The sequence below is a fragment of the Gobio gobio genome (assembly GCF_949357685.1).
Source record: "Gobio gobio genome assembly, chromosome: 10".
Taxonomy (NCBI): domain Eukaryota; kingdom Metazoa; phylum Chordata; class Actinopteri; order Cypriniformes; family Gobionidae; genus Gobio; species Gobio gobio.
The window spans coordinates 3,952,247-4,074,142 of record NC_137116.1 but is presented as its reverse complement, the minus strand read 5'-3'; the positions used below and the strand labels follow the sequence as shown (position 1 = coordinate 4,074,142).

Genomic DNA, 121,896 nt, shown 5'->3' with positions numbered 1-121,896 from the left:
GAGCTGGCATAACTTAAATATTTAATCTCAGAATATAACAAAAATATAAGCACATAACTGTAATTGTACCTTCATAGCTATCGCCTCATACGACCCTTCTTCATCCTTTGGTTACATGCCATTAATAGTAGATATTTTTGGTTAATGCTCATCTGATGCTTTGAACGAGTTTCAGATGATATAATCTTTATTCATGTTGATTTTATGCACAATAACACAATAATGTAATCAGGGAATTTAAAAATCACAATATTTGAATTCAAAGGAAGTACACAATCCCAAATAAAGTAGTATATAAAATATAACCCTTCTATGCCCAATAAAAACAAAACATAAGTAAAAGACAGAATACAAGAAAATGGTCCCATGGAAACGATCAAAACCGACGGTGGCGTTGTATGGGGCAGGCGCTATGTAACACAGCATACTTCATGTTCTCGGTTTTTCAACTGCGTCCTTTGGCAGTGCTACTGTAAACCGGAGACACACCCTCAGTCTCCTTTGTAACAAGGCCTCTTCATAACGGAATCAAAGAATGGAAGCCAAAAAGGTCATGCATATATTCCAAGTGCACGACTAAAGTGTTAATCTCAGTAACTGATTATAAATATTACACTCGTACAGTAACTACAGATACAGTATGTTGAGTCACCAACTGCAGTGATTCACTATCAATACCTGGGTTTGAAACATCCTTATGAACTGACTTTTTTTTGTGGGAACCAATAGGTAGTACTTTAAATACTACAATATTCAAACATGTCGTCCATCAAGCCATGTAAACATTTCATTTCAAAATGGCTGACTGGTCTTTTAAAAGGCCAGTAGATTTCCTTGTGTGAAACATGACCAAAAGCACATAGAAACTTCATTAAAATGTCGCCACATACTGTAACATCAGATCATACATTCACTTCACATTTGACCCTTTATGCACATGCATCTACAAGGGTTGTAGTCATTTTACCTTCCTTTCCAGCAGGGTTTTCATTTCTTTGCAGTAAACATGTATTTTAGGCTATCATGCACATTTTTTACAGCATTTATTAATCTAGGTTCATATTAATTGATGAATATACTGTTCATTGTTAACTCGTAATACATTTAATCATGTTAATTTAAACATGTATTAGTATAGAAAAGAACAAGAACCAAGATTAATAGTACTGAACCTTATTGTAAAGTATAAGCCTACTCTTTTACAAACCATGAAAGTTATGTTTTAATGTCTCAAAGCAATGGGTTGAGAAGACAGAATCTCTAGACCGAACTCTAGTGGACATCAGGTTTAATTTCCAATTCAGGTAAAAGCGTATAAAAGTGTATCAATGCTCCTAAAGGCCGCTGTGTTCTCTGAACAAAGAAGGTTAAAGGGATAGTTCACCCAAAAATGAAAATTAGCCTATGATTTACTCGCCCTCAAGTCATCATATTCCTAGGTGTAAATGACACTCTTCTTTCAGACGAATAAAATCAAGAGTTATATTTAAAATGTCCTGGCTCTTCCAAGCTTTATAATGGCAGTGAATTGTTGGGTCATTTTTGAAGTGCATCTATCCATCATATAACTGCTCCACACGGCTCCGGGGGAAGGCCTTCTGAAGCGAAGTGGGACGTTTGTGTTAGAAAAATATCCATATTTCAAACTTTATAGATTAAAATAGCTAGCTTCCGGCGGTCAGCGGTACGCAAGTGAAAGGGTAAAAAGTTACGGTGAAAGAGTAACCCTTGACGCATGCAAAACAATAGAGCAAAACAAAACGATGGTCATGAATTAGAAGTCTAAAACGAGAATTTTTAAAGAGAAATGGCGGAGGATTACGATATAAGAGGAGAGGGGCTTTAGTTTGTTGCCCGCTGACCACCGGAAGCTAGTTATTTTAGTCTAGAAAGTTTTAAATATGGATATTTTTCTTACACAAATGCACCACTTTTCTTCAGAATGCCTCTCTTAACCCCCCAGAGCCGTGTGGAGCAGTTATATGATGGATAGATGCACTTTTATGGACTTCAAAATGACCCAACAATTCACTGCCATTACAATGCTTGGAAGAGCCAGGACATTAATATAACTCAGATTTTACTCGTCATGTACACCTAGGATGGCTTGAGGGTGAGTAAATCATGGGATCATTTTACTTTTTGGGTGAACTATCCCTTTAACTATGGAAATCCGTGTGGTTATGAAATTCCAGATGCTCAGAGGTCATCCCGGGAATAAATATGCTCATCAGTAACAAGTGCATCCCCTTAAATAGCAGCAAACCGGATAAACTAAATAGTGTGCAAACTACCACTAAGCACTGATTCAGGTTTTTTTTTTTTTTTTTTTTCAGTGCCACATATCACAAGGATCGTGGGTTTTTTCTTAGGGAAAGCCGGTATTGGAGAGTTTTGAGCCTCTCGTGTTCCTAAATGCAAACTCCATCCTTGCTACACAAATGCATATGTGTATGTGATGAGAAGCATATCGAAGTCTTACTGGGCCAAACAAATATTATGAATAGAGCAAACAAACAAAAAGCCGTAAGACAAAGGTGTTATAGGCCACACAGTGTGTGACATCTAGTGTCGCCACCCCATACCACGCCACCACAAAAAGACAAAAAAATAAACATAAATCACATTCCAGTCAACAGCAATGATATGTAGCCAGAATCATGCTCAGAGATGAGATACAGTTATAGGAGGTACACTTCAGGTTCTTTAGGATCGTGTTATATGAAAGCTGGCATATATAAAACTCATTGTCTTCATGTTTTGATAGTTACTTGTGTGTGTATATATATGTGTGTGTGTGTGTGTGTGTGTGTGTGTGTGTGTGTGTTTGGGGCATCGATCAGGAAGCGTTTACTCAACAGTCACAGACTTGGCCAGGTTTCTTGGGCAATCAACCTGTGTGGGAGAAAAAGATTAAGAACAAGAATGATTAAAAAAAGAAATATTACAATTATGAATGTTTTTAAGATGTAATTTATTACTGTGAATTTTCAGCATCATTATTCCAGTCTTCAGGGTCACATGATCCTTCAGAAATCATTCTAATATGCTGATTTGCTGCTCAATCATTTTTTTATTATCAACGTTGAAAATATATAGTTTATTGAAATTGTGACATTTTTTCAGGATTCTTTGATAACAAAACGTTCAAAACATTCAACGTTTAAAAAAAATAAAAGCCTGTCACTTTTAATATGCTTAATGTGTCTTTGCTGAATAAAAGTATTCATTTCTTCAAAAGACAAAAGTCTTACTGACCCAAAACTCTTGACTGGTATTTTTATATCAAGGGCCAGAAATATGCATTTATATTTTTATTTATACATTGCTTTTTTCTAAGTCTTAGAAAACTGTGTGGTCAGCGTTACCAAATTCCGTACACATGCTTGGGAAAAGATGTACAGCAGACAGAAAGTACACTCACCGGCCACTTCCTGTTCAATTGATCCTTAATGCAAATATCTAATCAGCCAATCACATGATCTGCTGAAGTTCAAACTGAGCATCAGAAAGTAATGATTTACATTACTTGTAATGTGCAGGGTTCCTACACAATTTTCATTTCAAAATTCCATACTTTTCCAGACTTGAATTTCCAGACTTCCTACAGATTTTTCCGACCATATTTAACTTGTTCGGATAAAATGTTTTCAAATTCAACTGCTAACAAGTGTTACATTCTAAAGATTTAGTATTGGAGTTTTTGCCTTTTATTAGGATAGGAAAGTAGCTAGACAGGAAGTAAGGTGGGAGAGAGAGGGGGGCGGGATTGGGAAAAGTCCATGAGGCAGGACTCGAACTCGGGTCTCCCGAAGCACAACAGCACTACATGGCGACGCACTTACCCACAATGCTATCGACACCGACAAGTCTGTTACACTCTGAGTCAAAACCTCTATGTAGGCTATCTAATATTTAGAAATCCTATATTAAAATTGTGCCTTTTGTGACCTTAACGATCAAAATGCTAAATCAGTCACAATTTTTTTAAAGGGTTATTAATTTACCCAAAAATTTAATTTCTATCATAATTTACTTACCCTCATGTCATTCTAAACTAATAAGACTTTTGTTAATCTTGGAAATCTTGGACACATGAAGATATTTAAAGGATTAGTTCACCTCAAAATGAAAATGTCCTAATCATTTACTCACCCCAATGCCATCCAAAATGGCACCAACTCAAAAACTTAATTTATCTTTCACTGAAGAAAGTAAGTCATGGATATCTTGGATGGCATTGAGGTGAGTAAATGATTAGGACATTTTCATTTTGGGGTGAACAAGTCCTTTAATAAAGGGACAGAAATCTCTCAGATTTAAAATATTAAAAATGTTAATATAATAAAGTCTTATGGTTTTGAAAGACATGGGGGTAAATAAATGACAAATTTTCATTTTGGGTGTACTATTCCTTTAAGGACTCCACTATCGACTCTGTTTTATCCTCAAACCCAACTTGCTTTCTCAAACTACAAAGTGCAGTGTTAACCACTGTTGAACTGAGGAAAGGAAGGAACACACAGGTCTGACCTTTACTGCCATATAGGCTACAAGTTTTTCATTCATTGAAAAAAAAGATTGTGTATATATTTATTATATACATTTAGAAATTCTTAATTTTATATTTAGAAAATGAAATAGGGACAATAGTCTGGAAACATAAATATTTTTCCATACTCTGATTTATTTTTTCCATACTTTTCCAGACCTGGAAATTACTCAAATCAAATTCCATACTTTTCCATACTTTTCCAAACCCCGTAGGAACCCTGAATGTGGTATGGTTGTTGGTGACAGACGGGCTGGTCTGAATATTTCAGAAACTGAGTTTTTCCACGCACAACCATCTCTAGGGTTTACAGAGAACGGTCCGAAAAGGAGAAAACATCCAGTGAGCGGCAGTTCTGTGGGAGAAAATGCCTTGTTGATGCTAAAGGTCAGAGAGAATGACCAGACTGGTTCAGCTGATAGAAAGGCAACAGTAACTCAAATAACCAACAGACATCTGCAGAAACGCCTCGCTGAACGACCTTGAAGCAGAAGAGCTCCAGCAGCAGAAGACACACCGGTGCCACTCCTGTCAGCTGACAACAGGAAACTGAGGGTACAATTCAAACTGGACCGAAACTGGACAATAGAAGATTGGACAAATATTGCTTGGTCTGATGAGTCTCGATTTCTGCTGTGACATCCAGATGGTCGGGTCAGAATTTGCCGTTAAAGGGATAGTTCACCCAAAAATGAAAATTAGCCCATAATTTACTCACCCCCCAAGTCATCCTAGGTGTATATGACATTCTTCTTTCAGACGAATAAAATCGGAGTTATATTACAAAAGTCCAGGCTAATCCAAGCATTAGAATTTGATTCATAGTTGCTCTGTTATTGAAGTCCATAAAAAGTGCATCTGTCCATCAAATAACTGCTCCACGCGGCTCCGGGGTGTTAATAAAGGCCTTCTGAAGCGAATAGACACGTTTGTGAAAGAAAAATATTCATATTTAAAACTTTATCAAGTAAACTTTCAACTGACCGCCTTCCATGGAAAAGTGTTGAATGTTGAAAGTGAAACTCAAGATGTGTACGTGACGTCATGACGAGCCTACCTGGTCGAGTCTTTTGATCGGCAGTAGGGATGGGCAACAGTGGTCGAGTAATCGAGTACTCAAACGTGACTGCGATCATCGATCATGAGAACGATGATCGCCCTGACTTTAAAAAATATATTTGTCTCTTTTTTATTTGTTATTGCGTCATTTTGCACGGTACCGGAGGTCTGATTGGTTAGCGTTATACAGCCCGCCTCCTGACCGCGGCGAAATAAAGTGAAACTGAGGCGTGCACTGCAGTGATGTCTGGAATCACTGTGATCATTAAATGTTTAGTGCAAGATGTGCAGCGCCAATCTGTCATAGCCTATAGCATTATAATGAAAACACGATGTAAACAGAATGCTGTAAATTCTCTGTGCTTAGTTCCCAGTGTATCAGCTGTTAAAGGAAACCCACAGATACCCCTTTTCCACCAAGGCAGTGCTAGAGCTAATTCAGAGCCAGAGCTAGTCCCAGTTCATAGTTGGTTCGACTGAGGAGCCTTCTAAGAACCGGTTTGCTTTTCCACGGGCTGAGAGCCACAACAGAGCCATGTCTTACGTCACTGTATACGTCTCATCTCTCTCAGCAACGCTAGCGAGGCAGCGGCAATGTTGCCAAGTATGTGGTTTTGCCGCGGGCTGTTTTTTCATGTCCGCGGGATGAAGCGACGCCAATTATGTGATATTTAGCCCCGGGAATGCGAATTTTAGTAGGCAACCATGCCAAAAAACACATATTTTACCCCCAAATGTGATTTTTATTGGGGAAGCACCCCTGGAACGCGATTGGGCTTGTTTTGAGTAGCAATTGGGCGGGTTTGTTGTGAAAACCTGGCAACCCTGGGCAGCGGGAAACACAAACACACCAGGCTTGTTCGAGATGCATCGTCACTGCGCAGACCGATCCACGTATGATATAAAAAAAACGAATGAGTGAATCAAAAGCATAAGGAGTCGTATGCTCTCGCTGGACTCGTTATCATACGGCGATCGGTCTCTGCACAGCACCGCTGCGAACAAGCCATCCATCAACAATGCAAACGTTGCGTTACTATTGATTCACATGGCTTTACGATCCTACATCTGCATCAAAACACAACGCAAACACAGCGAATCCAACGCATTCATGTAGTTCGCCGTAATTTGTATAGACGGAGATTACAAACGAGCAGCAGCTGTTAGCTCCATTAGCTGCTATTTCAAAAATGGCGGATCTCAAGTTTGTGTTTGTCTTGTTGACCCCGCCCCCAGCGCCTGACGTAATCGGTTCTTACTTCTAGCCCTGTTCTAGCCCAGCAATGTTTTGGTGCTACTTAAGAACCACTTTTCCTGGCTCGGAGCTGGGGCTTTGTGTGTGGAAACACAAAGAACCGATTTGAAACTAGGCTCTGGCTCCGATCTAGCTCTGGCTCTGGCTCTGCTTTGGTGGAAAAGGGGTAAGAGAAACTAGCGGGAACACTCAGACTAGCGCGTGAAGTTCATGTGCGCATTCGCGTCCTTTTCTGCAGATACACGTTGTAAGATTACTTTTATGTTGTCTATATCTGATTAATCTAATATAAGAAGCGTTTGGTTGAGCTTAATAAGCTAGCAAAGCGCTGCCGTTATACCAGCTGTTGTTCATTCTCTTCAGTTTCAGCTCAAATGCTATGCTCGACATTATGGTTTAGAGACGGTCATCTTCTTTTTATATAGGCTATTTATTTCTCAGAATCATTGATATTAGTAATGCAGCAGTGCTATACTGTTCTCGTATTTTTTAACAGTAGACCTAGTTTATTTAAAGTTGTTTTTCGTTATGAGTTCGAAAACGCGCAGTGATGTCTGTAAACACTTCGATCATGAATAATAAAATTAAGTGCATGATGTGCAGAGTCAATCTGTCAAAGCATTATAATGAGAACACGATTTTAATAAAATGTTGTTTCTGTGTGCTTACGTTGTCCGTGTATCAGCGTTGTTAAGGGTTCGAGCACATTCAAAACGTTCCGTTTCAAACCATAGCCTGTAAAATCTAGCACGCTGAAGTTCATGTGCGCATTCCTTTTGTGTTGATTTAAGTTGTAATAGTTCCTATTAATCTTCATATTAATATTGATAGGCTATAGGGTGCATTTGGTTGAGTTTATTAACCAGCTAGCAAGCTCTGCAGGGTGGTGTTATTTCACAGATTTCAGCTCAAAGGCAATGCTCGATATTATTGACTTGGTTATTTGAAACGGTCATTTTACAAAGATGTTTCTTTTTCAAAGACAGTTATGCATCATAATCTAGCAGTTATTTTTTGTTTTATATGTTCATGTTTTCATATACCCGTTTTCATGTCACGTTTGTATTTGTCAACAACCATTTTCATAACAGTATTTTCATTATCTCAATGACGGATATCTCAATGCCGCTGCTGGTGTAATGGTGTAAGGGATTTTTTAGTACCAATTGAGCATCGTTTAAACACCAGTCTACCCGAGTATCGTTGCTGGCCATGTCCATCCCTTTATGAACACAGTGTGCCAATCTTCTGATGGCTACTTCCAGCAGGATAATGCACCATGTCATAAAGCTCAGATCATCTCAGACTGGTTTCCCGAACGTCAATGAGTTCACCAAACTCAAATGGCCTCCACAGTTCCCAGATCACAATCCAATAGAGCCGGTTTGGGATGTGGAGGAACGAATGTGCCGACAAATCTTCAGCAGCTGTGTGAAGCTATCATGACATTTTAGACCGAAATCTCTGAGCTTTCCAGCACCTTGAATCTACGCCATGAAGAATTAAGGCAGTTCTGAAGTCAAGTCAAGTCAAATCACCTTTATTTATACAGCGCTTTTCACAATGCTGATTGTTTCAAAAGCAGCTTCACAGTGTTAAAAGGGAAGTTATGCAACAGAATTTGATTCGGCTGTACAGCTGCTCTGGAGAAAACAGTGATGTCATCCAGCTCAGTTCAATTATCATATAGTGTCAATGCGGGCGGATCAGTAATATAGTTGAATATTTAGTTTCCCCAACTAAGCAAGCCAAAAGCCAAAGGCAACAGAGGCGACAGTGGCAAGGAACCCAAACTCCATCAGGTGACAGAATGGAGAAATGGAGAAACCAGGCTCAGTCGGGGTGCCAGTTCTCCTCTCGCCAATGAACTAACCGTGTATGATTATGATTCAGGCAACATTACAAGTCAGAAGTCATATTAGATTGGAATATTCTGAAGGCAAAAAGGGGTCCAAACTGGTACTAGTAAGGTATGCCTAATAAAGTGGCTGGTGAGTGTATATCAGTGAGGCAGGAAGTGAGATGAAAGCGAGCACTTAAAGAGACTCACGTCGTATCCGCGGAGCACAGCGAGGTGGAAGGAGAGCAGCTGTAGAGGGATAACGCTGAGGATTCCCTGCAGGCAGTCCAAACAGTGAGGCACTTTGATGGTGCGGCTGGAGCTGTTGATGGTCTCATTGTCCTCCTTATCACAGATTACGATTGGACGGCCCTACAACAGCAACATAATCATTATCCTCTTAAACAGCAAAAACTGCAGAGATAACTAGGTTTGTATGGAAATAGCAAGCTTTTTAACTAGATTCAATCTATTCTTTCTAAAGTCGCAGGCATACTAGACTTTGAACATGCAATACATTTGTGACCCTGGACCACAAAATAGGGGTTGAACAGATTAGTCGACTAATCGACTTTAATGCTCTGCAATGACGCTTTAAGCTTGACGTCGAGTAGTCCCTGGTCATGGCCTAAAGAGGGCACAACAGGATAAGTCCACTTTTATGCTCAGTATCCAAACAGATAAATTATCATAAATGCATACGCTACTCTGAGAGTGCTCCACGAGACAAGTGGGGATGCACGATATTGGATTTTTGCAGATATGTCGATATTTTTCAACTCATTTTGGCAGATGCCGATACCGATATTCATTTTTTTTCCCCCTTTGTTTGGAAACACCACCATTTTGAGCACCTTTTTCATTCGGGTTTCAGATTTCTGAGGTCTCCTTACTAAAAGGATACTTGTTAAAGATAAATACATGTTAATAAAGTTATTTTATATAATAATATTATATTAAAAACTCAGGTAAAAAGTAAATTTTCACCCCAGACATGCAGCTGTAACCTAAATATTTTATTTTTGGATTTAAAGTTTGTGCACATGAAGTGGGGGTGGCATGACATCAGTTGATGCTGTCTTTAGCTTCCAATAAAAAATTCTACAATTATTTTAGAGCTCCTTGGATTATTTTTTGGATTAAGTTATTTGTGTATTCTACTTTTAATTGTATTACTATAACAACAGCGCCCACACTACATATATATATAACATTCTACCAGGCGGGCACTAGGACCTGGAGGAGGCTTCTGCTGCTGAGGAGGCTGCTGCACGGACTAGAGCAAGGAGAGTCACTGTTGACGGTCGCGTATTCACAAATTCAAGGCAGCATTTAAAGGGATAGTTCACCCAAAAATGAAAATTCTGTCATCATTTACTCACCCTCAAGTTATTTCAAACCTGTATGAGTTTCTTTGTTCTGCTGAACACAAAAGAAGATGATTGTAAAAAAGCAGATAGAGCAACCATTGACTACCATAGTATTTTTGACCCTACTATGGTAGTTAATGGTTGCTCTCTCTCCTTGGTTACAAACATTCTTCTAAATATCTTATTTTGTGTTCAGCAGAACAAAGAAACTCATACAGGTTTGAAACAACTTGAGGGTGAGTAAATGATGACAGAATTTTAATTTTTGGGTGAACTATCCCTTTAAAAACGGTCAATATAAATCACCATACATGTATGTCAACAAGCAAAAACAAGCAAATACATTGCAAGTTCACTTCAAAAATGACTTCACTGCTGACATGATTTTATCGCTATAGCACTCCTTGCACACAAGAGTTATTGCAGGCATCAACATGTTATCATATCGCCAAGTAGTGGTGCAACGGATCACAAAACTCACGGTTCGGATCACACTACGGATCATAAGTCACGGATCAGAAAAAAAGGGGGAGGAGACTATTTTTATTTGCTTTCCATGTATTACATGAAAACTTTTGGTATTAAAATAACCTATATGGTTTATAGGTTAACAAGGAACTTTTGGTGTTAACAAAAATAAAACAAATAACCATCTGAATAAATCAAATTTGACTAAAAACAACCTGAGACGTGAAAATGGGCCTGAGGTTTTTTTTTTTTTTTTTAAGATTAGGATGTCAACATTCTCAGGGGAGAGAGTAGACCTCTCACTCTTGTCAGCATTGGAATTCTCTTTGTAGGCATATACACTATTTTATAGACATCATGTTTAAACGCACTACACTTAAACAACGTTTTATTGAATTCATTACTTTATATTTATATGGCCCAGTACCTACTTTAGATGTATATATTACGTTGCTCATGCAAGTTGCAAAACAGACAATTGACTATGTTAAAATAAACATTTTAAAGTAAAACTTACGCTAGACAAAAACCGACTGTCGTCTTTTCTTTCGTTTTTAAATCTTTTTACAAGAAATCCTGCAGGTCATAAAGAACTTTGTTTTTCCACCTCCAAGAAAGGACAGGTGCTCTCCATTATTTCTCCTTGTTTACTTAAAGGCCATTTTCCTTGCTTTACTCGAGGTAAAAAGCCATGTGTTGACTTTGAAACAGAGTAGACTTTACATTATTTGCATCTGTGGTGGAATTACTAGATTTTCGCATCGATACATGTTTGTTTTAATGCGGATGCGCTGTCACTTTAATTCAGCGCCAGCACATCCAAAAATAGACTGTGCGGAAACGATCGCAGCACAGCTGTATGGCTACGCGCTCCTGGAACGCACTGACGGACCGAAGCTGCGTGCAGTGTGAAAGCTGTATCCGTTAACAAGGGTACGGAAAAAATACGCACTGCAAAAGGAGTATGTGAAATGGGTGTCAGCAGGTGCCATTCTCGATGTATGCGCCACTTTCATAAGGCTTTCTCGTGCCACAGTGCCTACATACTGTTACAGTTTTGTCCACCACCCTTCCGTCATCATTATATTTTTACAGGGAAGCCAAAATGCTCCCATACACGCGATTTGAATGATGCGGGAGGCTTTTATAGTTCTACTACTTCTCCGCCAGCCACTGTTGACTGATTAACATGCCCTGTTCACGTGAACACATGTTTTTCTCGGAAACTCAGCATAGAGTTTAAAGGAACGAGATCACTTAAAAAGCAATATCGGCAGAAAAACTGTCTTTTAGTCTGCGATCGCTTCAGATTAATCCACAAGTTTAAAAAAAAAAAGCGCATTAAATCCACGGGTCACGTGCGTGCCGAACCATGGGTCGTGATCCGTACAACTGCGATCCGTTACACCCCTATTGGCAAGGCATATTGGTATAATTTTTTTCACATCAGCCGATGCCGATTTTTAAATTTTAAGCGTTTATCAGCCGATTCCAATGTCGTACCGATAATATCGTGCATCCCTATTGATTATACCATCTGGAAGCTCAATATTATCGGGTGAATGCACGTTTTAAACAGTTTATTGTACATGCAAGTTAATCGCTGTTCTAAACGTATGCGTGCTGCATTGTAACACACACACACACATACAGACAGTAGCTCGCATATCACGTGCAGATTGCGCGTACACCATTCAGTAGCGCAGAAATGTATTGTCAACACTGTTCTGTGATTAATCAATAAAATAGCTTAGAAACTGAAAGTTCTAGCATGTATTTATTAGTAACTAAAACCCACAGTTTCACTATTAGTAGAGAGACGCTGCCTGCCAGGTACAATTAATTCACACGCAATCGCTCTCTCAATGCATCCATATTGGCCTAGATATAATCTTTACTGTAACTTTATCTGTGTCTGATTTAGAATCTGTGAGAAATATAACGACCCAAATAAGCTGTTATGTAGGAGCAATAATCTTGTGGCCAGCGCTGTGTCATTTGCCATTTCTGTGCACAAGACAGCCTGCGTTTGAGTCTCAGCCCGAGGTTCAGGCTTATTTGTTCATTAATGACGTCATCAGCGAATCCGAAGTTGTTCAACCCCTACCACAAAACCAGTCATAAGTTAGGATATTAAGTACATTTCCTACTGTTTATTATTAAAATGTATTATTATTAGTAATATGCTTTGCTAAGGACTTCATTTGGACAACTTTAAAGGCGATTTCTCAATATTTCGATTTGTTTTGCACCATTCGTGAATCCAGATTTTTAATAGTTGTATATCTGCCACATATGGTCCTTTCCCAACAAACCATACATCAATGGAAAGCTTATTTATTCAGCTTATTAATCAACAATTTCAAAAAATGTACCCTTATGACTGGCTTTGTGGTCCAGGGTCACATATATCGTGAAATAAAATTACTCATATCATGATATAAGGTTTTGGTCATATTGCCCACCCCTAAATTCTAGTAATGATACATGTGCACATCTGAATGGCTCTTACCTGTCTTGCCACCACCTGCTGCAGTGCGTTTTGGCACTTGTTGTACGTGTGGTCTCTCATGATGATCATTATGACAGGCATGAGTTTGTCCACTAGAGCCAGCGGACCATGCTTCAGCTCTCCAGCCAAAATCCCCTCTGAATGCATGTACGTGATCTCCTTAATTTTCTAAATGACACAAACAAGAGAATGTTACCTTAGAAGAGTGACTAAACGGGAACTATTAAACAAAGCTTAAACAAAGACAAGACAAAACACAACTGTTGCATAATCATAATTAGGGAAAAAATAGCTGCTTCACACATCTTGGGTTCAAATGCACATTTTTGTGGTCAGAGTTGGCTAATGCCTCAATGACAGTTCAGTTTTCCTCATCCTCACTTCCAGTGTAAGTGGGGTTTTTTTCTTAACCAACACAGTCAAATTGCTTCCTCTGTTTATTTGTGGTTAAACTAAATGAGGCCAAACTCCTGGAAAATTCTAAAGTACATCAGTTAAGATTCTTATTTTCTTCCTTGTTCTTACTTCCCTGGTAAGGCTTAAATATACAGGTAATCATTCTTGAATGTGAGTATCAATCAGTGTAAATTACTCTCCAAACAGAACTAGAACTATTGACCCTCATGTCATTCCAAACCAACTGCCGAACATAAAAGAAGAATATTTAGAAGAATGTTGGAAAAATTTTCAAGTTTTGGTGACCATTAACTTGTTTGGAGGGGAAAAAATACATCTCAAAATATCTTAATTTGATGGTCATTTTCATAATGTAAACATTAAAAGATCACCAAAGTCCCTTTAAAGGAAAGTATGTTCACTCGGCGGCCATATTTGCAACGCCTCTGGGCAGCAATTTATATATCAATCATATTCTGCATTTTTGAAGAACATGCCCCCATTTTCCATTTGCACACTAACACAGCTGATCGCATGTGAACTGAACAAGCTCAAATTAAATTGGAGAGCTATGGTGGAGAAGAATAATGAAAAATGACTTAAATTGGGGTCTGTTCTTCCCACAATGCTATCATATGGCTTCAGGAGACTTGAAACAGTAGCAGGAGGGAAGTGAGTGATAGATGGGTGAAAAAGGTAGGAAGAGGGCATGTGGTCTAACCAAAGCTCCCTCCAGGCAGGTGGCGTAGTGGTAGCCTCGGCCCATGATGAGAACACTCTTCTGTTGATACAGCTCAGTTGCCAACTTCTGAATCTCATCGTCCAGACTCAACACCTCCTTGATCAGATCTAGAGAAAGAGAGAGACCGTGTAGCTTGTAAATTGTGCATGAATTTGTGCTTTTGCACATTCACACATTAAATAAAATATTTAGTATGGCAGAAATTAAGGTACCAATTACAGAAAATGTTTCCTCTATGTTGCATTAATGAAGCCTCAAAAATGTCTGGCGAACAAGCAAAAGACTTATTGAATCAGAACTAAATGAATATGCAGCATTTCAGCCGTCCATCCAAATGTCCATTGATTTTTTGTTGTTGTATGGAACAGATGCGGTCAGAAATCTTCTGTAAAATGATGTAGTGATGATTAATTCACAATTTCCGTAAACAGTACAGCTATAGCATGTTCATAGCAGCACATATGGAGGTTCACAGAGCATTTGATGTTTTAAAGGTGCACTATGTAACTTTTTCCGTCCGCTAGGGGTCGCCTATTCAAAACAAAGGCGTAGCTTGATGACGCCAAGTTTGAGCGCAGAATGTGGTCCCAAGTTTGAGCTTGGGATATGTGGTCTTCATTTATGCATTTTACATTTAAGCATTTGGCAGACGCTTTTATTCAAAGCGACTTACAGTGCCTGTATTACAGAGACAATCCCCCTTGCTCAAGGACACACTGGTGGCGACTGCTGGGATCAAACCTTCATCTTTTGATGACAGTTTCTACTTCATCTTTGTTGTCAACACTGACTTTATTAATAAACAATTATATACCCCTCCCAGTATATATTTAACTAATTGAATTAATATAAACATGCGATTAGTTGATTAATGGCTTAAATGAACAACTACTAGTCGACTAGAAAACTCTTTAGTCAGGGGCAGCCCTAGAAAATTGTCTTGTGCGACAAAAATACAAACAGTGCAAATAATTTTCACAAACTATATAATGAATATTTACATAAACAAAATGGAACTCTGCGTCAGTTATCTCCGTCAGAATTGGTTCCACCGGGACATTGTGTAGCAACTAGTTTGGAAACGTAAATTTCTATGCCTCGTCCAATGTGTACCGCTGTTTTATACTTGTTTTTTGGTTTGGTGTTATGCTTTGTCAGAGTGCTCTCATGCAAATCAGTTATTTTGTGTTTTTCATGCACACAAATACACACGCACGCAATTATTTTCACTTTGTTTGCGCTCAAATATCCAAAGAAACATGCTAATTGGTGGTCCAAAAGACCAAAACCTACAGTGTGTTTATTGGTTGAGTAGATGACAGTTTCTACCAATCTGGGAACGGGGGGTGGGAACATCAACAAACGTTCCCGTTTGGCTCAGAGAAACGAACCGCATTGGGGTTTTTTGACGAATCAATGCTGATCAAAACTTCAAAAACTACAGAGCCTCTGAATGTCCAACTGAGACAAATGTGATACCACTGAAAAGCTGGGAATCTCCTCTTTACAAGAATGTTTAAACATTTAAGAACAGCAGTTATTTACACGGTCTTTAAGGGTTAACTAATTTGCAAGAATCTTTCCAAACTGCTGCTCTACCATGACAGTAGCTGAACTTAAAACATATATAATACTTGCTGAAGCACCACTTATGGCAGGACTGAGCATATTTCAGAAGGCAACTATGTTCAGGTACTTGCATACATATGTTTTGGGCCAAAGACTGTAAATACAGTGACCAAAACATGCAAGCATTAATGACAAAATCAGCAGTTTTTAGCATGAATAGCAAGCTGGAGTGCAGGGGGAACTTTAGTAACTGGCTGCCAACACATTCCCGACCTCATTGGCTTGGAAGCAGAACGAAAAATCCACAGAGGGAGAGCGAAAGAACTGGAGAAAGGCGAGAAAGGGGGGCTGGGGCGCCCCAGCAGACACTTGTGGTCCAATAAAGACTTCCAACAGTGACTGAGAGAGCTGGCCGAGGCCATCTGCTCCTCCCTGCACACCAAACCGTGAACACACACACTTACATGCACACAGAGCTCTATGACATCAGCATCTAACCAATATAAATGCACACAGAGAGCATGTGTACAAAAAAGAGGTTTACAATTCATATTAGGGATGGGACGATTACCGGTTTCATGAATATTGATGATATTCATGATATAATCATAATATGAAATTTTCATACCGTCCCATCCCAAATTCATATATTGTGACTTATGACAACGATCACATTAGAAGCAATTCATGCAGAATTCAAGACAATTCTAAAGCGGAGTTTACCTGGCAGCACTTTGAGGCCTTGTATGATTTCTCGCCTTCGTGGCTGCACGGAGATTCTGTCATCACACATCAACAGGGCGAACATGATGAGAGCCACAAACTGACTTGTGTACGCCTGCAATAGACAAAACAAACAGCACAAAACTGAGTTCATATGAGCTAAAATCCAATTTGTTTGTTTGTATTGTATTGGGGGTCAATCCTATACTCTGACCCACAGTGGCTTGTAGTCCCTGAGACAGATCAGACATGCAATTATTTGTTTTATTTATTGAATAATCCACAATACCCATCACCCAACAAACAAACTATGTATTAGAGTTTCTGTGGAACTACCCCAAACTGCAACTACCAACCAGATGCAGAACCAAGTAGAGCTGCAACTAACGATTATTTTTTCTGTCGACTAATCTAACGATTATTTTTTCGATTAGTCGACTAATCTAACGATTATTTTTCCAGATTAATCTTATGATTCTTTTTTACTGATTATTGTATTTCAAAGCGGGTAGTGAATTTGTATATTATTTTAACATGAAATCAATGAATGATGACAATATTAATTGTATTTCAGGAAAGGTAGTGTACATAGTATGCCATTTTATAATGAAATAAATGAACACAAGAAGCTTTTTAAACATAATATATAATGATACTATTCATCATAAAATGTATACAGAGTAGGCCTAATTAGGAAAAGTTGTTTACTATAGGCTAGTAGTTGAGTATGATTTACTTATTGATTTGTGTCGATAGTAAACGAAAATGCACTTGTATTTATCTGCAAAAGGTTCACATACAGGAGCTTTCAGCATAGTTTTAATATAGTATAACTAGTCGTCTATTTTGAAGATACATGTGCATAAACAACGACTAAAGCTGCCAGAAGTTTTAGCCCAAACTTCAAAGACACATTTAAATGATTAAAGCTAGAGGCATAGGCTATCTTAACTTTAATGTTACTTTAATCATGTAAACTACCTATATACAGCATGTTTTATGCACATGTGTTTGGGACAGAGCGGAACCAGGTCGCATTAACAGGAGATATATGCAGCCCATAATAAATAAAAGCACGAGACGTACTGGGGTCGGAGAAGAACCCCGGAAAATGTGACCGTCTGTTGCAATACACGCGCCACGGTTCAGCTGCGCGAGAGAACACTGGAAGGGTTGCCAGGTTTACACAACAAAACCCACCCATTCGTTACTCAAAACTAGCCCAAAACAAGCCCAATCGCGTTTCGGGGAGGTTCTCTGGTAAACATCGCGTTCGGGGGGTTGAATATGTGTGTTTTTTTGCTTCAACCCGCGGACATGAGACACAGCCCGCGGCAACAGTGTAGAAGTAGCCCAATTCCGCGGAAAAAAGCGGACTTGGCAACACTGACTGCAGTGTGAAAGCTCCCGCTCTCAACGCGCACAGCTTCTGCTCTGCCTGCGCGCGCAGTGTGAAACCGGCGTTACAGAGCGAACAAAGCACAGTTTTACTCGGCTTCTGTTTAAAGTACTCCCACACTTTTGAATGTCGCGGTCTGGCTTTATATGATAAATGATCATTTTCACTATGCCCGGGAGCAGAAGCTGCCATTATTCTAGATCTTCTGTTCCATTCTAGAACGTAAATAATGTGCCGCCGACGCGTCGACGCATTTCACGCACGTCGACGTATTTTCGTAGTCGACGTCATCGACGACGTCGACGCGTCGTTGCAGCCCTAGAACCAAGCACTAATTACAGTACCATAGCAGCATTTACACATCAGCAAGATAAGACTGTTGTATGACCCAAAAGGATTTTTGAACAGTGAGCTCCTTGAATTAATGAATTGTAGAGCTTCGCTCTCACTTCATTTTCTCTGAAATGGACAAAAACCTTTTAATCCTATACATTCTATATATAACCATGTTTATACATCTCCCATCTCATGATCAGTTCAGTTCAGTTTATTTCTAAAGCACATTTAATATCAGCAACAAGGCTGACCAAAGTGCTGTACAGATAACAGATAAAAGGAAGCAGAGAAGAACAAAACAAGACATTACAATGTATTAAAAGCCATCGAAAAGAGATGTTTTAAGACTAGATATGAATGCAGATAAGGTAGAAGGAGCCTTAATGTGGTTTGGAAGACTGTTCCATAAAGTGGGACCAGCCACAGAAAAAGCTCTATTACCCTGGCACTTTAAGCAAGTTCTTGGAATTTTGAGCAAGTTTTGATTTTCAGATCCATTTATATAATTTTGCCTATATATTAGTTCAAACACTTTTGAATGAATGCTTTAGAATTGCATACTGTAGTTAAATATCAAATAAATTGTATGTTTGGTATCTATGAGCTGAACTTTTAATTCCCTATACAATTGATTATTTACATTATATTTTGCTGCTTTGATTACATTAGTATTATGGAATCTTCAATTTTTTTCTCTTAACACCCAGGCCAATTTCATATACAACACACCTTGCTAGAAGACAAAAGTTTGTAAACTAACTTTCCCTCCAAAAGTGCAACTCCTTATTGGCTCGATAATCTGCATCAGGACTGTATGTTAGACCCACAAAGTAGTTGGACACAGAAGCCACACTTTAAAAAAAAAAGTATACATATCATGGCATTGAATAGCTAAATATGAACCAAGAGGCATCATATAAACTTGTGGTTACTTAGCTAGGACTCAAGCTGTGAACTTAAGGACATTCATCCACTAAAAATCACCCACTCGTCAATGCATGCCATTGAAATAATGTCTTAGCAAAGTGAAGTTAGTTCATATAATACGATGCATGTAATGCAATGACATTCAGGTGGGTGTTTACACTTTACACAACACCATTTTCAATTAAAAACTGAAAAAATTATGTTTTGGGTGTTAATTTACACAACAATGTTGTTTTAGGGGCCTGAAAACGCAAACTTTTGAAAACATACACATTGTCGTCATGTTAACGTACCCTCAGACATTGGCTTGAGTTAGAGCCATGTGCGGGGCAGATTTTTCAGTCCCGCTCCCGCAGGATTCTGTCCCGTTCCCACAAAAATATACGTTACCTTCTCCAGCTCTTGCCCGCAATATTCATGTTTTGTCTTGCTCCTGTCCGCAAAAGCCAGCATAAAAGTATAAAGAGATTTTTTTCTGTATGTCCATGAAACAGTTTTAAGTCATTTAATATAAAAGCAAGTGCGTACATGGTTTGGCGTGGCAGAATGCGCGTAAAGTGCCCTCCCTTAATACTTCCTAAAAAGCCATCATCTCAGTTCATCGCAATCTCACAAAGCTCCGTTATCAATGAAGCTGACTGCCCAATGAATCTTTCATAATGTCTACACTTTCTTTGTTATAATCAGAGGATTTGCCAGCATACCAGAATTCAGCACCGAGCAAAAACTCAAGATGTTTTGAGCCATGAGTGGATTCGGTCTTAAATGCATCTGATTGGCCATTGCATTCTAGAAATCAACACATAGGTGTTGACTCCTGCGAATAGTTAGTCTAGAAATCTAGACACATCCTAGTGGCAGCAAATGTAATATGCAGCCATGATCGTCTAGAAACTCTCCGTTGGCTTGCAAACTTGAAAAACCAAATTCTAGTCAGGCCAATTCACATCGTGTATAGTCGGTGGGCGGGCTTAACACAATGACGGCAGAGTTGTGACGGTTCCGCGTGAATTCCCTGCTACTTCCCTGCTAACAAAGAACGGCACTGAAGTCATTCTTAAAAAAGGAAGATGTGTTCGGAGTTTTGCCGACCGGATATGGCAAAAGTTTAATCTATCAACTAGCTGGTGGGAAAACACATGGGACTCGCTTGTGATTGTTGTCTCACCACTGATAGCGCTCTGGTTGGTTGTAGTGCTATCCTATTGCATGCAGAGGGAATTTGAAAGAAAACCATTTATCCTGCCCCTCGGATTGAGCCCTGCCAATGGTGTGTTCCCTGCCAGGCTAGCGAATAGTTTTATTCTCCTGCAACCTGCACACACACAAATACCTTACTGCCCGTGCCCACACTCGGCCATCCAATCTAGTCCCGCACGGCACTCTATTTTGTTTGGTCTCTAGATTGAGTGTCCCAATATGCATATTTGATCTACAGGGTCTCCATCTATTAGAACTCTATGATCCACATTCTACACCTGTTCAAATGATAAAGCGAGAGAACTTGGGTTGCCAAATACACTATATTGTATTTCAGCATAAGATGTGTCATAAAAAATATAAAGAAAAAAGATAATCAAAACCATTTTGGTTGAATGATTTGCCAAATAAGACCAGGGAAAAGAGAACTGAAAGGTGAACATTCTATCAGCTTTTTATTTTTCTTTCCGTCCCCATCTCTCACATGCGCCTTTTATCCCCAAAGCCTCTGTGGTTGTAAATCACTTTAACAGCATTCCTCAATGCATACGTTGTCACATTACATGTCTAACTGTAATCCAGCGCTATGCCATCATCTTTCAGTGCATATCAAAGCCACTCTCAGTCAAATGTGAAGCACATTTATTAAGCATTCAGGACCTCTGACAACATGCTCTGGCTCAATTAAGGTTCTGTGAGTTCACGCAAGATTCTTGCAGTGACGGTAGAGGAGCCATGGACAATACACCCACCCTGACAAATCACTAACACATGAGAGCTGATCAATGGACATTACTGTGTTACTTATTATTTGCAGATGCTTTTCATTTGTGAAGGTTCACTACCTGCAGGGACAGGGCTCCAGTGGCAATCCGAGGTTAAGTAGCTTGGTCAAAGGTGTGATAGTAATTAGGTTTGACAGAATATGATCTTGGTAAGCCGATAGATCTCAGTAAACCAGCAACCTTTTTGTCTTCAACCAATTTACCAGAGCCCCAATGCATATTAATCAAACCCTCTGCATGTTTTGTTGAAATTAACAAAGCCAAACCTGCAAACCTGAAGATACATGTAAAACAAAAAAGAGGCAAACTCAACTTGAAACTTGTCATTTTGTTTGATCCCAATTGACTACTTTGCAGTGGACAGTGGTCTACTACCCTCCAGTCTATGCAACATTGAGTCACCAATGCATAGTCTTGCTGGCCGACTACAAAGACTGAGAGCCCCATTTGGGATCAAATCATGGTGTAAAAGTTCGTTTTTCCCCAGTTGGCTACAATGCAAACAAACCTTCTGGCAATTATAATAAGGTGTAATACTTGAACACTAAAATTAAACTTCCAGTTTGAAAGTGTATATTTGTTGTCTGTTCATTCAGGTCAGCGGAAGCTGAAAGCAAAGAGGGATAACAGGAGATAGAAGTAGCATGGGACTTCCGCAATTACAACTACAACGCAGAGCTCCAGACTGCAACCAAATGTCAGAGATCTCACTGGTGCCGCCACCACGTTGTCCAATTGATAAGAGCTGACATTTCTGTTGTATATGAGAAACTTCAAACGTTTACTCATGAGCCGATCTTTGATCACATGACACCGTAATTGTAACACATACAAGTGTCAAAACACTTCAAAAAGGTGATTCGCTTCATTTTGATCGCTAGATATCAATGTTCATACCCAAACTATAAACTTTTATCCCAGTACACATTTATTCCCTGCTATTTAAATTTTTGTAACACATAAATAACGAAATGTGTGGTCCAAGACCATGAAGCTGTTTATCTGTACATAGCGGGATACTGTACGTAGCGTAAGCTTTAACGTAAAGAGAGCCTTCACATCGGAAGCATGACAGTTGACTTACCTCCAGTCTCTCGTTCATTAACATGGGCCGCAACAAATTACACGCTGCTTACGCTCTGCTGACACTTGTGACGTGAAACAGCCATGGTAATAGACAGCGGAATCGTTGTCATTTAGAAATAAGATCGTGTGGGCGTTTGAATCAAGATCGCAATCTTTCAACGATTAATCGTGCAGCTCTAGAACAAGTTATAGAAGGCTCTTCAATCCACAAATCCCCAACATTCACCATTGATTTAAGTCAAAGCTCTTAACTATTATGTAATATTATATCTAAATATTAAATGCTATTTTTAATGGGATGACCAAAAGCGTTATTTGTTCATCCTTCAAAGATTGTCCCCATTTGTAAAACTAAAAGTTTCAAGATGTTAAAAAAATAACACTTGTTGACACCATGGGTGCAGCGACGCAATGATCTTACACAGCGCCTGAAAATAGGCTTACTTCTGTCAACATAACCAACGTGATAACCTGCTTGCACAGAGAGCGTGCTGGGGACTATTTTCAGCCGCTGTAATATCATTGCACCGCTGCACCCATTGTACGGCACAAAGTTCCTGGATTACTACGCAGGAATGGGAGTATAGTTCCTAGCCATATCGGTCTAGAAAATCGCAACTTTTCATATTCCGTCGGTCTTAGTACACAATGTAACTATACACATCACAACGTAACTATACACAACACAACATGTAAATTGGCAAATGTTGGCATCATTTTGTCACTTATTGAGCAGTAGGCTAGCTGGAGCCGTTTACCTCCAGTCTTTGTGCTAAGCTAGGCTAGCGGTGGGTGCATCAGATGTATGGCAGCGGTATGGCACGCACGGAGATGAGAATGGTATGTATGGACTTCCAATGGGAGTGAAGGAGGTAATCCGCCAATTACTGATACAGTTGGATACCATTGCAAAAGTTCCAGTTCTACTTAATTAAGCAGAAAAGTGGCCTAATGGGAGAGGGAGGACTGCAATTACAGCAAAATCAGGCAAACCAAGCAATACGTCACATCTACATCAAATACAGTGGCTCACAGGATGGGCTGGCCATGAGCTAACAGGCTGTAAACTGTGCTGCAACTGGTGTAAATTGGTATAAGAGTAAAAAACAGTTGGAGGTTATCTGTTGCCTGACTGGGAAAAAAGATGACTGCAAAGGCGTTTGAACGGCAGCTTAACGTTCCATGTTTTGAAAATGGTCAAAAGAGTCAGGAAAAAAATAACTGAAAAGAGAAACTCCAATTTCTCAGTCAGCAGAGAGCTGTCTTCTCCCCCAAACTTAAACCTCCCAATTTTGCTGTTGCAATCCAAATTATTACAGCTGAAATCTGGAAACCCAGGAGCGCAACAGTCCAAGTAGTTGTGGGTGTGGGTTTAGAGGTTCCCCTGAGGGACTGCTCTGGTGCTGTGTAAACATGGGTGGATAGAGAGCAATTCAACAATTCTCAAAGGTCCTGACATTTTAAAATGTGGTTTAAGGGTAATTTAGACAAGCAAGAAGGCCATATAACTTTCATCTTAAGAGAGCATGATTGTGCATGTTTGGTGGGTGTTATTATGTAAAAACACCTGTGCTGACAGTTAATGCCCCTGATCTGGAAAAACATGAATCTGGAACCAAAAGGTAGGAGGATAAAAGAACAACAGATGGATGGATTTCTACTTTCATTGTTAGATGCGAAAGTCAGAGTGTCCTTCTCTATGTAATGAGAGTTCCAGTAGGGAAACAGCTTCCATAATGATCATGGCGTTTCTTAAAGGGCATATTGCAGGTTAGAGACTCCAGTGAGTCAATGTATAGAAAAATAATGTAGGAACTAGATTTTCTTTAAAATATACTTTAAAATACATTATTAAGGCTTTTGGAGTCGTTTTTGTGAGAAAATTTTACTTCCGCATCTAAAAATACCAAAACCGGACGTGACATAACGAGAGGGAGTGCGGTGAATTTCAATGATAGGAAAACAATGGATCGCAATGACAGCTCGGACGCTGAGGACATTATAAATGTTTATTAATACTCATATGGCAGACCACAGCCATACAATTATGACACACAATTAGGGACAGACCAGGATTAGACAGAACAACGATTACAGGAGACAGATTGAGTATTTATGTGAGGAGAAACAGTGGAGAACAGCGGCAGGTGTCTCGGAGAGAGACCAGTGTTAGCACAAAGCTAGCTAACGATATGATCACTGTGCTCAGATCACAACACTGTACTGATTATTATCATGTATCAGGCAATAGCAAAGCTGGTAACGTTGTCATCTAGTAAGTTATTGATTTACTTACCAATAACAGAAACTTATAGGCTTTGACCATCAGGAAAAGTCACACTCGTTATTATCCGTCCACACTAAACGTTATGTGATATAACGTTATCGGTTTCTCATCACGACTGATTTGGTAACTTACAAGACTCACGCCACGGTGCACAGTTCACGTTTTCTCCGAGCTACATCTCTGGCGGATCCGGGACCGTCACATCTCCCGCCGGCCGCCGAACCACAGACAGTAACGTTGTGTTTTATGTTTATCCTTTATTCATTAATTCTGTATTATGGGTTTATTTCGTGCCGATTCACCGCTAGTGTGAGGATGTATATGACGTTATGAGTATGCATTTGAGTGAACTTGAATGTGCATACATGGCATGAATAAAATATCACATAATTCAGAACTTTTTTTCGAAAAAGTGTGAGACTGTATTCATTTGTGTTAATGCACATACTTTGTATTCATTAATGTAAACACGACGGCAAAGAAGCATCGCGTGTGGATGTTTATTCATCCTTTAGGTACACACTGGCTGCGTGACACGAGCTGCACCGAAAGCGCGAGCTAGAAATAGAACCGATGCGACACGCAAGAGTGCTGGAATAAATGACATTTTTATGTGTGAAAGTCTCTAGGTTTTGACATAAATGCAGATATAATTGTAATTAAAAATGTATATAATATAGATTTTCAGATATTGCACCTGCCAATGCAGAACAAAATATTTTGTAGCCTATTCGGCCGTCAATACTGCCGAGTGCTGACGTTGTCTTTGCTGTATCAGTAGGCTATATATTTATATAAATGTTTATTTATATATTTTATGTTTAACATGAAGTATAGGCCTTCCACTACGTCACCTAGCAGCAGCAGCGCCGCGTCAGACACGCTTCTGGTGTGCAAAGACACAGAAAACGCCACGCAGCTGAAACGCAACAGAAACGCCACGCGTGCAGTGTGTAGCCGGTGTACAGATAGAAAACGCCACGCTCACGTCACGCAGCCAGTGTGTAGTCGGCCTTACATGAGTATAACAATGTTTGACTCCATCGTATCGCCGGGATGATAATCCTCCGGTCTAAAGCACTATACACACCACCGTGTATTTTGAAGAAGATGCGCGAAGGGAAGTCCCGTTTCTTCATCTGCACAAATGCGGCACCATGCAGAATTCCTAACTTTTTTTTTTTAGGAAACCTGTGGACTCGATGCTCTGACAGGCTGGATAATAATTTACCATGACAATGATAAATTGGAATAGAAAAACTACCGAAAATACACAGACTCTACTGAATACCAACCTATTCTGCACTGAGCCAACGCAGAGCTCGGCGAACCACTCCCTCTCGTGACGTAATATGACGCGATGTTGAAAAAAAGTTTTTTTTCCAAGCGGCCAACAAAATGGCCACTTTATCTACTAAATTTGTGCTCTTATGTCTTTTTAAAACATTTTAAATCCTGCACTACCTTTTCATATGGTATTTTCATACAAGGTTATATATTAATCTCGAAAAAAATTTAACCTGCAATATGCCCTTTAATCCCTCCAATGGGAATTCATTTGAGACTCTTGAGAAATTATTACGATGACAATGCACCACAGGAAAGAGACCACCATTTTACAGCGCAACAAAAGCCGCTTTTCCACCATCAGGCCAAACCCTTCTCATTGCTTAACCATTCAATTCTGTGCCAGCCCAGACAGTACGGATATTGTTTTCCACTGAGGAGCTGATAACAGAGTTCATTGGAATGCAATACAAACCGTTGTCTTGGTACCGCAAGAATTTACAGACGATAAGAGATGTAAATAGCGACCATGTTATGGTGGGAGATCAGATATTTCTTTTAATTGTATTATTATTATTAACAACTTGCGCTAACTTCCCTCAAATAGCAGGCTTGTCCAGCTACAGAGAAACTGGCAGCCAGGCAAAAGACAAGTGACCAATCCTGAGTGGTGACGTCCTTATACGCATTCTACCAGCAGAATTCCAGGCAGAGAGCGGTTTGTAATCGTTCTGTGCCAAACCAAGCTTAGATGGAACTTAATACGTGGAACCGTACCTTACTGCTCTTAGAACCATTTGGCCTGGCGGTGGAAAAATGGATAAGTGTCAAATTCATATTCATGGAATTTGAAAAATATGTAAATACAGTAACACAACACAATCTTAACCGGGGCCAGTGCAATTGAATTCAGGTAACTTTACTCCGTAATTTTTCACCGTACACTGGCATCATGAACCTTTTACCAGGACAGACACACCCAGGAAGAACTTGAGGTGCCTTGCTCAAGGACATAGAGGTGAATAGTTTATGGATCACTTCTTGATAGTAGCAACAACCTGACCAGGTTTTTACTTTAAAATCCCTACATGACTGTATGGTTATCGTTAACATAACCAGGAATCTTGGATCTGCAAAAGTGGGCATCAATGCCAGAATGGACCTAAATGAGATTTTGCAGTTGACAGTGCAGGATGAACAAAAACTAAGACCATTTTTTTGGGAGTAATATGAAGATGAAAAAAGGGTCAATTTTGATTTCATACTAACTTTAATATGACCTAATGAACAATCTGTTATTTGATATCTGCATATATTCACTGCTATGTGACTATAAATCCACATTTTTATGGTGGGAAGGGGGTTCTTTTACAACTATGTAACACACCTGGTCATTAACAAGCTTTGGGAGTTTCTTAAATCGCAACCTCATCATAATTATTTTTGAAAACAGAAACAAATAAACCAGCGATGGGGGTTTGATTCACAACTTTAGAGAGCTGTGTTTCATTTGAAACCTGGAACTCATCCGAGGGAGCCTGTAACATATTGTTTAATCTCATTGAAAATGACGTGCCCAGAAAGTGGACCTAAATACCAGTGCAGGATTTTGGCAGATGTCCTGGCTCCTCACCCTCATTATTTCACTCAGATACTTATATGAGCAATTATATCACCTAATTCAGACTGCAGGCACCCATGTTTCTATCCTAATGAAGCTCTGTCATAAATCAGTTGGACCTCTCGTCTTTCTTGAATGACACATGTTAACAGTGAAAAATGACAATCATCTTTCTTTTAAGAAGGGTGAAAGAGAGTAGGGGTAGAGAACGGTTGGAGCAGCAAGAATATGAAAATTGCAGTCTTCTATGTAGTCATATTTCTTGTCTCCATTTTAATCTCTCTTATCCAGCTAAATCCAGCTGCTCCTCAGACTCATGATTCCAAAAAGTTTTTTTCTTTTCACATATTTGTTGTGACTTCATTAGACTTGTATGCAGCTGCCAAAGCTATGGAATAGTGGTTAAAACAAATGCTCCAGGACCTATTGAGCTGTAGTCCTCATGCAGGAGTCGGGTTTGAATCTTGAATTTGGCTTGTCATGTAACAGTGGTTCAGGATGGCATGGGACACTCAAATTTTCTAGTTCTCAATTCTTATCAATTTGTCACATTGAAATCAGAAATGTTCAACTCAACTATCTCTGTTAAAGGTGCATTCAGTAGTTTTTTAGCTAGTGTTAAACTAAAATCACTGGCTTCCGGTAAAGGCCGTATGCGAGTCGATTTCCGGTGGAAGAGTGACCTCTGACCCGACGCATGGCGTATTTGACGAATGCGGAAGCACAGAGGATGGAGCAAAACAAAACACCGGTCATTAATTAGAAGTCTTTAACGAGTATTTCTAAAGAGAAATATGGGAGGAGCTTGAGTTTCTTGCCCAGCTCTATTTGTTTGAACCGCGAGAGGCGTCTACTCTCACATGAGCTTTCGCTGCTCCTAAATCCTACGTACCATTCACTCCGTTTACAAAGCTTGGAAGCTAGGATATTTTTTAATATAACTCTGTGTTTGGCTGAAAGAAGAAAGTCATATACACCTAGGATGGCTTGAGGGTGAGTAAATTATGGGATAATTTTTGGGTGAACTAACCCTTGAGATCAATATTGGTTCATAAAAATGAGAATCGATTAAAAATCGAGAAATTGATAATTTTTTACAGCCCTACTGCAGCATATTGAACATATTGGTTTCTTGAACAGGTAATCTGGCTATGGGATAGCTGCAGGTAATGGACCAATTCAAAACACATAATGAGGGTTGCCATGTGGGCTGTTCACTTGGTAATACAAAGTGAATGGTTAAAATAATCTGTTGTACTGAGCATGGGATGCTAGCAAATTGGTGGAAATGGGTGAAAGAATGGTACGAATTATGAGGGTGTTTGTAGGGGGGTCCGACATCCCTAATAAAGGCTTAAAATACTTAAGTTTTAATCCTACATGCTACATATGGAACATTTCAACACCATTTTAAAACAGTATTTCAGTAACCCAAAAAGTTAAAGGGTAACTTCAGTGATTTAGCATTAAGCTTTGTATTTAAACTGGGTCATTTCTGTAGTAGAAATGTGAAATTATTTTTGAATTTGGTGCCTTCTAGACTGAGAAAAGACATGTGGATGAAAGACAACAACTCCCAGAATGTACTTGCTTCGCTGCCCTACGAGGCCACTCCGTACACCGTCGTTTTGATCTTCATAGTAATACAATCATTTCATTCAGTTAGAGAATAAACACTAAACACTACAATTAAAAACTGAACGTGTCTTTTCAATAAAGTGTGAGTGAGCCGAACGAAAGTCACGGCACAGACGCAGCAGTGTCAGATTTCATTCCTCACGTAGAGCTGAGCAGAGCTGAGGTAAGCGCCAGTCTGGCACGTTTTCAGATCGCATATGGAAGCTAAACTATCACAGGAATTCATTGAAAAGTTGAAACACTCACTTTACTCAGCACCGCGCTCCGTTATTATGATTGTCCGTGCGGCCGTCTGTGTCTTACATACTGTGCGTGAGATCTCTCCCCTTTGGGCGGGTTGATAACATGCGGAACAGCTCCATCTAGTGGCTGTAGTCTTTAGCCTCTGGCCAAAAAATCCTCCGATGACTCAATATTACGATATTTCTATCGGAGGAATTTTTCCAAAAATAAAATGCATAATTCTCTCGTCTCAGGGGATGAGGGGGGAAAGAACCATAATTTGAATATACTACCAGGTTTCTACTGATACAAAGCCTAATGCTAAATCACTGAAGTTACCCTTTAAGATTACAAGAAAGAGTGTGTATTTGTACCTAAGAGCAACATGGCAACTGTTGGCTGCTTGAGCATTAGTATCAGTATCAGATGGTACACAAACAAAAACAGAACTATCATTATTTATGACTGTATATATAGCAGTACCCACCTTGGTGCTAGCCACACCAATTTCTGGGCCAGCGTTGATGTGAACGCCACAGTCCGTTTCTCTGGAGATGGAGCTGCCCACAGTGTTGGTGATGCCGACCGTCAGAGCGCCTCTCTCCTTACAGTAGCGCAGAGCCAAAAGGCTGTCTGCCGTCTCTCCTGAACACACACATCAGAGTTCAGATGCCTGCCTTTTCTCAAAAACACAATACACACACACACATACACACACAAAGCTAACCTGACTGACTGATGAAAAAGCACACATCATCTCGGAAGACAGGCGTGTTTCGATCCAGGAAATCACTGGCCAGCTCCACCATGACAGGAAGTTCAGTCAGTTCTTCCAGTACCTGACGAGTCTAAGCAGGAAACAGAACCAGCAAGAATTATGTCCTAATCAGACATGACAATAAAATGAAAATATTTGTCATATCATATCATTTTTAAAACAATTTTATTTGGCTTTAATCTTTTGACTTAAATCACAGCCTTTTTTTCATTATAATTTTCCATTCTTTTTTGGTGAAATTTCACAAGCACAAGGGTTTATTCCACATCATTAAATAAACCGACATCATGATTTCTATTGAAATGATTGGATTTCTCCCACAAAAATTAGTCGAACAACAGTAAATGAGACTTTGTAAATTCCCTCTTTGCATGTAAAATTAGTAAAAGTAGGTCCAATATTCTGTGCTTCCCCATCTTTCAAAAGCAGTCCATCTACATAACATTATACTGTTTTTGCAGTTTAGTGTCAGTTGATGATCTTTTCAAAATGAAATGTTTTGAAAAAGCTACACAAAATGTTTCATAGCACACTGAATCGATTTCTCCTAATATGGCCCTATTTTAAAGCTGGACTTAAACTTGTACATGTCTCTGTGGCCCCTTCCCACCTGACATTAACATGCGTTTCATATCCGGACAGTCTTCAGCTGGATTGCGTTGTCACCTTGGATTCCAAGTCTCCAATGTGATCGGATTCAAATATTTCAAAATGATTTCTGTCTTATGACAGGCAATAAATAAGAAATGTAGTCTATTTCGTTTTCCCATTTAGAAGCGGTCTGTGAAGATTCAGCAAAGATGGAAAAATCAAGCACAGAGAAAGGCATACGCTATAAGACTTTTTCATATAAAGGTTTACGGCCTTTGTTTAACAATTTGGACAAATAATTTATTAGCCAGTAATGTTAAACAAAGAAATTGAATAAAGATGGAGAAAGGCGGAGAGTCTAGATGAAACCGTACTGTTCCGGACACAGTTAATCTTAAATCTGTTGACGCATCTATAATATGGTTTGTTGACAATAACAACATTTTTGAATAAACATAAAACAAGACAGTCTCGCTAACGTACGTTTCTGTCGATGGATCCACATGCTGGCTCCCCAATAATACATTACAGCACCGATAATCAATATCATCATGCGTCGAGACAAAATCATCAAATCGTGGATAAAACCATCAATCTTTGTAAACTCTATCGTATGCTCGAAACATGACCAGTCATGGACGCCGTCATCACCCGGGTGATGATAATGCGCGAGCGCAGGTGAGACCTGAACAGCACACGTTGCTATCTGTGTTCAAACTAAACTCATTTAAGCCTTGCCAATTTAAACATTCAGGAGCCAAAAGATATGAATGAGAACTCCGAAACGCGTACACTCAGACAGCGCATAAATTCACAAAAAGTTATCTTTCAACTCAAACTCTTGCGATTGAATGGACAAATTCACGTCATGTCAACATGACCGTCTTGGCGAGTATCCTAGAAGACATAGTCTGTTATGCCTTAAGTGAATTTATACAGTTGCGAAAGACAACGCATGTGTACAGTATCAGTATTTTGGATTTGTGCATTATGTCTTAAAGTGACAGCAGCCTTTACTGCAGTCTGTTTTTTTTAATGTTATTCAAACAACAAAAGAAGAGGAAATCACGCACTGCTCTTGATTGAATATTTTTTGTAACTTTAATAAGGATTAATCTTTAATTTAATAGTCAAAAATACGCTATTTTATTTCATATTTGATTAACTGTTAGACCTACCTGAAAAACACATTTTATTTGTATCTTTGCTCTATTGTATTTATTTGCGCTTTTGCTTGCGGTTTGATTCTTTGTTCTTATTTTCTTTCTTTTTTTGACAGTAGTCCTTTTTTCCCTGAACATAGCACATGCCCAACCGTACAGAAAACGTGAACCTAAAACCATGATACAAACTGAACCGTGAGCAATTTACCGTTACACCCCTAATATTGACATTTCAGCCATTGGCGATATATTGGTTGCTCAAATCAAAGGTTTTCATGTACGAATTAGCATGTACAACTGTGTTGAATGTTGTTAGAATCTGTCCCCGACCAGCTCCAAACGTGGTGTCACAATTTGTCTTCAGTTCGAGATCCATTTGCTGGACAACCCAACGTAATGTCAGGTGTGAAGTGGGCATGAGTTTGTTTGTTTAGTGATGTACATACTGCAACTCCAGCATGGTAACTGGTCCCACAGGCGATCATGATGAGCCTTCGACATCTCTGGATCTCTTTAATGTGGTCTTTCAGCCCTCCCAAGGTCACTGCACGCACAAACACACACGTTAAGAAAATCCAGTATACAAGTAGAAAATCCAAGAAAAATCAGCTATTTCCAGTAAACTTGCTACTAATCATTCTACTGAAATCTGACTCGAATCAGTCTCGAGTTAAGGACAATAATGCATTTTATTTTAAGTGTAAATATCTTAACATTAACATTTATATAAACATCTTAGTGTTATCTGGTAAATGTTTGGAACTATCGTTCCAGTTAAATCCATGTAATTCTTTCTAAGGAACTGTAAGTTCCCATGTAACTGTAAAGACCCATGTCTGGTCCGGAAATGAATCACTAATCTGAGCACAGCTGGGCTCACCTGTGTTGTTCTCAAAGTTAACTCTTCCTCTCATGGTGTTGACCACTGACTCTGGCTGCTCAAAGATCTCCTTCTGCATGAAAGAACTGAAGTTTCCTGTTTTTAAAAGAAGAACAAGAGTGATGTTAGCAAGTGGTAAAGTACATCAGAATAGGTTTATTGTGGTGAAGCATGAAATGGAGCTCATTTGGTTGTGTTGAGTGAATTAAGTCATATTTGAGGAAATGTCATCTGGAACTGATCTAGTCTTAAATAGCATCCAGGAAGCATTATAAGCAATGACTGAAAAATCATTATCATAAATAGCAGATTACAGACAGTCTCTTTGACAGGATTAAGAGATTTAAGCCACTGACACCAGTCAAAACCAAAGCCCATCATTTTCTGCTTAATTACAAACTCTTCATTAATTATTTTCTCACAAAATCACTGAGAAAACATCAGGAATGCGAGAATAACTTGGAGGGAATGCTATATCCCGAATTTAGGTCATGAGAATTGTTTTTTTTTTTCAAAATAGGTCAGATGAAATGTAAGGGGGTGAGAAGAAATTGGGGAATGAGTAGATGGAGGAGGAGCAAAAAAGGAGGAGAAATGCAAAGCAGTGCACATTTGAAGCGATGCACTCCCCTCTGGTGGACGGAGAGCAAGTTGCACATTTTGTTCTCTGATACACAGCTACTCCACAAACTCAATCATAATCTCTGACTCCACACAGTCAGTCAGAATACTCAACTGCAATGTCACTTCCAGAAGTCAACTAAGGGATATTTTCATTTTTGGGTGAACTAACCGTTTAATACAAGTGCACAAGACATGAATGACCCATTTCCAGACATTTCTGAAATGCATTTGATTAATATTTTTAAATAATATTAAATTTTAAATAAATTAAAGATCCATCTTTGACTGTTAACGAATTTCAGGTGTAAGGCCATTTTAAGTTTTATCCCCCCCCCCCAAATTCTGTTTAAGATTCAATTTTTTCTGGATTCCATTTTAATGTTTTGATTCTCAACATTTTGCAGTATAACAATGGCATACTTTTTGGTTTTATAAACATAAGAGTTAGAAATCTGACACAATCAATTCAAAGAGCAAGAAAGAAAAGTGCAATGAAACAAAGACCTCTGCCAAAAATCTGCAATATATTACATCAAAAAGATGCAGAGAGAAATGAAGCACCTCCTACAGCTCATTTACCTTAAACAACAGTAACTAAAATGATTAAATGTTCCTGTAATGGGAATTAGTTCATGTAATGGAAAATGCTAGATTTCAGCCATTACATTTTTTCAGATTGTTTGTTTCAGTACAACATGCGATAGTGGTACCAAAAGCCAAGTTGTCATAAGAAGCTGGTGTGTTGCCTGAGGTCATGGCACAAATCAATGTTTGAGCACATGCTTTTGGTGAGTTATTGTTATTAGTTGCCCTCTTTGACTCGATTTATAGGCAGTCATTTCTCTCTTAAAGTTTCATATGGCAGGAATAAATTAAAAAAGCTGCATTTTGTTTGTCCTTAAACATAATGAAAACATGTTTTAGCCCTGCAATCTTAATGTGGGTCACACAGGGTGTGGTTGGTTCAAATCCAATCATCTGTGTATTTCTCCCATGACAGTTCTGTAAAACCAGTTTAATCACGTCTTCAATTTCTAAAAAAAAAACATCACTCAATCATGTCAGAGGAGTAACCTCAGACTTTACAGGGGAAATATGATCAACAAAAATGAATGCTTCAAACATAGCAAATAATTAGCATAAAACAGAGAGATTGCATGTGTGCATGTCAATTTCTGATTATTCTCATTTAACCAGACTGTTGACTATCAGCCAACATGCAACTGACAATGTGCAAATAATAATAATACATTCTCTTTCACGCCTTGAGCTTGAATGGACAATTTCACACATATTTATCTCAAAATGCCCGCCTTGGCGAGTATCCTAGTAAACATAATCGGTTATGGCTTAAGTGCTCGTGAACAGTAGAGAAAGACAACGCATGTGTTTCAGTATATTGGACACGTGCATTATGTCTAATATAGCCTAATATTCCTGCTGCTGTGTTTTTAATGTTAATCAAACAACAAAAGACAAAAAAAAAATCACTCCCTGCTTTTTACTGAATAACTTTTTTTGTAACTTTAATAAGGATTAACCTTTATTTAATTTGAACAGTGAAGATCATATGCAGTGCTATTTTACATTTACTTTATTTAATTTCTGTATCTGAAAACTACTGTTAGGCCTACCTGAAAAACATAAAAAAGCACTGGGCTGGATTTTCCGAAACCTTCTTAACACTACGTCATTCTTAAGTTGTACCTTAAGGTGTATCTTAACGTTAATACGCGTTTCCCGAAACGATCTTAGTTAAGAATACCTTCTGTAAGTCATTCTTTCGTAGGTTGGTCTGGAGCACTCTCAGCTATACCTCATCTCTATTGACAGTCCATTTCGATAGTGGCCTCCACTGTTTCTTTACATCTCAGTTTATACGAATATAATTCTGCTAATTGAAGTGTTTTCATGCAAATAATACTATTGTAATTACACTGATGGTTGTTAGCTTTTTAAATTATATTATCCAAAGGTACATCAACTGGCAAACCATTATGGAGTCTATTTAAAGGGAATGATTGTGGAGGGGAGTTTGGTCAAACTATGGCAGTGATACAGCAAATAGTTGTAAATCAAAGACGGCGCCGTCCGCGGAGCCATTTCTATGTGCACTATTTAATCCGTGAAAACTTTAGTCCCCTGGCTACCATGTCAAAAGCTGCAATTCAAAATTAATTTAGCCTGCCACGGCAGCAAATTCAGCAGCTTTTAGATCTGGTTGGTCTGACTTTTTTTCAAGACAAACCCGACGAAGCTCCCCGAAATTCAGCTGCTGACGCTCTCCTCTTTCTTTCTTTTTTCTCCACTGTAGCTGTTGATTATGTTTCACGTGTTGCGGCTTTATTGAGTAGGTCATCCAATAACAGAAATTAGTTATTTACACCAATAATGTGATGCGGGCTATTAACCCTGCTTGTGGAGTAAATGAAGACTATGGCAAAATATATAAATGATAATATAAATGGCATACTTAGTGGGTTGACGCGTTTGGGCATAAGAGGTTGCAGGTTCGCACAATCATTTCAAACTTATATAAAATATCCACGGTTTTGGATTTAGCAATTTGGATTACATTTATGATAAATGCAAATTCAACTATTTCTGAAGTGCTTCTATTAGGCTATAAAGAGCACCGCTTTCTCACATAACGTAGTTTAATAGCCCCTGCATAGAGTGAATAATCGATTTTTGAGCCATTGATAAACCAATCCAGCACCGCCGCCACGGACAGCACCTGCTAAAGTCGCACTTAAGAAGGTATACCTTAAGCAACCTCCTAAGATATAGTTTGGGGAACACGCCTAGAAATGGGATACCTTTAGTTAAGTTATACCTTCAGAGTATTTGTAGCGCGCTAAGAGACAACGTTATCGGGAAATGCAGCCCTGATTATTTCATTTGCATCTTTGTTCTATTCTGTTCATTTGTGCTACTGCTTGAAATTTTTTATTATTAAATGACAGTTTTACTTGTCTTTAATAATCTTTGAAATTTTTATTAGTTAGATAGTATAGTTTTAGCCAGGGCTTAAAAACTGAAAAAAATATCAATCGGTTCACTCCGAGCAGAATCGATATTATAGCGTTTCCGTTTTTGCGTTCCTCAATAAACATTACTGTTCCGAAAACGGTTTGATTTGAAAAAATACCGGTTAATAACGTTATTTTAATTTAGCCTATACTTTAAACAAATATGTATAAATAGACTTATTTTCACTCAATAATAATATAACGCATGGTAATTAAACTTGAATATTTATTTCATGACATTTTTAAAACCACAACAGAAATACATGCATTAATTACAAGGCATAAACAGCGGACCTGTTTAAATGGAGCGTTAGACAATCGAAAGTGGCTCTTATGCCTAATTCTTTTCAGAAGAGTGATAACATTCTTTGTATAAAACTTTTTTTCAACACGACTTGTTTTAAAAATTGCATGAATAAAGAATAAATAAACTGGATAACCATTGCTCTTTTAATGCACCGTCAACTGCTAATTTCAAAGCAAACACTGTGCAACGTTCCTGCATCCCATAATCAAATTCAGTCGGCTAATAAAGCTTGATCATTTATTGCAATATAACATACAATTTAATACGAAGCATCAACCGTGTATATAGAAAACATTGACCTGTATTGGCAATCTGAAAGACTATAGGAAAAATGTTGATAGATATGCTATAGCCTACTTGGACAGGCTTAAACGGAATCCATAAACTAGCCTAAATCAGTCTATTTGAGCTTAAAGTCCGTACTACTTATTTAAACGTTCGAAAAGAATGTCCTCCAATACCTGCGCTTTCATTGATGACCTCAGCGGGGAAAGAAATGTACTTGAGGCATGAAAATGCGCGCTCTACACTGACTTTCTTACCGGTAGATTCATAGATGACTGCTGCGCGGGCATTTCACTCACGCTTGATACGTCAACGTTACATGCCGTAGGCTACTACTCAATTCATGATTGGTCACTGCCAAATTAAAATATTAAAGAGAACGATAAAATAACGTTATTAACCGGTTAATGGTCATTTCAAATTAACGTTTCTGTTCAGAACGATTCAAATTGATTTTAATTTCGTTTTCGTTTTTGTTCCTCTTAAAATTTTGTTCGTTTCCGGTTTTCGTTTTCGTTCCTTGAACCGGTTCAGAGCCCTGGTTTTAGCTGTGGTATCAAAATTGGAATCGAGAATTGTTCAATTTCACTGGTATATAACATTTTGGTGTCAATCTTATTTATTACTATGCAAGGACACATGGGTCAAAAACAACAAAAACAATAACTATTTTATTCATACATTACTTTTTTTTGTGGCGGGGCCACTGAAAATTGTACCATTGAATTCATTGAATCGAAAATCGAATCAAATCGAGATCTTGTGAATCGGAATCGAAGCGGCACATCTGTATCAATACCAAGCACTAATCTTTACTTAAAACAATCAACTTTTTCCTGAGAAGTGACATGAACAATGTTAAAGGTCCTGTTCTTCGTGATCCCATTTTTCAAACTTTAGTTAGTGTGTAATGTTGCTGTTAGAGCATATATAATACCTGTAAAATTATAAAGCTCAAAGTTCAATGCCAAGCGAGATATTTTATTTAACAGAAGTTCCCTTTCAAAGCCTACAGCGAACGGCCGGTTGGGACTACATCTCTGTACATCCTGCTTTAATTGCGTCAGTAGAGCAGTTTGTCGACTAACCTCCGCCCACAAGAGTACGCGAAAAAGGGGGCGTGGTCTTGTTGCTCCCGCGTGGATAAGAGGAAGTGTTGCGTTCGGTTGCGTTTGTATAGTTTGTTTGTCGCCATGTCGTCGAGACGCTGTTATTTTCATCCCGGAGTCAAGTCACCTTTGTTTGGCTTTCCCAGGGACGCTGGCACAATCAGAACTTGTTACGTGTTTCTGAAGGAGGGACTTCATAGAACAGGGAAATCTTTCAAGCCGTTTTGAGGACAGTGAAAACAGCAGTATACAGATAAGTAAATTGTGTGAAAAATACTGTGTTTTTTTACACGCGAAACATGAACACATGTTATATTGCACACTGTAAACACAATCAAAGCTTCAAAAAAACACGAAAAACGGGACCTTTAAATCTATAGTAATTCCTCTGAAAGTTCAATTTGATCCAATTTGGATATATATGGTTTATATATATATATATATATATATATATATATATATATATATATATATATATCGTCAATTTTCCCAGGGGAAAAACAATGGCTCACAACAAATGCTGTAAACTATACGGGAACCCTGTAAAAACCTATTAAAGGTTGAAATGATTTGTGTACAAACATTTTAATTGCAGGCAGCTTTTATAATAACTAATTAAAAGTATTTTTCTTTAACAATAAAGCTCCTCTCTAGAGTTATTTTACTTGGTTGACTAACAATTTATGGTTATTGAATAGCTTTTCTGAGGTAAATGTAACGTTATGTAATATTGTTTACAAGCTGTTTTACTGAAACACTGATTGAGCGATTACAAGAGACATGATACAGTTCAGTAAGTTCTACTGTCTTTCAACATACGATATGATGTTCATTCATGTTTATTTCATGCTTTAAGTAGTAAAGAGAAAGAGCCAGGCAATCAGTTTGGGACTGGTGATTTCAATCAGCTCTTGCCATTTCTGTACAACATGCATCTGTCCTTACCCTTCATGATCTGCTGCAGTTCCATCTGAAGGGTCTGGATGGCGCGGGCCGGATGATCTCCAGCGGTGCGCTTGATCCGATGAATGGAGAGACGGCCGTCACTCACTGCCGCAATATCATCGTCCTCGAGGAAGATGACCTGATTGGTGTGCTCGATGACAGCACTGCAGGGACAAAAGGACAGACAGGATATAGTTCTGTCGTGAAACTCCAGATGGCGCAGACTGATGGGTCCTTAATGCAACCCACATTATCTACAAGGCAGAAGCTGATTGGTTTCTATTGCATCTGTAGCTGATGAGCTTGCTGCTCAACATTAAAAAAAGTAGGTCAATGCTGCTGTAGCAGTTTACAGTGCACTTTCAGAGTCCCCCCACCTTCCCCAGCTCCACTTGTATAGATCTGACATTTTCTAAAGAGACTTGATCGCTTTATATGATGAACCGATTCTTTTATTCACTTATAAACATTGATCAGCTCACACATCAGTTGTGGTAAACGGAAGCTCAAGCATGTTCGCTTGACGTGCAAGAATTAATGAGGTTCATTCTTGTGTTACGCAGCACATTTGAGCTTCAGCAAGAACCAATGAGATTCATTCTCACGTGTTACGCAGCACGTTTGAGCTTCCACAAGAACCAATGAGATTCATTCTCACGTGTTACGCAGCACGTTTGAGCTTCCACAAGAACCAATGGGGTTCATTCTCGTGTTACGGAGCACGTTTGAGCTTCCACAAGAACCAATGAGGTTCATTCTCATGTTACGAAGAACAATTGAGCTTCAACAAGAACCAATGAGGTTCATTCTCGTGTTACGCAGCACGTTTGAGCTTCCACAAGAACCAAAAAGCCGGTTCATTCTTGTGTTACACAGCACATTTGAGCTTCAGCAAGAACCAATGAGATTCATTCTCACGTGTTACGCAGCACGTTTGAGCTTCCACAAGAACCAATGAGGTTCATTCTCGTGTTATGCAGCACGTTTGAGCTTCAATAAGAACCAATGAGGTTCATTCTCGTGTGTTATGCAGCACGTTTGAGCTTCCACAAGAACCAATGAGGTTCATTCTCACGTGTTACGCAGCACGTTTGAGCTTCCACAAGAACCAATGGGGTTCATTCTCACGTGTTACGCAGCACGTTTGAGCTTCCACAAGAACCAATGGGGTTCATTATCGTGTTACGCAGCACGTTTGAGCTTCCACAAGAACCAATGAGGTTCATTCTTGTGTTACGCATTTGAGCTCTACAAGAACCAATGAGGTTCATTCTCGTGTAAAATGCAGCACGTTTGAGCTTCAATAAGAACCAATGAGGTTCATTCTCGTGTATTAAGCAGCACGTTTGAGCTTCAATAACAACCAATGAGGTTCATTCTCGTGTGTTATGCAGCACGTTTGAGCTTCCACAAGAACCATTGAGGTTTGTTTTCACACGTCAAGCAGGTTCGGTTGAAATTCTGTTTATGTTCGCTGATCAATGTTAATATGTGAATAAAAGCCTAAATTCAATCTGCTCATCATATAAAGTGATCGTGTCTCTTCAGAAAATTTTGACTAAACCTCTCAATTCATATGGATTAGTTTTACAATCTCTTTATGAACTTTTTTGCAAGCGTCAAAGTGGAAGCTGTGTAGCTGTCAATGGAGGGACAGAAAGTTCTTGGATTTCATCAAAAAGATCTTCATTTGTGTTTTGAAGATGAACGAAAGTCTTACGGGTTGGAAATGACATGAGAGTGAGCAATTAAATCACAGAATTAAAAATTTTGGGTGAACTATCCCTTTAACAGTGTCAATATCCATTACCATACTAAACTCTTCTGAGAGTTGTCAAGATAGAAATGCATTTAAACACCTATTCTGTTTAAAATCCACTCGATTCTGCTTGGGTTTTGCCCCAAGGCTTGATAAACAAATACAAACAAATACATTCTCTCTGAAAATGCACAATATATGGATATAACCAACAAAGAAAGTGAATGGAAGAGACAAAACAGAAAGGAATTGACCTGGCATCAGATGCAAAGTAGTATTCCACAGCTTTCTCATCCACAGGAAATAGACACGTGTCCTGGTCCAGCCTGGGCAGGGTGCTGCAGCTCTTTTTATCTTTAACAGCTAAATAAAATATACAAATAACATTCATCATTCATTATAGAACATTTAACAGATGGGAATTTAACAGAAACGTGCAATGAAGCAGGATACTGCATGTAACTGAGTTATGCATGACAACATACTCAAAAATGCATATTTGTGCATGTCATGTTCTTGCCACTATATGAATGCTTATTGATCTGCTATAAAATGACACTTCATTTTTGGTCTTTGGACAAATATTTGAAAGGACATTACTTCCATTGGACAGATTGGCCAATGGAATATGAGCATGTTGCAGGGTAGACTTAACAGGGTAACTGTGTCAGTTATTTGCAAATATACATTTTTTGGAATGCAGTGTGAGGCAGTGTGTGCAAACTCACAGGAGCGATACAGGATGGGGATGTGATCTGTTGACAGCTTGTGGTCACTTCTTACTCCAATCAGTAATGGACCTCCTCTCCTGGATGGATGCACAGAAACATCAGTTTGAGAATTTATAATAAGACTTGTTTAAAAATTTGTTTGGCTGATTTGCTTTTAGTTATTGTTGACGGCTGTCAATCGATTCGTTATTATTTTCTTTGTTAACGCATTCAACCACATCAGTTCAAATTAGTTTAAAAACAAAAGTCTATTTAAAAAGTTGTTAATTGGTTAATTTAAAAAGTGTGAGCAAAAATAATTTGCTGCTGGCCTCTGCATTAGCCCTCAACAGGTGTTGACATTGCGTTTCTATGAAAGGCATTTCACTTGCTGTGCTTTGATAATTACATTTTGGTAACACTTTACAATAGCGTTAAAGTACTAACTAAAATTAACTAACAATGAGCAATTAATTTGTTACAGTATTTATTAATTTTTGTTAATACAAATAAATTGTTAGTTCATGTTAGCTCAAATCTATTAAATACTTTTTTTTAATAACTTTTTTTTTGTTCAAAATGAACAAAATTTCAATAATGAGCCAATACATAATCAATCCTTGTACCATTCACTATGGTAAGCCTTTTAGGCGTTTATATTTTAGACCAGTCCAGATGGTATTTGTGGGAAATTGCGTATTTACGTTATTCGCCCATGTTTATCTCTTCATATCCGGAAATAGAAAAAAGGTTAGTCCGGCTACTTTAGGACATGTATGGTGTGTATAGGTTAGTTTTCACAGCAATGAGCGAGATTGGTTGACATGGATAAGCGAAATCTTGAACCTCCAGGGAAATCATCCGTTTAAAAAAAAAAATTGCGGAAGAGAGGAAAGTCTGCTGGCAAAAAGGGAATGCGACAGAGCTTGTAATAAAACCAGAATCAACATTGGCTAGGCTTTCTGGAGATGGCGAGAACTGAGGGATTTGAATGGAGATTGCATTTTCATTACTCAATAGGGGAGTATTTTATTGAACAGATACTGTCATATGTAGCTTTCTAACGGAGTTCATTGTAAAGCATTATCTATTGTGAAGGCTCATTTATGAGCAGTATAATAATCTCTCTCTCACTTTTTAGTTATGAGAAAGAACCATATTCATCCTCACAGTCAGAGCAGAAGCACAGCCAAAACAATGTTCTTCCGCAAAATGCATGCAGTTTTCTTTTTAACCGCTAGAGGGCCAAAATATACATGGTGTACCTTTAACAAATACAACTAGTTATTTTTTTAGTAAATGTTGAAACAAATAACATTAAATAAGATTACTAAATGTTTTAGAATTATTTTTCACTGTTAGGTCATGTGAACTAATGTTGTTAACAAAAGGAATTTTATTCTAAAGTATTACCTACAATTTTACTATACAAAGACTGCAAATTACTTTTGTTAAACATCCCATCTGGTTTAATTTAGAATTGTCCATAAATAATGACTTTCACCTTCTTTTCCCTGATAACAAGAGCTCTGCTAGGTAGGTGTATGTGTGTGTATTGCCCAGTGGGGACTTCAACCTGAATACACACTGACTCATGGGGACTCGTGTCACTGTGGGGACCTAAACTGAGGTCCCCACAAGGAAACAAGATTATAAATAATATATCTTTTTTTTTTGGGAAAATGTAAAAATGCTGAAAGTTTTGTGTGTTGGGTAGGTTTAGTGTAAGGTGAGAGAATATAGTTTGTTCAGTATAAAAACCATTACAGTCTATGAAGAGTCCAAACAAAGATAGTGAACTAGACGCGCGTGTGTGTGTGTGTGTGTGTGTGTGTGTGTGTGTGTGTGTTAAGTATGTTGACTTAAAAGGGATAGTTCTAACGATAGAACTATCGTTTTAACTATATCAAGTTGATGTTACCTGCTGCCCACTGCCTCTCCTGGATAGTGCACACTTTTGAAGACAAGGGCAAAAGCTCCTTCCTAAATAGAGAAGGCATCTATTACCACATCATTCTCATTACTCATGACCTTTAGATCCTCTCGTCAAAGTGACAGAACAGGTGTTTACTAGTTGCTGGGTGACTTGTTCCACAAGGGTGGCGAAGGTGATGTCGCTCTCCCGGTTGTCATACATGTACTTCATCAGCTTAGCGATGGTCTCTGTATCCGTCTCAGACTCAAACTCATAACCTTTACTTTCCTGTACACATAAAAACAGAAGTGGTCAAAATATAGACACATGTTGGTTGGATAAATGGATGGATAGATAGATGATGCCAAAATGTTTTACTTGCCAGAAACTTCTTCAGGTCTTTGTAGTTGGTGATGATTCCATTGTGGATGACAATAAACTCTGCAGGCAAATAAAATCAACACAGTTACAAAATTATCCAAAATATTCTTTCACAGATTTGTTCAACTATATATTTGTTATGAAAAGCAGGCTGTTGGTAACAGACCGTTGTTCTTGTCTGATCTTTGCGGGTGGCTGTTGACAGGGCTGGGGACGCCATGAGTGGCCCATCGAGTGTGAGCGATTCCCAGGTGCACGTCGAACTCCACGTCAAGATCAACATCCTGCTGGTCTGCAGAACAGATGATCAAATACAAACTGCTAATATCACATTTCAAATAAATAGTGACAGTATCACACTAGAAAATAGAAATATTCTTTAGGCAAGTATACATGCACTTGGCCAATGCACTGCAAGTGTGGGACCCATTGTACGATAAAGAAAAGGAATTTTATTCAAGTTGGTTTCACAAAACGTTTATATAGTTTTTCAAAAAGTTTACCTGTGTTGAACTTAAATGGTTGTAATTCATGAATGCTTCCCAATACAGACCTATGGTCTCTTTTTAATGAGTGAAAGCACTTAAAAAAATGTCAGTGTAAAAAAAAAATTATTTAAAGTTCACACAAATTGAGCCCGCTTAAAGGTTTTAAAGGAACGCTCCACTTTTTTGAAAATAGGCTCATTTTCCAACTCCCCTAGAGTTAAACAGTTGAGTTTTACCGTTTTCAAATCCATTCAGCCGATCTCTGGGTCTGGCGGTAGCACTTTTAGCATAGCTTAGCATAGATCAATGAATCTGATTAGACCGTTAGCATCTCGCTTAAAATATTACCAAAGAGTTTCGATATTTTTCCCATTTAAAACTTGACTCTTCTGTAGTTACACCATGTACTAAGACCGACGGAAAATGAAAAGTTGTGATTTTCTAGGCCGATATGTCTAGGAACTATACTCTCATTCCTGCGTAATAATCGAGGAACTTTGCTGCCATACCATGGGTGCAGAAGGCGCAATGATATTACGCACACTTGTGAGATGCTAATGGTCTAATCAGATTCAATGATCTATGCTAAGCTATGCAAACAAAATTCCTTTGCCAGACCCAGAGATCCGCTGAATGGATTCGAAAACGGTAAAACTCAACTGTTTAACTCTAGGAAAGTTGGAAAATGAGCCTATTTTCAAAAAAAGTGGAGTGTTTCTTTAAAGTACCATTTCCATGATAACACAATGTCCACCCTAGTGAAAACATATACCAAAATGTATTTAAAATAGGTTTATTTCATACCAAGTATACTACAAATCCATTAACATATTTACTGACATATCGCTTGAGACTAACAGATATAAATATTATAATTAAAATTGATTTGTTAATAAATATTTTATTTATTACTTCTTTATGCACAATGCACATTTCTTAATATTAAGCCTAAAATGTGTTTTAATATCACCATTATTAAGGATAGTAGGAATAGTTGGGCCTCAGCATTATTTCTGGATAACTAAACCGCATCAAGTACAAAATTAGTTGTTCCAATTTAGCAGACTTTAAGTATATCAATTTAGTACTGTATAGGTTTATTATATGATTACATGTTTATTCGTCATTTTAAAAGCTTAGGTCTTTGCTTAGGTCTATCTTTATTACCCCAGAAAAATCCAATTACTCGATTTCTCGCCAAAATAATAGACGATTAATCGATTAATAAAATAATCGTTAGTGACAGCGATAATAAAAATGATTTACAATATCATGACATAAAAAATGTATAAATATCACTGTTTTTGTGGATAACAGCACAACTTTGATTTTAAGGACAATTGAACAATTCAAATAAACAGTGAAGCAGTTTTGTTAGTGTTTTTTTTTCTTGCAAGAATTGGATTGGATGACATTTTTACTTGTCATTGTCAACATGTTTACAGCTTAATCAACTTTAACTTCCTCATCAAGATTATTTTTAAACTGTTCATTTGTAGGAGAAAACAGAAAATAGAAAACATTTTATGCATGCTACAGAGCTTCTTAAAGCAATCTTGAGAATGCGACACTTGCATTGGGTTGTGTTTTGCACTGACACACATTTCGAAGCACATTAACATGTGAAGTCGACCTTCTAGAAGTGTTCTCAAACAGGCATGGAGTGTGTTCTGGGCCTGAACCTGCAAAATGAGCACCATTACTTACTATGGATTTTGTCATCCAAGGCTTTCACTTTTCCTGTTTGTTTGATCAGGTGGATGCTCTTGGAGTTGGTTTCCCATTCCTTACTGTTTCCCCCATCAATACCCACACCTGCAGAAAGAAAATGCTATTTCAAGATCAGTGGGTCCTGTTCCAGAAGAGCTCATTGAGTTTGTGTGCGTGTTTGTAATCAGTTTTATGAGACGTTTGTTCCTGACCTGCGGAGTCATAGCCACGGTACTCCAGGCGAGCCAGACCTTTGATGAGGACCTCAAGGATCTCACGGCGAGTGCGAGGCACGTGATAATTCAGATAAGCGAAGATTCCTTCAGAGAGAAAAAGAGTTTTTCATTTTGGACAGTGCAGTGAAACTCTTCTGTTTGTTTGTAAATTCAGCAATTAGAAATACTATACAAAACATGAATTCAGATGTAAAGATTTCATCAAGTTTTAAATAGATTAACCTAAAGGACCTTAACTCTTTCCCCACCAGCGTTTAAAAAAAAAACAGTTGCCAGCCACAGCCAGGGTTTTTCATAATTTTCACAAAAATGTAATGGCCCATAGAATATTTTGTTGTATGAATATCTGAGAATGCCATATATCAAAAGAAAGAGCAGACCCTCTGCTTTATAAAAAAAAAAAAAATAATTATTCTAGCTTCATACATTCCTTTTTTATCAACACTTAAATATGGACAGTTTCATAAAAAAAGCAACATTTTGAACAAAAAGGAAAGCTGAGAAAATCAAATTTTTGTCACAGACTACATCCAGATCAGATTCAGAGTGATGATCAAACAGATGGAGTAGATGGAGTCCATCAACACCCCTAATGCTTGCACAGTCCTATAGCTCGCCTTGGGTCGACATTTCATTCAGTAAAATTAGGCAGTTTTGATTTATACGTTTAATGTTGAGTATTGCGTTATTTTACATATGCATCTGCTTACATACGACGTTTTGCATATTATAATGTAGAGTTGTTCCGATTCCGATACTAGTATCAGAAATATCAACGATACCACAACAAATTCTGGCATCGGTATCGGCGAGTACTTGAACCCATGTAACGATCCGATACCATTTTCTTAAACAAGACCTAGTTATTATGACTGCTAGCTTTGCCTAACTGCTGCACGTTTCTTCTTCGCTGCTCAGAATGCATTGCAAACACAGGACGTTGTGCTGTGTTGCCACAAGCAACCACCGTTTAGAGCAGCGAAGAAGAAATTAAAAAGCGTTAGCAGTATGTCCACTGTTTAGCAGTATTTCGTCTCTGTGTGGTGGGTGGGTGGGCGCCCGCTGCGCGCGCGTGACACTCGCTCGCTGTCTTTGTCCTCCCCCAATTTCTCTACCTCTATGTGCATTTTTACAGTCTATTGCCACTATATGAGGACACAAACGCATAAACCGTCACTTCATGAGAATTTACGGTTTCATATAATGAACACAGACACTCAAAGGTGTTCACCGCTACACGTCAAAATAAAAGTTTGGTTTAAAGGTCCCATGGCATGAAATTTTCATTTTATGAGGTATTTCAACATTAATATGAGTTCCCCTAGCCTGAATATTGTCCCCAAGTGGATAGAAATGTTGATCTGTGTAAAACGAGTTCTGGTTGTCTTTCTCTGCCTTTGAGAAAATGACAGGCCAGACTAGCCAATCCTGAAGTCTCCTGGTTTGACGTCCAAGCAGGAACGGTTACCTCCCTTTCCTCCGCCCAGAGAATCTGGCACGCCCATGCAAACGCTATATTATTGTCCTCGGCTTGTGAACGAGTGAACGCTGGCAGTTTCTCAGTGTTTGGATGTACAAATGAAAACAGAAGTCTTTTTTCAGTTCCTTCTGATCTGTGATCAGTGATTTCTTATGTGTAACTAATTATTTATTATTCGTGCACACACTGCGGCTTCTCTCTCTCCCGACAGAACAGTGTTTTCGTGTTTTCTATCTTGTGAGTCAGTGTTTTTGTACGTCCTCGTCGCGTCTATCTGTTCTTAAATGTGCATACAGTCGGGAGTTTCTGCTCAACATTGGCAGAGCCACATCTTTAGAGATAAACCTTACACACGCCGAGGCTCGGACTGCACTGCACCGGGTCGGCCTCCAACATCCCCGACCCCCAGTACTGCATCTGGCCCACAGCGGAGGCACCAAACGCGGCGTTAGATTAAGCAGAAGGGGGGTAAGCGTGAGGGTATCCGGCTAGGCTAGCCAGCTTTCCCCACAATAAACTGGATTACATTCGATTACTGCTGTTGTGTCTTTGTTTGCGCTGTGTACTCAATGCGCGTCACTGACGCTTTTCATATGATTGGAACATATCTAGAAATAATGCTTTAATCAAACTTACTAACTCGTTCATCTTGCTGTAATGGTACATTGCATGTGTTACAAAGTTGGTAGAATAATGATGAAGACGGACTCGGCGTGACTGGGACTCGTGTTTATTCAGAACTCTCAGATACAAACACAATAAACTCGCGCTGACAGACAGCGCTCTCGCAACTCAGTAGTTACTATAAATAACTTTGTTAGCAATCGCGCCGTCTCCGTGATGTCCGGTTCGCGAACGAATCATTCTTTGAATCGGTTCTTTTTAGTGAACCGAACCAGTTCACCAAATCGGACTGAATCGTTCTAAACGGTTCGCGTCTCGAGTCAGCGCTGATCCATAATTGACTAAAGTTACTAACTTTCTGACATGAGTGACAGCCCCTCCGACTAGAAATAAACTAATAACCTGAAGTATATTCTAGTAACTACAACAGTTCACCCTGAACTGAGACATGCTGAGAGAACTGATGAGAAGTGAACTCAGGTCCATCCGTCTCTCTGGCAGCAGCTCGTGCCTGCTCGTGCGTCGTAGACCTCGTTAAACCACGCCCCCTCCGCTCATATCAAATGTAAAGATGTCAGCCAATCACAACAGTGGGCGTTTTTACTGAAGTCTCACAGCAGACACGCCTCTTGAAACAGGGTAGTCAACCACAGGGCAAACAGCAGTATAGACAAAATGCCTTTTATTTCTAAATTATGACATTTTATGATGTAAAAATCATACTAACTATAAGTACACCTCAGGAAACACTAAAATAATAGAAAAATGCCATGCCATGGGACCTTTAACGTGAAGAAAAGGACAGAATATATTAGGCTACTTTTGTAGCCTACAGTAGATTTAGCTACGTCTCTATGTAATAATAATACGTCTCTAATAATAATAAATATTTATGCCTAAAGAGATTATTTTCTGATTAATATATAATTTTTATATTCCTACATTTATTTGTTGCACTGTTTTTTATACAGTTATGTTGTAAAACTAAAATACCTTTTTCAGTTTGCAGGGTTAGATTTGTGGCTGCATTTGAAGTTATTTTTCGCTTAAGAAAAATAAATAATATTACTGTCAAATGCATGTCAGATAATAAAAATACTGTAATAAATACAGTAGTTCACTGTATTTGTTCATGTTTTATTAAGGGATACGTCTGAAGTACACCATAAAATATTTCTAGCAATTCATACAGGGCTAGTCGTATATACACTCACCTAAAGGATTTTTAGGAACACCATACTAATACTGTGTTTGACCCCCTTTCGCCTTCAGAACTGCCTTAATTCTACGTGGCATTGATTCAACAAGGTGCTGAAAGCATTCTTTAGAAATGTTGGCTCATATTGATAGGATAGCATCTTGCAGTTGATGGAGATTTGTGGGATGCACATCCAGGGCATGAATCTCCCGTTCCACCACATCCCAAAGATGCTCTATTGGGTTGAGATCTGGTGACTGCGGGGGCCATTTTAGTACAGTGAACTCATTGTCATGTTCAAGAAACCAATTTGAAATTATTTGAGCTTTGTGACATGGTGCATTATCCTGCTGGAAGTAGCCATCAGAGGATGGGTACATGGTGGTCATAAAGGGATGGACATGGTCACAATTAGGGTTGGGTATCGTTTGGGTTTTTTTCGATTCCGGTGCCAAACCGATACTTTTAAAATGGTACCATTGCCTAAACGGTTCCTGAACCGATACTTTAAAAAAAAAAAAAGGCCACAAAACGAGGTGGATGACATTAAATGGCTTTTTATTTATTTATTTTTTATTTAAATTGAACCATTTATTAAAAGTTTAATGTATACTTAAATGTATGAATATAAATAAATACAAAACACAATTTACTTATTTAAAAATTATTATTGACTTATTTACAAATTCACAGTAAAACCTAATAGCCACCTAACCCAACTACAACAAGCCTAATATAACTGTAAATAACAGTTACAGTAATAACAGCAGTAGTCTGTATTCTTGGTATGCTACAAACCAGCTTCGAGCTTCAGCTTTATTTTGAAATATGATGATATTCTCTGGCTAAATATCTTAGAACGCATCACCTTAATGTTTCCATGGCGGCACGTCATGTTTTTCACATGACACACAGTAGCCGCAATAGTGCTGACAGCTCAGCTGTATCGGGTTTATTTCGTTTTTTCTTTTTATTCAAAATATTCACAAACTTCTTAACTGTGTCACAAACTGTCTGATGTTCAAATGTGTGAGTGAATGTGTGTTAGTTGATCTATAAAGCGCAATGGGCGGTGCAATGTTAGTTTGCGCCTCAGATTCGGATCTGTCGGATTTACAACACTTGAGTTCATTCTCATCTCACGAAATGCATGAAAGTAAGTGACCAGTGAACTGGAAGAAGAATAGAGTAAACTTTATAGTTACTGTATAATGTGCATGTATCTGATGTGAATAAAACACGTAACGTTAGTCAAATTATAACTGTCTGAAAGGATTGTCATTGCCGCTTCCATAGACATCAGTGTGTGTTTTTTGCTAGTAGCCTACTTATGAGCATTTAAATGTCTGAAACCTGAAATAAACATGATGTGGTTGAAAACACTGAATAGTTGTGATGTGACCAGCGCTGAGCGTCTGTCTCTTGCTCGGTGCCGGCCAAAGCGCGAAAGCAAGTTTGAATTTTGGCACCGAAATGAGGAACCGAAATCTGCATTCTGATTCGGTCCGGTACATACCGGTTATATGGCACCGGGTTTCTGTACCCAACCCTAGTCACAATGCTCAGGTAGGCCGTGGCATTTAAACAATGCCCAATTGGCACTAAGGGGCCTAAAGTGTGCCAAGAAAACATCCCCCACACCATTACACCACCACCAGCAGCCTGCACAGTGGTAACAAGGCATGATGGATCCATGTTCTCATTCTGTTTACGCCAAATTCTGACTCTACCATCTGAATGTCTCAACAGAAATCGAGACTCATCAGACCAGGCAACATTTTTCCAGTCTTCAACTGTCCAATTTTGGTGAGCTAATGCAAATTGTAGCCTCTTTTTCCTATTTGTAGTGGAGATGAGTGGTACCCGGTGGGGTCTTCTACTGTTGTAGCCCATCCGCCTCAAGGTTGTGCGTGTTTTGGCTTCACAAATGCTTTGCTGCATACCTCGGTTGTAACGAGTGGTTATTTCAGTCAAAGTTGCTCTTCTATCAGCCGGTCTATTCTCCTCTGACCTCTAGCATCAACAAGGCATTTTCGCCCACAGGACTGCCGCATTCTGGATGTTTTCCCTTTTCACACCATTCTTTGTAAACCCTAGAAATGGTTGTTCATGAAAATCCCAGTAACTGAGCAGATTGTGAGATCGGAACATCTCTATTATAATGAGCTCCGTCTCCCCCGTGACTACGTAAGGAATTGTTTTGAAAGCGTGTGGGAAAACAGCAACCGGAATGATGATTTGCCCATAGGGCTTGAAAATGTCTTTATCAAACAAACACAATGATTTCTCTCTCATCCACCCAATTAATTGGAATGTTATTTTTTTATTACTTGGCCCGCCCGATTGGTGGATGTAACGAACAGTGCATCACTAACACAAACCAAGCCTGAAGCACTCCTCTCAGAAACTGAAGCCTCCGCGCCTCGATCGCCCCCCGGTGACTGGTCCCAGTATAGCTCCTAAACCCCACCTCTCCATGTATTAGAATGGACGCGAGACACACTAAACAACTCAATTACACTTCAAATAATTGTTTCCTAAAGATGGTTTCTGTCATTTTAGGCAGTTTTCATTAAGATGATTTAATTTCAAGTGTTCGTTTTTTAAATAAGCTTAGTTTTAGTTAGTTATTTGATGCTATAAAAATGGGGGGTGTGACGTCATGATTGACAGTTGAGATTGACGGAGATTGTCACTGAGGCACTAACAGACTTTTTTCGGGATTTTGGGGAGGAGATTGGAGCTTTAGCTTTAATTTCTACATTTCTATAACTGTTTATTTCACACCAAAATAATGAATTGTTCTCCATCTGCGAGAGTGAGCGCAACGAACCAACAAAACCTCATATAAAGGATTCTCCAGCCTGTGACAGCATGGTAAGTTATGTTCAGTTAGACACATAATCAATAGATATCAAACGATCTGTAACAATGCAATACTATCACATATAAAAACATGTTTTACTCACATTAGTGTGTTGCTTCATTCATTCATTCATTCATGCATGTAATCTCATCCTGTCTGCAAATCGAATGTAGTCCTGTCTGTCTCGTTTACAAACGAATCCGTGGTGAAATGAAGGAACAAGCGCGCAATGTCTTACCCACGTGAGCTGGATCTACATTAAAAATAAATTTGGAATCCGAATGAAGCTTATGCAGCATGTTTATTGCTTGGAAGTTCGATCCGGTTAAGCTCCACGTAGGCCTATGTTCTTTATCTATAACATGTCAGGCACGATGCGGTGGGCGGGGCGTATTTCTTCTGTTAAAGGAAATGTATGTAAGATTGTGGCCAAAACTGGTACTGCAATCACTTTCAAATTACTGTAGAGCGGTGTATCCCCTCTCCCCCTCCCCCTGACTCGAGGTTGCCAGATAGGGTACAGGATCCAGCAGGAACGTAGGCGGCTAAAAGGAGCTTCCAATGGCAAGTGACGAGTCCTACAGAGCAAGTTTTTTTTTTTTCATTGTCATGACGTTTTTCTGATTCATAACAAGGTCTTTTAGGTTTCATAAAGTTTTATTTTTTATCCAAAAAGTTTGTAGCTGCAGCTGTGGTAACTAGAGCACAAGAGCAAAGCTGGCAACCCGGATGCCGAAACACTACTGAACATGATTTCTTAATGTCTAGTGACATATCAGGGCGATTTTATGATTAATTGAAATACATTTCTTACATACAGTTCCTTTAAGGCGGTGTTTCACCACACTCTGACATCACAGCTTGGCACATTCTGAGATTGAGCGTTTGCTGGGTCTGGTGTCAATAAAAGCTTTTCTTTGACTAACAAGGAAGTTTTCAGCTCCGAAATGTACAGGATATTCTTATATCACGATGAACCTTTATATATCAAAGGCTGAATGAAAAATTGATTTCTCAATTCATGACCCCTTTAAGTGTATTGTCATATCCGTGTCCTCTTATGGCATGTATTTCTTACATTAAATTAATCAATTCAATCAGAATAAGAAGACACTGTATGGCTATTACCAATCAAATAAAGTCAGTATCAACAAAATCCATCAATGTATTTCAACTTAATGCAAGATATATTTTCAGATGCGGCGCGAATGGATTTACACTGAGTTGCATAATCAGTGTTGGTGAAATGCATTTCTAACTAATTCATTAATTACTGTAATTTAATTACTTTTCCTTCGAAAAGTAAAGTAAGGAATTACTCTTAATTACTTTGTTATTTAATTACAGTTACTTCTTACGTGATTCCATTAAATACAGTAGACTACAACAATTCTACATAAAACAACTGTGCATTTACCATCAAAAGTTTACATCTTAAGTTAAAATGTAATGTAACCTTCTCCCTTTAAATACTTTGGTCATTTCCAAGAATAATTTAAGCAATTTTATGTTATTTTTTTGAAAGAATTAAAAGAGCAGTTTCATGTCTATCGTTATATTGCTCAACGGGTCGAGGTTGATTATTGGGATTTAATTGGTAATAAGTAATGGAATTTTTTTTTTAGAAAGAGTAATTAGTAAAGTAATCTAATTCAACTAATGTTGAAGATGTAATTAGTAGCTAGTAATTAATTAAATAATAGGCTACTTTTTAAATAAGAAATTAAAACCGCCAGTAGGTGGCGGCAAGCACTTTATAAATGCATGAGTTGAATCCTTCATTCAACTGATTCGTTCAAATTGCAAACGACTGTTTATGAATGGGTAGCTTAAATAAATAATTTATCCTACTCATCTGATTCATTCAAATACGCCGATTCTTTAATCTCTTAACGGTCACTCCCCCTTTTTTCATATAGTTACGAAAATGCACTATCCAAAAATCAAAGCCAAAAATCGTATGGGCACTTTGGCAGTATTTGATTTGAATTCGACCTCTAATAAACTGAAAAAAAAAAAACACGTAGGCCTATGCGTTATAGCTCGCAGGCAAAACACAAATGGAGAATTTTTTTCTTTATATTTAAAACATTTGCAGACCTTTTTTCTCAAAATATTGAATGTCCTGTTCTCTCTATGTCCTGTGGAGTATCTTTTGAACTCTAGGCATGAAAACAAACAGGTTTCTACCAATCTTTCAAACTGTTTCCTGTTCATCGCTATTTCAAAATAAACGTCTGTACACACCTTATGAGTATGAAAATATTCTTGTTACAAATTGATTAATTACTGCTCCTCTGTAATGAATTTTGAATAACATATGAAAACTAGAGATTGTAAGCTTTCAAATGATATATAGTTTGTCAAGATTAGGTTTTTAGGTATTACTGTTTTAAAAATGTAATGGATTTGGGCCCACTGGTAGGTCAGTGACACTTGATAGGTTTAAGGAATAAAACAGTGTCGCACTGAGACGCAGCGGTTGTGCTGTTTGTTCTGTTTTCTTTGATAGAGCAAAAGCAGAATGTGTCTATGAAAGTTACTCAGTAACTTGTTTTTTGAACTTTTATCACAGTTCAGATGTTCGGAAAGACAGCACTGTTGCTTGTGTGATACATCTATGATATAGCCTACGAGTTATGTTATAAATATAAAGAACAGGACCTCATAAAATATATTTTTTTCCCACACATTCGGGTCACATTTCTGCTATTGCAGTGAGACGGGAGAGAGCGCTCAACTAATTCAGATCGCATAGCTTGGTGGAATAATAATAGAAACGATCACTATCAAGAAATGACGAGTGAACATGAGAAGCAAAAGAGAACCGCCCAGACCATTTCCATATCATATATTATACATAAAATAAAATTGATTGACAAGAAATTAAACTAAATTAAATGAACAATTTAATTAATGATGGCAATATTTATGGCAAAGTCTAATTAAAAGTGTTTGTACAAAGGATAATTTGTTTTACTTTCCAGATATGAACATGAACATGATCATGAACACGTATGCCCTCCTACATTTATAAAAAATTATACTCGGATGTACATTAAAGAATAAAATATTTGATGCTACTTCGGATTCTTTTCCAATTTAAAGTACAAAAAAACTAATTTGATGTGAGAAAACTCCCATAAAACTTTTATCTCAGTTAAAAATATTTTGGTGTTTAAATCTTCATCATGGTTAGAACACAAACACAAAACATCAACTGCCTTTGCTATTCCTTGGGAAACTGCAGTGTCTCTAAAAACAATCAGTAAAGAAAGTAAAAGACTCGCCCTGATGAAGTGACAGCTAGACAAAATAAAATGAGTGATGTCAAATCTGATAATAAAGTGTTACAAAGGACAAAACTGGTTTCACAACCTTTTAAATAACCACTGAGGATAGGCGCTAGAAAAGGCCAATCTACAAAAACATTGCCACAAAATCTGGTGTGAACAGCGAGCTAAGGAATTTGAAAATAAGCAAAATGACTGGTATAAATGTTCATATCTTCATAGGGGAGAAATGTGTACAACATATACAGCACTATGAAAGGACAGAAACGTCACAGAAGCTCCATTCAGTGGTCTGCACTCGTGTGTCTCTCTCTCTCTGTGTGTGTGCGTGTGTGGTAGTCAACAAGGCTCTGCTTTATTAAGACTTGAATGAAGCATGGATTGTTAATATAGTTTCATCCCCCCAAATCTTCAACAAAAAAAACAAAAAAAAGTATTAAACCTGAGCATAAATCAATAAAAAAGATGTTCTTTAAACATACATGTACACCACCGTTTGAAAGTTTGAGGTCTGAAAATTATTTTAAAGTTTTTGGAAAGTTTCTTCTGCTCTCCAAGAGCAACTGAGTTTATCTGACAGCAGTAAAGACTGTGATATTGGGAAAATAAGATTTACAACGCAAGTAAATCACTCGCATATGCGACTAAATCTTCACTCTGGGCGACTAAATAATGTCTATTAGCCTTTGGCTAATAAATTGTTAGATTTGACTCTCCAGTGTGTGTGTTAGAGAAGTATAAGTTAGCATAGATACATTTTCAGTTGCTGAACACTCTGAATGTGCGCGTGAGAGTTTCTCTTACCGTCACGCGATCAGTAAGGTTTTAATTCAGCAATGGATGCGTAGTGTGCCTGTATTTGACGTACCGTAAACTCTAGAGTGAAGGCGCACGACTCGCTGTCGCTTTGCTGAGAGCGCTGTGTTTCTCATACACACGCAGAGAGAGAGAGAGAGAGAGAGAGAGAGAGAGAGAGATAGAGAGATAGAGCGACAGATAGAGAGAGAGAGAGACTTGCATACCACGCAGAATCAACGCGTTATATTCTTTCTAAAATAATTCTCTTTAATTATTTTGTTCAAATTCATGTCTTTTTTTAAATAGACTGGATCAATTAAAATAGTTCATTCAGAATTGTGGGAGAATCACAATCTCAAATAATCGTGCTGCTCTAGTATTATGTAGATAGATGACTCAATTCTTAGGTAATAAAAACATAACGGTTCATTATGCAAGGTCTTTATACACCACTGAAAACATAGTTATGTATATTATTTCTGTCATAAATACTACACACTGCACCTTTAAGCATCAGCACCAAGTTCAGTTAAAATGACAAATATGCATTCATACATGGTTACCAATTTTTGGTTCTAATTGCTTAAGTTATATCATTAAATAGTGCTTGATTATGATTCATAATGTAATGCTTGATTGACTGATGGTTGAGAGTGTGCGTTCAGATATTTAAAAAGCTTTTCCATTTCATAGAATCATAGATATATACACACATGCATACATAGGCTACATGTACATATATATAAAATAGTAAAATAGCATTTCAAAACTAAAAATGTACTAGCCAATGGCGATTCTATTGCCAAGGTGTGCGTAGAGGGTTGCAATTTTAAATAACTTTTCTATTTTTAATATACATTTTAAATATATTTTGTAAATGTATTTTACTCCTGATGGCAAAGCTGAAGACTCCAGTCTTCAGTGTCGCATGATTCTTCAGAAATCATTCTATGCTAATTTGCAGATTTATTTTAATTTTTTTAAGGAAATGTGACATATTTACTTCAATATTCTTTGATAAACGTCTTAAAGTAAAAAAAATAATAATAATTATAATAGTCTTTACTGTTACTTTTGATCAATTTAATGTGTCCTTGCATAAAAGTAATATTTTCATAAAAAACATAAAACATAAAAAATGTTTTACTCATCCCAAACTATTAAATAGTAGTGTAAACATTTAAGGGAATATTCTTATAGGCTAAAACAGAATGAAGTGCAGTATTTCACTTTCTCAGAAAACATGAACTTCCGATTTTATTAAAAGGGACATATTCTAAACATTTAGCATTACATTTGCACTTTAGTAACTATACAAGTTATTGTTTCTAGCAGCAGAAACTTATATTTTTTGTGCCTAGAAAAGCACTATATAGATGCAAGAAATTATTATTATTTTCATGCCTATTTTTCCAACCTCTCTTTGACACAGGATTAAATAGGATTTTGTAGCTCTGTGTGTGTGTGTGTGTGTGTGTGTGTGTGTGTGTGTGTGTGTGTGTGTGTGTGTGTGTGTGTGTATGTAAATAACCATCTATAAACAGGGTGTACACTATATGTGCATGACCTTTAAAGTACACCTACATGATATATTGAACTCTTCTTTCCCCCAAAAAGAACAAGGAAATGCGTTTTTCTATTTCAGACCCTGTTAGAACAGATCTGATCCAAAACTTTGGTCAATTTAGTTTAGGGCAAAATGACAATCCCTGTCGTTCGTCAAGGTTGTGTCTGCCAACCCCTGAATGTCTTGACTATCTTAAGGAGAGGTCTGATACTGATTTAGCTTATCAGAAAAACCCTCTGGGAAAAGAACATCCAGCTGGTCATTCTACCTCTTTATCACTTCCTTACCTCTCCCAATGACAAAGGATATTCCCAGCCCTTCTCCTCAGAGTTTTTAAAAACACAGAGTATCTATACGTAATTTAATCTTTACTGTGTTTCTCTTTGCCTTTGATATAAGCATTCAGTCAGTGACATTTGCCACCAAAACAAACCTAATTTAGAGGTGTGGTCTTTTGAAATGTAGATGTGTGACCTGTTCCACAGGAAAGAGTGGTCTGGTCATCTTTAAATAGTGGGATGTTTCATGTCGAATGGATAAACACTATAGTACGCAATATGTATCTTATCCAACAAGATTACACAGTGTGAATTAAGAATTTGAATTATAATCTACATCGTTAAAACAGATTGTAAAAGCAATGTTCAACAATCTCAATAAATAGAACTCTGAATATAAATAAATTAAGGACATGTTTATCTAAAAAACGTTTTGGCATCATAACCGCGTTCATAGATTCGACGTGATGCCCCAAAATGCTGTCTAGCTAGGCTCACTACTGTAGCTTTTCAGACACAGCCTCTGTCAGATGCTAAATGCTAGTAGATTGTTCCCTCCAACGGCTTCTCTATCTCAAACATCTTTAATCTATGGCACGTTTAATTAAAATACATGTCACGTATATTGCCAGTGTAAATATAACATAAAAATGTAGTTTCATTGCCCTACTCACCACACATGTCTCCGTTTCTGCTGCCAAAAGCTGTTTAGTTCCTCGTTCTGAATCGCTGTCAGTTAAAGCCCGCCCACAACGTATGTTATTGGGTGAGAAAGTAGGCTGCGCCTTGAGCTTGGGCACGTTGATTGGCTGATTCGGCTGTCCGTCATTTAGTTACCTGCCAACAGAGTCCGTTTAGACGTGGCAGCAGGATGCGAGTCCGCTGTGTCGCGGCCAGTGATGTCAATTGCATCATCTTTAATAGATTAGTAGACTTTTAATTCATTTAAATTTTAAATTTTAATAAATTTAATTTTTTCTTATATATATTTTTTCTTTTTCTATATTTGATCTTATCTGGCAAATATGTTAACTTTGTATATTACAACGGGAATTGTGTATATATATTTATATATATATATATATATTAGTCTTCTTGTACAATATTTTGTGAGGACCATTTTGACTTTTAGTCCCTCGAAGCGAGGACAAAGATCGTGAAGTGAGGACATTTTGGCCGGTCCTCACTCTCTTGAAACCCATTTAAATGCCTGTTATGGGGTTAAGACTTGGTATAGTGATAATTATAATTAGATAGGATTAGTTTAAAGGTATAGCTGTGATATGGGTAGGGATAGGTTGGGTAAGGAGCGAGAGATTGCAATGTGTCAATGAATGTCCTCACAAAGATAGATGTAACTTAGCCTATAAGAGCGTGTGTGTGTGTGTGTGTGTGTGTGTGTGTGTGTGTGTGTGTGTGTGTGTGTGTGTGTGTGTGTGTGTGTGTGTGTGTGTGTGTGTGTGTGTGTGTGTGTGTGTGTGTGTGTGTGTGTGTGTGTGTGTGTGTGAATATTTATTTACTGGCAGGGCTCTAAAGGAAAAGACTGCTTGTTCAGTGAAAACAGTGCTAGGTGGTGAGCGGGAAAAGTCATGGCTGGGTGTGAATTTATATGAAGCACTGTCTGTATCACATTTGATACATGCATTTCTAAGGCCTCTAAATTATCAACATGATCAGACATATGCTGAAAAACCTTTTGTACACAATCTACAACACTCCTAGGCAACAAAACAAAAATGGGCCAGGCCCAAAATGGCAAAATATTTAGTGGTCATTTGATTGTTTTAACTATTTTAATCACACATCACTGGTCTGGAAATTAGCACAAATAAGAATTTTGCAAATACTGTAGATAAAGTAACTTATAGCGCAGAATAGCATTCCAAACTTGCATACAGCTTTTTACATGAAGAAGAGTCAGTGTTCCACTCAATGTTGATGGTTTCAAACAGTTCATGCATAGTAGTTGAAAAATGTCTCCCAGTTTGTTTGAGTAATATGAGACCAAATGCCAAACCAACACAGACTTCACACTGGACTTTAAGCATCTTGGACTGTGTGCCTCTTCCTCCTGACTCTGGGACCTTGGTTTCCAAATGAGATGCAAAATTTGCTCTCATCAGAAGAGCGGACTGGACCACTGAGCAACAGACCAGGGGCCAGTTGCATAAACTTAGCCATTATGTTTAGACTGTGTCTTAAGAACTAATTTGACACACTAGCAATTAGTCAAGAGGTAATCAGTCTAACTTTTCTTATTCAAATTAGACCAATCTAACTTTAAATGTAACTGACTTAAAAAAATTAAGAACAGTCTTGAAGAAAAAAATAGACGACTAACTTTTAAGTACAACCCCAAATCAGAAAAAGTTGGGACAGTATGGAAAACGCAAAAAAAAAAAAAAAGAAGTGATTTCTAAATTTACTTTGACTTGTATTTCATTGCAGACAATATGAACACAAAATATTTAATGTTTCTTCATGTCATTTGTATATGCATCCTTTCCTGTCATTCAGACCTGCAACACATTTAAAAAAAAGTTGGGACAGTAAAGCATTTACCACTTTGTAATGTTGCCATTCCTTTTCACAACACTTAAAAGACGTTTAGGGACTGAAGACACCAAGTGATGAAGTGTTTCAGGTGTAATTTTGTCCCATTCTTCCTGCAAACAAGTCTTAAGGTGGGCAACAGTACGGGGTCTTCGTTGTCGCATTTTACATTTACATTTAGTCATTTAGCAGACGCTTTTATCCAAAGCGACTTACAAATGAGAGCAAAAGAAGCAACTAGAACAGTCAAGGGCAACAGTATGCAAGTGCTGTAGCAAGTCTCAGTTAATCTAGCTCAGAACACACAGGACAGTTTCTTTTTTTTTCTTTTTTTTTATAAATAAATTAGACAGACAGAAAATGAACAGAATGATAAGTGCTATTCTTGATTGGTCAGGTGCTGCTGGAAGAGATGTGTCTTTAGGTGTTTTTTGAAAATGGCTACAGACTCGGCCGCACGAATTGAGATGGGCAGGTCATTCCACCAGGTGGGAACAGCCCAGGAAAAGCTCTGTGACAGCGATTTCATGCCTCTCTGGTATGGCACCACAAGGCGTCGTTCACTAGCAGAACATAAGTTCCTGGAGGGTGTGTAAGTCTGAACGAGCGAGTTTAGGTATATTGGTGCAGAGCCAGTGGTTGCTTTGAAGGCGAGCACCAGTGCCTTGAATTTGATGCGAGCAGCTATTGGTAGCCAGTGCAGACTGATGAAGAGAGGCGTGACGTGCGCTCTCTTCGGCTCATTAAAGACCAACCTCGCCGCTGCATTCTGGATCAGTTGCAAGGGTTTGGTAGTGCATGCCGGAAAGCCCGCTAGAAGAGCATTACAGTAGTCCAGTCTGGAGAGAACAAGAGCTTGGACCAGGAGTTGTGTGGCATGCTCTGATAGGAAGGGTCTAATCTTCCTAATGTTGTATAATGCAAATCTACAGGATCGGGTTGTTGCAGTGATGTGGTCAGTGAATTTTAGCTGATCATCAATCACAACTCCAAGGTTCCTGGCTGTCCTGGACGGAGTTATGGTTGATGAACCTAGCTGAATGGAGAGATTGTGGTGAAGTGCTGGGTTGGCAGAGACAACAAGAAGTTCTGTCTTTGCAAGGTTAAGTTGAAGGTGATGTTCCTTCATCCAGGCAGAAATGTCTGTTAGGCAGGCAGCGATACGAACACCAACCGATGGATCATCTGGTTGAAATGAGAAGTAGAGTTGAGTGTCGTCGGCATAGCAGTGATAGGAAAAGCCATGTTTCTGAATGACCGATCCCAGTGATGACATGTAGATGGAGAAGAGAAGTGGTCCAAGCACTGAGCCCTGGGGAACTCCAGTAGCTAGATGATGTGACTTAGACACTTCACCTCTCCATGACACCCTGAAGGACCTACCTGAGAGGTAAGACTTGAACCACTGGAGAGCAGTTCCTGAGATGCCCATCTTCATGAGAGTTGACAGGAGGATCTGGTGGTTAACTGTGTCAAAAGCAGCAGACAAATCCAGTAAGATAAGTACTGTGGATTTGGAAGCTGCTCTTGCCTGCCTGAGTGCCTCCGTAACCGAGAGCAGGGGAGTCTCAGTTGAGTGCCCGCTTTTGAAGCCGGATTGGTTGATGTCCAGGAGGTTGTTCTGTTCAAGAAACGTAGACAGCTGGTTAAACACCACTCGCTCAAGTGTCTTTGCAATGAAAGGAAGAAGGGATACCGGTCTGTAGTTTTCTAAAAGTGCTGGGTTTAGAGAGGGTTTCTTAAGCAGTGGGGTTACCCGAGCCTGCTTAAATGCTGTGGGGAAGGTCCCGGTGTGAAGAGAGGTGTTGACAATGTGAGTGAGTGCAGGAGTAACCGAAGAAGAAATGGCCTGAAGGAGGTGGGTGGGGATAGGATCAAGCGGACAGGTAGTGGGATGATTGGATAGGATGAGTTTGGAGACATCTGCTTCAGAGAGCAGAGAGAAGGAGGGGAGCGTGTGTGTGATGGTTGTTGAGATGTGTGTGTCAGTTTGTGGTGTGGAGAATTGACTGCTGATGGAGGAGGTTTTGTTTGTGAAAAATGATGCAAAGTCATCAGCTGTAAGAGTTGATGAAGGAGGGGGAGGAGGAGGACAAAGGAGCGAAGAGAATGTTTTGTAAAGTGCACGAGAGTCAGAGCAGTTGTTGATTTTGTTGTGGTAGTATGTAGTTTTAGCAGTGGAGACATTAGTAGAGAATGAAGCAAGAAGAGACTGATACAGGGTTAGGTCAGTAGCGTTTTTAGTTTTGCGCCACTTCCTCTCTGCCGCCCGGAGTCCAGAGCGATGTTCGCGGAGAACATCAGACAGCCAGGGGGCAGAGGGGGTGGTGCGGGCTGGCCTGGATGTAAGGGGACAGAGGTTGTCTAAGCAGGATGTTAGAGTGGAGCAAAGAGTGTCAGTAGCACTGTTAGTGTCTAGTGCTGAGAACTGAGCAGGCGGAGGGAGTGAGGATGAAACCATAGTGGATAGACGGGAGGGAGAGAGCGAGCGTAGATTACGCCGAAAGGTGATCTGCGGAGGAGTGTGTGTTGTGTCAGGAGTCAGTATGAGGTTAAGAGTGATGAGAAAGTGATCTGAGGTGTGCAGTGGAGTAACTAAAGTGTTGTCTGTGGAGCAATAGCGCGTGTAGATCAGGTCCAGATGGTTACCTGATTTGTGAGTAGCGGTAGTAGATACTCGCATGAGGTCAAATGAGGTCAGAAGAGTGGTGAAGTCAGCAGCCTGGGGTTTATCAAGGTGGATGTTGAAGTCACCAAGCAGTACCAGAGGAGTGCCATCCTCAGGGAAGTGAGAGAGGAAAATGTCCAATTCCTCTAAGAAGTTACCCAGTTGACCTGGAGGGCGATAAATAACTACAACATGGATTTTAGCAGGATGAGTGATAGTGATTGAGTGTGATTCAAAAGAGCGGTTGCCAGATAGAGATGTAATGGGCTCAAATTTCCAATCATTTGAGATGAGCAAACCAGTACCTCCACCCCTCCCAATCGGGCGAGGGGTGTGTGAAAAAGTGAAATTATTTGAGAGAGCTGCAGGAGTGGCAGTGTCTTCTGGTTTGATCCAGGTTTCAGTTAGAGCCATGAGACTGAGATGTGAATGAGTGGAAAAAGATGAAATAAAGTCTGCTTTGTTTACAGCAGACTGGCAATTCCACAGACCAATTGGAATGGACATTAATGTAGTAGAGGAAATAGGTACACTACGCAGATTATTAGGATTACGGTGTCTAGAACGTGCTGAGCGTGACTTGCGGGTGTTTGAGGTAATAGTAGCATACAGTAGCACATCGTGAATACGGGTCAGAGAACCAAACAGATAACAACAAGCAAAACACAAAAGTGGACAAAGTAGAAGGAAAGCTATACTCAAGTGCCTTGTCGTGTCCTTGCTCGTGTGGAGTCGCGCAGAGTAGAGTCGAATGGTCTTTACACTCCTCGGTCTTCACACGATGCGGGCTTCACACGAGGGCTGCCGCTTCCGCTGCCGCGGAGAACCGCTCACTTATACTCACGTTAATTGTCCTTGTTGAATACAGATGGCTACTCCCAGTGAAACGCGTTCGCGTGAGGTCACGTGACTAACAAACTTTCAGCAAACAGACAACCAACTACAGCACACAGACAACGTTCTGACTAACAGCTGAACTACAGATCACTTAAGAAAATGTAAACAGTACTCACAGACTAGTTGTTCTCCCTGAAGTTCGATTGCTTCTCTCTACCTCCAACTGTAAACAACACAGCTCTTATACCACGCTGGCTAGAGGCCACGCCCAGTGAAACGCATTCGCGTGAGGTCACGTGACTAACAAACTTTCAGCAAACAGACAACCAACTACAGCACACAGACAACGAAGCACACATTTTGAAGCACATTCTCTATTGGAGACAGGTCGGGACTGCAGGCAGGCCAGTCAAGTACCCGTACCCTCTTCCTCTGCAGCCAGGACTTTGTAATGTGTGCAGAATGTGGTTTTGCATTGTCTTGTTGAAATATGCATGGACGTCCCTGGAAAAGATGTCTTCTTGAAGGCAGCATATTATGCTCCAAAATCTCTATGTACTTTTCAGCATTAATGGTGCCTTCACAGAAGTGCAAGTTACCTTTGCCAAGGGCACTGACACAACCCCATACCATGACAGACCCTGGCTTTTGGACTTGTTGCTGGTAACAGTCTGGATGATCCTTTTCTTCTTTGGTCCGGAGCACACGGCGTCCATTCCTCCCAAAAAATACCTCAAATACTGATTCATCTGACCACAGTACACGTTTCCACTGTGTGATGGTCAAACCCAGATGCCTCCGAGCCCAGAGAAGTCGACGGCGCTTCTGGACACTGTTAACATAGGGCTTCCTTTTGACACAGTACAATTTTAACTGGCATTTGTGGATGTAACTACGTATTGTGGTACTTGACAAAGGTTTTCCAAAGTAGTCCTGAGCCCATGTGGTGATATCGCTTATAGATGAATGACGATTCTTGATGCAGTGCCGCCTGAGGGATCGGAGATCACGGTGGTTCAGCTTAGGCTTGCGCCCTTGTCCTTTACGCACTGAAATTCCTCCAGATTCCTTGAATCTTTTAATTATGTTATGCACTGTTGAATGTGAAATATCCAAATCTCTTCCTATCTTTCTTTGAGGAACATTGTTTTTAAACATTTCAGTAATTTTATTAAAATTTGTTGGCAAACTGGCGATCCTTGGCCCATCTTTGCTCCTAAAGGATTAGACCTTTCTTGGATGCTGCTTTTGTACCAAATCATAATTACAATCACCTGTTGACATCACCTGTTTCAAATCACATCATTATTTAACCATTTTACCTCATTACTAGCCCTAAATTGCTCCTGTCCCAACTTTTTTTTAAATGTGTTGCAGGTCTGAATGACAGGAAAGGATGCATATTTACAAATGACATGAAGTTGACCAGACAAAACATGAAATATTTTGTGTTCATATCGTCTGCAATGAAATACAAGTCAAAGTAAATTTAGAAATCACTTCTTTTTTTTTTTTTTGCGTTTTCCATACTGTCCCAACTTTTTCTGATTTGGGGTTGTAGTCTAAGCAGTTTATGCAACCGGCCCCAGTTCTTTATTTCTTTAGCCCAGGAAAGACGCTTCTGACGACATTTGAAGCCCATGTCCAGGATCCGTCTGTGTGTGATGGCTCTTGATGCAGTAACTCCTGCCTCAGTCCACTCCTTGTGAAGCTCCCCCACACATTTGAATGGCCTTTTCCTGACAATCCTCTCCAGGCTGAGGTCATCCCTGCTGCTTGTGCACCTTTTTCTTCCACATCCCTTCCACTTAACTTTCTATTAATGTGCTTTGATACAGCAAAGGTACAACAAACAGGTGTCAATGATGGTTTTCACAGGCACAACTGTCAGCAGTCTTCCCCATGATTGTGAATTCTACTAAACCAGACTGAGACCATTTAAAGGCTCAGGAACCCTTTGCAGATGTTTTGGATTAATTAGCTGATTAGAGTATGACACTTTGAGCCTACGATACTGAACTTTTTCACAATATTCTAATTTTCTGAGATTTTGAGTTTGGGGTTTTCATAAGCCATAATCATCGAAATTATAACAAATAAAGGCTTGAAATATCTCACTTTGCATGTAATGAGTGTATATAATATATTAGTTTCACCTTTAAAGATGAATTATTGAAATAAATTAACTTTTGCACAATATTAAATTTTTCAAGTTTTACCTATATATATATATATCTCGAATTGTTTGCAATTGCTTTTAAATAATAAAATAACATGATTTTATTTTGCCCCCATTAAAAACAAAAAAAACTATTTAGATAGAACTAAATTAAATACAAAATGTTTACTTTCAGTGCAAATTTATAGCCTGGATGCCAGCCGAACTAAGCCCCGCCCACAATATTTGAGGTCGTGAAGTTCGGTCTGGACTCGATCCGTTGTGGAGCAACTATGCTCGAACCAGAGCTGTTCGGACCAATCAAATTGTCAGGGCGGGCTTTATACGATGATGAACAGATGATCAACAGTAACGTAATCATCCACGTCACCAAAGAGCGCTTGGGTTGAATTCGTTCTAAATCTAAACGGAGAACTTCGTATATGCGTTCACCTTTACTATTTCTCTCAAAAATGATGATCGTGTTGGTAAATACTCTGTGTATCCTTAAATTCTTCTTTACAACACCGGCAAAGATCGTTTGCACTCATCTTCTTCTTCTACTTCTTCCAGCGTGCGTGCAGTTGAGATCTGTTGACATCTATGCATTGCTCTGTTGCTCTAATTGGTTGTAGATCTATCCAACTGAGTGCAGAGGCATTTTCTTTCCTTGTTTGGTTGAAACACGTCTCATAATCACAGCCCAATGATAATCATATTCTGACTAGAATAGAGTATGACGACGTCAGGCTAGCAAATTTAAGCAATTTAATTAAGTAACTGGTTTGCAGACAAGCGGATTTCAGCTCCCAGCCATCAATACAATGAATGGTAAGACTGATATAGGGTTCGCAGGTTCGGCTCGTCCATATCAGAAGTGGTCGCAAAGAGAGTTATCTGAGAAAGCCTCTGTGACAGCTGTTCGCAAACTTTAAAATACAGTTTCGGGAGCATGGGCAAAGTATTTACGGCAAGGCAAATGTATCGGGGGTCGATTGTCTTTAGCAGCCGTTTGAAGCCAGGTTTTTCCACGGTACTGACAGGCATCATGTCAAGTCAAGTCAAGTTTATTTATATAGCGCTTTAAACAATGCAGATTGTTTCAAAGCAGCTTTACCGTGTTAAACAGGAAAATAATGCAGCATAATTTTATTCAGCCGTCTAGCCATTCTGGAGAAAACGGTTATGTCATCAGTTCATTTCAATTATCATACAGTGACAGTGTGGGCTTTAGATCAGTAATTAGATCAGTAATTTAGTTTAATAATTAGATTTATTTAGATATTTAGTTGAGGCTAATTGACATGGTCTCTGCAGACACTTCGGGGTCCTGTGTTGGTCTTCTCTGGGCGCAGGTCCACCATCTGAACTGGATACGGCCCGGATCCGGCTGACTGCAGTAAACCTCGGGATAAAACAGAGAGACTATCATTAGCGTAGATGCCATTCTTCTGATGATGTAACGAGTACATCAGGTGTTATGGGAAGTGTTCCCGGTTCCGGCTGACCTAGTTAATGCAGCCTAACAATCATTTCATTGAAAAAGTGTTTTATGTGTATTCCACAGTAAAGAGATGTGTTTTTAGTCTAGATTTAAACTGACAGAGTGTGTCTACTTCCCGTACAATGTTAGGAAGACTGTTCCAGAGTTTAGGTGCTAAATAGGAAAAGCATCGACCGCCTGCAGTTGATTTGGATATTCTCGGTATTATCAACTGGTCAGAATTTAGAGAGCGCAGTAGACATGGAGTATAATATGTTAAGAGCTCGCTCAAGTATTGGGGAGCTAAACCATTTAGTGCACTTTGTAAGTAATAATCAAGATTTTAAAATGTATGCAATGTTTAATAGGCAGCCAGTGCAGTGTTGACAGAACTGGGCTAATATGGTCATACTTCCTGGTTCTAGTAAGAACTCGAGCTGCTGCGTTTTGGACCAGCTGGAGTTTATTTATTAAGCAAGCAGGGCAACCACCCAGTAGAGCATTACAATAATCTAACCTTGAGGTCATAAACGCATGAACTAACTGTTCAGCATTTTGGATTGAGAGCATGTGTCGTAATTTAGATATATTTTTAAGATGGTAGAATGCAGTTTTACAGATGCTAGAAACGTGGCTTTCAAACGAAAGATTGGTATCAAAGAGCACACCCAGGTTCCTCACTGACGACGAGGACTTGACAGAGCAGCCATCAAGTGTTAGACAGTATTCTAGGTTACTACTTGTGGAGCTTTTTTGTCCAATAATTAAAAATTCAGTTTTTTCTGAATTGAGTTGCAGGAAATTACTGGTCATCCAATTTTTTATATCAGCTATGCATTCCGTTAATCTTGTGAATTGGTAAGTTTCTTCAGGGCGTGAAGAAATATAGAGCGGAGTATCGTCAGCATAACAATGAAAACTAACGCCATGTCTAAATCCTGACTGGAAATCCTCACAGATACCATTTCTTTCTAAAAAGGAACATAATTGTGAAGACACTGCCTTTTCAAGTATTTTTGACAGAAAGGGTAGATTTGAGATTGGCCTATAATTGACTAATTCTGTAGGATCAAGTTGCGGTTTTTTAATAAGTGGTTTCACGAGTTCGCACTTAAAATATAATTTATAGCGAGTAATTCAATGCGTATTTGGCGTGCTGTCCAGGGGGAGGGCTTCGAGCTCGGAATTAGGCCCGAACCCAGAGTACCCCCCGTATATGTAAGTGGTTTTAGAGTTAAAAGGTGCGGCGAAGGGGTGGTGGAAGGGTTGCTGATAACTGTCAACAAACGGAGGTAGGACTACTGTGTGTATATATACCTCTATTGTTGATTAGCTGAGTGCTCTCCACCCGTGTCAATTATCTGAACATACTTCTCCCGAACCTTGTTTATAAAACATCATTTAATAATAGCCAACTTAAACATATCCTACATGACAAAGATGAATTAATGATATTAAAGGTCCCATGGCATGAAATTTTCATTTTATGAGGTTTTTCAACATTAATATGAGTTCCCCTAGCCTGAATATTGTCCCCAAGTGGATAGTTGATCGGTGTAAACCCGAGTTCTGGCTGTCTTTCTCTGCCTTTGAGAAAATGACAGGCCAGACGAGCCAATCCTGAAGTCTCCTGGTTTGACGTCCAAGCAGGAACGGTTACCTCCCTTTCCTCCGCCCAGAGAATCTGGCCCGCCCATGCAAGCGCTCGAGAGATCATTGCTTGTGAACGAGTGAATGCTGGCAGTTTCTCAGTGTTTGGATGTACAAATGAAAACAGAAGTCTTTTTTCAGTTCCTTCTGATCTGTGATAAGTGATTTCTTGTGTAGCTAATTATTTATTATTCGTGCACACGCTGCGGCTTCTCTCTCTCCTGACAGAGCGGTGTTTTCGTGTTTTCTATCTTGTGAGACAGCGTTTTTGTACGTCCTCGTCGCGTCTATCTGTTCTACAATGTGCATACAGTCGTTTCTGCTCAACATAACATCTTTAGAGATAAACCTTACACATGCCGAGGCTCGGACTGCACTGCACCGGGTCGGCCTCCAACATCCCCGACCCCCAGTACTGCATCTGGCCCACAGCGGAGGCACCAAACGCGGCGCGAGATTAAGCAGAAGGGGGGTAAGCGTGAGGGTATCTGGGCTAGGCTAGCCAGCTATTCCCACAATAAACTGTATTACATTCGATTACTGCTGTTGTGTCTTTGTTTGCGCTGTGTACTCAATGCGCGGATAGGAACATATCTAAAAAATAATGGTATTATCAACACTTACTCATAACTCGTTCATCTCGACAGCTGTAATGGTACTTTGCATGTGTTACAAAGTTGGTAATAATGATGAAGACTGACTCGGCGTGACTGGGACTCGTGTTTATTCAGAACTCTCAAATATAAACACAATAAACTCGCGCTGACTGACAGCGCTCTCATAACTCAGTAGTTACTATAAATAACTTTGTTAGCAATCGCTGAGCTCAGTCTCTGGTACATTAGTGATGTCCGGTTCGCGAACAATCTTTCTTTTGAACCGGTTCTTTTTAGTGAACCGAATCAGTTCACCAAATCGGACTGAATCGTTCTAAACGGTTCGCGTCTCCAGTCAGCGCTGATCCATAATTTACTAAAGTTACTAACTTTCTGACATGAGTGACAGCCCCTCCGACTAGAAATAGACTAATAACCTGAAGTATATGCTGTAACTAAAACAGTTCACTGAACTGAGACTGACAGAACCGATGTGAAGTGAACTCCGGTCCATCCATCTCTCTGGCAGCAGCTCGTGCCTGCTCGTGCGTCAAAGACCTCGTTAAACCACGCCCCCTCCGCTCATATCAAATGCAAAGATGTCAGCCAATCACAACAGTGGGCGTTTTTACTGAAGTCTCACAGCAGACACGCCTCTTGTAACAGGGCCTTCAGCCACAGGGCAAACAGCAGTATAGAAAAAAATGCCTTTTATTTCTAAATTATGACATTTTATGATGTAAAAATCATACTAACAATATAAGTACACCTCAGGAAACATTATAAAATAATAGAAAAATGCCATGCCATGGGACCTTTAAGAAGAGGATCTATGACCTCTGGTAGCATCTCTTTTAATAGCCTAGTCGGTACAGGGTCAAGAATACATGTTGTTGATTTTGATGATTTAACGAGTTTAGACAATTCTTCTTCTCCTTTAGCAGTGAATGAGTGTAATTTTTCCTCAGTGACACTACAATGCTCTGTCTGATGTGATACTGTAGTAGACGGCTGCATGGTTAATTTTCTTCCTAATATTATCAATCTTACATGTAAAGAAGTTCATAAAGTCATTACTGCTGTGCTGTTTACAAACATCAGAAGTTGAAGCTTTATTTTTGGTTAATTTAGCTACTGTATCGAATAAATACCTAGGGTTGTGTTTGTGTTCTTCCAAGAGAAAACAAAATCTTCCTTAATCTTCTTTAAGCGCAGAGGAGCAACTGTGTCTAAAGTACTGGAAAAGAGAGAGTCAATAGTTTCTGTTGCAACATCGAGTTCTTCTAAGCTATCTGGGATGCTGAGCAGATCACTGCATGAAAAGTGGGATTTTCGTCAGTATGTGACACTGTAGATTGCCGTGAAACTTCAGGTTTACGACTGTGCACGGCAATTTGCAGGCAACACCGAAAACTGCCATAAATTGTCGGAAATTGACGTGGGCCTTGCTTGGCAGTTTTCCCCCCATGACCCCCCCTCCCCTTAATTCTAGGGGAGGCTTTATCATGTAAATGAACATGCTGTGAGCTACACAAATGCAAATCAGAGTAGCAGCAGGGGGAGTTTTATCTAGGTTCTGAATTTTTTTGACTAAAACAAGTTTAAAGTTTAAGTTAAAATGTTAACTTAAATTTAAGTTAAATGTACTCGTTTTAGTACACATTACTAAATTTTTAGGGCAACCAGTTTGCTCCAATTTTTTAAGTAGATTCAACTTGTCCGGGCTCACAGTGTAGATTAATTACTCTGTATGTCATTAGCAATAACCAATGTTATGTAAAAAAAATAAAAAAATACAGGACAGCAGTTCATGTCTTCAACCTTTAGAGAGGTTATGTGATGCAACAAGACAATGAACCAAAGCACACAAATAAATCAAGTAAAGCATACAGTTTACATACCAACATTAATTTTTCCACCTTGCACTGTGAATGATTTTTTAAATGGCTATTAATCATAAATGTGAAAAGTACAAGTTTGTGTGTTTATAGTTAAGTCAGATTGTGTTTTTCTGTAATTGTCATTTACATTGAGCTCACACCACATTTTATGAATTATCAATGCAGATTTTCAAGAGGTGGTTTCCTGGACAGGGTTTAAATTATGCCAAGAGTAGGCCTTAATCTATTTAATCGTGAGTTAAAAAATTGTTGCCTGGAACAAAGATTAAGCACAGATTACTAACACCTGGACTATGAGTCCTGAACTAAAATAAACTGGATTCATTTACAGTTTTATCTAATTGCTTACACACAATTTCTGAAAATATGGCTCCATTTCTTATAACTCTACACACAAAACATCAGACATCTCTTGCAAAAGCAACACTTTGTGCAAAACTATTTTAACTATTTCCAAAAATGTTGTTTTTGCATATATCTAACTACACAATGCACAACTGAGGAATTTACAGTTGAACTGAAATCAACTGAACTGAATCAACACTGAAGTCACTTGAGCTGAATATTGACACTATATTGGCTTGTTAGAGCCGGTTTACAGCAGAATTTGTTTTGAACTTGTTACTGAAGCTGCTATGAAACAATATATTTTGTTGAATGCATATTCTTTCTTTCTCAAACCTTAGTTTTGATTTCTAAGTGATCAATTTATGTATGTGTTTTCACACATGATCATTGGCTGTATGGGTCCTCAGTAAATGAATGTGGCATTTAAATGGCAAAAGTTATTCTTGTCTCTATAACTTATGGCTTCCTAAAGACACGTTTATGGGTAAATAAAATATTAATAATATAAATAAAATGAATATCAAAACATATTTTAAATATAATGAAGTCATTTTATTATAGCACTCATCAGATGTTCCTGGAAACAAAACAGAGACAGAACAGTATAAACAAACTATACAACAAACTAAACACCAAATTACAAAAACATTATTATGTGAAAGTGAATAAAGTGGTGTGTGTTTTCAGTTATAAATATGTGCTGTGTAAATTAGCCTATACTTTTAGAAATTATATATAGCCTAACTTTAAAAAACAAACAATAACCCATATAGATAAATTATAATAATTGTATAATATTAAGCATTTACTTAATATACATTGTAACATTAGGCTACTTTACTCTAGCACAGTAGTCAGTTAAGCAATTAATTAATATCTTATATTAATATGTATGTAGCCTAGGCTACATCTAAAGGTAAGTCTGCTTTAAAAAAAAAATATTACACTTCGACATGTACAGAATGTGCGCGTTAAGAAACACGTTCAAATGTGTCTTCTTAACATGTTAAAACTGTGCGTGAAGCGGAAAACAGGGCGTGTTGAAGGTTGAAACGATCATAAGTCACGCGTTTCGTATAAAGAGATTTGGCCCCGGGCGCGTTCCATATCAGAGCCCTAGTCCAATGGGGTGCGAGGTCGAGGTCATGGCCATGACGCGTAGAAGACGAGCTTTAAACTATTTGTTTTATGTTTTTTGCTGCTTTCCTTTTTCGTGATCAACAATGACAGGACACCGTCTTCAACTCAATCTCTGCATGGACGCGACGAACTTTTTGGACTCATTTTCAGGAGGCTGTCTTCGTCTTCATAACTCTGAGGCAAACTGCAGTCGCTATGAACCACAGCATGGGTAATATAACGTTACGATATAAAGAATATGCTTTTATTCAGCTGTATAAGGAAATGGATGCGTTAATAGATCCGAGCTTAAAACTGCACATTTTGTTTACACAGACTATCCTCGCCTCATAACGAAGCCGTGAGCTCTTATCCGCTTGGAGCGATTTCCGCGAGTCCAGATTTAACCGCTGATCATGACGAAATTGTGTGTAACGTAAGTAACTTCTAATGTGTTTCTCATTCCTTGTTTAATTTTACCGTGACTGTTTTTATTAATACCAGTCTCATGTAATTGTTTTCCAGCTGCCTGTAAGACGTATTATGAATCGACACGCCGGAGCTTCAGATACAAACAACCTGAAACTGCGAAGTTTAGCTCGGAGTCGATCAAGAAGAAAAAGGGTAAGATTTATTATATTAGATCCGTTTTTTGTCAATGTGAGTATTTTTCAGGTTGCTTATTGTCTTTATGGATTGTATTACAGTTGCTGGAAGCAAGAGTGTGCTGGATGAGGTGGACGTTTGGAAGTCCGCGACCATTGAACTCATATCTGACGAGGAAGACGGCTTTGTTGACGGGGTGTCTGGATGGATTGTGCGGCCACCGCGCTCTCGCAGCCTGGAGCTCGCCGAACTTTACATTATATTACGAGACATTACTGCTGCACTGTACATAGTTGTGTGTTTAACAATAAAGCTCTTTCTTTGAGTAAACCGCTGTGTTTTATAAATTAAGCCCTTTCTTTGAATGAACAGCTGTATGCTTATAAATGAAGCCCCTTGTTTGAATAAACGGCACGGTCCGTATAATTTGCCCATATATTCCTTGATGGTATGAATACTTCATAGCACAATAACATTAATATGAAACAAATTATTACAACATAAATTATATATTTATTATTATTATTGGGGTTTACATTTATAATGAGCCAGGGGGACCAATAATGATTGGTTTGCAGTGATCTGCCAACCAATCACGAGGGATTTTTCTTTTTTAAATGTAGTGGCTTCAGCCAATAGTGAGTGAGTAAATTCAAGTCTGGCCGTTGACTCTCTGGTTTCGCTGCTATTCATATGCAAATTAGAGGCGTCGCACCTCCGCGCGGTCTCTCAGCGGGGGGGGGGGGGGCTCTCCACCTACGTCATGGTTCGTTTACGACAATTTGTGGCACAGACGAACGCGACGTTCGCTGCCTCTAAATTGTCGAAAACTGCCGAAAATTAGGGAGATTTCCAGGAGTATACAGGCGTTTATGGGGTCGAAAATCCCACTTTTCATGCAGTGGATGATACTGATGAGGGAGATTATTTAAAAAGCAATCTTTAGTGGCGACAGTTATTGTCCTGCCATTTTTGAAGCGAAGGGGCGGCTTTGCAGCCTTAGCTAAATTAAGTATACATGATAATGATCTGAGATGTCATCGCTCTGCTGCAGGATTTCAACGGTATCAACATTTATTCCATGTGACAATAGTAGGTCTAAAGTATGATTATGGCAATGAGTGGCTCCTGATATGTGTTGCCTAACTCCAATAGAGTTTAGAATGTCTTTAAATGCTAATCCCAATGAGCTAATCTTTTTCGTTGTCTACATGGATATTAAAATCACCAACAATTAGTACTTTATCTATGGCCAGTACTAACTCTGATAGAAAATCAGCAAATTCTTTGATAAAGTCTGTATTGTGCCCTGGTGGCCTGTATACAGTAGCTAACACAAATGTTAAACGGGTTTTATCATGTACACTACATAACGTTACATAAAGCACCAAAACTTCGAAGGAATTATATTTGAAACTAGACTTCTGAGTAATACTGAGATATTATTATAAATTACAGCAACCCCTCCCCCTTTACCTTTCAGACGCGGCTCGTGTTTATAACAATAATCTCTGGGGGTGGACTCATTTAAAGTAATGTAGTCGTCAGGTTTTAGCCAGGTTTCTGTCAAACACAGCACATCTAGATTATTATCTGTAATGATATCATTAACAATAAGCGCTTTTGGGGAAGGGGATTGAATATTCAGCCCAACCCAAGCTTTATCATTTGTTCATCTGTATTATATCTGTTGTTTATTTGTTGGACATCAATTACATTTTTACTGTTGAATGGTTTTGATGTTTTTTTGTATTTACTAGAGTCTCTATGTGCTGGGATGCTCAGTGGGTGCTTCACTGAGAGGGGAGAACCTGTTTGATGTTCTAACCGGAACGGAAAAGCGGTTTTTAGATCCGCGACTATGCCGTCTCACCGTCACCCAGTTTCCCTGCTGCGGGGGCCCTGCAGCCGGAACCGAAAAATGTACAGAGTTCACTAAGCTCGAACATGTGATCATGTGTTTTTCTGTAAGGGTAAACATTGTACTCAACATTGACCAAGTGTTTGAGTGCAGACTCAACAAAACAGTGTCATTTGTTCAGTCTTGTCTGTTTTTTCTTTGCACACAGACACTAATCTCAATCACTGTATTAAACGACTGTTCATCATTTGGACTGGTCATATTTTTAATAATACAACTGCCCAGTTTGACAAATACATTCAAGGGGTTTAACGATATTGATATTGATTTTGAAGTCAATTGTTAACTTAGGGATGTTTTCAGTATAACAGTGGAAAAAAACAACATAAAATTGGGAAAATGTATAAATTTAAACTCAGATCCATACATTTTATTCATGCTATCTTATGCATGCATGAATCAATAAAGTGGCCTTATTTAAAAGTATATAAGTTATCATGTTATTCTAGATATCAATCCAATCAAAACTCCATTGTGAAAACAGCTCATATAAGAAAATTATGTGAATAGGATTGTAGAAAAAGAAGAACTCCACAATAGTATTTTCACAAAAACCGAGAGATTGATAACGGCAGTCAGAAGAGATAAAGACAGCAATTTTACCGTCACTCCCACAGCCGCTGGATTAGAAACACCCTTCAATTTTTTTTACGGTAATATTATACAAAGTATATTGTTATAAATGTGCACACATAAAAAAAAAAAAGAAAATATAAAAAGGGCCCTCGCACATGCACCGCCACCCGGTGGCCTCAGGAAAACTGTGAATAGTGGGCGACATGCATTTAAAGGATTAGTTCACTTTCAAATTAACTTTTGCTTATAATGTACTCACCCCCTTGTCATCCAAGATATCCATGTCTTTCTGTCTTCAGTCGAAAAGAAATGAAGATTTTTTTTTTTAGGATCTTTGTCCATATAATGGAAGTCAATGGGCTCCAAACGGTTCAAGGTCCAAATGAGAGGTTCAGTACAGCTTCAAAAGGGCTTTAAACCACATCAAACTGTACCAGACGATCAATAAGGGTCTTATCTAGCGAAACGATCGGTCTTTTTTTTTTTTATAAATAAAATTTAAGTTTTACAAGCACAAATGCTCGCCTTGCTCTGTTCAGTGGTGCTTTAGACTGGAGGATTATCATCCCGGCAATATGATGGAGTCAAACATTGTTATACTCATGTAAGGCCGGCTACACACTGGCTGCGTGGCGTGAGCATGGCGTTTTCTATGTCTTCTTGACGTGGCGCTGCTGCTGCTAGGTGACAGGGTGGGCTATACTTCATGTTAAACTACTGATACAGCAAAGACCACGCCTGCGTCTCAATTATGGGGGTAGATTTGTTGCGTTTGTCCAAACAAATAGATTGTTATCCACAAATAAATGTAAAAAGATTCACAAAAATTAAATAAATTCACAAATACATAGAATGAGATCCACAAATATATGCAGGAGTTTCACAAAAATGAATTAGATTCACAAATAAATACAATGACATTTGTGAATAAAAAAAAAATATCCACATGTTTTTATGTCACAAACACAACTCTGCCTTGCATTCATTTGTGAATCGCTTCCTGTGCATTTGTGAATCGCTTTCTCTGCATTGGTGGATCTCTTCTTGCACATTTGTAAATCGCAGCACAGCGCGTGGATTGACACATTTCTAGCGTCTACACTCACACGAATCCACAAATAGGTAGACTCCACCCACCGTCTACTTCAGCCAATCAGATAAGGGCCGTATTGTGTTGACTAGAGCCATAGAGCTCTCAATAGTTCTAAACAACTCCGCGCTGTCAATCTTTTTTAATAGGAAGCAGGATAGACAGCATTTTCACTGTATTTGCAGCGATTTCTGGCAAATATTAACACAATATGTGCATTGACTTCGATTAGGCTTTACAGTAGCATTTCATTCTGGGGAGAGATAAAGAAAAGACAACGTTAATCTTTTTTTTGAGTGATCTGGGGCCTCATTTATAAACGTTGCGTACGCACAAAAGAAGGCGTACGCCGCTCTCTACGCAATAATTGGTATTTATAAAAAGCAAACTTGACGGGAAAATGTACGGTCCTTCACGCAAGCTCTGACCCAGGCGTACACACAAAAACGGGTGAAATGAGAAATGGCGACACCGTCGGCAGATGGAAGAAACACGTGAAAGTGTGTAAAACTGTAGACCGTTGTGTAAAAGAAATGGCTATGCCTCTCATAAATAACATGAAGACTTCACAAAGCAAGTCTTACAATTAACACACGAACACCCGTTTGATCGATCTGCAGAGTAGCCTACAACAAACAAAATCAAACGAAAATTACAACAGAAATGCAAATTAACACATTTGCAAAAAGAAAAGTGAAATATGTTCTGCAATAATATTGGCATGTTATGCATTGCAATTCATCCTCATAAATATGGTAAACAGAACGAAATAGCTAATGTACAAAACTGATATTCTCGTCAATGTGTCCGTCTGGCGGAGCAGATATAGATACAATTAGATAGACAGATAGATAATTAGGGAGATAGAGAGATAGATAGATGTATTAATTGTCCACTGGGGAAAGTTGTTTTCAAAGTAAAATTTCTTCATCAGCTAATGCTATGGAATTATGGTATTCATGCATATGCCTTTTGTTGTAGAGTGAGCTTTTGGTAGATTGACCTGTAGGGGGCAATCTAATGCAGTTTGACTTTGGCTTAAGAGTAGCAAAGAAGAACTTGTTAGGTTACTACACCTGGCTGCTATCATTGCTATCATGTGTACTGCTGGCTTGATGTCTCCAAAGTAAATGAGCTTCCTTGAACAGTTTTGTCTCCTGTAAGTTATTACATTTTGGCGACGAGGATGAAAGCAAGAAAAGGAAATGCTTTGAAGAGAAGTGCTGGAAGGTGAAGAAGTTTAATCCATACAAGTTGGAGCTTTGGAAAAGAAGATGGCCAACATGGTAGGAACAGTCACACCATTTGACAGTCAATCTCAGTCTTGGGAAGAATATTGTGAAATCTTGCAGCATTTTTTTGTGGCCAATGAAATTACAGAAGCAGTCAAGCAAAGAGCTATATTGTTGAGCACTGTAGGAGGTCAAACATACAGTCTACTGAGGAATTTACTGAGCCCCGTTAAACCAGGAGCAAAGACATTTGATGAATTAGTGGATTTGCTTAAAGAGCATTTCAACCCAAAACCTAGTGAAATTGTACAGCGGTTTAAATTCAACTCAAGAACAAGAGAAGAGGGGGAAACTGTACTCGAGTATGTGGCAATTTTGAGGAAATTGGCTCATGATTGTAATTATGGAGAAAAATTGACAGAAATGCTTCGGGATAGACTGGTATGTGGCATAAATGATGACCGTATTCAACGTAGACTGTTGGCAGAAGTGGATTTAACCTTTGAAAAGGCTTTGAAAGTAGCTCAAGCAATGGAAATGGCCAATAAGGATGTGAGGGACTTGCAAGCTAAGCACTCAGAAACATCCATGTCAATGAGAGTGCATAAAGTGGCAGTAAAGCAAGAAGAAAGTCAAAGCAGAGCATGTTACAGATGTGGAAGTTTGCAACATTTGGCCAATGAGTGCAGATTTGTTTCTGAGAAATGTCACAAATGTGGGAAACAAGGTCACATCATGAAAGTATGCAAATCAAAAAGTTCCACCAGAGATACAAACTTACAAGGGGGAGAAAGACGTAAGAGAGTTGTGACCAGAGGAGAACAGAGATCGTATTATGTGGGCAGAGACGAAAAAAGTGCATCTGATGAAGAGGGTATTTTTACAGTTCACAGTTTGAAGGAAACCGAGATTCCAAAAGTTGCCCCACTGACGATCACATTGGCTGTTAATGAGACAATAATACCTTTTGAAGTTGATACTGGATGTGGTGTGACTGTGATGAATGGGTCAAATTTTTCCAAATTATGGACAAGGCATCAAATTCCAGAATTAAAGACCTGTTCTTTGAAGTTAAAAACCTATACTGGCCAAACTTTAACAGTGTTAGGTTCTGCGCAGGTGGAAGTTAAACATAAAGGAGTCATGAAGGAGTTACCGGTAGTGGTAGTACCCGGAACAGGACCCAATTTATTGGGCAGAGGATGGATTAAAGACTTGGGCATGGAATGGGAGGCCATACATAAAATTCACGGGGTGGAAAAGGTAACCTTGACTGAAGTGCTTAGCCAGCATTCAGAGTTGTTTAAAGAGGAACTGGGTGAATTGAGAGGGCCACCAGCAAAGATTTATGTTGACAAGGAAGCAGTTCCCAGATTTTTCAAAGCCAGACCAGTTCCTTATGCGATGAAGACGAAAGTAGAGGCTGAAATAGAACGCCTGTTAAAAGAAAAAATCATAGAACCTGTTAAACACTCAGAATGGGCTGCACCTGTAGTGCCAGTCTTAAAGTCAGATAATACTGTACGACTATGTGGGGACTATAAGTTAACAGTAAATCGAGTCTCAAAGTTGGAACAATATCCTATCCCTCGAATAGACGATTTGTTTGCCACATTGTCAGGTGGGCAAAAGTTTACAAACCTGGATATGAGCCATGCTTACCATCAGATTGCATTAGATGCAGAGTCCAAGAAATATGTCACAGTGAATACCCACAAGGGCTTGTTTACTTACCGTGTTTTACCCTTTGGAGTGTCTTCTAGTCCTGCCATCTTTCAGAGGACCATTGAGGGAGTACTGCAAGGTCTTCCGTATGTGGCAGTTTTCCTGGACGACATTCTGGTGACTGGTCGCAATGATGAAGAACATCTGCAAACGCTTGCCAGGGTATTGGAAAGATTGCAAGAAGCAGGATTGCGGTTGAAACGGAGCAAATGTTCCTTTATGGAAAAAGAGGTAACGTTCTTGGGTCATAAAGTAGATGAGACCGGTCTCCAACCCGTACCAGAAAAGGTTACTGCTATTCAAAACGCTCCATCACCAAAGAATGTGACAGAGTTGAAAGCCTATTTGGGACTATTAAACTACTATAATAAGTTCTTACCCAACTTGTCTACCGTTTTAGCCCCTGTGCACCAGTTGCTGCGGAAAGATGAAAAATGGAACTGGAAGAAGGAACAAGAGGGTGCTTTTGCTCAGTCCAAGAAAATGATCCAATCAGTACAAGTTCTGGTTCACTATGACTCCCAGAAGGATGTGATTTTATCATGTGATGCTTCTCCTTATGGCCTAGGTGCAGTTCTTTCGCATAAGATGCCTGATGGTAGTGAGAGACCCATTGGATTTATGTCACGGACTTTGAATCAAGCTGAGCGGAATTATTCGCAGTTGGACAAGGAAGGGTTGGCCATCATGTTCGGCTTACAACGCTTCCATAAGTATTTGTATGGTCGTAAGTTTACTATAGTTACGGACCATAAACCCTTGTTGTCGTTATTTAATGAGTTAAAAGCTGTTCCTCAAATGTCATCTCCTAGGATCCAGCGATGGGCTGTGACACTAAGAGCCTATGAATATAACATCCTCTACAAGCCGGGCAAAGATCATGGAAACGCAGATGCTCTAAGTCGGTTACCATTGTCAACGGAAGTGGACATTGAACAGGAGGAAAGAATCCTGATGCTGGAGAATGCGGACGTAACCTTAATTACTGCCGAACAAGTGAGAGGGTGGACGCAAAAAGATCCAGTATTATCCAGGGTGAGAGAAATGGTGCAACGTGGTGGGCATGAATTAATTGGAGCAGAGTTTGACCCTTTTACATCACGAAAAGATGAATTAAGTGTACAGGATGGTTGTGTGCTCTGGGGGGCCAGAGTCATCATTCCCAGTGTGGGTAGACCAGAAGTCCTCAACCAACTGCATCAATGCCACCCAGGAGTGTCCAGGATGAAAGCTATGGCCCGAAGTTATGTGTGGTGGCCTAAGCTAGATCAAGATGTTGAAAGGTTGGTTAAAACCTGTGGTCTGTGCCAACAGCATAGGAACGTTCCGGCTGTAGCCCCACTGCATCCTTGGAATTGGCCAGAAAAACCATGGCAAAGACTGCATGTAGATTATGCTGGACCATTCATGGGGAAAATGTTCTTGGTCTTGATTGATGCACATTCAAAGTGGATGGACGTGTATCCTGTGAACTCAGCCACATCTGCTGCCACCATTGAATGTTTACGTAAGAGTTTCAGTAACCAGGGTCTACCGGAACTGATTGTATCAGATAATGCTACTTGTTTTGTTAGTGCTGAAGTGAAAGAGTTCCTGAATAAAAACGGAGTACAGCATGTTACTTCTGCACCTTATCATGCTTCCAGTAATGGGTTAGTGGAACGGGCTGTACAAATTCTGAAAGGCATGCTAAAAAAATGTGTGGAAGGCACAATTGCAACTAAATTGGCCCGAGTGTTATTCAGCTATAGGATTACTCCTCAGACCACCACCGGTCTCTCTCCAGCTGAACTGTTACAAGGACGGAAGCTGCGGTGTTCTTTGGACTTTATGCATCCTGATTTGACGAGGAAGGTTCAAAAACAACAACAAAAGCAAAAAGCATATCATGACACGAAGGCCCGCCAACGCAGTTTTGGTGTCGGAGATCCAGTACTAGTTCGCAACTTTAGTTATGGACCGAAATGGATTCCGGGGGACATAGAGACTGTGACGGGACCGCTTTCTTATGAAGTAATGCTGGGCGATGGGAGAGTGGTCCGGAGACATGTGGATCAAATTCATGGCCGACAGAAATTGCTTGTGAAGCTTTCAGGGGAGGAAATGGACGGTAAATCTCCTGATTTTGACTTTTTTGACAACTCTGCTGCTGTATGCTCTAAAGAGACTGAGAAAACAGGGGCTGAGGACATTCTTGGGGAAGTTAATCCCCTTGAAGCAGATGGGGCTTCTTCTCCAGCTGCTGAGATAATAACTAAAATGGACAAATCTGTTAGCCCTGTTGTGATTATGAGAAGGTCACAAAGATCCAGGAAATTGCCTGGTCATTTGAAAGAGTATGAAATGAAGTAAAAAAAAAAAAAAAAAAAACAAAATTAATTATGTAACTGTATGGTGATTACAAGATTGTAAAATGAAGTTCATAGTATGATGATTATATTGTAAACTTGGGGGGAAGGGGATGTTGTAGAGTGAGCTTTTGGTAGATTGACCTGTAGGGGGCAATCTAATGCAGTTTGACTTTGGCTTAAGAGTAGCAAAGAAGAACTTGTTAGGTTACTACACCTGGCTGCTATCATTGCTATCATGTGTACTGCTGGCTTGATGTCTCCAAAGTAAATGAGCTTCCTTGAACAGTTTTGTCTCCTGTAAGTTATTACACCTTTAGTTTTATTTTTGATAAAATAACGTATGACGTATGTCTCAACCATTCAGAAAGCTGCAAGACATTACATTTGCACTGAATTATTTCCCATTTCCACGTAGATGATAACCGACATCTGTAGCTTGTCAGATTCAATTAAATGGATGGGAATAAAATGCCCATCTCAATGCATAATGACGCACAATGGCTGATCTTGCGCTCTTAGAAGATGTGGCAAATGGAAGGATTCGGAGTGAACGCATCTTCAGACAGCAAGAAGACACACTCTGGCGATAGAGCGCTAGACACTTTTTTGCCTCGACTTTGATGTCCGACCATTTCTTTTTTATTTCGGCCACGGTCCGAGGTTGTGAGGCTACAGCATTTACGGCGTCTGCAACCTTTTGCCACTCAAGTGCCTTTTTGGCATTAGTAATGCCCACACGGTCCCCTCCAAAACAACATTTTTCTCCTCTTTTCCACCTCGCCAACAATAACTTCTACTTCGCATTGAGTGAAGTTAGGTTTTTTTTTTATTTCCTCTCTGTATTTGCCATGATTTCGCAATCGATGAATATTAACTTGTGGGCGATTCACGGACTATGTATGGGCAACTATGGGCGTGACATGAAGCCGCAAAAGCTGCGCTACATTTAGAATTGATTGTGATTTATTAAGGGAAAACTGCGTAGGATGTGCGTGCGCACGGTTTTATAAATCTGAATATTTCTGTGCGTACGCACGTCCTAGGTTTCATCCGTACGGCACTTCTGATGCAAATCCTACGCAAAGTTTTATAAATGAGGCCCCTGGGGTCTCATTTATAAAGCGTGCGTAGGCTACACTCTAAAAACATTTACTCAATTTTTTTGGTGAAACATTTTTACACTAATAAAATGGAGTACATTTTAAAGCAGTGAAATCAATTACATACACCATGAGCTGAGCAAATGCAAGTAAAAAAATTAAGTAGATCTGTGTAACTACATTTGGTACATTTACAAATAAAATTGAGTAGAAAAAAAATTGAGGAAAAACATTTAAAAACCAATATTTAAGAGTAAAATTAACTGTTTTTATTTATGAGTAATATTAACTCTTATAGTATAACTTTAATTTCCTCTAAACCTTTGTAAAATACTCCACACAACCAAACTTATACATGACAATGGCCTTTATTGTCGATGAGTAAAGCAATACAGCATATTACAGTTGACATGTATACAATATTTTACAACATTTAAACTCATGTAACAAACATTTTAGAAGTAAAAATTAAACATTTAAAAGTAATTCAAGTGTAATCAACCTGTCTGTTATCCAATTTCCACCGTATTAGCGCCGTTTCACGAGCCTGAGATGGACTCGCGGTCTGTGGGTGGACTTTGAACTTGAGACCGCCGTCCGTTTCACTCGTAGCTCAAAGATGCTGCAACGCGCCTGACTCCATAACCAGCCAATAAACAAACAGTGCATAGTTTTAAGAACATTTTATCATCCAAATTAATTACATTAATTATCTTAAGGAATAAAGTCGTGTGTTTTGAGCAAGGCAGTAGCACCCGGGGCGTCAATGCAGCACTCGTTTACTCACATTGCGTCCCTGTAACTTATGTTGTTTTGCATTAAATAAAACATTAAGGTCAGTAATGATTTTATAGATAAAATAAAACACACAAACCTGAATTTCATAGAGGAAATGTTCCAATTCTGCGACGCTGAGAAGAAGGAACTCCTGAGAGGAAAACAGCCCTCGCTCACTCAACCGTCGAGCAGTCGTCACGACACGTCAAGGGGCGGGGGAGGGGTGCAGTGTTATAATCAAGTAAACTTACTAAATTTCTTCAGTGCATGTTAAATATTAATAATCTTGATTTGAATTAAGTAATGTGTGGTTCTTGAAACAGATCGATTTCATTCTCCTTTCACAAATATATTAACTGTTAAAATAAAAAAATAAACAAACTTATTTGAAGCTTTAGCTTAACCTGATATAGCCTACTGACTAAAACAGAAATACAAAGTTATAAAAACTATAAAAGGCGCTTTTTTTTGTGTTGTGGTCCAAGCGGCAAGTAATGTGATTGGCTGTTGTCACTATGGCGGTCGCGTCAGCACCAAGCTTCAGCCACGCCCTCCGTCAAGTGTTGATGCCGAAGCCCCGTGTGAATGCGGCGTAAGAAGAAGGGGGCGTTCCAGTCTGCGAAAATGGTAACCCCCACCAGCACGATAACGCCCATTTGTGGCCGCAGTTGGATGATATTGGTTAAGTCCACAAGACCGCAGGGTGTCCCATTTGTCTGTGACAGAGTGCGCTCGTGATAACACAATACTAACATTACAGGGGATACATGGAGCACGGGAACAACTGCAATACAGTAGTGACCACCCGTTACATTAGATATAGCTAATGGTACTACTGTTACAGTAGGCTAGTCGTCTAAAAACATAACGGAACACTTACCGTCCCGTCTGTACTAATGGGATGGCCGTATCCTTCAGCACACGTTTCATGGTCCGTGTGGCAAATTCAATTTTTTCAAAATAGTTGTCCTCGGTTAAATGTTCTGAACAAACGCGATGGTACTTGATGATGACTACAGGTGTGTTTGAATCTATATCCAGAGCAAGCAGCCATAGATTCATCAGGTCAGTATTTTGGATTGGAATTCTATATCATGGCATTACCTTTTCTCCCCTTCTTTATTGTCGCAGTTCTTAACAATACAGCGAACACCCATGATTGTAAACTATCTAGTAATTGCTGACTCCAACTCTGAGTGAACTCTCTGCTCTTCACCGCGGGGCTTCTCAGGTGCTGCGAGCAAATCACTCCGCAGAAGTAGAGCAGTGCTGCGCCATCTGAGAATATAGTCCCCAGTATGTATACGTTTATAAGATGGCTGTGTCTCATGTAACCTTGTTATTTGTACGCACTGTGACTTAGGGCTGGGCGATATATCGCATAACATTGTTAAGCGCATCTCATCAGTAAAGCCGGTTCCTTGATTAGTAGTAAAATCACCATCACCTGCTTTCAGATGGAGCGGCATTTACTACACAGAGCCGTAGTTCACTGACAAGCTGAGCCATATCGCATTAATTATCACGGACATATCGCCTGCGATAATTAATGCGATATGGCTCAGCTTGTCAGTGAACTACGGCTCGGTGTAGGAAATGCTGCTCCATCTGAAAGCAGGTGATGGCGATTTACTACTAATCAAAGAACCGGCTTTACTGACGAGATGCGCATAACAATGTCATGCGATATAATCGCCCAGCCCTACTGTGACTATACACATCACAACATGTAAACAGCTAATCTAACGGTAGTATAGCCAAATTCCTTTAGGAATGATGCCTTTAACAAACGATCAAACACTGTATTCAAACTTAACAGATGCTCATCCCAAGTATTCGAATAAACAACGATATCGTCTAGGTATGCTTTACAATTCGGAACCCCGCCCAGCACTTTGTTCATCAAGCGCAAGGAAATCATCCGGCGTAACATAAGCAGATATCTCGGCCGCACGCTCCGTCACTTGCCAGTATCCCTTCAGCAGATCTAATTTTGTAACGAAGCGTGCAGAGCAGGCTTGCTACGATAGTCGGTGTTGCGGGTGTTACCGGACTCAGACTCAACACCGGTTACATCACTTGCCCACCGTGGAACCGCCCCACCGTCGTTTAGATTTTTTTATAAAATAAAGTATAAAATAATTTCGTTCAAAAGCGCCTATTTACTGGCTTTACCAGTTAGCAATGGCATTAAATGAAAAACCCAGTCTGGCTTCTGCCATCTACAGGTTAAGGCAATACGCTCAAATGCAATGAGAAAGTGTTCAATATCGTCATCATCAGTAAATTTCTCCAGTCTGGGCACATGGTGTGGATGGACCTGACCTGCTGCTGTCGTAGTTGAATCAGTCACAGCAGTGGGATCCCTTCGGGTTTGAGAATGAGGTCTGTTGGGTGGAAAGGCCTCCAGATCTGGATCAGAATCTGTTGGTGGAGGCTCTAACAGTGGAGATGTTCGGGCTTGTACTTCCAACTGCAGCATCTGAAATTGATGTTGAAGTGTTTTAAACCGCTGTTCTTGTCTTGTAGTTGCTTCCTTCTGCTTCTCATCTCGGGCCTCCTGCTGTCCCATGTGTGCCCGGAGAATTGCTGCCAGGTCAGACAGGGTTGGCTCCTTTCCTTCATCTTGAGTGTTTTCCACTCCAAAAGCTCCATTTTCTCCTTCTTCACTTACAGGTTGCTTGTCCGATGCAGTTTGGCTTGCAGCTCCTCCTTGTTGTCTGCCTTTTCCACCTCTTCCACCACGATTCAATTCTTGTTGAGAAAAAAAAAAAAAAAAAAAAATTTTTTTTGATTTATTCCTGTGTCCGTCACTGGATGGTCCCACCGCTGCCACCAATTGTTAGGGACCAAGGCAGTGAGGCAAGAGGACACAGGAAGCTGTTTTTCAAAAGTGGGGTTTTATTATCCAAAAATATGAAAAAGTTACATAAGGACCAAAATTAATAACTAGACCTTAACAAAAAAGGTCAACAAAAGTAACTGAATATGAACTCAAATAAATGAACTCATAACACAAGGTTAACTAAACAAAAAACTGACCTCTCCACAAAAACAGAAGGGAGCTTATATAATGGTTTGACAAAACCAAATAACATTGAAGGGGTAAACAAACTAACACTTGAGAACTCAAGAACTAACTAAGGACAAAATCCCCCCTGGCACATGGTGAGACCATAGACTGTAAAAAAATATGGACGACGCGACTCCATTGACTTCCGCTGACCAAAGTTGAAGCTTTCATAGGCCCGCTCACGGCGCTGACATCTTGGGACCGAGTCTGCGCAGTAGCGATCTCGGGACCGGAGTTGCGCAGTAGAGAACAGGAAGTAGAGGCGCGATTATCAAAAGCCCGCCCACACTCTCACAGATGCAGAATAATGAATTATGTTGGTGTGAAATAAACAGTTATGGAAGTGTAGAAATGAAAGCTAAAGCTCCAATCTCCTCACAAAAATCCAGAAAAAAGTCCGTTAGTGCCTCAGTGACAACTTCACTCAGAGAAGCCGTCAATCTCAGCTGTCAATCATGACGTCACACCCCCGTTTTTATAGCATCAAATAACTCACTAAAACTAAACTTATTTTAAAAACGAACACTTGAAATGAAATTATTGTAATAAAAACTGCCTAAAATGACAGAAACCATCTTTAGGAAACAATTATTTGAAGTGTAATTAAATAGTTTAGTGTGTCTCGCGCCCATTGAAATACATGGAGAGGCGGGGTTTAGGAGCTATACTGGGACCGGCCACCGGGGGGCGATCGAGGCGCGAAAGCTTCAATTTCTGACTGGAGCACTACAGGCTTGGGTGAGACATGGTATGGCCTAATGAGCTGGCTCCAGGATATAGGTCTCCTCAGCCACTCCTTTCGCCCAACCAGGAAGGGACCGCCCCCAACAGTCCAGGTAACTCAACACAAAGAAACATGTGATTAGTGCACTACCTGTACATCAATGTAAAATGTAATACCAAATAAAAAAAATCAAAAGACTGTATTGTGTTCGTTATTTAGATATCCTAGTTTAGATGACTGTAAATAATAATCAGTACAATAAAATAAAGAGGTGAAATAATAAAATGGTAATCAAATGTTTAGAACTGAGGTGATGTTACCCTGTGTGGCCGTAGCCATCACATCCCAAATGTTTCCTACTATTTGTAAATCGTGAGAAATTGCTATTTTAACCAAGGAACCGGGACATGTGAGCAATGCGTGTGAGGGAGTCGCCTGTCGATTGTGTCATATCTGCGTCACCCTCGGTTTCCGGTTTTATTCAGTGAAACACTTTACTCTCACTGCAGAGTGAACAAGTGTCATAGCAGCAGCAGCAGCAGCAGCAGCAGCGCGAACGTCATAACTTCCTTTTCAACACACTCAGATATATCTAATACGATAAACAGAGTTGCGTTACCTCATACTCATGACTGGAAAAGAGGAAGTGGCGCCGGCAACCGTGTCATAATAAAAGTCCCGCCGGCGACTATGCCATAATAACAGTCCCGCTCTTCAATCGCTCCTGCGGCCTTGCTCAGCTCCACAACACTCGCTCCTGCTCTGCTTCAGACTACAGTAATGTTAATAATCGCATCCATGAACATGATTTCTGCCCAAGTCCTATCCTGACTGTTTTCCACCGGCTGTGAGGTGAAGACCACATGTCCCAAGATTCTGCGCTCAAACGTGCCGTCATCAAACTACGCCTTTGTTTTGAACAGGCGACCTCTAGTGGACGGAAAAGTTACATAGTGTAGCTTTAACAGGTAACCAGTGTAGAGATGTTAGAATTGGTGTTGTGTGATCATATTTTCTTGACCTAGTAAGAACTCTAGCAGCTGCATTTTGGACTAATTGTAGCTTGTTTATTGAGGAGGCAGGACAGCCAGCTAGTAGTGCATTACAGTAATCTAGTCTAGAGGTCATAAATGCATAAACTAACTTTTCTGCATCAGAGACAGATAGCATGTTTCGTAGCTTAGCGATGTTTCTGAGGTGGAAGAAGGCTGTTTTTATAGTATTTGAAATATGATTTTTTCAAAAGACAAGTTGCTGTCTAATAGAACACCCAAGTCTTTAACTGTAGCAGATGAAGTAACAGTACGTCCTTCTAAATGTCAATTATAATTTAAGAGATTCTGTGTACCAGTTTTTGGTCCAATAAGTAATACCTCAGTCTTATCTGAATTTAGGAGGAGAAAATTACAGGTCATCCAATATTTTATATCTTTAATAACACTCTGTTAGCTTGGATAATTTAGAGATTTCATCTGGTCGTGCTGAAATATATAACTGAGTATCACCGGCATAACAGTGGGAACTAATTTCATGTTTTCTTATAATATTACCAAGTGGCAGCATATATATACAGTGAGGAAAACAAGTATTTGAACACCCTGCCATTTTGCAAGTTCTCCAACTTAGAAATCATGGAGGGGTCTGAATTTGTCATCGTAGGTGCATGTCCACTGTGAGAGATATAATCTAAAAAAATAAAAAAATAATAAAAAAAAATCCAGAAATCACAATGTATGATTTTTTAACTATTTATTTGTATGATACAGCTGAAATTAAGTATTTGAACACCTGAGAAAATCAATGTTAATATTTGGTACAGTAGCCTTTGTTTGCAATCACAGAGGTCAAACGTTTCCTGTAGTTTCTCACCAGGTTTGCACACACTGCAGGAGGGATTTTGGCCCACTCCTCCACACAGATCTTCTCTAGATCAGTCAGGTTTCTGGCCTGTCGCTGAGAAACACGGAGTTTGAGCTCCCTCCAAAGATTCTCTATTGGGTTTAGGTCTGGAGACTGGCTAGGCCACGCCAGAACCTTGATATGCTTCTTACAGAGCCACTCCTTGGTTATCCTGGCTGTGCGCTTCGGGTCATTGTCATGTTGGAAGACCCAGCCTCGACCCATCTTCAATGCTCTAACTGAGGGAAGGAGGTTGTTGCCAAAAAATCTCGCAATACATGGCCCCGGTCATCCTCTCCTTAAAACAGTGCAGTCGCCCTGTCCCATGTGCAGAAAAACACCCCCAAAGCATGATGCTACCACCCCCGTGCTTCACAGTAGGGATGGTGTTCTTGGGATGGTACTCATCATTCTTCTTCCTCCAAACACGTTTAGTGGAATTATGACCAAAAAGTTCTATTTTGGTCTGATCTGACCAAATGACTTTCTCCCATGACTCCTCTGGATCATCCAAATGGTCATTGGCAAACTTAAGACGGGCCTGGACATGTGCTGGTTTAAGCAGGGGAACCTTCTGTGCCATGCATGATTTCAAACCATGACGTCTTAGTGTATTACCAACAGTAACCTTGGAAACGGTGGTCCCAGCTCTTTTCAGGTCATTGACCAGCTCCTCCCATGTAGTTCTGGGCTGATTTCTCACCTTTCTTAGGATCATTGAGACCCCACGAGGTGAGATCTTGCATGGAGCCCCAGTCCGAGGGAGATTGACAGTCATGTTTAGCTTCTTCCATTTTCTAATGATTGCTCCAACAGTGGACCTTTTTTTGTCACCAAGCTGCTTGGCAATTTCCCCGTAGCCCTTTCCAGCCTTTTGGAGGAGTACAATTTTGACTCTAGTGTCTTCGGACAGCTCTTTGGTCTTGGCCATGTTAGTAGTTGGATTCTTACTGATTGTATGGGGTGGAAAGGTGTCTTTATGCAGCTAACGACCTCAAACAGGTGCATCTAATTTAGGATAATAAATGGAGTGGAGGTGGACATTTTAAAGGCAGACTAACAGCTCTTTGAGGGTCAGAATTCTAGCTGATAGACAGGTGTTCAAATACTTATTTGCAGCTGTATCATACAAATAAATAGTTTAAAAAAAATCATACATTGTGATTTCTGGATTCTTTTTTATTATGTCTCTCACAGTGGACATGCACCTACGATGACAATTTCAGACCCCTCCATGATTTCTAAGTGGGAGAACTTGCAAAATAGCAGGGTGTTCAAATACTTACTTTCCTCACTGTATATATATATATATATATTGAGAAAAAAAAGAGGGCCTAACACAGATCCTTGCGGCAATCCATAATTTACAGACGTTATCTTAGACTGTTCCCTGTTTAAATAGACAAATTGGTAACGCTCTGATAGATACGATCTAAACCACTTTAATGCCCGTCCCTGAATGCCAGTGTAATTTTGTAGACGATCTAAGAGTATTTTATGATCTATGGTGTCGAATGCTGAACTAAGATCAAGTAAAACTAGTATTGAGATACGAAATACTCTTAGCTGCTGACCAAGGCTGTAAGTCATTTGTGATTTTAACGAGCGCAGTTTCTGTGCTATGATGGGCTCTGAATCCAGACTGAAATTTTTCATCGGTATCGTTTTCTTGCAAGTAAGAGCATAATTGAGCAGACACCATTTTTTCTGGTATTTTAGACAGAAATGGAAGATTTGAAATTGGTCTGTAATAATCATTAGGTTTAAGCCAGGTTTCAGTCAGACATAGTAAATCAAAGCTATTATCTGTGATCATTTCATTTACAATAACTGCTTTAGGTGCGAGCGATCGAATGTTAAGGAGACCTAGTTTTAGAGAATGTTTTTGTTAATTTCTTTCAATTGTTCATTTCTTGTGTGGTCTGTTCCCGCCCCCTTTAATCAACGCAGTTTCGACAGGCGCCACCTGATGAAACACTTTGAAGCTTCTTTTAGCCATAATCACGTAATACGGGTGTTTCGAATCACAGTTCGGAGCAGTGTTTCAAAACATCTGCGCTTCGGGATCTCGGCAAAGCCCCGAAACGCCTGTTTCGCGTCTGCCATCCCTACTGTCTACTAGACTGTAGCCTGTTGTTCTAGTGAGTTACTTTCTACCTAAAGACTGTTTGTTCACGCTGTGCCTGTTTGCAGAGTACCTGTTCGGAGCCTGCTTGTGGCTGTTCACCTTCTCTGCTACTGAGGTTTTCCCTGAACTGCTATTGGCGTCGGGGACCCTGGCTTCCGTCCTCTCTGATCCCTGAGTGATCTTTACCCAGCCGTTTGGCAGATTCGGCGCTGGCTCTGCTTGCCGCCGGACTTTTCTGTTCTGTTTATCTTCAAGGACGATTTCTGTTGTTAAATAAAGAACTGTGTATTGCACCCCTCCCTGGTCTTCCATCTTCCTTCAACTCATGACAGAATAATCCGACCAAAAGGATGGACCAGGCGGGTGGCGATCCCTTTTACAACGCCGTCAAGCTCCAGGGTGTCCTGTTGGGCAAGCATGAAGAGGATTTATCCGCCATGAGGCTTGCCGTGGACTCTTTGACCACCCAGCTCTCAGATCTGACCCAACAGCTCCACCACTATCGCCAGGAGGCCACGAGTTCGACTGGACGGCGCGATTCACCAGAGCCGCGCATTAACAACCCACCGTGCTACTTGGGTGAGCCAAGGCAGTGTCGCTCTTACCTCACCCAATGTGAGGTTGTGTTTTCTCTCCAGCCCTCGACTCATGCCAAGGAATGGTCTAAGGTGGCTTATGTTATCTCGCTCCTTGACAGACGGGCACGAGAGTGGGCGGCGGCTAACTGGGCGGCGGAGGCAGACTGTATCCAGAGGTTCTCTCTTTTCAAGGCGGAGATGATCCGCGTCTTTGACCGCTCTGCTCACGGAGATGAGGCGTCCCGCCTCTATCCACTCTGCGCCAGGGGAGGAGGTCAGTCACTGATTACTCAACACAGTCTCACTCCCACTCGTCACATATTGACGCTTGGTCAGGACCCCTCGTCGTCACTTTTTTACGTACAGGGTACCCCTTGTGTAGAAAAGGCTTTGAATACATAGGTAGATACATTAGTGCCTCCTGGTGGACTTTCAGATACCTTACGTGAAATGACGCACTTTCCCTTTAAGAGTTCAGTATTGACAGAACGCAGTTCGGAGAGTACGAATAGAGAATTTGCTGCCTCTGTTGTTGTTGTTGTTTCAGAGTGCGTTCATATACAAGTGAGTGACTTTGTTTATGTTATTCATTATCTTTAAAGAGCCATAGTTAAAATATACATTTGATTGTATTGAGGTTATTTAGTTGTAATCGCGGATGTTCGCCATATCATTGTGTACCTATTGCATCATGTGCAACGCTAGTGAAAGCATACAGAGACAGTTAAATATTAATGTTTTGAGATACTTTGAGTCACGTTGAGCATGTGTACGTTATTATGTACTGTATAAGTGATCTTATGCACATTATTTACACCATAGGTTTTGATTATCCCGAGCTCACGTGGCAGACCAATGTGATGCTAATTTCACGTGTGCTAATCTAGCCTATACGATCGCTATATATGTATAACTATATACATAATGGATATTTAAGTGACAAAGTGATTTAATTCTTGTTATTATTTGCATTACTAATTGAGTATTGTTATTTCTGTTGTTTAGAACCACTCATACTACTCAGAATACAGTCCAATCTACTCTGTATCATTCTGCCATCCATCTGCTACTTGTACGACAATTCATCAAGCCAATACAGTGTACTTCGTCTCTGACCGGACGACTTATGTCTGCTCAATATCCACCAGCACCCACACTAGTCTACCCCACAAATGGTCCTTCGAGCCGGATTTGAGGAGCTGTCATAAGAATGATGGATCAGAGTGATACAGATACAAGATACACCCTTCCTGAGCCCACTGTCAGACCTAGACGATCGGTGCGACTCCCTAGCTACCTTTCGGACTTCAAACTCACTGATCATCAACAGAGGTTCCAGTCAAGACAGAGAGAAGATTCTTCCTCTGAGATGAGTGATGATTCAGAACTGTTAGGAGCAGCTGCACCTAAGTTAGCCCACACCTCCATTGAGTATAGCGCAAGTATGCAGTCCAAGCAGCCTCTGATAGAGTGGAGTCCCAGTAGTGAGTACGAACAACAGCGAGCACATACTTCCTCAGTCCCAGTGCTGTCGTCAGAAGTTCTAGTAGAGTTCCAGCAGTTACGTAAAGAGACTGATGAACTGCGACGTCATTCCTCTGAACAGATAAGGAAACTGGAGGAGCGGAATGCGGCCTTGGAAGTACAGTTGAGCCTACTTGCAGTGAGTGATAGATCCAGTCACCATCCACAGAGCACATCTTCCCCTGTTCCTCAACCCCGTGTCCATACTCAGCAGATCACTACAGATGCTAGGCCCATTCCTCTGCCTAGATTCAAGCTACATTAGAGAATGAGTGACAACACGGCAGAATCATCTAGACAAGATTGTCTGCATGACTTAGAAAGGAGACTTCAGCAGCTGGAGATGACATCACAGCTTACTAGCGCTCGACCCACACCACGTCAGTCTTTCCCTCAGACATCTCATGACAGAGTCGAGGATAGCAGAAGTGGCTACAGCTCCAACAGATTACATATTCCTCCCAGTCAAGAGACTACCTTTAGGGGACCAGCTCCCACCATCCCAAACTTTGTTAAGCCAGATCCTAGAGAGTTTTCCCGGCTGCGCATAGCCCTAGAGAACATCCTGCCAGCAGACGCTACAGAGAGATTCAAATACCAGATTCTCGTCGATCACCTGAAGTTAGAGGAAGCGTTGCTGATTGCTGACTCTTATTGCAACTCATTATTCCCCTTCTCAGAGACTATGGAGGCACTTAACCAACAGTACGGACAACCCCACCAGTTGGCCCTTCAGAGAATAGCTGAGCTTAGGGATGGTCCGAATGTCAGTCATGGAGACGTGCGAGCCTTCAGGATGTTTGCATTGAAAGTTCGCTCACTAGTGAGTATGCTTCAGCAACTGGGAAATAAAGGCTACATGGAACTTGAGTGTGGTTCCCATGTATCAAGACTGTTGTGTAAGCTTCCGCATGATCTCCAGACTAGCTTTCGACGGTCTGTCCATCCCCAACTAGTTCCCATTCCAACCTTGCTAGATCTATCAGCATGGTTAGAGTTTGAGCTGCAAGTTCAAGAAGATAGCACCAGGTTCTATCCACTAGCAAGTAAGCCTGTACCCATTCACAAGAGGGGACCTCAGAGAGACTTGAGACAGCCAGTCAAGGCCACAAGTATCTTCCTTGGAACAGAGAAAGAAAGTAGTGATCCGCCAGTTCAAGTTCCCGACCCCAAGCCCAGAGACAGGAAGGTGTTCTGCCCATATTGCGATGCTCAAGACCACTACCTGAATGGGTGTGCTAGTTTCCAGAGACTGAATAGAGATCAGAAAGTGCAGTGGATTCAATCACACAAGAGATGTTGGCGTTGTGGACGAGCCCATCAAGCCGCACAATGTAACCTCAAGACACTTTGCAAGAGTTGTAATCTCGTAATGATAGAGGCTTTGTGAAGACACCTGAGAAACCTACGATCGGACCTTCAGAAAGTTGTTTGGTGAACACGACCACAGAGACATTGTACCTAGATCGTCCCACTGACAGCCGGCGTGTCTTGTTGAAGATCTGTAAAGTGCTATTGAGAAATGGAAATCACTGTCTAGAGACTTACGCCCTCTTAGACGATGGTTCCGAACGTACCATCCTCCTTCATTCTGTAGCACAGCAACTCGAATTGACTGGTAAGCCAGAAGAGCTCGTATTACGCACAGTAAGACAAGACCTCCACAAGCTGCGAGGTGCATCAGTGACCTTCACAGTATCGCCAGCTTCCCAACCTAAGACCTCATTCAGGATCCATCAAGCCTTTACAGCAGAGACTCTGGGATTAGCTGAGCATACGTACCCAGTAGAGGAGTTGCAACGTAACTTCCACCATCTACAAGGTCTACAGTTGCCACATGTTCAATCCGTCCAACCACTCCTCCTTATAGGATCGGATTATCCTGCTCTTATCACTCCAGTCGAGCCAGTTCGTCTAGGCCCGCCAAATGGTCCTGCTGCCATCAAGACCCGACTAGGTTGGACACTTCAAGGTCCAACTCAAGAGATCAAACATCGCCTTCCTAGCCAACAGTGCCTCTTCACAGCTACTTCAGGCTCATATACTGACCTGTACAGACAAGTTGAGAGATTGTGGCAATTAGACGTGCTCCCTTACCGCAGTGAGAAACTCATTACCCGCTCAAAGCAAGATCAAGAAGCAATTTCACTGCTCGAGTCCAAGACTATCAGAGTTCCAGTAGATGGAGTAGCCAGGTATGCCACACCCTAATTAAGAGTGAAAGATATGCCTCTTCTGCAAGCCTCAGCAGATACCACTCTGCCTTGTCTCCGAGGAATAGAGCGGCGATTAGCCAGGGATCCAGCACAAGCAGACGCTTATCAAGTGGAGATGAACAAGTTGAAGGAGGCAGGATATGCAAAATTGATACCTACCGACCAAGTGGATCAAGCTGAGGAGGCGTGGTACATCCCTCACCACATGACACAACATAATGGCAAGAAAAGGGTTGTATTCAATTGTTCGTTCCAACATGGAGGGAAGAATCTCAACCAATTGCTTCTCCCTGGTCCCACACTGGGCCCTTCCCTGTTGTCTGTACTCCTGAGGTTCCGTGAACATGCTGTCGCAGTGAGTAGTGATATTAGAGGCATGTTTCATCAGGTGCGCTTGCTACCTGAAGACCGACCACTGTTACGATTCCTCTGGAGGGACCTAAACAGAGAGAAGTCCCCGCAAGTATATGAGTGGCAAGTTCTCCCCTTTGGGACGACGTGCAGCCCATGCTGTGTGACCTTCGCGCTCCAGAAGCATGTCATCGACCATAGTCACCCAAGCGAAAATGTCAGATACAGTATAGAGAAGTCATTCTATGTAGATAACTTCCTTCAGAGTTTCAGCTCCCAAGAAGAGGCCAGTGCACTGGCATCCAAGTTACGAGATCTCCTCGCCAAAGGAGGATTTGATCTGAGACAATGGGCCAGTAACATCCCACAAGTACTCAACCATATCCCAGCAGAAGCCAAATCAAGTAGCTTGATGTTGTTGCTGACACAGGTAAAACCAGACGCTCAGGAGTCCGCTCTCGGCCTACAATGGCAATGTAACTCAGATACCCTGGCCTACAAATATCGGCCCATTGCAAGCTCTGCCCCTACTATGCGCCATATATACAAGGTTCTAACCAGTCAGTATGACCCCTTGGGGTACATCATTCCGTATACCACGAGAGCAAAAGTCCTGGTCCAACGTCTTTGGGACAAGAAAAGGGATTGGGATGACCCTCACCTTCCAGAAGAGTTGCTCCAGGCTTGGCTAACATGGGAGCAAGAGTTACCAAACCTTCAGCACATCTCCCTTCCCAGATGTTACGTCACGTCAGAGTTGGATAACCCACAGAGTATCAGAGACATACACATATTCTGTGATGCGTCTGAGCGAACCTACGGCTCAGTAGCCTACCTCCGCACCCTCAGCCGTCAAGGTGATGTAGAGATAGCTTTCTTGACTGCCCGTTCCAGAATTTCCCCTTAGAAACAACAGTCTATCCCTCGCCTTGAGTTGTGTGCCGCTCTGACTGGAGCCCGACTCGCCAAGTTGGCGTTACGTTGATTCCAAGTCTAATTCAGCCGACGACATCATGAGGGGTAAGACGTTAGCCGAGTTAGCAAAGCAGAGTCGATGGAGTCAGGGACCATCTTTCCTCCTCCTACCCCCAGATCAGTGGCCACAGAGTCCCCCCATACAGCTCCCTACCGAAGATGCAGAGCTGAAACAAGGCATATTTTGTGGACTCACCGTTCCTATCACCAACCCGGCCTTGCCTGATTGCAGCCAGTTTTAGTCCTATAAACAACTACTCGCATCAACAGCCAGAGTCTTACACGGGGCGGCTAATGGTACTGACACTCTAACAGTTGAGGATTATAGAAAAGCAGAACTTGCCCTCCTTCATCAAGCACAGAGCCAAAGTTTTCCAGTAGAGATTACTCATCTGAAGTCTGGTAAACCTCTACCTCTGAGCAGTCGTCTCTTGTGCCTTGCTCCAGAGTATGATAGCAATACACACCTCATCAGAGTTGGTGGCCGTCTCCGACGTACAGATCAACTAGACGAATTCACAATTCACCCCATAGTTTTGGAGCCTAAGCATCCCCTGAGCAGACTGATAATCCAGGACTTTGATGAAACTTTACACCATTCAGGAGTGGAAAGGGTGTTCGCAGAAATGCGTCGTAAGTACTGGGTATTGAAAGGTCAAGAAGCGATTCGTCAACACCAGAGGAAGTGCTTGGGGTGTAGACAGTGGAGAGGTCAGCCCAGCATTCCCAGGATGGCCGATCTACCTTCTTCGAGACTGCGCTTGCTCCAACCAGCTTTCTACTCCACTGGAGTTGATTGTTTTGGCCCTTACCTCATCAAGATTGTTGGCTCATCATTCTTAATGGCTCTTCGAAGATTCATCTCCCGCAGAGGCAAGCCATTCGAGATCATATCAGACCAAGGTACAAACTTCCGCGGTGGTGTGAGAGCATTACAAGATGATTTCGTTGAGCTCCATCCGTCCCTCCAGGAGCAATTAGCAAGCAACCAGATCACTTTCAAGTTCAACCCCCCAGGCGCTGCACACTTCGGAGGCTGTTGGGAAAGAGAGATAAGATCCCTGAAGTCAGCCCTCTGTTCTACTATAGGGGATCAGATTGTCACGGAAGAAGTCCTACGTACTGTGCTCGTGGAAATCGAAGGAATTCTCAATGCAAAGCCACTAGGATATACATCCTCAGACGTAGCAGACCCTGACCCCGTTACTCCCAACATGTTGCTCATGGGGCGGCCTGACTCATCCTTGCCTCAAGTAGTATACCCCGAGTCAGAGTTGCTGAGCAAACGTAGGTGGAGACATAGCCAGCTTTTAGCAGACCACTTCTGGAGACGCTTTCTCCGTAACTACCTCCCAGAACTACAACTCCGCCAGAAGTGGCACAGAGAGACTGAGAACTTACAGCCTGGTACAGTTGTCATGATTGTTGATCATCAGTTACCCAGAGCTCTATGGCCATTTGGACATGTAACTAAAGTCTTTCCTGGAGAAGATGGGAGAGCAAGAACTGCAGAGGTGGAAGTCAAGAAGAAAACTTATCTTCGTCCCATCACCCGTCTTATCAGCCTCCCAGCCCTACCAGACTGAGTATCCCTTCGTACTATCCCTTCTTTGATAGTGCCTTTTCTGAATTCACAGAAATGTGGGGGCGGCTGTAGAAAAGGCTTTGAATACATAGGTAGATACATTAGTTCCCCCTGGTGGACTTTCAGATACCTTACGTGAAATGACGCACTTTCCCTTTAAGAGTTCAGAACGCAGTTCGGAGAGTACGAATAGAGAATTCGCTGCCTCTGTTGTTGTTTCAGAGTGCGTTCATATACAAGTGAGTGACTTTGTTTATGTTATTCATTATCTGTAAAGAGCCATAGTTAAAATATACATTTGATTGTATTGAGGTTATTTAGTTGTAATCGCGGATGTTCGCCATATCATTGTGTACCTATTGCATCATGTGCAACGCTAGTGAAAGCATACAGAGACAGTTAAATATTAATGTTTTGAGATACTTTGAGTCACGTTGAGCATAGTACGTTATTATGTACTGTATAAGTGATCTTATGCACATTATTTACACCATAGGTGTTGATTATCCCGAGCTCACGTGGCAGACCAATGTGATGCTAATTTCACGTGTGCTAATCTAGCCTATACGATCGCTATATATGTATAATAACTATATACATAATGGATATTTAAGTGACAAAGTGATTTAATTCTTGTTATTATTTGCATTACTAATTGAGTATTGTTATTTCTGTTGTTTAGAACCACTCATACTACTCATAATACAGTCCAATCTACTCTGTATCATTCTGCCATCCATCTGCTACTTGTACGACAATTCATCAAGCCAATAAAGTGTATGAATTTGACAGCATGTTAAATCTTGTGAATTATTAAGACTTGGAGAGTATGTTCTTACTGATTGAGCCATGGGGTTTGTAAGAATATGTTTAAGAAACAACAAATGCTTGATAAAGAGTTCAAACCAACACATACTTACCATTGCAAATATTTGCTGTTGCTGCTTTCGGTCTTCTCCATTACTTTTCCATGAAAAAGAATGGGCTGACTGAGTCCGAAAGGCCCTTTTGGTCTTTTCAGGTAAAAAAAAAAGAAAGAGAAAAAGTCATAATATATAACACATACATTATATACAGGACAAAGTACTATTTACATTACAATATTTGGATTTTACATTAAAAGGCATTAAAAGCATGGTAAGTGTTGTGGTTACTGTCTATTTACAACAAAAATCACATTAAAACTACCGATACTGTGGTAAAAGCATAGTAAGTGTTGTGGTTACTGTCTATTTACAACAAACATCACATTAAAACTACCAATACTGTGGTAAAAGCATGGTAAGTGTTGTGGTTACTGTCTATTTACAACAAACATCACATTAAAACTACCAATACTGTGGTAAAAGCATGGTAAGTGTGGTTACTGTCTATTTACAACAAACATCACATTACAACTAAGGTTACAGCTAAAAGCATGGCAAGTGTTGTTTTTATTGTGCTTCTACTACAAATGCCACGTTGGAACTACACTAGTTGTTATTATTAAATATGAATAACTGTTTAAAAGGGCTATAGCACGTCACGTGACAGTGTTTAATTGCCATATTAGCAAGGTGTGTTGATTTAGAAAACAAAGAAATGCGAAGCCTGAGTGGAAATGAAAGATATAATGCAGTGACTGAACATAATCTGATGAATAACGACAGAAAATACTTTATATCAAACATTCATGGCTACTCACCAACATGTGGCACACGTGCACTGATGCCAAACATCGCGATGTATTCTGAATGAGACTTCTTCAGCGAGATTTCATACCGATAGAATACCGGCAAAGGTTTCCCATTGAAAGCAATGGAGTTCCCAGTTCGTCTATAGACTGATGCCGAGGGGTATGGCCGTACCTGTGGCGTCTTCACTATGACGCCGCGGTGCGGATGGAAACGCAGATCGCTTTTGGGTCTTTTCTTCACACAAATCAATCGTTTGGCCTCGGAACAGTTGGAATACTTGACATTTTTCAGTAAAGTGTGCATATTGTCTGTTATATTCTGTGTTTTATATCATATAACGCAAATGGGTAGGTTAAGGGGCGGGGTTGGGCTACTTTCAAACGTGTCTGAATAGCGTAAATACAAATCAATAAATGTAAATAAAATAATGCTGGCTGATTAAATTGAGAATCATACTCCAACATGTCATAATGGAAAAATTATAACCCAATAAATAGTTACATCGTGATAACATTCACATGCCCAACACGTCTGTGTATGACGCCAAAGGTGTCTCATTGGAATCACTGCAGTACCCTTAACGTCGAAAAATGCCTTTCAAGGGGTACCCTGTACGTAAAAAAGTGATGACGAGGGGTCCTGACCAAGCGTCAATATGTGACGAGTGGGAGTGAGACTGTGTTGCTTGGATTGAATTCGATCTAATCCTAAACGGAGAACTTCGTATATGCATTCACCTTTACTATTTCTCTCAAAAATGATGATCGTGTTGGTAAGTACTCTGTGTATCCTTAAATTCTTTTTTACAACACCGGCAAAGATCGTTTGCACTCATCTTCTTCTTCTACTTCTTCCAGTGTGCGTGCAGATCTGTTGACATCTATGCGTTGCTCTGTTGCTCTGATTGGTTGTAGATCTATCCAACTGAGTGCAGAGGCATTTTCTTTCCTTGTTTGGTTGAAACACGTCTCATAATCACAGCCCAATGATAATCATATTCTGACTAGAATAGAGTATGACGACGTCAGGCTAGCAAATTTAAGCAATTTAATTAAAGGGGGGGGGGGACACTCAGTTTCAGTCAGTCTCATGTCAATCTTGAGTACCTATAGAGTAGCACTGCATCCTGCATATCTCCGAAAAGTCTTTATTTTTATTATAATTATAAAAGAAAGATGCGCTGTTCCGAGTCTTTCCGGAAAAAGCCGTGCGGCTGGGGGCGTATCGTGTGGGCGGAGCTAAAGAATGTCGAGCGCGCGCCGCTGTTACTGTGTTGAGTGCGTCTGAAAGCTGCGTCATCCCTAAAAGCAGGGAAAAACTTTATTCAACATAAAAAATGGCTTTTAATCAGATACAGTCATACATCTATGATCCGGAATCAGACCCAGAGGCTGAAGTTGAACAGGGGCAGCAGCAAAAACGACTAGAGCAGGACGTCGACTATGTGGTATAAGTTACACTAACTATATAGGCTATATAGATTTTCCTCACACCGGAATATAAACAAAGGCTCGTTCAAGAGCCCCCGGTGAGGAGGGAAGTCAAACGCTGGTCATCCCATTCAGAGATCACGCTACAGGCAGCTCTTGATGACGTCGACTGGGACATGTTCCGCGCGAGTTCTGAAGACGTCAGCGAGTTCACAGAAGTGGCGCTCTGCTTTATCAACACACTGACAGAGCAAGCCACACAAACAATAACTATAACGTCCTTCCCTAATCAGAAACCGTGGGTGGACAGTTCAATCCGCACTGCAGTTAACACGCGCACTATCGCGTACAATGCCGGTCTCCAAACGGGGGATATGAGGGAGTACAAAGCTTCATGTTACGCCCTCCGGCGCGCCGTTAAAGCCGCAAAACTCCGCTATAAAGACAGAGTGGAATCTCATTTCCAACTCAACGACTCCCGGCGGATGTGGCAGGGACTGAGGACCATCTGTGCTTTTGGAACTAAATCCTCTGCAGAGGTGAGAGCTGATCCGTTGCTGGTGAACGAGTTAAACTCTTTCTACGCTCGCTTTGATGGTAATCGCGGCAGCGCGACTCCGGCGAGTGACGCGTCAGAGAGAGTCCCTCAGAGCAGCAACGGTCACGTGATCTCTGTCTCGGAGGACGAGGTTCGGAGGGCACTCAAACGTGTGGATGTCAGGAAAGCTGCTGGGCCGGATGGTATTTCAGGTCGTGTTCTGCGGTCCTGTGCTGATCAGCTCGCAGGGCTCTTTACATCCATATTTAACGAGTCCCTTGCTACATCTGTTGTCCCCACCTCTTTCAAACGATCCTCCATCATCCCTGTACCTAAGATCAGTAAACCCTCTTGCCTAAATGACTATCGTCCAGTGGCTCTCACATCTTTAGTCATGAAGGTCTTTGAGAGACTCATTAAAAACAACATTTGCTCCTCCATTCCTGACACTTTGGACGCTCTTCAGTTTGCCTATCGTCCCAATAGATCGACTGAAGATGCCATCTCTCACGTCCTTCACTCCTGCCTCACTCACATCGACAGCAAAAGTGGGAACTATGTCAGGCTGCTATTTATTGACTATAGCTCAGCCTTTAACACCATAGTTCCCATTAAGCTAACACACAAACTCCTGGATCTAGGCCTGAATTCTTCTCTCTGCCTCTGGATTGAAGATTTCCTCACTGGCAGACCCCAGGCGGTGAGAGTAGGCCAGTTCACCTCCACCTCCATCACCCTGAGTGTTGGAGCTCCACAGGGCTGTGTGCTGAGTCCCCTGCTCTACTCTCTCTACACCCATGACTGTTTGTCCACACACAGCTCCACCTCGATCATCAAGTTTGCTGATGATACTGTTGTCCTGGGTCTCATCTCCAACAACAATGAGACGGCATACTTGGACGAAGTGGAGCAACTGACATCATGGTGCCAGGACAACTGTCTCTCTCTGAATGTTAACAAGACCAAAGAACTGATTGTGGACTTCAGGAAGAGACAGCATCGGTCATACTCCCCTCTCATGATCAGCGGGACACCGGTAGAGAGAGTGAGCAGCTTCAAATACCTGGGTGTGAACATCTCCGAGGATCTGACCTGGACTACACACATCCAGACACAGGTGAAAAAAGCCAGGCAAAGACTGTACCACCTGCGCCAGCTGAGGAAATTCAGGGTTTCACCAGCCATCCTGAAAACTTTCTATCGAGGGGCGATAGAAAGTGTCCTGACTCAGTGCATCACAGCGTGGTACGGGAACAGCACCAGTCACGATGGCAAAGCCCTGCAAAGAGTGGTGCGCTTATCCGAGCGCATCTCAGGCTCAGCTCTCCCGTCTCTGCAGGACATCTACACCAAACGCTGCAGAGGTAGAGCTACTAAAATCATCAGAGACATTAATCACCCTGCAAACTCTCACTTCACCCTGCTGCCATCTGGTAAGCGCTTCCGTAGCCTGATGGCAAAGACTGAAAGACTCTTTGAGAAGAGGAAGAGGAGTTTCTTCCCCCAGGCCATCAGACTCCTGAACTCAGTCACGTGACTTCACTTCACCCCGCACACGCATAAACATCCAGTTTAAACATTAACATCCACATACTGCCATTGCACTGCACTTTACTTTCCTATTGTTACTGCGTAACAACCTGTAATAAACCTTGCACATTATACTTCTTTATATATACATATATATATATTTATGTTAACCACTTATTTCTAAGTCTACAGTTTATCTCACTTATCATATCCACTTATTTTTTTATATTTTAATTTTTATATTTTTATTTTTATCTTATTTCCTATTTTTATCTTTTACTTGATTTATTTATAATTCTACTTATGTTAATACTTTTTATTCTAATTTTATTCTATTTCTATTTTAATTTCTTGTAACTGTTATTTGCACTGTCCATGGAGCGGACCTGTTTACATTTCACTGCCAGTTGTATATTGTGTATATAACTGTGTATGTGACAAATAAAACTCTTGAATCTCTTGAATAGGCCTAATATGTTTAGCGGCTTGTGTTATTTAGAACACCATGTCAAGCGCGAGTGTTACAATGTGTGTGTGTGTGTGTGTGTGTGTGTGTGTGTGTGTGTGTGTGTGTATGTGTGTGTGTGTGTTTACGCGTGGTTTGTGAAGACATGATTTGTAGTAAGCGGACTGGTTTTGCGCGTCAGGCTAGTGTTTACATAGAAAGACATGGAATAGTAGCGCATTTGAATGAAGAACCGCGCTTATTTAGTTCAACATATTTCCCCATTCTTTGTGTATTGTTGTTTGGAGTGCTTTTACAATACACAAACATACACATATGGTGGCCAGCTAAACAAATGTACACACACTATACATCGCATGCTCCATTGATCAATACGTGATCATGTTTGGGCTAACGTTACTTGATGGGCATAGGCAAAAACAGACATTTGAAGCAGTCAAACCTGCGGTTCCAACGTTGGGACCTTTATCGTTGGGACCGCTCCATCCAGTATTAGGCGATCTGAAAATCCGGCGTCGAACTGGGCCTTGTTTATAAAACAATCGGCACCGAAATGCAGGGAACAGACATAAATATTTGCGCAACTCAGTTGTTGATCCGGAAAAGCAAATTCCATCTGTACGAGCCAGCGCTTTGATGGGCGTAGCCTATTGCTTTCACGCTCTCTCTCTCTCTCGCGCGCGCTCTTCCGGTAGAATTGTCCGTACGGCCCATACAAGGAAATTCCGCCCTGTTGACGTCAAGCGGACCCATGATCGAAAAAAACTTTCCGAAACTTATGACTAACAGGAAGTACTAATTTTGGCAAAGAAATACTCCCATTAAACGTCCACCTTAGCTTATGAAACGGTGTCCATGTTTAGCATGGGAATCCAAGTCTTTAACAGTGCCAAAAGATCAGTATGCATGAAACAGCATTTCACCCCCCCTTTAAGTAACTGGTTTGCAGACAAGCGGATTTCAGCTCCCAGCCATCAATACAATGAATGGTAAGACTGATATAGGGTTCGCAGGTTCGGCTCGTCCATAGATCGGAAGTGGTCGCAAAGTGAGTTATCTGAGAAAGCCTCTGTGACTGCTGTTCGCAAACTTTAAAATAGTTTCGGGAGCGTATCCTGGGCAAAGTATTTACGCCAAGGCAAATTGTATTGGGGGACGATTGTCTTTAGCAGCCGTTTGAAGCCAGGTTTTTCCACGGTACTGACAGGCATCATATCTTTGTTTATGTGAAACGCGACCGCTGATGTAATTTCTTCCCACTTTTTACTATTTCTCGCATATGGCACACAGCAAGAGAATTAATTGACCAGCTTTATTTGTTTAGGGATGGCAGGCCTACCAGGCTCACAGAGTTTCATGCATTGTTCGTACTGCACAGGATGCTGCTTGAGATTAATGGTGTTGTAGCTATTAGTCTTCTTGCACATCTTGCAAATGACGGTATTTTGATTGGTATCTGTTATCTGAAAACCAAACCACCCCCATATTACAGCTTGTGCGTTCCTTTTGGAGACTATTTCATCTTCCCCTTCCGTGTTCTCTTAGCATCACCTTTATCGTCCATTCAGTGACCGTCATCCAATCAGTTTCGGCTACAGAAATAGGGGAGAGCGGGCACAACCTAACGTGGGGTTAGCTTTCCAACCATGCCAGCATAATGAAACTTAGAGTATTTACTAGTTGCCATATAAACACTATATCAATAAAAAAATTGCTCCAAAATAAAAAATCTTTGGAAGATATCACTGAACATTTATTTAAGCATAGCAAAAGTAAATTTCTTAAGTAAAACACTATACATCATGGCTAACTTTCGATTATGTTCGTGTTTTTGACATTATATGAACTTGCGCACCAATTGCCAACTAAACACACACATTTGATGCAGTTTCACTCACCGCCTGCAGTCTCGGCTCATGACTGGGGATAAACAAACACACTTGCAGAATTCCATTGCAGCTCCGGAAAAAAAACACTGCATCCACTGTTTCCTTAATGCTGGGTTATTTGGGAAGCTGAACAAGGTTATCTTTCCCTCACAACCAGAAACACACTTCTTTAGTGACATTGTCGATTTTGGGGTCTAAAAACAAAATGACAGCCCTGCTGATGGCTCCTGTAGCCCGAACGAAGCTCGTTGACATGTGTTTGGCCATGTTTAGCATGAGAATCCAACTCTTTAACAGTGTAAATTAGTAAAAATGCATGAAATAGAATTTAGATTTTCTGCATGTTTAATGTGGGTTGGAGCCACACTGACCAGGGCTGTGTTGCCCAAAACCTACATGAGCCTTAGTTGATCATAGAGAACATGGCCATCTACGGATCAGCTTAGCTCATGATGGTTTTTAATCAATCTATGACAAACCATAATTCATGATAGAGAAACTCAAAAATCAACCAGGTGAGTTGGAAGTTAAAACTTAAATCATGAATAGTTTTTAAATGACTATTTGAGCAAACATTTTCACCTGGATAATTGAGAGTGATTGTAAGTGTGATGATCATCTGCTAAATGAGCAACAGCGACCACAATTCACACCTTCAATCAGTGACACAGTGACAATCTCCCACAGCCGTTGATGAGAGTTTAAACGCTGGGAATATTCCCATCTTCCCACAGGAGAAGAAGAAGAAGAAGAAGCAAGCAGGAGGATTTACTCCAGGAGAAACTACAGATATATTGTAAAGATGGAGTTTAAGGAAGAACCCTGCAGAATAAAAGATGAAGAGACAGAGGAACAAATAGGTTGGTGTTTTCCTTCATTGTCTTTAATGACTGATGAGGAACATTAAGATGAAAACTGACATATAACGATACAGACACTAGTAGACTCCGTAGTAAACTAGATTTGTGCTAATTAAGAATGGACTTTGTTTCTCATTTGTTAATTGAATTGAATATGTTGATTTTAGACCCGATAGAAGTGAATGAAGACACACCTCATTTCACAAAGGAAGATAAAGAACTGACATATATGATGAATACAAACATCTGTTTCAAAAACCTCATCATTTCAAAAATTAAGAGTGAGATGCAGTCGCTTCAAATACTGAAGAAAATTTCACACAAAAACAAGCTGGAAAATCTGGAGTTGAAGGATCTTTCACCTGCTCTGAGTGTGGAAACAGTTTCACACAGAAATCAAACCTTAACAGACACATGAGGATTCACACTGGAAAAAAACGTTCACAGGCACTCAGTGTGGAAAAAGTTTCACTCAGAAAAGCTCTCTCAAAGTTCATCTGCACCTTCACTCTGGAGTGAGATCATTCAGCTGTGATCAGTGCGATAAAACATTTGTTTTTGAAATAAACTTAATAGCACACCTTAAAGGGTTAGTTCACCCAAAAATGAAAATTCTGTCATTAATTACTCACCCTTATGTCGTTCGAGACCCGTAAGACCTCCGTTCATATTCGGAACACAAATGAAGATATTTTTGTTGAAAGCTGATGGCTGAGAAAGGCTTCAGATAGGCCTCCATTGGCATTCAGTACACTTATACTCCCAAGACCCATAAAAGGCACTTAAAATGTCGTTACAAAGTACATCTCACCACAGTGACTCTACAATAATCTTACGATGCGACGACAATAGTTTTTGTGCGCAAAAAAAATCTAAATAACACCTTTATCCAGCTTGTTATTGCCTTCCGCGTGTGCCTCCACGACGCATGCGCGAGAATATGACGTAGCGCCGGGGTTCGGGAATCCATGAAATGCACACTCTAACCCCATTTTGAGCACTACACCGAGACCTAAAGCACGATCAATGTAGAATCCAACAGCTGAGATACGCGCGTCTTCCTCTGATTGTAAACAAATCACTTCTGGGTCATCCGGATCTGCGTCATATTCTCGCGCATGCGTCGTGGAGGCACACACGGAAGCAGTAACAAGTTGGAAAAAGGTGTTATTTTGATTTTTTTTGCGCACAAAAACTATTGTCGTCGCATCGTAAGATTATTGTAGAGTCACTGTGGTGAGATGGACTTTGTAACGATGTTTTGAGTGCCTTTTATCCGTCTTGGGAGTATAAGTGTACTGAATGCCAATGGAGGCCTATATGAAGCCTTTCTCAGCCATCAGCTTTCAACAAAAATATCTTCATTTGTGTTCCGAATATGAACGGAGGTCTTACGGGTCTCGAACGACGTGAGGGTGAGTAATTAATGACAGAATTTTCATTTTTGGGTGAACTAACCCTTTAAAGTTCACACTGGTGTGAAGCCTCACGTTTGTTCTTTTTGTGGAAAGAGTTTTTCACAACTGAACTCTTTAAAAGTGCATGAGTGTATTCACACTGGTGTGAAACCTTATATGTGCTTTGAATGTGAGAAGACCTTCAGTACATCAGGCACATAAAAAAAAAAACACCAGAGAATTCACACTGGAGAGAAACCATATAAGTGCTCACACAGTGGAAAGAGTTTTTCAGACTGGAACATTTAAAAGAGTATCAGCATATTCATACTGGTGTGAGACCTTATATGTGCTTTGACTGTGAGAAGACCTTCAGTACATCAGGCACATTCAAAAAACACCAGAGAATTCACACTGGAGAGAAACCGTACAAGTGCTCACACTGTGGAAAGAGTTTCACCCGATCATGTAATCTACAGACATATACGAAAAAGTCTTGCTCAAAGGTGTCTAAATAAACAAATGTTCATATTCAGATCCATCACACACAAATATTATACTTACAAGTTAATCATTTTGACATTCAGATTCAGCAAAAGCTGGAACTGGTTTCTATAGTGATTTAAGAGGGTCATTTTCTAGTAGTGAAGTTTGATCATAGAGGACATTTGAAGTAGAGGACATTTTGGCAGGGTCAGAAATAGTTAATGAAACTTTGTTGCTGTAAAATGTTGTGATTTATGAAGAGAATAAACAAATTAATTATTTTCATGAATTGTCCACATGAGCACAAATAGAAAGGATGCATTGAGAACATATTGAAAATACTTTCTTGCATCTTTTTTGTTTTTTTTGCATTTAAAGAAATTCTTTGTACATTTTGAGACTAAGATAAATAAAAAGGATCCACATTAATTTCATGTGTGCAATCACAAAATCACATCTCAAATATGTAAAACATGGTTTTGGAGTATTTTCATGGAGTAAATGTGTGAAACCCATGTGATCGCATGTGGAAAATGTAAAATTCATGTGTTTTTCTGTAAGGGTAAACGTACTCAACATTGACCAAGTGCTTAAGTGCAGACTCAACAAAACAATGTCATTTGTTCAGTTTTGTCTGTTTGTTCTTTGCTCACAGCATAATAATTTGTCTCTTATAATCACTGTATTAAAGGACTGTTCATCATTTGGACGTCATATTTTTAATAATACGACTGCCCAGTTTGACAGATACATTTAAGGGGTGTAAACGATATTGATTTTGAAGTCAATTGTTAACTTAGGGATGTTTTGAGTACAACAGTGGAAAAAACAACATAAAATTGGGAACATTTATTTTAAACTCAGATCCATACTTTTTATTCGTGAAATATCTTATGCATGTATGAATAAAAAAAAAGTGACCTTATTTAAAAGTATTGTTGTTATTCTAGATATCAATCCAATCAAAACTCCATTATGAAAACAGCTCATATAAAAGAAAATTATGTGAATAGGATTATAGCAAAAGAAAAACTCCACAATAGTGTTTTCACAACTTTCAAAAGGAGTAAAAAAAAAAGCAGAAAAGAGATTGATAACGTCAGTCAGAAGAGATAATAGGTGTGTTCGACATCGGCTGTGGCTGGATGCAACCAATCGGCGAGAACAGCCGCGTGCAGGCGGGGAGGAGCTGCAAACGGAGACATGAAGTCGGACACTTTCTGCTTCCCGCAGTGACGCTCGTGCAGTTTTTGTATACTTTATCACAGCTGAAGTGAAATAAATGCAATGATGGATAGATGCACTTTTATGGACTTCAAAAACGAAGCAACAATCACTGCCATTATAAAGCTTGGAAGAGCCAGGACATTTTTGAATATAACTCTGATTGTGTTCGTCTGAAAGAAGAATGTCATCAAGTAAATCATGGGCTAATTTTTATTTTTAGGTGAACTAACCCTTTAAGTGATTCAGGAATTATGGGTCATAATGGTAAACATTTGGCACCCCTGTTTTTACAGGGGGTACTTTTTTTTTTTTTTTTACAGTTGTCGTTGAAATTATTTTATCTTCAAAGTAATTAGGATTCAGAGAAGTATTGAAAGGTTTAACAATTGTTTATTTCTTGCAAGAAAGGCATTCATCACTCTGAGCTTTCAGAGGGTGAAAGCGAACTTCCCTCTGTCTGAAAACTTTATATTCCCCCGACCCTCGCGCACACAGCTGTACTCAACTTCCTCTTTATTATCTGCTACAGCTTGTGCACGGAAGGTTTACAAAAGTCACGTATCAAAAACACACAAACAACCTTAATATTAATACACTCTCTATCTGCCTGTTGCCGAGCAGAAGTTTCTTCTTTTATCGTTTCTCTGAACTCGACCCCTTTTCCTGTTATCTAGTTTCGGCGAAACCAAGCGGAACTTAAAGGGATAGTTCACCCAAAAACGAAAATTTGATGTTTTTCTGCTTACCCCTAAGGCATCCAAGATGTAGGTGTCTTCGTTTCTTCAGTAGAACACAAATGAAGATTTTTAACTCCAACCGTTGCTGTGTGTCACTCAAATAATGCTTGTCAATGGAGACTAATTCTATTAGAGTAAAACAAAACAAAAAACAGATAACTTCAAATTAAACCATGCGGCTCGTGACGACACATTGATGTCTTAAGACACGAAAACGATCAGTTTCTGAGAGAAACCGAACGGTATTTATGCAATTATATCACCTCATATCATATCAGACGAACGCTTTAGCTCTCCAGACTGCCATCACTTCCCGTAGGTGAGGTCAAAATAGCGGCCGGGTCATAGATATATACATAGATACCTCATTAGTGCCTGCATAGATCATGGCATGGATCGCTCGAATGAGGAATCTAAGCATACATATCTATGACCCGGCTGGAATTTTGACCTCACCTACGGGAAGTGATGGCAGTCTGGAGAGCTAAAGTGTTCGTCTGATATGATATAGGTGATATATTTGCATAAATACCGTTCGGTTTCTCTCAGAAACCGATCGTTTCGTGTCTTAAGACATCAATGTGTCGTCACGAGCCGCAGGGTTTAATTTGAAGTTGTCTGTCCATGTTTTTTTTACTCTAATAGAATTAGTCTCCATTGACAAGCATTATATGAGTGACACACAGCAACGGTTGGAGTTAAAAATCTTTATTTGTGTTCTACTGAAGAAACGAAGACACCTACATCTTGGATGCCTTAGGGGTAAGCAGAAAAACATCAAATTTTCGTTTTTGGGTGAACTATCCCTTTAATGTTCTCTGAAATGTATTTTAATAATGCATCAAACCAAGCAGAATAAAATGTTCTCTGAAGCTTCACTTAATAAGACAATGGTTAATAAAAATTAATGTTAAAGGTCCCATGGCATGGCATTTTTCTATTATTTTATAATGTTTCCTGAGGTGTACTTATATTGTTAGTATGATTTTTACATGTCATAATTTAGAAATAAAAGGCATTTTTTCTATACTGCTGTTTGCCCTGTGGCTGAATGCCCTGTTTCAAGAGGCGTGTCTGCTGCTTCAGTAAAAACGCCCACTGTTGTGATTGGCTGACATCTTTGCATTTTAAATGAGCGGAGGGGGCGTGGTTTAACGAGGTCTCCGACACGAGCTGCTGCCAGAGAGACGGGTGGACCTGAGTTCACTTCACATCAGTTCTCTGCTCGTCTCAGTTCAGAGAACTGTTGTAGTTACTAGAATATACTTCAGGTTATTAGTTTATTTCTAGTCGGAGGGGCTGTCACTCATGTCAGAAAGTTAGTAACTTTAGTAAATTATGGATCAGCGCTGACTCAAGACGCGAACCGTTTAGAACGATTCAGTCCGATTTGGTGAACTGGTTCGGTTCACTAAAAAGAACCGATTCAAAAGAATGATTCGTTCGCGAACCAGACATCACGGAGACGGAGCGATTACTAACAAAGTTATTTATAGTAACTACTGAGTTGTGAGAGCGCTGTCTGTCAGCGCGAGTTTATTGTGTTTGTATCTGAGAGTTCTGAATAAACACGAGTCCCAGTCACGTCGAGTCCGTCTTCATCATTATTCTACCAACTTTGTAACACATGCAATGTACCATTACAGCGAGATGAACGAGTTAGTAAGTGTTGATTATAGCATTATTTTTAGATATGTTCCAATCATATGAAAAGCGTCAGTGACGCGCATTGAGTACACAGCGCAAACAAAGACACAACAGCAGTAATCGAATGTAATCCAGTTTATTGTGGGGATAGCTGGCTAGCCTAGCCGGATACCCTCACGCTTACCCCCCTTCTGCTTAATTTCGTGCCGCGTTTGGTGCCTCCGCTGTGGGCCAGATGCAGTACTGGGGGTTGGGGATGTTGAAGGCTGTGTCATTGTTCCCTTATTCTGACCACACCACATCAATTTCGTATCTGTGCCACCTATTGGTCAAAAGTGATAAACCATTAACTTACATTATCAGTGACTCAATATATGATATTTCAGCCATTTTGCCTAATCTTCTTAAACTGTATAATTGTTAATTGTTGCAGTTGGTCTGACACTCTCAGACTACAATGCATTTTCAGCCTTTTGCTTAAAATCATCTTAAAACGTGATTAATTGCTCATTGCTCCAGTTGATCTGACACTGCCAGCCATTTTGGCATGTCTTGTCTTCTTCTTTGCGCTTGGCCCCGGTATTGCTGCTTGCAGCTATATTTAGGGGCCAAGCACCGAAGGTGCGAAGGCACCTATTGAAACCGTTCCCGTTCTTATTATTATTAGGGGCCAAGCACCGAAGGTGCGAAGGCACCTATTGAAACCGTTCCCGTTCCTATTATTATTATTATTCATCTTCTTCTTCTTCTTCTTCTTCTTCTTCTTCCGCCACGAAGTCTATGGCAGCCCATAGAACCGTATGGTAAAAAGTTATGAAATTCGGCGCACTTATAGAGGACGGTCTCAAGTGTCTCCATAGCAAGTTTGGAGTCTCTAACTCAATCCCTCTAGCGCCACCATCAGTCCAAAATTTGACTCATGTTTATGCTAATAACTTTTGAACCATAAGGGATAGAAACAAAATTCTTTTTTCCTCTGATTCCTTGGCTCAAGACGATTCGATTGCACCCTATGACGTCATTTTCCGTCATAAAAATTTTCCCACCATTTTTAATTTTCCGAAAAACCTACTTTTACGAACTCGTCCTAGACGGTTCATCCGATTTGCACGAAAATTGAACCAGATCATCTCCAGACCATGCTGACAAAAAATCTTGCAAATCAAGTTGATTCGTCAAATCGTTTGCGATAAACGCGCAAACAAATTTTACGTAGCGGTTGCAAAAACACACTTAAGGCAATATCTCCGCAACGCTTTATCGTATTCAAACCAAACTTGGTACATGTCATCACAAGCATGACTTGAGGCAACATGCAGCGTTTCGGCGCAGCGCCACCTACTGGTCCGGAGATAAGAAAAATGGCTATTTTTGCTTATAACTTCTGAACTGTTTGTCCAAAAATCATAAAAGTGGTCTCGTTACATTCAGGACGGCATGCCGAGTCGTCTGATATTCAATTTTACCATATCGGCCATTTTGGCTGTCGGCCATTTTGAATTTTGTCAAAAAATGCTATATTTTACAAATGCATTAGTATATTGTTACTAAACTCGGTATGTGACTTCCTTGCTATGCCTTGAAGGTACTCAAAAAGTTTTAGGGCAGTGCCACCTTGTGGTCAAAAGATATAACAAACTTGACAAAAATGCTAATAACTTTTGATTAAATTAGCCTAGTATATTGAAACTGGTCATAATAGAGTCATTGGCTCATGCCGATTCAATTGCAACCTATGATGTCATTTTCGGTCATGATAATTTCCCCGCCATTTTTAATTTTCCAAAAAACCTACTTTTACGAACTCGTCCTAGACGGTTTGTCCGATTTGCACGAAAATTGAACCAGATCATCTTCAGACCATGCTGACAAAAGATCTTGCAAATCAAGTTGATTTGTCAAATCGTTTTTGATAAACGCGCACACAAATTTTGCGTAGCGGTTGCAAAACACTCATAAGCCTATATCTCCACAACGCTTTATCGTATTCAAACCAATCTTGGTATATGTCATCACAAGCATGACCTGAAGCAACATGCAGCGTTTCGGCGCAGCGCCACCTACTGGTCCGGAGATACAAAAAATGGCTATTTTTGCTTATAACTTTTGAACTGTTTGTCCAAAAATCATGTCTTCCGCACCATGCTTTGAAGGTACTCAAAACGTTTTGGGGCAGTGCCACCTTGTGGTCAGAGGTTATAACAAAATTTACAAACATGCTAATAACTTTTGATTAAATTAGCCTAGTTTAATGAAACTGGTCATAATACAGTCATTGGCTCATGCCGAGAACAGAGATACTAATTTTTCCATATTTGGTCAAACATCCTGTCCTCAATGTTCTTATTTGATCAAAACCTACTTTTTCAAACTCATCCTAGACCGTTTGTCCAATTTCCACCAAAATCGAATCGTATCATCTTCAGACTGTGTCAACAAAAAGTTAGGGATTTTGCATCTATAGATGAAACCGTTTTTGTAAACCGCAGCGACGAAGTTGAGCCATTATGCCAAAATTACTCTTGAGGCTGTATCTCTGCAATGCTTTGACATATTGGCATCAAACTTTGCATGTGTCATTGTTCCCTTATTCTGACCACACCACATCAATTTCGTATCTGTGCCACCTATTGGTCAAAAGTGATAAACCATTAACTTATATTATCAGTGACTCAATATATGATATTTCAGCCATTTTGCCTAATCTTCTTAAACTGTATAATTGTTAATTGTTGCAGTTGGTCTGACACTCTCAGACTACAATGCATTTTCAGCCTTTTGCTTAAAATCATCTTAAAACGTGATTAATTGCTCATTGCTCCAGTTGATCTGACACTGCCAGCCATTTTGGCATGTCTTGTCTTCTTCTTTGCGCTTGGCCCCGGTATTGCTGCTTGCAGCTATATTTATTCATCTTCTTCTTCTTCTTCTTCTTCTTCTTCCGCCACAAAGTCTATGGCAGCCCATAGAACCGTATGGTAAAAAGTTGTGAAATTTGGCCCACTAATAGAGGACAGTCTGAAATGTCACCGTAGCAAATTTGGAGTCTCAAACTCAATCCCTCTAGCGCCACCATCAGTCCAAAATTTGACTCATGTTTATGCTAATAACTTTTGAACCATAAGGGCTAGAAACAAAATTCTTTTTTCCTCTGATTCCTTGGCTCAAGACGATTCGATTGCACCCTATGACGTCATTTTCCGTCATAAAAATTTTCCCGCCATTTTTAATTGTCCGAAAAACCTACTTTTACAATCTCGTCCTAGACGGTTCATCCGATTTGCACGAAAATTGAACCAGATGATCTTCAGACCATGCTGACAAAAAATCTTGCAAATCAAGTTGATTCGTCAAATCATTTGCGATAAACGCGCAAACAAATTTTACGTAGCGGTTGCAAAAACACTCTTAAGGCAATATCTCCGCAACGCTTTATCGTATTCAAACCAAACTGGGTACATGTCATCACAAGCATGACTTGAGGCAACATACAGCGTTTCGGCGCAGCGCCACCTACTGGTCCGGAGATACGAAAAATTGCTATTTTTGCTTATAACTTCTGAACTGTTTGTCCAAAAATCATAAAAGTGGTCTCGTTACATTCAGGACGGCATGCCGAGTCGTCTGATATTCAATTTTACCATATCGGCCATTTTGGCTGTCGGCCATTTTGAATTTTGTCAAAAAATGCTATATTTTACAAATGCATTAGTATATTGTTACTAAACTCGGTATGTGACTTCCTTGCTATGCCCTGAAGGTACTCAAAAAGTTTTAGGGCAGTGCCACCTTGTGGTCAAAAGATATAACAAACTTGACAAAAATGCTAATAACTTTTGATTAAATTAGCCTAGTATATTGAAACTGGTCATAATAGAGTCATTGGCTCATGTCGATTCAATTGCATCCTATGATGTCATTTTCGGTCATGATAATTTCCCCGCCATTTTTAATTTTCCAAAAAACCTACTTTTACGAACTCGTCCTAGACGGTTTGTCCGATTTGCACGAAAATTGAACCAGATCATCTTCAGACCATGCTGACAAAAAATCTTGCAAATCAAGTTGATTTGTCAAATCGTTTTCGATAAACGCGCACACAAATTTTGCGTAGCGGTTGCAAAAACACTCATAAGCCTATATCTCCACAACGCTTTATCGTATTCAAACCAATCTTGGTATATGTCATCACAAGCATGACCTGAAGCAACATGCAGCGTTTCGGTGCAGCGCCACCTACTGGTCCGAAGATACAAAAAATGGCTATTTTTGCTTATAACTTTTGAACTGTTTGTCCAAAAATCATGTCTTCCGCACCATGCTTTGAAGGTACTCAAAACGTTTTGGGGCAGTGCCACCTTGTGGTCAGAGGTTATAACAAAATTTACAAACATGCTAATAACTTTTGATTAAATTAGCCTAGTTTAATGAAACTGGTCATAATACAGTATAATAATGCTCATGCCGAGAACAGAGATACTAATTTTTCCATATTTGGTCAAACATCCTGTCCTCAATGTTCTTATTTGATCAAAACCTACTTTTTCAAACTCATCCTAGACCGTTTGTCCAATTTCCACCAAAATCGAATCGTATCATCTTCAGACTGTGTCAACAAAAAGTTAGGGATTTTGCATCAATACATGAAACCGTTTTTGTAAACCGCAGCGACGAAGTTGAGCCATTATGCCAAAATTACTCTTGAGGCTGTATCTCTGCAATGCTTTGACATATTGGCATCAAACTTTGCATGTGTCATTGTTCCCTTATTCTGACCACACCACATCAATTTCGTATCTGTGCCACCTATTGGTCAAAAGTGATAAACCATTAACTTACATTATCAGTGACTCAATATATGATATTTCAGCCATTTTGCCTAATCTTCTTAAACTGTATAATTGTTAATTGTTGCAGTTGGTCTGACACTCTCAGACTACAATGCATTTTCAGCCTTTTGCTTAAAATCATCTTAAAATGTGATTAATTGCTCATTGCTGCAGTTGATCTGACACTGCCAGCCATTTTGGCATGTCTTGTCTTCTTCTTTGCGCTTGGCCCCGGTATTGCTGCTTGCAGCTATATTTCATCTTCTTCTTCTTCTTCTTCTTCTTCTTCCGCCACGAAGTCTATGGCAGCCCATAGAACCGTATGGTAAAAAGTTATGAAATTCGGCACACTTATAGAGGACGGTCTCAAGTGTCTCCATAGCAAGTTTGGAGTCTCTAACTCAATCCCTCTAGCGCCACCATCAGTCCAAAATTTGACTCATGTTTATGCTAATAACTTTTGAACCATAAGGGCTAGAAACAAAATTTTTTCCTCTGATTCCTTGGCTCAAGACGATTCGATTGCACCCTATGACGTCATTTTCCGTCATAAAAATTTTCCCGCCATTTTTAATTTTCCGAAAAACCTACTTTTGCGAACTCGTCCTAGACGGTTCATCCGATTTGCACGAAAATTGAACCAGATCATCTTCAGACTATGCTGACAAAAAATCTTGCAAATCAAGTTGATTCGTCAAATCATTTTCGATAAACGTGCAAACAAATTTTACGTAGCGGTTGCAAAAACACACTTAAGGCAATATCTCCGCAACGCTTTATCATGTTCAAACCAAACTTGGTACATCTCATCACAAGCATAACATGAGGCGACATGCAGTGTTTCGGCGCAGCGCCACCAACTGGTCCGGAGATACGAAAAATGGCTATTTTTGCTTATAACTTCTGAACTGTTTGTCCAAAAATCATAAAAGTGGTCTCGTTACATTCAGGACGGCATGCCGAGTCGTCTGATATTCAATTTTACCATATCGGCCATTTTGGCTGTTGGCCATTTTGAATTATGTGCTAAAATGCTGTATTTTATGAACACATAAACGGATTGTAACGAAACTCGGTTTGGGTCATCAACACGGTGCCCTAAATGAGCCCAAGAAGTTTCGAAACAGCGCCACCTAGTGGAGAATTTTTTTTTTCAAATGCTTATAACTTTAGGTAAGATTGACTTATATTCATGAGAGTAACTTTTTTTGTCTCCTGAATCCTCGCCGAGTCCAACGATACCAGACTTGCCAGGTTTCGGCGTATTATTTGTGCAGCGTTGTAATTTAGCACTTTAAAAACATTAGCTGATATCTTCGAAACCGCTAGTCCGATCGAGACGAAACCAGCATCAGAAGTTCGTAAACATAGGTCGATATCTATATGAAAATGCCCAAATGTCAAAATATTGATAGTAAGGGGGTGTAAAATCCAATCAAAGTCAGGTGTCAGTCATTTTTCATGTGTTTTTTCATATAAATGTATATAACTCCAAAACTAAACAAGATATTTTCACCAAAATTGACACAGACATGTATGGGCTCACTCCAAGGACACATAAAAAAAATGATAGGATTGTGCCACTTGGTGGCGCTATAATAGAACAAAACATGAAATTCCCATTGACTACAATGCAGTTTTATGATATAAAATGCTATGCTTCACAAATGAATTGGTGTATCATTACGAAACTTGAAATTGGCCATCAGCACCATGCCTTTAAGCTGCTTAAACGGTTTCAAAACAGCACCGCCATGTGGTCCATACTTATAATGAAAAGGCCTCTTGAGGCTATATCTCTGCAATGACATATTGACACTATATTGACACTCTGCTTTGATATATTGACACCAATCTTTGCATGTGTCATTGTTCCCTTATTCTGACCACACCACATCAATTTCGTAACTGTGCCACCTATTGGTTGAAAGTGATAAATCATTAAATCATTATTATTGACTGTATTTAATCATTTTACAGCTATTTTGCCTAAAATCAGCTTAATAGGTCTTTAATTGCTCATTGCTGCCGTTGATCTGACATTGCCAGCATTTTTGGCATGTCTTGTCTTCTTCTTTGCGCTTGGCCCCGGTATTGCTGCTTGCAGCTATATTTATCTTTGTTATTGAAAACATGATACCTGGATTTACACTGTCCAACAATCTCTTCAATCTGCCTGTTTTCGGTCAGAAACTCCTCTATAGGTTTATCCATCTGATCTCCTCTAGAGAACAGAATGATGGAGTAATCAGCAGCTTTTTCTCCAAAGTTCTCCTGAATCCATTTCACTGTTTTCTTCTCCTCGTCTGTGAATCTCACGTCGAGTCTGATGACCAGCAGAAACGCATGAGGACCAGGAACAGACATGTTGACACATTTCTCAAGCTCGCGCTTCAGTTGTTTTTTACTGTCTTTTGTATCAAACAATCCTGGAGTGTCAGTCACTGAGATGCTTCCATTTTTCACCTTACGCCGATGTTTTTGGCATGTCTTAGTCACAGATTCAGAAGACATTTTTTCTTCAAACACATTTTCTCCCAGGATGGTGTTTCCTGATGCACTCTTTCCAGCTCCAGTTTTACCAACCATCATTATCCTGAGATCTGACATGACTGGAGAAGATAAAAAGACAAATGGTTCAGGAGTTAACATGTGTTTCAAATGCATGTCCTGTGACTGATAGTGTTTGGATTTCTTTGAGACTCCCTGTTTCTTTCATTCAACCCCATCATGATTCAGTTTTGAAAGATATTAATACTGCAATTTTTGATATCAAAGATATCTACAATTAAATTGTCATCATATTTCTATGGATTTACATTAGAATATATTTTCTGACATCAAAAAATTATTTTGTACTGAGTATAATTCTAATTCAAGAGTAAAAAAATCTAATTAACTTCTTCGTAGTGAAATCCAAAATGATTCAAGATATCTCTAAATGAATTCCCCACAAGTAAAATGTATAATTTGAGATATCACTGCTTTACAATTAGTTGTAATTCAAATTTCAGATATCTTTAATCAATCAAACGGTAATTAAACAAAATTAATTTTGATATCTGAAACTAGGATATTAGTAGTCAAATCTGGCATTGTAGATTTATTTATGACTGGTAAAAACTTAAAAATATATCTGAAATTGTTAT

At 39.8% G+C, this 121,896-nt stretch overlaps 1 protein-coding gene across 1 annotated transcript; it reads right to left on the bottom strand.

Annotated features, from left to right (window-relative positions):
- Positions 1 to 2,333: 2,333 nt before the first annotated feature.
- gfpt1 (glutamine--fructose-6-phosphate transaminase 1) lies at positions 2,334 to 59,047 on the bottom strand. Its single transcript, XM_079826965.1, has 19 exons — positions 58,966 to 59,047; positions 46,164 to 46,271; positions 45,949 to 46,056; positions 43,920 to 44,045; positions 43,755 to 43,813; positions 43,529 to 43,660; positions 43,379 to 43,440; positions 41,476 to 41,555; positions 41,002 to 41,110; positions 38,989 to 39,152; positions 32,687 to 32,782; positions 32,253 to 32,350; positions 30,002 to 30,122; positions 29,762 to 29,919; positions 16,487 to 16,601; positions 14,174 to 14,301; positions 13,057 to 13,224; positions 8,917 to 9,078; positions 2,334 to 2,895 (listed from the first exon to the last, which is right to left on the bottom strand). Exons 1-19 carry the CDS (start codon positions 58,970 to 58,972, stop codon positions 2,851 to 2,853), a joined length of 2,046 nt encoding a protein of 681 aa, XP_079683091.1. The 5' UTR covers positions 58,973 to 59,047; the 3' UTR covers positions 2,334 to 2,850.
- Positions 59,048 to 121,896: the final 62,849 nt, after the last annotated feature.

What these genes read in the sequence shown, in the direction of transcription:
- gfpt1 (XM_079826965.1), bottom strand. An exon ending in AAGATCAGACAAGAACAACG is followed by an intron (nt 43,814 to 43,919) that starts GTCTGTTACCAA and finishes ATTTGCCTGCAG; the next exon opens with AGTTTATTGTCATCCACAAT. An exon ending in GTTACCATGCTGGAGTTGCA is followed by an intron (nt 30,123 to 32,252) that starts GTATGTACATCA and finishes TTTCCTGCTTAG; the next exon opens with ACTCGTCAGGTACTGGAAGA.